General features: G+C 41.9%; 2 protein-coding genes across 7 annotated transcripts; one reads left to right on the top strand and one right to left on the bottom strand.

The window, feature by feature from the left end:
- Window positions 1–497: 497 nt before the first annotated feature.
- TBX20 (T-box transcription factor 20) lies at window positions 498–45,549 on the bottom strand. Its single transcript, XM_073329492.1, has 8 exons — window positions 45,423–45,549; window positions 41,636–41,870; window positions 38,914–39,078; window positions 32,017–32,125; window positions 25,959–26,117; window positions 20,513–20,589; window positions 6,355–6,467; window positions 498–838 (listed from the first exon to the last, which is right to left on the bottom strand). Exons 1-8 carry the CDS (start codon window positions 45,547–45,549, stop codon window positions 498–500), a joined length of 1,326 nt encoding a protein of 441 aa, XP_073185593.1.
- Window positions 45,550–55,623: 10,074 nt separating this feature from the next.
- LOC140907934 (uncharacterized) lies at window positions 55,624–92,919 on the top strand. 6 transcript variants are annotated; one of them, XM_078851305.1, is made up of 6 exons: window positions 55,624–55,696; window positions 56,832–57,014; window positions 59,054–59,137; window positions 66,084–66,327; window positions 67,080–67,464; window positions 68,429–69,014. In XM_078851305.1, exons 5-6 carry the CDS (start codon window positions 67,083–67,085, stop codon window positions 68,737–68,739), a joined length of 693 nt encoding a protein of 230 aa, XP_078707431.1. In that variant the 5' UTR covers window positions 55,624–55,696; window positions 56,832–57,014; window positions 59,054–59,137; window positions 66,084–66,327; window positions 67,080–67,082; the 3' UTR covers window positions 68,740–69,014. The 6 variants fall into 6 exon arrangements, 5 of the variants coding, with proteins under 5 accessions (XP_078707431.1, XP_078707432.1, XP_078707433.1 ...); XM_078851306.1 differs by lacking the exon at window positions 55,624–55,696 and adding an exon at window positions 55,813–56,160; XM_078851307.1 differs by lacking the exons at window positions 55,624–55,696; window positions 56,832–57,014 and adding an exon at window positions 55,813–56,160.
- The last annotated feature ends 28,977 nt before the right edge of the window (window positions 92,920–121,896 follow it).

The raw sequence follows: 121,896 nt of genomic DNA, 5'->3' as shown, positions 1-121,896 counted from the left end.
GATAATCTTCCCCCCCTCTTCTCCCAGCAAACTAATGCTGAGATAGCCTAAACATGCTCAAAGCTATAGCAATAAATCTTTCCATATTGGCTCTCATTATTTAGAAGGAAGGATAGAGTCAAGTAAGTATTGCCTCTTTTGGGATTCTTTTAGCACGTGGGGAAAAAAACTACTGTATACACAATTAATTTGTACATTGCTACGTAAACGCACCTTCTTACTCTGCTAGGCATAATGCACCTTTGGATCAACCTGCACTTGGCTAAAAGTCCTGTGAACTTTGTGATCCATTTGGCTGTAGCACATAGATCCTTTTGCAACTCCAAGCTTCACTCTCTTACTGTGACTCCTCGATGGAGGAATCTGTATCCATAATGCATTATGTTAGCTGGTCTTATGAGTTCAGCTCTTTCTCCATAGGTCTTTTGGGAAGGTCCCCTGTATTTTCATACCAAATTTGCACATTTAAAAAACTGATTTCTCTTGTCTTATGTCAGTCATACAAATGGGGTCATCACTGCAGAGGAATGACGCAGTCCTTGAATAGCTGCATAAGGCCCCTGCTGAAAGTAATGGTGGTATCTGGGCATGTGGAATGATGGGAATGTTGGGCCACTACCTTGCATCGAGCTGGCTATGGCAGAAGGTGTAAGAGGCATTCCCAGGCGGCTGTATGGAGGCAGAGATCCTTGGATTGGATGAGGGATGGGTGTAGCTATGGATGCAGTGCTGGTACCAAGGGCAGTCAAGGACTGTGGGTGTTGAAATCCAGGAAAACTGGTTGAAGAGGAAACCCAGGAGCTGAGGGATAAGTTATCGGATGTTGTAAAAGCTGATCCTGCAAAGAAAATAAATGGCTGAAGCCTAAGGTAGCTAAAATAGCAAAATGATATAAAAGGAAAGGGAATCTTTTACAGCAAAGTTGATATGGAAGACATTCCACAGATTGACTATGCACTTCATTGCCAGGGGATGTTGTGAAGGCCAAGACTATAACTGGGTTAAAAAAAGAATTAGATAAGTTCATGGAGGATAGCAGAGATGCTGGAACAATTTTTATAGTGGGAATATTGAGAACCATTGAACCAAACTGTAAACCCTGCATATGATTGAAACCGCTTCAAGCCAGAGGGTGCGGCAGCACCCCCTGCATCTCTAGCTCAGGCACGTATGGAGGATAGGTCCATCAATGGCTATTAGCTAAAATGGGTAGGGATGCAACCCTACGATCTGCGTGTCCCTCAGGCTCTGACTGCCAGATGTTCAGACTGGACAACAGGGGATGGATCACTTGATAATTGCCCTGTTCTGTTCATTCACTCTGAAGACCTGACATTGGCCACTGTTGGAAGACAAGATATTAGACTGGATGGACCAATGATCTGACTCAGTATGGCCATTTTTATGTTAAGAGGGGATGCCACTGGAAATTAAATCCTCTAGAAGAATTCCCTAATGTTTTAGGTTATTATTCCAGGGTTGCTTCTTTTTATACCTAGACCTTGGATGAAGTTTCATTTTAAGAAACGGGTTGAAGTTGTTTGGAGAGCAAAATCAGCATTGCTCATTTATTTTACATAGCACCTCAAGGAATACACCTAGAATTTTATTCTGCAGTTTGTCAGTCTACAGATGGATATAAAAATGCTATCCACTGTTAATACTGGTGCCCAAAACTGAAACATCTGGCTCACAGAGGTAAAGTCTCATTTCACTGCAACACTGTGCTAAGATTTCAGCTGGTCACCAGGGCTGGTTAAAATTTTCCAAAATTTGAGTTTGATAAAAATTTCATCAAAAATTGATTTTAAAAAGGATTTTTTCCAGTGAAAGTTTGGCAAAATTGGCTTGGGGGGGGGGGGTCAGGGAAGAAAATAAAACATTTGCAAAAAGATCCTATTTTTTAATCAGTTTTCAGTGAGCTCTAGTGGTCAGATAGTAACCGTAAGTGGTAGGATTGACAGACTTGCCTGGTTACTGAAATCTCTCAAAATATATTGGAATATTGGATGCAGTTCTATTAAACATGTGCTCTAAGAGGAATTTTCTAAGCTAAAAAGGGTTTATTATTTGTTAACTTCCAAAAATTGCTGTTTTCTGAAACCTCAGACCCTAGAGCAATTCTTTGCTAGGTCTTTCCTTTGAGGATTTTAGAATTAGAAAAAAAAGTAAGACTTTTTCTAATTTGTAATTTAAACATGTTTTAATTAGCCCACTTGATAGCAATCTTTTTGGCATGCCTGTGGATAATTTGCTTTGATAACTACACTAGAGCAACGTCTACACTACAGCAGCTGCGTTACAATGCCCTAGGTATGCCTCTAACAATCTCATGTAGATGAGGACTACAACTACAGAAGAGGTTTTTCACTTTTGAAAGTCACTCACTCTCAAAGTCTGATGCAAATGATGCACTCAGTCACTGTTATTCATACACATCTAATTGTCACCTGTCTGGGTTTTTGAGCTGTGTAAATACTGCAAAAAATATTAATGGTTATTATTTCTTCATTCATGTCTTTTGTGTTTTCAATGGGATGGGGTTTGGACAGAAAAGCAATCAATGGTGAGACTCACATTGGCCAGAATTTCACCCTAACTCGATATTTTAGGAAATAAGCTCACTGGCAAGAAGGTTTGGCAATGCACAATCTTAAGCCAATATTGCAGAATATTCATGGGGAAAGAATTTTAAATTTATAATAGGTAGCATTTGCGTCAAATCTGACTGGAAGAGATATGCTTAGCCAGTCATGAAAAAGAAATATGAAAACACCTATATGACAAAGAAAAACACTTTGAATGTCAAATACTGACCATTCATAACAAACAGCTCATGAGCAACATGTAGGCAAACAATTTTTTGCAGAAGAATTTCAAACAAATATATTTGGTGACACTCTGCACCCCATATTCACCACTGCCATATAATTATAATACATTTCGCACAAAGTATGCCTTGTGAGGCATCATTCTAAAAGTCTTGTTCTGTTAAACATTTAATACCTTGTTGGATGGTATGTGCTATCATTGTACGTGAAGTTATGAAGTTTGGCTGTGTATATGCTACTGAAACATGTTGAGAGTTAAGAATATCCACAAGCAGCCTTTCAGGTACAATAAAAGGGCCAAACAATGTTGATGGCTTATTGAGGAAATACACACAAGCATTACCCCAGGAACTGTGTACAATAGAAACCTCTCCGAGATAGCACTGCACAATGGGAACTGTTTGACCCTGGTAACAGTAAGAGCTTCCAGCAAGTTGGAAGAAGATATAAGGGGGAAGTGACATGACTGAACCTCACTCCACACACAAGAGAACACCTGAGGAAAAAAGACTGAACAGGGCGGGGGCAGGGAGTGCTGGTCCCAAGCTAGAAATCTCTTTATGGAAACTTGGTGGACTGCTTGTATCATCAGTCAGGGTGAGACATTGCTAATTCAAATCCTATTTGTTTATTTGCTAGGTAACCTGCTTTGATCTGTTTACTGTTACTTCTAATCCCTTAATATCTATTTTTCTGTAGTTAATAAACTTGTTTTACGTTTTATCTTAACCCGTGAGCTATTGGGCGAAGTGTTTGGGAATCCTAGCTCTGTAAACAAAGGCTGTTGCAGTTCTTCCCCACATCGAGGAGGGAGTGAATTAATGAATGAGTTTGCATCATACAGATCCCTGTTCAGTGCAAGACGGCATAATTCTGGGTTTATACTCCAGTAGGGGTACAAGGCTGGGGAGCTGGGAAGTTGGCTGGGGGTCTCCTGTTTCTCCATGAGTGGCTTAGGTAAAACACTCAGGTAAGTCAGTTAGGTGTGTGGCGCCCCCTGTGTTGTGTTGGGTGATAACAGGGCCTGGAGATACTGGCTGAATCACCAGTGTGAGAGAGGCCAGCCCAGCTGAATGGTTAGGGGGCACAGCAGTTCCAACAGCTGCCAGACTGCACACTGGGTGGGGTCACACCCTGTCACACATTTAAAAAAAAAATCAGTCTGATCATGGACAAATCCTCAAAGCAGAAAAAACAGCAAAATTCATTGGATAAGTTATTCATGATAAATGCTTCCCCTGCATAACTAGACAGGAAAAGTGATTCAGTAAGAGTGAATTGCTCTCGAATAAAAGTTATGTCAAATCCATAGCAGAGATGGACTTGAACCAAATCTGAACATCCCTGAACATGGGGGAAGTTTGAATCTAGACCCAAACTGCAAAGATGCTTCTCTCTACAATAGACCAAAACAAAATCTTCTATAAACCCTGAATCTGAATATCTGAGTTGTGGGGAAGTTTGTGTCCAAATCTGGATTAGAATCTGAATTTTACACTTGGCCCTATCTCTATTATCAACCCTGAGCTGTGTCATGTATGAGTTTGTGTGTACACATACAGTATATTTTTAATTGTAGAGGGTTATGTTTTGTGCAAGGATATAAATCCCTCCTATTTGTTAATAACTTTGGTAACCAGACTTCATGTTATAGTGAACATTCAATAACACTCAGGTTATCTTGAGCTTGGTATTTTGTGTTCCAGAAACAGTGCCAGGTTCTCTGGGATTCTCAGAAACACCAGCATAAGCTGCTGGCCTTTGTGATCACATTTTAGATTTGATTATTGTACTTTGAGACTCCCTAAGACTGCCTAAACAGAATGCTCAAACCAATAAGGGGTAGGGGGAGGACCCTTGCAAACCTTTGCCTGTTGCAAGAATTAAACCCCAAACAAACTTTTGGAGATCCTGAAATAGTTTGTCATTTCTCCTTTCTTCTCCCCCAATTTTTTCTTCATTTTTACATGCCTCTGTACTTCTAGGGGCTAGTGGGACCAGAACAAAGTGCCCAAATACTTTGAAAACGAATGCACTGAATGGGTTTTGAAGTAAATTATGAGTATTGCAAACTCTTCACTTTCTATACATCATGGAAAAAAATCGTGCCCCTTACAATGAGAGCACTTGATGGGGAAGCGGGTGCCTCTTCCCATCCGTACAGAAGCAGAGAAGGATTACAACCAGTGCTCCAGTGAGTCCCAAATATAATACCTGCTGGGGACATGGTCTGCTGATTCCAGGTATGGTCAGGACCCACAGACCTCTTGCCATATGCTGAAGCCAGCAGCACTTGCTCACCTGCCAAGTCTCATTCAACTCCCTTATTATGCATCCATTTTAAGACAGTTTTTAAAGAGGTTATCAAAAGATTTTGCTGAGAATTTCAGAGATATTTTTACATTTCCCCTCATACTTTTTGGGAGTCTCCCTTAGTAAGACTGTCACAGATTGCTAGTCCTATGCTTTTGGAGGGCAGCGGGGATGTATATTACTCATTTGGAGAAGCAGTAAGTTGTACACCACCATGTATTGTAATGGGGTGGGGGGGAAATAACAGTGGCACCAAGGATATACTCAACTGATGTAAACTAGCTGACTCCACTGAAGGACTTCAAACGTACCAGCTGAGGATCTGGCCCAGCAACTCCAGAAATTAAGGCATTGTTCTTAGGGACAGAAATGCATGAGCAAGTGCAAATGAACACCTTTGCTGAAGAGAAACTCATGGTTCAAAGCGAGTACAGTTTTCCCCTATGTCCAAAGAGCTTATGAACAGGAACAATGCTCCTGTCTTAGCAACACTGCATGAAGTCAGAGGATAAGACAAGGGCCCTGCCAGCCTACAGGAAGACAGAACTGTTTTACCTCAAGTGGCTATTGCAGATGAAGCAGGTCATGAAGTCGCCAGGCAGGGAACACCACATTAAGGTCAGGAAGCTATAGCCATAGCAGTATAGGTCTATTTTGACTAGCATAGTGACTGGCAATCTAACCTGTGCAGCAAGCATCCATTTGGAAGGCAATTCAGAGTAGCAATTGGTTTTGCAATTGGTAAAACAAACAAAACTAAGTCCTTTGGGGGTGAAATGACAGGAAGGTATGGGGCTTTAGTCACCCAGGTCATTACAAGTTTAAGGCCAATTCTCCAGCCTGCCATATCCCTTGGCACTGCTCAGGCAATGCAGCATAGCCATATTCCAGCTGGAGATGGCCAGCAGAGAGTTCTTCTTGTGTAAAGGAATGTTATGTGGCATCAAGCTGATGAAGGCAGCATAACTCTCTCCTGAACCAACCACCTCTCAACACACCACCAGCGTACAAAGCATGCCAAAGACGGGGTGGAGGCTAAACTCCACTGCTATAGGATCAGTTAGGGGTCTTACTTCGGTGGCATAAGTTAAAGCAACTCTGCAGAGCTGGGCAGCACTGGATGTGTCCCCCTTCTCCCTGGCACTGCAGAGAGTTGAGATGCAGTGGAGAATTTAGTCCTTAATGTGTTCTCGTCAATGTATTTTCCTACCTCTGCTTTGTGTTGCCTGGCTCTCATCTCCCAGAACATCATCTTCTCCTCCATAGGTTCTGATGGGGGAGCGTGCATAGGAATGCTTTTGAATAAGGCTCTCCACACTCTCTCTATGGAAGAAAGCAATATTGTACGTCAGTAGCATCCTAAGCATTACCACTTCTGTTTAGCATATAAATCCCGTAACCCATTCTATGCTGTAACTAAACCAGACGTATGGCTGACATCAGCTCAGACACTATAGCTGAATGAATAATTAAATTAGGGGGGAAAATGATGAACAGATTGTCTCTGTTCATGAAGTACACACCAACAGATCATATTTTTCTCAAATTCTCAAAATCATTAAAACAAGATGTTTCATGCATTTCAGTTACTCTGTGGCTTGTGCTAAAAATCCCAAATTCAATAAATATTGTTTACTCATTGTTGGCCACGTCTTACATTGTGTTGTGTCTGGTTCTGGAATGAATGAGAGCAAATTTACCACCAAGTTTCGCATGTGGGTTTTCACAGTCAATATAAAACCAGCCTCACCAAGTATTTGAAGATTGCAAGCTTTAATTCATGTTCTGTGAACATTTGTGCGAGTAAAACTAAGTCTGGGTCAGGAGTGATGGTCACAATCCAATTCCCAATGAACAAGTGTCCACTTCACAGATCCTACCATCACAGCTGGCACGCCCCCATTCTTGCAGGGACTGTCAGCAAGATCAGGACATGGCCATGGACACAGCTCACCTGCAAGGACAGTCCCTCACAGTCAGGGTGTAGGCATATTAACAATACAGTATGGGAAATCTGCTGTGCTCCCTCTCATGAGGTACCTATTCTATGGACTAGCAGAGTCTGGTAGGCCTAGATCTCTCTGCCTGGCACCTTGAACAGGCACTGAATTCACACAAACAGTTTTTAAATAGAAGAAAGTCATAACTACATGAGGAGTAAGCCAATTTATGGAGAGGACCAAATATACCAAATCCCTGGTATATTTCCATTTAAATCAGTTGCATTACACCAAGAATGAATCTAATACATTTCCAGTGTGGCTTTATATTCCTGTTCTCATCCAGGAAATCCAGTCTATAAAGGATTGGGGCCTATCTTACAGAACTTTCCTCCTACCAAACCAGGTTTTGATTTTGCTGAGCCAGCTCACTTCCTGGGGTAATTCTGGCTGAGCTCTCTCACAGAATCCAGGCAAGCACTTTCCAGCAGAGGTAGATGTTTTTCATTTAAGGCTTCTTAACAAAAAGAAATCCAAACCTCACAAACTCCTTCCTCAAAGCCAGCACAGGCCAAGTAGTCCCTTCCCCAACTCTGCCCCTCACACCAGTAACTTCAGCAACCCAAAATTTCCTGGCTCTTGCCTCAGAAATAAAGGACTTCACACAATCTCCTTTCTGTCCATTTTGATTTCTGGAGCAATTCCTCTCTGCAGTAGCACCAGTAGCAGTTCATTAGGAGCACAGCCCCTGGCCCCTCAACTTTCTGGTAGGTGTTGCAGCCTCCCCTCTCCATTTCCTGTTGCCCTCTTTTATATGGATCAGCCATTAAGGTCCAGCTCTTTTCTCAGGTGCAGAGGGCAGGGCTAATTAGCTAGCCAGCCAGCTGCAGGTCTCTGACCCCAGAGACATGGTATCCCTTATACCTTCACACAGGTAATACATTTATTGGGCACAGGTTTCTTTCGGCCTTACCATCTGATAATGTTGCTACGTGTATTTTATTATGGCAATTCAGCTGTTGCAAAAATTCCAAGGAAAAACATTTTCCAAATAGCACAATAAATCACTGTGGCACATGTTTTCCTTTCCTACAAAAAGGCTATTATAGTCATTTTGTCCTTGGTCTATCGCTGGTATCATTACTTATGCTAGTCTCCTGGAAAAAAAAATAAAAAGGGGATCTTATCTAAGTGATTTACTTGTGTCAGGATTGGAAGTGGACTGAAAGCAATGGCAGTTCCTACGTAGAGGATGATATAATTGAATTATTGCCTTTTAAGTGATTGAAAACAGTGGGCATATCAGGGCTATCTCCAAGAAGATTTTACAAAGAAAAAGACAGACGGCATTGTTTATGTTATGTATTTAATGCCTCTTAGGTCTTTTCTTTTTCAAACAGACTGGGAAATGTTGCTTACCAAGAAAGAAAGAAAGAAAGAAAGAAAGAAAGAAAGAAACATGGAGAATAGGAGACCAGCACAGAATAATGAATTGGGATTGCCTTGGCAAAGTGGGGTAGATGCCAAGCAGTAAGCACTTTCACATTTGAAGGCCAGATATACAGCAACTAACCTTAAAAGCTCTGAAAAAAATAAATCATGTTCAGGTGATATGTCTGTATTGACTTTATTAGTAGTAAATGTCCGCTTGTAATGATATACTCTGATGTACGGTATGTAATAATGTTGTGAAACGGCAGAAACAATGCAGGCTCCAGTTCTAGTTCAATGGGCCAAATTCATCTGTAACCTTATGAGGTTCAATGGAGGTACATTACAGATAAATTTGGCCCAATAAATTTACCTTTGAATTGCCCTTTGGGAATTTAAAACTAAATCAAATACCCACAATTATTGCATACTAAATTCTTTCCAGATGGGTCACTTTGCTAGACAGAAAACTGTATTATCTTATGTGGTTGTCTTTTTTAAAGGGAAAAGAGGTATGACTTTTACGTGAACCCTGAATGTGAAAAGTTTGGAAGTGGGGCACAGTACGTTTGGATTTTTTATGAATTATTATTACTATTATTTTGCAGACATTGTGCCAAAAATCATCAGATTCATTGTGAAAAGAAAAAGTATTTTAAAAAACAGGAAAAAATTAAGAATGAGGAAATTAAGATTAGGAAAAGCAGCTCGTGACACAAAAGTGTTCGTTCTGAGCTGTAACCATGGGCCAGGTCTACACAAATTTTTCTGCCGGGACTGAAATGTCGCGTAGGGCTGTGATTTTTTTACAACATTTTTATACCAGCAAAAACCATAGTGTAGATACTGATATACTAGCAAAAAAGTTATTTCATTATAGCTTATTTCATTGGGGAAATGGGATGAGTTGTACGGACAAAAGAACTCTTTTGCTGGCGTAAGCTGCATTTGCACTAGGACGATTTGCTTTTAGAGCTGTAACGGCAAACCCTTTCGAGTACAGACCAGCAGGGCCAGCTCTAGGATTTTTGCCACCCCAAGCAAAAAATTTGCCATCCCAAGCTCCGAGGGCGCAACTGCCCAAGCCAAAAAAAAAGAAAGGGTGGCCAGAATGCCACACCTGGAATTGTGCTGCCCTAAGCACGTGCTTGCTTTGCTGGTGCCTAGAGCCGGTCCTGCAGACAAGGCCCTGTTCTCAGCACCTGACGTTTAACATTCAAAATTTTACATAAAATAATCTCGTCTGACTGCATTGCTGGTTTATGGTTTTATTAAAAAACAACTCATGATTTTTAATTTTAAAGGTCTAGATTTTGATTCACACGACGTGTCTGTGTGGTGGAGTAAAAGAGTAAGCCCTCCCACCGGCGAACCCCGACACAGATTACCTGAAATTTGGATTATACAAAAGTGCACTATCTAGGATACCTGTAGCATGACAATCTGTATACGGAGATTGGGGGTGGGGGAGAGAAATACTCAAAAAACCCACCCCAAACATAGAAATGAACTTAATGGGAACAATATTCATTTATTTAAAATGTATAGTTTTATATTTGTGTGGGCAAAAGGTCTTAAGCAAATGAAAGGAATTAATAACTAGGCTGATCATCTCACAACATTGCTTAAAAGATGTATGCAGCTAATTTTATAAATCACTGAACGATAAATCAATATTTGCCATATTATGATTTGGTTCAATAAAAATACTTAATAAATGAAAACTGGAGACTGAGAATCAGATTGTTGGTGTTTTTAGAAGCATTCCTTGAAAATGTTCAGACTTGATCTATAATCAGCTGAGCATCTTGTGAAAAATGAAGTAATTTCAGTTTAATCCAAGAAAAGCTTTTGGTCTTCAGTTTGCAGATCGTTATTGCCTAATGCTTAACTCAACTGATTTTTACTTTATGCAGTTACTTAGATTTCCATGTCACCTTCTATTCAGCAGTAAAGTTAGGGTAACTGAATACTGAGGGGGTTGGAGCTGTCAGAGAAGTGGAGGTGAAGATGTTATTTTACGGCCAATTTATTTTGCATGCTCTCCCAACATTTTGTCACCCTTCAAGCTCCCCTTTTAAACTAATATGAATGAAATCCGCACATTAGTACTATAAAATATCATGATCAAATTCTGCTAAGTATACAAGTGTAAAATAACAGCATGGAATGGGCTGGAGACGAGGAAGAGGTCAGAGAAGATAGGAGCTGGAGCTGTCTGAACAGGGGAGTAACTGTGTACCAGATGGCAAGCAGGAAACTGAGTTGCTGTTGGCCAGCATGGAATAGGAGGACACATAATGGCAGTGGTGGAAGAGGCAGGATGAACAGGATAAATGGTAATGTGGGAAGGGAACTTACGAGGATCTCAAAGAACTGTAGAGTGATAGAAGCACATGGTGAGACAAGACTGGTCAGTCAACCTTCATTTATATTGAATAAAGTCCCTCTCTTCTCCACATCAGAAAGAAGCCATAGTGGTTTTGAACCATGAATCCAATAATCTGGACAGGACGTAGCATTTCAATGATGCATGGGTGATTGCAGCACTCATTGCGTGCTGCATATCAAGGGTAGTGACACCTAATGACGGATCATGGAAAATTTTTCTCTCAGGGGATCATCAGAGCTTCCACACCTTGGTTGCAACATCAAGCCACCAATTCCAGTGATGTATTGACCTATGGGATGGATGGCTCAGTCTTACCTCCTATGGTAACTCATTCCAAAGCTGAGGTCTCTTGACTGACAATGCTTTACCTCCAGTTTTCACTAGGACAATCTTAGGCCTTGTTAGCGGCACTGTCCTGGAACAGCAGAGCTGTCTCAGAGGACCATGAATTGACAGGCAGTCTCTGATGTAGCTGGGACCTGATCCACTAACAGATTCAGACCAAGGCCTTAAATGCCACTGGCAGTGACCTGAGAGTCAGTAAAAAATACAAGGTTTCAGAGTAGCAGCCGTGTTAGTCTGTATTCGCAAAAAGAAAAGGAGGACTTGTGGCACCTTAGAGACTAACCAATTTATTTGAGCATATATATAAGCTTATGCTCAAATAAATTGGTTAGTCTCTAAGGTGCCACAAGTCCTCCTTTTTAAAAAAAAATACAAAGCACTCTTAAGTGTTCTTTGCAACTGAGGAGTGGGGCAATATCTTGCATAAGCTGGAACATCTGTTTCCTTCCATCGTCAAACCCAAGTGAATTATAGAAATTCACTCTGGAGATGATAAAGGCAAGGATCACTATGGCCAGATCCTCAATCAAGATGAAAGGGGCTATGCTGCCTTGTAGGCAAAAGAAGGCATTCCTTTGAAGACTTTTCATCAAATCTCTCATTTGCTGTTTGTGGTGCTCTCACTGCAGCCTACAGGATAGCGTGTTCTGATCACCTGGGCTTTGATGCCGCAATGTATTATGCATGGGCACATACAATTCCCACGGAGTCACCATCAGATCAGTGGGGCCTATCTGCGCACAATACAGTGTATGGTTAGGACCATGGATGCCAAGTCCACTCTATTCTTGCATATATTTGAAGTTGTGTCTTTTTCTGCAGTTGGTATCAGTGCTAGAGAGCGAGTGTACATGGGATGGGGACAAGATTTCTACCTTCTTCCTTTGGATGGAGCAGGCTTTAGGCAACATTTTTAGTCTTAGCCCAAGGCAACAGACAAAGCTAATGCATAACTGGACCACCCTGGCAGTGGCAGGTGCAGGTTAGCACCCATCTTAGACACATACAAAAATCAGAGATTCCTACATACTGCTCATCCAACCATTCCACTATGGGCCTGGTCTGATGTCTATTGAAGACAAAGTGCAGAGAGAAATTCCACTATTCACCATCTTTTGCTTCAGAGAAAAACCCTCTGCACCTGTAGTTCCTTGAGGAGATGCTGTCAGGAATACCTAAAATAGCTACAGACATTATGAGCCACGCAGACCAACCTGTCCATGTTTTCTCCATTTTTCAGGAGCTCCCTCACTATCAATCTGGGGGATAAGCAAAACAATAAGGATCCATCCTAATCCACTCCCCACGTCTTTTGCTGCTTTCCTTTTTTAAGAAAATGCAATGTACAATGGATTAATAGGAGGAAAATAATAAAGCTGACAACTGTGTTTTGCTTGGCCATTCAGTGCAACACAAAGAAAAATACCAAACAGGATACAGAGTGTATGAATTATCAGTTTACAGATTGAATAACTTCTTTAGTTCTGGATTTCAAAGGTTTCCCTTTTTTGTAGCTGCCGGTTAGTACATTTGGAAGAGAGCCCAGATAACAGAAGACATCAGAAGTGAGGTGATGTGAAGACAGACAGAATAAATGGGTTCAGAAGGCAAAAAAAAAAAAAAAAAAAAAACTTGCTGGAAGTCTCACTCTAGTAGAACTTTTTTTTTTTAAAGGAAAAGACGACTAATTTGTCCATGACTCAAGTGGTGAAAAGGAGTCCTTTTAAAAAAAAAGCAGGGGAGGAACAAGTGCCCTTTTACTGAAGGGGGAACAGAGTGAAGTGAATAACAAACATTTATCTGCAAACCTGTTCAGGAATCGTCCAGCCACAATGCTTACTGCATACACACAACACACGATTAACAACATATATAGCACTTCCAACAAATTATGCTGATATGCTGATATTGCATGCTGGCTTTCTGAACATAATCCAGCTCTTAGTTACACTCATCAGGCCAAATCCTCATCTTGTTAAAATTGACATAGTTTGGCAGAGCTAGGCCAGTCGACACCAGCTGAGGTTTTGGGCCCATCAAATTAAATGGCGTTGAATGGGTTAAAGTGAAAATAGAATCTGGCCCAAAGTGTGCTAGGGAGCCAAAATTAGCCACAGAATTCAAAACTAACATGCTAGACCTGGATAAATACAACACACAAAAAGCAAAGAGTCTTTAAAAGAAGACAAATCAAAATAAAATATTTGCTGGTATTTGGAAAAACCTGGGTTTGGAAAACAGTAGGGTACAGGCAGGGTTTATCTCAGAAATGACACTTCCTGAGATGATGGCATATCACAACACACATACCAGCCACTAATTTTAACTTTGGAAGAGCTGTGATAAGCCTTATACTTTGCATTAAGGTAAAATAGCAAGATTTAGACCACTATATGGAAAAAAATAGTAGAAAATATGGAATTAAAGCACGAGGATATTAAATAGCCCTTCCCCCTTCCACCTCATATACACCCCCACCCCAAAAAAGGGAAAAGGGCGATATGCAGCAAATCAGAAAAGTAAAATGTTTACTTTATATTCCTCTCCCCTGATTTGTCAAGTCGCAAACTCACGTGAAAGTTCACTAGAGGTATTTATGTGATTTGTTTCTTAAACTAATGACATATGGGATTATGCTCATCCCTAGCTTTACTCCATTGGGTCAGATTTAACCCCGGGGGAGCAGAGAGCTTTTTTTTTTTTTTTTTTTTTTTAAGGTCAGGGAAGTGAGATGAGAGCAGTGTCCTGGAGGTGACTGATGTTCACTCTCATGCAGGATAAGAGAAATCCACATAGAGAATCTCCTTAGCAGTGGAAATGATGTGCTTGATTCTAAATTACTCTGCCCCTTCTGTAGTCATTCACACCAGTGCACAGTGAGTGGAAAAGTGAGCAAGAGGCTACCAAATCAGCATGTTAGTGTTTTGTACCCACTTTGCACTAGTGCAATTGACTACACATGGGGCAGGGCAACAGCAAATCAGGCCCATTAGGAGACTAATCTGGGTTCCAGGTGTTTAAAATATTGGGAAGTAGACAGATTCCAAGGTTTCAGCTGGGCTATTGCTGGGCTGGAAAGGAGGAAAGGTTGGCTCCTGGCCACCAGGAGGCAGGGTTGGGAAGGAAAGCTTGTAAGAAACCAGACTGGGGGCTCCCCTATGCCTAGCACCCTTGTCCAGCCCCCAACCTGTGCTTCTGATAGGACTTATCTCTTCCCAATGCTGGTTTCTGACAACTCCTCCAGAGGAAAAACAAGCAGGGGAGGTGGGTCTTTGATCCATATTGGAGAAGAATTAGCACAGAGTTATAAATTGCTTTGGAAATGGGGGTGGGACCAGCACAGGTGCCGACTGTCCAAAGTGCCAGAGGGTGCTCGACCCCCAGCTCTGCCCCAGGCTCTGTCCCCACTTCACCCCTTTCCCCAAGGCCCCACCCCTACCCGCCTCTTCCCATCCCTGCTCCACCCCCACCCTGCCTGTTCCTGCCCAGTTTCGCCCCCTCCTCCCAGCGACCATGTCCTTGCTCCTCCCCCCTTCCCCCCAGAGCCTCCTGCATGCCGCAAAACAGCTGATCACAGCAGGCAGGAGGCGTGGGGAGGGAGGGGGAGGCTCTGATCCATGAGGTCTGCGGGCAGGTGGGAGGCGCTGGGTGGGAACTGATAATGGGGCTGCAGTGGCTGCTCAGCACCCACCATTTTCCCCCCATGGGTGCTCCAGCCCCAGAGCACCGACGGAGTTGGTGCCTGTGGGGGCCAGTGGCACTATCAAGCAGCATATGCCTCTCTGCCAGTTTAGAGGGCATGCGTGCTTTCTGGCCCCTGGAGGGGGCTAAAAGGGGATAGGAAGAGGTCTCTTTTGATAGATGCTAGGTAAAAGGAAGGGGTCCTGCATTGGGTTGGAAAGCAAAAGAGGTACTGACCCCAGTCAAGTTTACCACTGATATCACCTAACTAAGCTCACGGTGTGACTGCAATGTAGATGGGGCTATGCCCATATTTGAGAGTTCAAGCACATTTCACATTCTGTTTATGCCTTTATACAATATACTTCTGTTTTTTAGGCAGAGACTGCCCAATGTAGGAAAATGTTGACCCTGATTACCAAGGAAACCAATATGAAATGCTGAGTTGGGGCTTCCCCGCACATCTCCTTTTTACTCTCTCTCTCTCTCTGATGCTAAGTATTGTTTTGGTGGTCAGGCCACACTTCTGCATTAAGAGCTATCTCCTCTTGATGCATCTCTCTGACTTCAGCGAGTGTTTATTAGAGGTATGCAAGAGAGGACACCCGCTCAGTTCCCTTTAATACAGTCACCAGTCCATTCCTGAGCTTTCCTCACATGCACTAAAACAAAAAAAAAGTCCAGAATAAAAGTATGATCCGTCGATCGCACTCTGAACATTAGTTTATGGTTCAGTAGTTCTGTTGACTCCCATACTTTAAAGGGATTGAATTTCTTGCTGGCTGGTGTACATGATATTATTCCCAAGGCTAATTCTTCACCACAAGCCCCAAGGAGGCCTTCAGACACACACACAGCAAAAAGTGAACCTACTGGCCTTGCGATTTGACAGTTCTTATAGCCTTTGGGCTCTTGTTCGGCAGAAGTATAAAGAGGCTCACGTCATACATGTTGCCAGTGACGTTTGCTTATTCTCAAGCTATTTAATAGCCTTTTTAACAATAGTTATTTTAAAAAAATCAGCATTCATCAGAGGTGAAAGTAAGCTGGTTTGGTCCGGTCCGGCGTACCGGTCAGAAAGCTGGTATACAGCCGACCGTACCGGGAGGGCCGCTAATGCAGGGGGGCAGGGCAAAAGGGTCTGGCAATTTAAAAGGCCCCGGGGCTCCCGGCAGCGGCCAGAGCCCCTGGCCCTTTAAATCACTGCCGGAGCCCTGGGGCTCCCGGCCGCCGCCTCTACCAGGGGGCTCCAGGGGCGATTTAAAGGGCCCAGGGCTCTGACGGTGATTTAAAGGGCCTGAAGTTCCCAGCCACTGCTACCGCTACCGTGCCAGCAGCTGGCGCCCTGGGCCCTTTAAATCGCCACCAGAGCCCCAGGTGGCACGAGCCAGCAGCGCTGCAGGGCTGGCTGGGGGAGTCTGGCCCCAGCCCCACCCCTTCCGCACCTTCCGGGGGCCCAGAGCCTCCCCCGCCCTCCCCCCGCCCTTGCCCAGGACCCCAGCTACCCTGTGTACCAGTAAGTCCGTTAAGTTACTTTGACCCCTGGCATTCACCAACCGTGACCACACCACAGTGCCTGATATACTATGGTTGACACCATGGTATGTCATATACCACAGTGTGATACTTGTCGTTAAATTTAACTTTTTAAAGGCACTGGCTGAAGGAACCAACCTACAACAGAGCAAGTATTGAAGACAAAAAAATAAATAAAAAGGGCCAGTGTCCGTGGGTGAGTCAGTGATTTTTCTAAGACACAGTGCCTCTGGATAAAGTCTGCCCAGAGTGAGCGTAGATAGATTGCCAGAAAAAGTAATTTGTGGAAAGAGAATAGAGTCTCTTTGTTCACTTCTAATGATTACAAAGGAATCTCACAACCTAAATGTGTAAATTTGAAATATACCCCAGCCACCGAACATTTTTACTCGATAAAAGTTATGAATGGAAAGCTACCAAGAAAAGAAGACTATGTTCAGTTATTTGAATAGAAATGAGAGCAAGTATACTAATATCAATAGTTACAGGTGCCCAAAGTCTATACCATTTTGCACACTCCATTGTCCTTATTTATATTGTTGTAACTTCAATATGTACAATGCAAACAGATTCAATCCTAAAGGCATTTTCAGTTTGGATTTCCTACATAGTGATCGTAAATCTGGAACAGGAAACTTCAAATCGTTAAAGTCACATATTTATAAAATCGTATTCAATTAGGTTAGAAAAGTGCAATTTCTGTCATCATGTCATAAAAAGATGTGTTTTTTTCTCAGATCTACTATAAAGAAAAGCTCCCTATATTGTTACAGATAGGGGCTGTTTTCAATCAGTAACAAGGAGCAATCCAATTACTAGATGGTTTAGTGCAGTAACTGACTCCAGACTAATTTAATTTCTTCAGGTCTCTAAAGATCAATTGATCTGATTTGTGTCCCTCCCCACAGGCTGTTTAGGAAAAAGCAGACTTAAATACCTGGAAATGAAATCCAAAGCTTTGTCCACTTTCACACTACTTAGGTCATCCTAAAATCTTGCAGCTGATGATGAATGAGTGCTCTTTTGGCCCTTACATCATGGGATGCTTCACAGATTGGAGATCATTAAGATCACTGTGCAACATTTCAATTTATTCATGCATGCACTGTATGCATATCTGCTTTGGGAAGCCCATGCATTGACTGGAAAATCTACTTGCAACATCTAGTCAAATTTTCAACTATAAAGAGATGTGTGAATGTGTATTTATCTTGCATATTCTTCTCCCGGACATAGAAATACAATAACAATATTGTTTATTTCAAGTGGTGGCCGTGTTGAAGCTATTTATTATTATAGCAAGACAAAACTCAAATTGCATCATTCAATCTATTGCCTAAAATATTGTAATGCATGACTTTTAATGGGTGTCAAATATGAAAAAAATTATACTGCCTTATTCTCCATCGCATGGGATCGCTAGATCTTATTTTTCCTATTTCTTTTTCTTTCTGTCTAGCTTATTTAGCTGTCATTTTAGGCCAGGGGTAGTCAATAGGTGGACCAGAGGCCAAATCCGGACCACCAGGTGCTTTTGAACAGACCCCAAAATCTTTTTATTTACTTAGTATTTTATCATTATTATTTTCCCTGGAGTCTGGACATTGACTATACCTTGACCAAGAAAGTTGGACCTTGACAAAAAATAGACTACCCCTGCTTTTGATGGTGCTATCATTGGCTCTTATAAAAACATACTATACTATGATTGCAGATGTGCAGCTTACAGAAGTAACACTTATAGACATTACATTTCCTATTGTAACATGCTGGGGTATTTTAATGTCTATGAACAGAAAAAAACCTTTTACAGTTCTGATCTATTAGAATAAGGATAGGAAATAAATAAAAAACCTCAACCAGTCTCTTATCAGCACTCTTGTGTGTCACACTTTTACTACTTTGCTACTTGATGTGTTGTGCAACAGTGTAATTTTTAAAATGCCATAGACCACTAATAAGATGGACTCTTTCCCATTTAATTGAAAAATAGATGTGAGCCTGCCATGGACTAAAGGAAAATCAGGAATCTCCTGTGGCTTCAAGGTTTTCACAATCCATTTCTTGTATTACACGTGGTATTACAATTGGATACCTTATCTTTGATGGCAGCATTCATGCCTGACCAGGATAGGCTGTCTCGGGCTCTGTTCTCACACTTCTCAATAATCAAAATGGCACCGTGGATTATGCTTGACTTCCCTGACTACATGCCATGTGCTGTTATTTTTGGATGTCCTTTGTAAAAACTCCCATCACAGCCAGCAATTTCCTCACTATAGTCCCAATCCGTTTATATGCCTGGAGGCGCCTAAGCATTCTCTGTTGGCTGCCTATTCAGAATTACTCTCTCATGCTCTTGTTGGGCCTTTTGGGTTCCCTGTTTGAGAGGATCACATTTCGTGTTGGAAAGGGATCATGTGGTAGTCCTCTGCTCTTCCTACTATCACTTGTCAAACAAATCCGGTCACTGCAATTTGTTTACCCTAGTCTGCTGTCATTATGCCACGGTATGCTTTTTTAATTAGATGCACTTCAGTTTGTTCACTGCTTACTAAGACTTTCATTTGGAAAGCAGTTTTCACTAGCCCTGCACATATTTCCTGTGTTATGCAAATACCATTTATCACAGTAACTGTTCTTTGCCCTAATTATCCATTATACCACACATAATTCAACCTCTAATTCACCCGTCTAACTGTTTAAAGTCACATAACTTACATTACATACCTATGTAATAAAGCTACTAGTCAATGATCTTGCCTGACAGCCAGTTTCTTAGACAATACATGTGCCTTTCCCCAAGTAATATTCTTGCTGGGATCAAAGCATTCCTGACATTTTGTAATGATTTCAGACAGCACTTTGCAATCCCCTTCAGGCTCACACAGGGATGAACTATAGATCAATGTTACTCAATCTTTTTGATACCAGGTTGCTGCCTTCCTAAACTGCATCAGGGAGATCTTAGGGACCGACGGCGGTCCATGGACCAGTCGTTGGAAAACACTGCTGTAGATCATCAGTGCTTCTGGGCCAGCCACACATAGGAGTGTAGACTCTAGAGGATTTCATTCTCTCAGTCTTTTCCCAGTATCACTTGCTACTAGGAAATTTTGAAAGTGCTGTAACCACCTCCTTCAGTTCTCGGTAAGATCCTCTTCCAGACTGAAGGAGTCTGGTGGCTTAATTTGATCCATTTTTGCCAAAATTTTAGTTTACATATGGCTCTGTCTAGTAAAGGCATGACCTAAAGGAGCACTGATAAGGAACTGATCTTTATTTCCTAGTCCTTCGCACCCAACATGGGTCTGTATTAATGCCCTCATCACATGACAAGGCTAAGTATCCACTGACTAGAGGCAACTCATAGACACAAACTTCATAGCAGTCTCCAGACACATTCTCCCCCAGAATGAAGCTTGCATTACAATCTCAAATTAAACAAAAGTGGTATCTCTGCCATCAAAATGAGGGTTATGGATTTGTCCGGACAGCAGCACTTGCTGACTTCCGTATCTGGAATTTCTAAAACAGGTCACATGAAAGCTACACCAAGTGCTAGGACCAAAGGGGCAGAAATGTTAATGCAGTTTTAACAGTATATTTTGGAAAGCACTCATTTTCTTTTTCCTTTTGGGGAACAGTGGACAATACAAGGGCTTTTTTTTTTACAGTACCATAGATCACATTTCCCGGAGGCCCAGCTCATCACCTTCAATAGGACTGAATGGCATGATAAGAAGGATGCTTTGCATTCTGCAGTTTAAGAAAAATGGAAGCCATAAAAGTGACCCCTTTAAGAAGCAGCATCAGAGAGAGGAATAGATCAGACTCAGCTGGAGCAGCTGTCAAGGCTCAAAACAGCTCTGTCTTCATAAGTTTTATAAGCATTTTTAAAGGAGGTGGAGGAGACTTACTATATGCAACAAGATAACGTTAAAATGCACAGCTTCTCAGGAGTTGAAAGGATGCTTTTTCCTACAAACTCTCTCTTCTCTTTATCTTATCTGCATAGAAAGTAAACAGAAAGTCCCCATTACCTCTCGATATCAGTGAGTCTGGAAGAGTCCCGGAATCCTTTAGCAAAAGGGTTGCTGTCAATTTTCAGCTTGGTTATCTGGAAACACAGAAAAGAGCAACACAACATGATTGTGGGACCAAGGTATTGCAGTGTTCAAAGTTTTTACCAATCCATCCTCATGACCTCACAGCTACGTGTATCCACATTCCCATTTCTTTTATGACTACTCTCTGGACTGGATCAAGCAAACATGGGGGCTTCTGTGAAGCCACTGAATTGGCACCACCAGCATCAAAGCTCAGGATTCAAAGGTTGAGTCTCCTCTCATACCAGGATAAATCAGGAGTCGCTCCACTGAAGTCAATGGCATTACACTGGTGTAAAACTGATGTAAGTGAGAGGACAAATCAGGCTTCCTTTCTGGCATCTGTCCCAAAGTCCAGTGTCATGATAACTGACAAGGCAGGGCTAGGTCATGGGTCCAAAAGAGTTGTGTGTATTGATGGAGGAAGTTAGGGGAATAGTAGATTTAAACAGAAGCAGGGGAAGCCTGTGAGGTGCCCCATATGTGGCTATGGTAAAGAGGGAAATATTTTGATTCTACAGGAGTCTCAAGCTATTGTCTCCAAAACAATCTCCATCAGCCCAAAACGGGTCATACATGCAGCACTGAAACAAGAGCAGTAAACACTACATTGGTATTGCAACCTACTTTGGAGGGGGAGGGGCCCACAATCTGCTGGCCCTGCTGATTTTAAAGCATTGTCTCAAGCAGCCCCGACAATTTTGACTTTAATATAACTGGTCCAAGCCGAGCCTAATAAACCACACACAGAGACACTGGCACTGTTTTGTACAGAGGCGGGGGAAAATGTCACAGTTAAAACCAGATTTGGTAAGGCTGAGTTAAAAGAGTGACCCTACTAAAACAATTACAGTCTTACGAGATTGGCTATCTTAACCAAAAACTTTCTCCCCTTCTTCAAATTCAGCTATTGGCTTAAACAGCAACAGCCTCTCATTTTCAAAAGAGATGTGCAAGAAAGCTTCCTTTGAGAACCCCAAGCCTTCCTGGCCTGATCCTCAGAGCTGCTGAATGTCTTCCACACCTCTCAGGATTGGGCCCTGTATATGTATAAAACATAAACACCCCTATGGACCTTATAGGCATTATCAGAGAAGACAGAGAAACCAGAAAATGCAACCAACAGAACATAATAGGCAGGAGCTTTGTTCCAGAAGCAACTGTGGGGAAAAAAGATAGAATTTGTGTTCGTTGCCATTTAATGTGATTAAAACTTGTCTAGGAGCTCTTTAAATATGTATTGATCTTATAGCAAAATTATGTTATGCAAGCAGATGCAGGTGCCATTTTCTGCCAATAATGCTCCATCCAAATCCATTTATATAGTCGTGTAACATATGGGTGTAAGAGTGTGGTAAGGGGGAGGAACAGGATAAGGAGAGATGCTCTTTTGGCCAAGATATCCCTGGCTCTTCAAAACTTTAAAGGAAAAACTGCAGTCATCCTGAGAAACCAATAGAGTTGCTTTGGCTTACACCGGGGATGGATTTGCCTTCCTGTGATTTATTTGAGTTATACTGTCCAGTAAATTTTGTCCCCTGCTGTCATACTGCCTGTTGAGTCATTGTAAAGAATTCTTTGTGTACCCATCTACCCAAAATTGTCATTGGTGGTTTCAATTGGTTTTGTGATAAAATTGATCAAATCTGTACTTTTGCTTTCAATAGGCAGATTCTGTGCTTAAAATTTGGAAGGATGCAACAAAAATTAGGTTTGCCAAATATATTTTGCCCTGATGGAATTAAAAGGCTACTGGAAGCAAGGGTTTGAAGCCTGATCATCTCTCACAAAGCTGTGAGTGCCATCAGCTCCAGTTGAAGCCAATGAGAGTCCAGGGAACTCAGAATCTCCTGTGTTAACAGAGATTAGCACCACTGAAGAATCATCACCAATTTCATCCTGGCCTCCCCGTAAAAGGCCTGTGGTATATTGGTCACCACGTTGCTTAAAAATGGGCCTTGAAGATTCAGAAATTAAAACAAGCAATTCCAACTCCCTGAATGTTCACATGCTTTCATAGAGCAAGGATATATTAGTGCTGGGTGACCCATCTGAAACCAGAGAAGATTACAGCCAAATCTGACTCTTCATTCTGAGAGACCACTCTTCCGGGCAGGAAGTCCGAGGAGTGGGAGGGAAGGTTTATGAAAACTAGGGAAAGCAAAGGAGGACTGATGGGTTTTTTTCAAGTTGCTATCTATATTATACAAATGCAAGGTGTGGTCTAGTGATCTGACTACAACAAGTCTGGGAACTAGGAACTACAAATATATAGGCAGCCTCGTCTAGTAGATAGTGCACTGGACTGCAGTCAGGAGACTTGGGGTGAAATCTTGGCTCCATTGATGGCCATGGCAAAACTCCCATTGACTTCAGTGTGGTCTGGATTTCACCCTCTGTCACTGACCTGCTGTGTGACCTTGAGCAAGTCACTTCAACTCTCTGTGCTGTTGTTTCCTCTCTTACTCCTTGCCTTGTCTATTTAGAGTTCAAGCTTTTGGGGGCAGGGACTGACTCTTACTATGCGGGTTTATGAGGACCAGGAGTTATAGTGTGTTAGTATGGATTATTCAAGCACAATGGGGCCCCAATCTCAGCTGGGGCTATTAGGCATTCCCATAATGCAAATAAATGTTCATCACTAGCGCTGGTTGGGAATGTTCTGATGTTTTTTCCCTTTGGAAAATGCTGATTTTCAAAACTGAAACGGTGCATAGAAAAGGGTTGATCTCGACAAATCTCCCAATTCAAAAACAGGTTTGCAATAAAGTTCAAATTTGTCAAAATGTCCCGTTTTGACATTTCTGATATGAAAAGTTTAATAATTTGGTTCAAAGCTACTTTTTGTTTTGAAATTTTAGGGGGGAGGTTATATTTTTTTTAAAAAGGTCAAAATCAGAACAACATGTTTCAATTAATCCAAACCAGGCTCATGAAAAATTTTGAGATTTAGATTTTTCAGACCGATTTGGGATAGGACTCCTCCCGAAACCACTAGTTCTGACACTGACACATTGTGTAGGTTTGGGCAAATCATGTCAACCATAGGAACAACTTCCTCAGGATCGCGGTGGATTCTCCATCACTGACAATTTTTAAATCAAGATTGGATGTTTGTCTAAAAGATCTGCTCAAGGAATTCTTCGGGGGAAGTTCTATGGCCTGTGTTCTACAGAAGGGCAGCTTGAGGATCACAGTGGTCCCTTCTGGCTTTGGAATCTATGAATCCAGGAATCTTGAGGGAAACCGACTTAAATCTATTTTTGTGCTAATCAGATTGCCATTTCTCTAATACTAATGACTTGGTATGACATCCCCCGAGTGAAACTTGTCCTATCCGATGAAGTGAGCTGTAGCTCACAAAAGCTTATGCTCAAATAAATTGGTTAGTCTCTAAGGTGCCACAAGTCCTCCTTTTCTTTTTGCGGATACAGACTAACACGGCTGTTACTCTGAAACCATTCCACATGAGACTCACAACCATTTCTGATCTCACATAGAAATAACATTTATCCTCAGAGACTGTCTCACAAACAATCAGAAGAACATCTGCTAGAAAGCATTTAAAAATGAAATTTGACCTACAATTCAACTCTGTAGCAGTGGTTTGACTGTTAAACAAATGTATGCCCTTTAAATCTTAAAATATGAGATAGTTTGTTGAAAGTGTAATGTATTTAGCTTTTATCTAATAACCTGCAGAAATGTAATCAGCCCCCCTTAAAACAGCAAGGAAAGAAATGGCAGAAATGAAAAAATGTTCCATTTTCATTAGTCATAAATAGAATGACAGCATCAATCTCTAGGGGTTCCAGAGATGTTCCATTGAGAAATTTTGTAGTATTCATTGTATGTACTTAGGGAAGTTTTGTTTAGAAATGGCCATGATCTAAATGTCAGCGATAAGCACCAATCTATTGTACAGAAGTAAATTCCAGTTTTAAATTGGATTTTTAAAATTTGGCTGATTTCTACAGAAAGTCAACTGAACGCCCTTTTCTAAACAAATTTCTTGCTGGTGTACTATCTAGATTACTGCATGACTAATTTTCTTTTGCATTCAGTTATAAATGTGAGTTTAAATGGAAACATTTTGAGCTCTGGGGCAGATATTAAGCTAGGTTTGGTGTATGTCATAACTGTAGGAACTCCAAGTCATATCCTTAGAGAAAGAATTTTTAAAATAGTAGGTCAGACTACATGAGCTAGTGATCCCTTCTGGCCTTACACTCTATGAATATGATCTAAAGAGGTGCCTAAGGTACAGTACAATATTTATTTACATTGCTTATTCTCTACAACACACAGTAGCTTCATTCCATTTACCGCAACTGGAAGCTTTGTTTTCTGTTAGGAAATGTTGTACATTTTAGACAGAGTACTCTGAGTCTGTGATCATACAGTCCGAACATCTGGGAAGGTATTTGGCACATTACTAATCTAAACGTTTTTAATGTAGGCAAGAAAGTTAGCTAGTGCGTTAGCTATTCTCTTTTAGGATGTGATCCAACGCCCAGAGAAGTCAGTAGGAGTCTTTCTATTGACTTCAATATTAAAGGCCTTATCCAATTCCCACTGAAGTGTTTTCATTCCATTGTTTACAGCCTTTCTAAATTTACTTATTACATCCAATGTTAAAAGCAGGTTCCATTGTTATGATCCTAGTCCATTTTGTGGATGTTATTCATTGGCGTACCAGTTTGATATTCAAATGTATAACTGGTATTATTTAGCCAGAGTGAGAAAGGCCTATTTCTGGGTTGTTTCCCTTACATGTTACCCTTGTAGCTTAATTAGTCAATTTTTAAAGTCCAGTCAGTCAATATATCCAAGCCAGGATATAGCTCAGCCAAAAGCTCTCTGACATAGGATCATTGGAAGTTGGAACAGCCCCAAGGTGAACTGATAGGGTTAATTTGAAAAGTACTAAACAATAATGGGCCACAGCTTTATCCACGTAGAAATAAAGATTCAAACTAAAAGGCTTGTTTCTGTAACCTTTACCTGTGAATAATTCTTATTGTTCTCTGAGTAGCTGTTGTTCTATTAATCCATTGACGTTATTAACAGGGGTGCTGGAACCGTTTGTATAGTGGAGGTGCTGAGAGCCATTGAATCAAACTGGATTTAATGGAAACCACGTCAAGCTGGGCCGCACCCCTACTTCCAGCACCTGTGGTTATTAGAAGTACACATGTATATACGAATTACTCTTGAATGGAAAGCGAGCAGGATCAGGCCCAAAGAGAGGAAAAAAGTCCTTGCGAGCTCTCTAACATCAGAGAGACGTCTATGCTGAATTAAAAGGGGGAATTTATTAACACAGAGAACTTTAGACAAGTTAATGAGAGTTCTAAAAATGATCTAGCATCACACTCACCAACTGATTCTGGTAGGCAGTGACTGCTGTGAAAACTGTTTCTGGAAAGATAAACGTCCTGAACTCTTCAGATTTCAGATTTAGCAAGGAGGCAGTGTGATCTTTCTTCTTAATGATGTGCACCCTGGGCTGGTACTTGTGCATGGAGTTCAAAATGATCTGAAGCAAAGAGTTACAAAAGGTTGTCCTGAGTTTAAGATTAAGACAACTTGAACAGAACATGACTGTAAAAAGCCAGCGCACATTAAAGTTACAGGGCTACACCATGGCAGCAGTAATGTAGATACATAGGAGCTGACTGTCAGAGATGCTGAGCACCTCCGCTTCCTTTGACTTCAATGGGTGCTCACTTCTGATAACCAGGCCATTAAGGCATAAATTTCAGAAAATGGCCTCCTTTTATGCGTGCACAAAATTCCTGAGCACACTCTCTCCAAGAATTAACACTTGTTCATCCAGGAGCTAGGTTTGACATGTGCACATTCTATCACTTATGTGCAAAGGTGTTTGAAGTTATTAACTGCCTAGGCAAGTTTGAGTGCTTGAAAAGTGTACACACAGGAGTGGGCAACTACAAAGTTGTGAACACATACAAAATGATGCCAGCTTGTGGCTCCTTTGGAAAAATAAATCAGGTGCTTATGGTGCAAACCTGGCTTTTAAAGCAGCTTGTCCTATATACTCAAATCTGACTGCTAAACTAACAGAAATCAAAAAGCAGAGGAGGACCATGAGTAACGCATCAAAGGGAATATTTGTTGCAAATTTTGCCGTTTTTCTTCATTAACATTTGCTTGTGGAAAAAAATCCATTCTTGTCTAATCCTCCAATTAACTGACTTCAGTGCCCACTGAAACCATAGGAAAGACACCCATTCACTTCCGTTGGCATCGGGCTGAGTTCTATTTGCCCAGTTTCTAATCACAATACTAGAATATAAAAATGAAATGTAGAGTTAGGTTTGCACCATTTTTCATTCTAGATATAATCACAGCTTTGAGACTAAACTGGCAGTGGGATTGGGTAGGTAGTTCCATTTTACAGGGCTGCAAGGAGCTCACAGGAAATTCAGTACATCATCTGGAATAGCCGATCTACATTCAAAGAAAAGTGTTAAACTGAAAGTCAACAGGAGAAACACAGTCTTTCTTGATAACTCAGTAAATAATGCAGGTTACCTATTGCATTACAGCTGTGCTCTTGCATCAGCTTTGTTACATCAGTCGATTCCTACTGTACCTTTTTCTCCTCCCATTGGGCCAAGTACTGCTCTGACTTGTACTCTGATTTCAGTGGGGATGCACATGTGCAATGGAGAGCAGAATTTAGTGCATTACAATCATCATGAGAATGAGACATCGTTTTAGTGCTTTGTGTAGTAAGCAAACGTTTACCATTTCAGTATTCTTCCTGACTCTGGCTTGCACTCTATTTCTGCATTGATTTCAAGCTCCTTGCTCTCACCTTCAAGACACTGCACAAAACATCACCTCATCTACTTCTCTGCCCTTCTCCCACTTCCCCTTCCATCCCCTAGGCTGCTCCAGAGTTTTTCACCTCACTGCTCTTTTGTCTTCTTTATCCACTCCCAACTGTGTGTCACTCTTAGCCCTCCAGATAGTGCATTTCAGTGCCCCTTTCTCTTCTTGCATACAAAACTTTCATAAACAACCTGGTTCATGAAGCGCATCAGCCATAAAGAAACGCTGTACTCTGCGCCCAATTCAAAAGTTATATGAATGATAGTTTAAGTCAGTAGTTCTCAAGTTTATTTGATCTCACCCCCCTTCTTTGTGTCTGTAGTTGTTTACACCTCTTCCCCTCCTCCCCCGTACTGCCACCACACAAGTGCATATACCTTAGGTGCACATGTATACTACTCTGTGTATGCCAGACAGAGATAAGTCTACTCATGTATGTATTAGATGAACAGTGAATGTGGCAAGGCTCGTAAATATTAGAGCTGGGTGAATACTGCAAATAAGTGTCCACTAATATTTATTCACATTTATAGGTTGAGATTTTCAACGTAGCTTAAGTGATTTAGGCACCCATTGTCCATTGAAGAAAGTTAGTGTCTAACTCCCATAGGCTACTTTGAAAATCCCAGATGAAATGATTACTCATAAGCCATGTTGATACCCTGTGTGTGCATTTTCTGGGAACACGCATGCAATCAAGTTTCTCTAGCACAAATGCCATGCAAGAGTTATACTCAGAGCTGGTCTAATCAGGGAATGGAAATAATACCATGTGATATATGTAACCAATCACAGCAAGGCATAAGTAGCAAGCCATAAAGTATATGAAATTTGTGAAAAATTTTACCAGCCTTTTAAAATACATTTGAGAAAAATCATTCACAAATGTTCCATAAATAGAAAGAAAAACAAAAGTGTTCAACATATTATTTCTATAATTACTCTTAGTTCTAAGATGTAAACCAGAGACACATACAAATGCAGAGTTTTACTGTGTGTTTCCTTGCAACAAACTTTATGTCATGCACACAATGAAAAGACTACTGCCCAGTGCATAGACTGAATACAAATAGTGCCATCACTGTTGTTATGTATATTAAGGATACAAGTCCAGAAGTCTCAGAATAAGAGAAGAAAAACAAATGCTAAGCTTAAAATTAAAAAAGAACATTTCTTCACTTCAGGTGGATTTTGTTTCAGAAAAAGAACCCTTCTACAAATAGAACACCTCACCACTTTACATCCTGTAACAACAACCAGAAGTGTCTTTCAGGGGATGGAAAGAACAAGTGACCATAAAAAACAGGGGTTAGCATAGTTTCAACTTTTGTATCTGAAAACCGAAAATATTAAGGCATTTTAAGGCCATTAAGACTCCCTCATGAGCCAATATGGCTCGTCAAATGCAATGAACATTTTAATAGGCCAAATAAGAGAACCAGTCAGAGAAAAGGAGCTTTTTAAATTCAAAGGTGCCATTTCAGAAGGCCTAAAAATCAAAGCTGCTTAACTCAAAAATATCATTGCCATAATTCAAAGAACCATCTGTTTCAAAGGCTTCATAGAATGAATTTGTTTCATAGGTCTATACAGTATCTGGTGATGGTATTTACATATTGACAACTACTCCAACATAAAAGGACACAAAAATTAAATGGAGAGTGTTCTAAAATAAATACATAGACCAATATGTTCTTCCCACAGCGTTTGGACCTGGTACTATAGTCCTTGTGTGGCACTGGATGTAAACAGGAGTGTTGCATGCAACCGGGATGCACTGTCAGGTCCTTTGTCTTTGGTGAGATCTTCCTTTATGGAAATGCCATCATCTTATGGTACATTGGTGCCCAGCAGATTTAGGATCAGACTCTAGTGGCTCCCTGCACACGTGAGCAAGAAAAGAGGAAAGTTCTCTGCCTTGTTTCTCTGATTCTCCACCTGTGCAGGGGGTAGTCATGATCCAAGTGGTTGTATTCCTTGATGCAAGATTTGAGGGAGTCATAGTACTAGCCGTGTTACCACATACCGCAAAAAGGGTAGGCGTGGGTGAGGGTATGGACAGGCCCTTCCATCCTGCTACATGCTTTAGTTAACCAAATGAGGGGGAGAACATAGACTGCACCTCCAAAAAGGAGGTGGAGGTGCTGTCTCCAACACCACCAGAGGCATTCTCACTGCCTGACTCTCCTCAGGTAGAGTGGCTGCAGCCACTTCCACTAAGGCTATGTCCACACTACTCTGCCGCTGTAACATGTCCCGTGTAGCTGGTCTATGCCAACGGGAGAGAGTCTCCTGGTGGCATAATTAAACCACGCTCAACAAGCAGCAGTAATGAAACTTATGTCAGTCAGTGGTGTGGGGTTTTTCTCCCACACACCTGACGGACAAAAGTGCTAGTGGAGACAAAGCCAAATTCAGGGCACATCCACGCCCCTCCCAAACATGTTGCTGTTGCTTTGAAAGTTGCAATCTGGCCCTTAATAATTGCATAAGGAGATGACATCAGCAGCACTCGTAGCCATTCTATCGGACTATTTGCTACGCCAGTGTGTGTTCTTTGTGCAGGATTGTCCCCTTGTGTGGTATTCACAGAAGTGGGTTTCACTATAAAGTGATCGTTTGCAGCATTAGCTCAGGAAAGTGATTTTTTTAAAATGAACTGCCTTGCGTTTACAAAAAATATATTTGTTACAGCATGTAGACTGTCAGATTTTATATACATATATAAAAATGTCTTAGATCGTTTAAGAAAATAAATGCTTCACTCCTACAATGAATTCTACACAAGGGCATCCCTTTACCCACCTGGAGCCTCACTGATGTCAGTGGCCTTTGCATGCACAACATTCAGCCACACAGATCTCATTGCAGGATCAAGATCTTAGGGCATGATCCTACACTCATTGAAACAAAACAAAAACAAAAAACCGGCTTTGCTTCTAGAGATCTCTTATGGAACAAGAGCAAAAAACAAAAACAAAAACATGCTAGCCAGAAAAGTGTGTGGGGAGAGGATTTAAGAAAAATATACCTACAGCTCTTTAGAAAAGAATAGTGTGTTGGCATCTGTTCTTTTCTTTTTTTGCTTTCAGGAGGTATTTCCCATGAAAATGCTTTGGCTCAACACTGCTGTCCTTAAAACTCTCATTCATACTGGAAATATTCCTACTGGACAATTCAAACAGCAACCTGCTTTATCAAACACTCTGAAAAAGCAGTAAATAACCCACTGTAGGAGGAGGGGGGTCTCCAATGTCTGATATCCCCATGCCTCAGTTTCCTTAGTTCGTATCTTACATGCCTCCTCCCTCCATAATTTATCTTTCAAAACCAGCTCTCCCTTCCTGGGGTCTCACTTATTAACACTAATTTACATAGTCTAAATCTTGTACAGGAAACCCTCCCATCCGGAGCCTACTCTTCAGGCTTGGGTTCCCTCAGGACTTCTTCCCACCAAGTTAGACAATTCACAAGGTCTTGAGCCTTCCCATGAAAAGGTTTCCCAGCAGAGAGCCACTGCTGATCCTCCCCCACCAGGTCAGGCTCCCAGCCACCTGCTCCCAGCCACCTGCTTTCTCTTTTCCAAGCCCGTTAACTTAGGAGGAAAACCTGGCACAGATCACAGTGGGGACTTAAACCCCTTAAAGGCCCGAGTTCACCCCATGACGCCCTGTGTTTAATTTATGTAAAGGTTGAGTGTTTCTATAGCCAACACAATTGACTTTGGAGCAACTTTGTCTTTTTAATTTTACATCCTTTGTTTCAGTGTTGGATTAACCCTTCCTGGTGTGTCAGGACTACATTACTGACACCAAGCCCAGTCCACTTTGGGTCAGCAAGTAAAAGACATGCCCCTGTTGAACCCCTCCCATGTAGATTGCTTAGGGCACTGACACCAAATTCAACAGAGCAGGATTTGCAAGTATACATGACAAGGCACTTGGTAGCGTCTAAGAGATCAGAGCACTATCCAGTGGGGCAAGTCAAAGCAAAAGAGAGATGGAAACCTATTAGACAAAACCATGTGTGTCTCTTTTCTCTTCTCTTTGACACTGGATTTTGCCCCTGATTTAGGTCTGGATTCTGCCCCTTTGATAGCAGTGGAAATGGGATCAGAACACTATGATGATCTGGGCTTTACCCCATCCATCCCGTTAATAAATTAATATACAAATGATAAATCATGGAAGCTAAAGATAGTTCTTTTTTTACAAGCTGTCTATGGCCTTGGACTGCAATGGGTAATGCCACACATCTCCCACAAAAGGTAAATGTGACACTGATGAAAAGTGTTGAATTGACAAGCCAGGGAGTCTGAAGTCATCTGATCATCTCCAGCAGAGGGCAAACCGATGAGTACAAACTTTCCCACAAGCCTCTGCCATTGCACTGCCACTGACATGAAGGGACCACTTGTAAAGGTGGAAGGGTAGGTCAGTCTCAAAGCCCATTTGAACTTTTGCCATTGGGATCAGAGTGCCAAGAAGTGTGCCAATTAATGTCATACTGTAACAGACTCATAGCTAATTTGTGCTGGTTTTTTTTTTTCACTCCTTACCACAGAGTAGGTTACTCACATGCCCATGTTGATCCAGTTCATTGTTCGTCAGTTTCACTTTTTCAAAGGACACCATCTGCTTTAATAATTGTTCCCCTGTAAATGGAGAATCAGGGTGCACATACAACCTAAAAAAACAAACAAACACAGAGGTCTTACAGTCAGATTTGTGTAAATGGTACTGACTTTATAAACATGTATCCACACAAAATTAAAATAAGTCTTATGCCTTCACGATATCCAATGGCCTCACCAAGATGTATTTTCTCAAATCTTAGAACCACACTGATCTACCAGCAAAGCAAGAAATATAGGATTCCCTTAAGCTGCATCCATGAAATACCATAACTACTAATGAAAAATTATAGAAGACATGACTGAGTTCTTCACCCACTGGAATATAATGAAGAATCCATCTTTTTAAAGACTTTCTCATTCACTAAGCATATTATTCTTTTATAAGCATAACTAATTCTAATTCTAAAACTAAGCAGTGGATAAAAATAATCTAAAATAGAGACATTATTTCACTGTTATGTCTTTTTTCCAAAAGAAAAAATGATCATGTCTTCCAGCAGCTGTACTAATAAGCGCTTAAAATGACAATGACTCCAGCTCAAAGAAAAAGGCATACTGCAGTGAGAGAACTAGTCAGGGAACCCAGATAAGTTGTATTTTTTCTTATTATTAACGTGAAGCTTGGTAATTATATTCACCTGCACTGGGTCACTTTAGTTGTGATAACATTAATAAGAAGATAAAGGTTGCAGTCAGATACAGTGGTTTGACATGAAAAAAAAATCATTGCCTCTATGTAGTTAACAAGCTGCTACTTGGGAAAGCTGGCAGGATGAAAGGAAGCACAGAGGATGTGTGAGAGGCTTATGTTGTGACCAGAACAATTACAAGTGCTGGGCTCTTTAGCATATATAACTTGTATGTAACTGAAAATGATTTAATACTATTATTTGTTTGTGACTTTTAATGAAAGGAAGTTGTCCCAGATCCTCAGCTGGTGTAAACTGGAGTTATTCCATTTAAGTCAATGTCGATTAACACCATCTGAGGATCTGGCCCATTCTCTTCAACTGACTTATTTGGCCCAATCTTGGAATCCTCTCATTACATCTGTGGGCCAGGTCTGAGACCCATGATAGAAATTACAAGTTATCTCTTTCAATGCACGATTGCTTCTCCAGATGATTCTTTGCCCCAAAAAGAGTGCTAGATGTACATCATTGAGTGGTAGGTCCCTCGTATCTGAAAGAGGGTGTGGGATGGGAAAAACAGTGCGCCATACTCAGTGTTGTTGACTCTCATGGTTTTATCATGAGACTTGTAATAAATGGAGTTTATCTTAAACCCCCAGCTCTTGGAGTTATGTTATTTCATGAGCACCTCAGCTTTCATTTTAAAAAAAGGTCTTTAGCCCTCATGGTTGTGGATAAGAGATAAAAAATGTTAACCCTACTGGCTCAAAAGCCAGAAGGTAAATAAAAAAGAACCCAAGATGTATTGTTTTTAAACCTCATGATTTGTAAGCCAGTCTTGTGATTTTTGGGAGCCTGACTCATGATTCTGAATGGTTGGGTTTGGCAATACTGCACACCATTTTCACAGAGAATCAATCTTACCAAGATATGACTAACTAGGATCAAAGAGCCAAACTATTTCAGATGTATGTTTGGAGAGTGAGTAGAGACCATTCTGTGTTTACCTGCTGGGCACAGTTACCTTAAACCAAACACACACAGTTAACTCTTGCCACAGCAATGGGGGCCTATACATTGGTTGAATACTAACAGTTACCTTGATGGGAAAGTCACAGAGGGAGGTCATCCCCCGTGTCCTACCCATGGTTGCTTGCACATATTAATGTGCACTGTTGGCCATGAGGATTTTTCTTCAGAGATTTTGCCTGTGGCACCATAGATCTCAACCACTCTTTTGGATTTTAACTCACTGGTTAGTCCCAAGTAATTTTCTCTTTACACATTTGCATGTGCCTTGCATCATACAGAAATATATGGTCCCACATGTTTGAACTGTACCGATCTACAGACTTCTCCCATAACCATATCTGGTAAACCAAACGCAGGATGATTCAAAATTAGATATAGTGGGCGGCTGGTGCACAGAGAACTGATGAACAAATAGATTAGAGAAATAAACACAGGCATTCCATTGGAATACACAGTACTCCCAGTGAAGTTAGTGAGCACTTTGCTATGAGAGGTTCAGTTCCATTTACAAAGATTTTAGGAGCCACATTTTGATATAAATGTATGGTTTACTGTAAGTTATTTTACATTACCTGCAACAGTAGTCAAGGTTTAAGCTGATTACTTTAGGTTCCTTCTAGTGTATTCATTACATTTACCTTTTGTTCAGTTTGTTAATATTGGGCCTGATCCTGGAAGCCCTCCAGGCCTATGACTTTTAACTGACTTAATTTGTACTTTGTACAGACAGAAAGTTGGCAGAATCGGGCTCAAATTTCAAGTTTGAAAATGTAATAAAAAAAGTTTCTTTGCTACTGTCTGTTACAAATGCATAAATAATACACATTCAATCCCCAGACCATTATGGGTCTGTTAGGCTAGCCAAGTCAATGAAGCAAAAACATTTCTCAATGCAAAAAGGGAGAGGAAAGAGGGAGGGTACAGTATAAAGGTACATGCAGGAATTTTTAAGACTGGTATTTCTTTCCAACATTCTCTGTAGCTTGTAAGACAGACAGAAAGAAAAAAATCTATCCCTGGAAGCACTTTAAAAGCTTTACAAGGATTTTCTGAAAAGTGTTTTTATTCAAGTCACATAAACTCGATTTAAATGTTGACAGCAGGAAGAAAAGGATGTAATTGTTATTTATAGTGAAGATCCATGAAGGGATAATCTTCCCAGTGGCATCATATAGTACTTATTAATTTCAAGTACCGTTGTTGTTCTAGTGTTGAAAGCTACTTTTATAGTAAAATAAAGAAAAACCTTAAGGCCCTAATCCTGAAGCAATTTACACATCTGCATAACTGTACTCCCATGAATAATCTCATTGACATCACTGAGACTATTCATATTGGTAGAGTTATGCATGTACGTATATCTTTGAAGGATCAGCATCTTAATGCCATAGGTTCTGTCTGATCCTGCAAACACTTAAGCACATGGAGTAGCCCCAATTATATGTCTCATGTTACTAAAGTTAAAGCCCAGGTGTGTTTGCAGGCTTAGGATCTTAGAAATCATTTAGGTGAAAATGTAACCACTGACCTGATACTGGGAGCAGAACTGAACTCAAATTTAAGTCAATAGGAGTTTTACCTTTAATTTCAATTTGAGCAGGATCAGGCCCTGAAACTTTATTAAAATAAATAAAACAGTATTAAAATATTGGTTTTAAAAATAATTTTATATCATGTGCACCCAGCACAAAAATATAAAAAAGAAAGGGTCATTTGTTTATCTCTGTTGTCAGCAGCCGAGATTTATGACAAACCTACCCAAGTTGTGGGAATTCCCACTACACATCTACAAAGTGTTGTGTACAGTTGATATACAGTTATCATAAAATCCTGCAAGACCCCACAGCATCTCAGAAAGTACCCAAGGGATTCAGCAGTTTTTAGCTCACAACACTGCAGTCAGATTATTCAGATTTAAGAGAGCAAAGAGAAGGGTGCAAGAAATCAAAAAAGACACAGATAGGTAAACACCACTTTAAAAAAATAGCAGTTATCAATTACTTACTTGCAGCAATACATTTAAACAGATCTTATTTGATAAAATGTTAGCACTGACATGCCAAAACCAGCAACAGATCAGTGTAACACAAATACACCAGAGCTCCCCAAATCCTGCCATCCTTTACAGATATTACCTTCCTTCTTCCACAAGGAAATATTATATTTTTCAATAAGAAATAAAACTGTGAGTAAGCAGCAAATTATTATGTTAACAGAAGGGCTAAAAGAACAACCTATAGCCTGGTTTATGATCCATATTGTTTTGGTTAAACATGGTGAAAATGAAGCAGGGACTGTCATTTGCCATGTTTGTACAGATACTGTACCTGATTGGGACCTCTAAGTACTGCCACAATACAAACTTTAAACAATACTACTAATAAAATCATATAGAGCTTGACCGTGGTCCCGTCAAAGTCAGTACGAGTTCAGCTGGCGTGAGATCAGCCTCTTCATGTCCACATAATATATTACTCTGAATTTTTTTATTGAGATGATCTATATTAGCTAGCTACAAAACCAACATATGGATTATTAGCATATCTAAAGGGATCCAAAATGCACTGGATGCAAGAAACCAAGAATCCCATCCTAAGGCCATTTGTGTACTTTCCTGAATTATTATTATTATTGATGTTATTTTGACTGTAAACTCTTTGGGGCAGGAACCATCTTTTTTGGTCTGTGTTTGTACAGCACCTAGCAAAATGGGATCCTGATCCAACTGAAGCTCTTATGTGCTACCACATACAAATTAATGAATAAAGAAGAAAAGAAAACGAAAAGGGAAAAGTAAATTATTGTTTTCCCTGAAAGCAAACACAACTGCTAACTTGCTGAATCTGATGTACCTTTGTCATCTGAGCATAGACATTTTTTCACTGATACAAAACCTGAACTGCCTACCAGAGATCAGCAGTCTGTGAGATGTCATGTGTTCTGTAGGATTGCTCGCATTTGGCCCCATATTTGCACACAAGAAAATGCTTCCATTTTTTCCTACCTATCTTAGGTGTTTCTCATGTGCCTGTCTTTATAGCGTCCAAGGCCCTGGCTCTGCATTTAGAACTCTGCAGGTGGGCCCCAGTGCACACGCAGAGCCCCATTGAATTCAAAGAGGTTCCTTGTGGACACAGGAGTCCACCCATATGGTTCTCAGTGCAGGATTGGGACTGTGACCCTAAGCACCCCTGTATTCAGACTCTACACATGGTTGCAATGATGTTTGTACAAAATATGCCTTGTAAGGTATCATTTCAAAACTAATAACACACTGGTCATTAATGTCATTGTAAAATGCATGGGTTAACCTTACAAGTGAAGTTATGTATTCCCTCTGTATAATGTTACTAGAGCATGTTTAAGACAAAGAGAGTAGCCTAAGTAAAGGTGATAAACAGGTATGTCCTAGAAGGAACATTGGTTTACCTCAATTTACATACTAACCATAAACAAAGCTATCAAGCTAAACCAGTGGGGTTGTCTTGAGCCTGAACTTGAGAGACAGAGAACTGACACGACTCCTGCCCCCCAGGCAGACACAGGAGACTGAATCCCCAGAAGGCCTTCCTGAGTTTGAGAACAAAGACAATTCTTTGGGAATGAGAAAGGTCCTGACAGAGAGACAGTCGGCCGTGCAGGACAACAAATAATTGGTGAGAGAAACCATCTTAAACAAAGACTGTACCTTGCTAGATTAAGTTTTAGACTTTTAGATGCATTTTCACTTTTATTTGCTTGTACCATATCTGCCTTTATTTCTTTTATTTGGCATCATTTAACCTATGTCAAGTTGTTAATAAACTTGTTTTATTTTAATCTAAACTAACCCAGTACTGTGTTTGAAGTGAAGTAGTTGCTTACTCCAGTTAATGTGGCAAGGTGCTGGGTACGGATTCTTTAAGGGAGCAAACAAACCTTATTATGTCTCTGAGTGGTCCAGGAGAGGGCTGGACATTTCAGGGCAGATGGTTTGGGGGAAATTCGGGACTGGGGATATGTTGGGGTCTCTTGGCTTAGAGATAACCAAGACTGGTGGAGATCAGAGTGTGGCTGTGGTGTAACAAGCAGGCTGCTGGAGTCAGAGTTGCTGAACCAGGGCTTACCACACAGATACTCAGTGCATGCTTGTATGCTGGCTGAGAACATCCAGACAGGAAGCTACAGCAGCAGCTCCTTTTAAGACACGCAGGGTTACAGGACAAGCAATGACACAACCACTCACTGGCCTGGGCTGCAGCCCAAAACGCGACAGAAGCCTAACGCTCCAATTCAGAAAAATCACCAAGGCATCTGCTTAAGTCTTAATTAAGTCGGTGGTGCTTGAGTAGATCCTTAACTCCAACCTTGTTCAGCACAGACGTAAGGACACACTTACATGTTCTGATAAATTGAGACCTACGTGCTGAAGCTTAGCTAGCTCTGTACCGAAGCTGAGGCAACCTGCCTGCCCACAAGTTCCACAACGAGTTCACAACCATGTCGCACCAATTGCTGTGAGGCAATCGTTTTAGAAGTGAACTGTCTGTTTTGGTCATTGTGAAAAAGGGGTTAACTTGTTTAACTTTATTTATTATTCCAAAGTTTCAGAAATCCTACATTTCCTGAAAAAATGACCCTTGTGTGTGTGTTTTTATATTTGATACATGCACACTAGGTGACATAAGAGATGAGTATAGTATAGTAGTAAACTCATTAATTGGAAAACATTGGTCAGTGGTTAGTAAATAATCTGGAAATTCTACTTTAAATGGTATCAAAGCTGTAATTTAATATTTCTACTGGCATTGAGCTGAAGGCACCTGGATTGCTTTAAAAAGGAGGCCCAAAGGAAAAAAGTCATAACAAGAGGAAAATAAATGTCTTTTTTAAAGTTTCCTTCTCTTTTGATTGTCAGAACCATTTTTTGTAACTGATCCTCAGGCCAAATCCTGCTTGCCTTTGGAACCTCTAGCATAAGTCAAATATTTGGCTCATGTATGGATACAGGACTTGACAGTGCACCACTGAAATTAATGGGAGCGTTGCCATCAGCTCCAGTGGACAAAGACTAAGGCTCTTAGAGCACTGTTTGCAAACAGCTTTGAACGATCATTCAAAGGTACTTTTTCAGCATTTTCTTTAAAAAAAAAAAAAAGAGAGAGAGAGAGAGATCAACTATGAAATGAACAAACCTTGCAGGAAGCGGAGGGTCAGCTTTTCCAGCTACCAACCAGGAAGATCTGTGGTAAGCGTATCTATATCTCTTATTGTCCACTGGAACTATATCCATTAGCACTATGTACCTGGCCTCAGGATCCACTCCCGAAAAGGAAACCCTAATAGTAGGAAACATCCTCCTGAAATAGAAGGAAATTAGAAAATAAACATATGAAAAGGCAGCAGAAAAAGGAGCTTTTGAAATGTTGCTCCAAATTTAAAAAAAAAAAAATTACATTCAAGTCACCAGGAAGAAAAAAATTTCAAAATATTTATATTTCAATTTGATGGGCATTTAAACCATCTGTACCCCTATAAAATACACATAGAATGGATACCCTGATATTAGAGTAATTTTTTGAAATAGGAGGAAATATAAATTTTTATATGGTATATATTTTCTGCCTAGGAGTTAAAGTATAATTATTCTAATTTCAGAGTTTCATTCGTATAGACACAGTGTGATTTTTTTCACAAATATACATATATATATTGGAGCTGAGAAAATATTGCAAAAACTATTTTCATTAGTATTTCTGCAAATGTTGAACTTATTTTCTTTTACTCTGTTAATGTTTTCCAGAAGTATTCCAGCAAATGCGCTTTCTTTACAAGAACTTTGGTGAAAAATTAATGTTAAGACTAAACACTCCAATATTTACCAAAAATGGCATTTTAAATTGCTTAAGTAATAAAAACGAGCACTTCCAATTGCAAATGTTACACCTGATGTTACAACACAAAACATGCATTGCTATTTGATACTTACAAAAATCATATAATCAGGGAATTAAACTACTACTAAGTGACTTACACAGCTACCAAACATAACACAAATTGTGAATTTTCAAAACTGTTTTTGACTGACCTAAAAACCAACAGATTTTTACTGGAGAAATTTATGAGTAACTTAAAATAAGTATGGGGGAGTTGCACATGAGTTGTGACCCTAAAAAGGAGACATTTGTCAAATTTATATTATGATTTATTTCTCCAGGACTCTCTCTGTGTGTGCACAAATACACAGCTACAAAGTTATAACACAAAGTAAAAATTTTAAAAAACTATATAACATAATGTCACAAAACTATATAAAAACTATATAAATTCACAAAGATCACCTGTCTATGTTGCTCTGGTTTACAACTAATAAAGGGCCCAATTCTGCTTCCACTGAAGTCTATGGTCATTATGGCTTATCTCTTGTTATTTCAGAAGCTTTTGCCTAGATCCTGCCCAATTGTCAACAAAGGGTTTGAACCTAGCCACTGAATCATTGGGAAGTCATGCAATTAATTTCAGTGGGATCAGGAGCAGCACAACCATAGAACAGACTCTGTGATGTGCATAGTCTACACTCTACAGGCACTTTCCCAAGCAGAGAGATGTCCCCTAAATCAGTAGGGCCCCAAATCCAAAACCCAGTGAAATCTCTAGAAGCCTTTGATGGGGCTGGAGGGGGTTACTTCTTAAATTATAAAGGAAAGGAGACAAAGCAAAGTGAAAAGCATCTTCCTTAAATCTGCAAAAGGGACATTGGAAGCTCAGGCTTTTAAGGTCTCCACAAGAATCCAAATGCATCTGAAGTTCTTTCCTGCATTTACAAATTGCCTATTACGATCTAATTCATTGTACCTCTCTCAGTGCTTTTGAGCCTGTCTATCTGGGTCAATGTTTGGGAGCAACCTCTACTCAAAGGGTCAGAACCAACAAGCGCTCAATGCTAATGGCATGGGAAGCATGCCTCTCCAAAGTGAAAGGCCAGACTCTCCTGTACAAGAGCTAAGAGGATCAGTGGGTGGGAGGAAACTGAATGATGCACCCTTCCTAACAGCTACTCCGCTTCCCAGGAGCTCTGAGTAGGATACTTGCAGCACCTCCAGCACAATCTGGTAACACCAGCAGATGTTGATTGGTCAGCGGATTGCACCAGGAGCTTTCCTCTCCAGGAAGCTCCATGGTGTCTGTGTGACAAAGAACCAGCTGGACCTCTCTCTCTCTGACCATGACAGGCATAGTGCTGGCATAGGGCCTGCAGGGGGCGCTAAGGGACTCTATAGTAAACCCAGGGCAAACAATTTTAAAATAAATGGGATTTTAAAAAAAAATACTTGTTTCTTTTGGGAGTTCGGGGTCAAACTTGTCATTCTAAAAACGAATGTAGAATAGTGTTTTAAACCATGTAGCGGTTGGGAGCGGGAAATGCATGCAATAGTTTAGCACGGGGTGCAGACGGTGCAACTTGGGAGGATGATCCTGGGGGTGAGCATTGCTCAGAGGCCCGGGGAAGCGACCCATCCCGCGGGCTGGACACCTCTCTTCCCAGCTCAGATGCACAGGGGGATAAGAATAAGCTTGTGCTTTGCAAGCAGAGCCCACGCCCCCCCCCCCCCTTAGCACCGGGCGCTGCCTGGTGGCCCCAGCGAGTCCCAGGGCCCTTCGGCGCCTGCGGGCTGCTCCCCTCCATCACCGATGAGCCAGCGCTCGCAGCTGTTCTGCCTCCCCTCCACCTTGCCGGGTGTAGGGCGAGTCCCACCCAGCCCTACAGCAGCTGGCCGCATTTTTTTTTTTTTTTTTTTGTAATTCCCTGGGGTTTTCTTTACAAGTCCCTTGTAACAGGCCGGCAGCACAGAAAACGGGGCGAGTACACCCCCCCCCATTCATTCCCCCGCTCCCCATGCTGCTCTCCAGCCTTACCTGCCAGACTTGGTGATGATCATCTCGGTGCCCAGCTCGTGGAACTTGTCCCACAGCTCCTTGGTCTCCAGGCTGCAGGAGATCTTAGCCATTTCCTCACTAGGGATGATGGGGGTGGTGGGGATGAGGGGCTCGGTGCAGAGGGCGGCCGGGCTGGCGCTGAACTCCCCGTGGGGATCCAGGCTGGACAAGTCACTCAGGGGCTGAGCGCAGGAGGATTTCTCAACAAATTGTTCTGAAAGAGGAGAGAGAGAGAGAGAGAGGGAGATGACAATGAGGAGAGACGATCCTTGCTCTGAAATATAAGGCATTTAGGTTCTGAGCCGTGTAGACAAGGACTCCATCAGGAGCCAGTAGTGCAATGGGCTCCTGTCTAAATCTAAACCACTGTACAGGGCTAAGTCTTTCCAAAGTCACTAAAGATTTTTGGGAGTGTAACTTGAGACGCCTTAAAATGGGCCTGATTCTCAGAGTCCCTCTTAAAGGGACTGCTATCCAGGTGTCACACGGACACTGAATCCCTTAAACTAGCTTGGGGGTGGGGGGGTAGGGGGGGAAGCTTGGTCCCTGGGAATATTACCTACTGGAGAGACTGGACATGAACTGCTTTCTGCTGTAGTATTTCCAATGGAGGAACAAATGCAGCCCTTTCAGGATCATGGACATTCTCGCATCTCAAATGACAGGAGGTCGCAAAAATAGGAAGCTGGGAAATTTCTCCCTCAAAGGGACTCAGGACCGGAGGAGAGAAACCCCCGGCTTTCCCTACATCTGAATCTCAAGAATGTCGATCATTTATATACAGTGACGTTTCCCCCACTTCCCCGAACCCAGAAAGCATTTCCAGAACTGAGTGTTCAGAGAAGAACATAAGAACGGCCACATAGGGTCAGACCAATGGTCCATCTAGCCCAGTATACTGTCTTGGTGCCTGGTGCTTCCGAAGAAATCAACAGAACCGGATTAAGTTAAAAGTTTCAGAAGAAAATGATCAACAGGGGAAGAGACTTGACTGTATATTTGCACTGGTTTTCTACCCTCGTGTGACCAGAGATCCTTGTGCGGAGGGCACTTCAAACACACAGGAAAGCTGATTGTCCAATATCTCCTGCTAATAGGGGATTTCAGTGGAAAGGTCACTTTGCCACTGACCACAGGATGACTAATTCTCATTAAAACAGGAGCATTCGGCTCCAGTTTTGATAAGGGCAGACTGCGCAAGTCAGTGTGATTGAATGCAGGAGAGTTTTCTAATTGTTTCCATTATCATAACCCTTAAAAAGAAACTTCTTGAGTGTGATGCAGGAGATATATTTTGTGGGTAGAAAGTGTTTTGTGGGCGGCGTGGATATAACTATAAAACAGAAGCCAACACAGTAAGAGGCGATTCTGAAGTCTTTGCAGAGACTCATTCTTGTTCTTTCCCCTCTCCCCTTTGTTATAATTACAGTTTTGCAGGTATCCTAACAAGGTTGACCAAACACTTCGCCTTAAATCTTTTAAACGACTGCACTTACAGTAAATGAAAGAGAAGAAAAATACAGCTAACACATTTTGAAAGCAGTCAGTATATTTACCAGAATACATGATTATTAAACAAAGGATGTACATGTGTTGTTTGGAAACTGGCGTCCTCAAAAGAGGTTTTAAAAATAATCTATATCTGGCGTTGGGATATTTTGCCCATCAGTAAATTATGGATAATACAGAGACAATGCTATTAATATTTTGTCTAGGATAAATGTATGTGCAAACACTTCAGACTATTATTTTCTTACTTCAAAGAAACATACAAGTTTTGTAAAGTACATTTAATAGTTTAACTTAATTTTCATCTGAAACGAAACCAATTCAAAGAGAGATTATTATTAGAATAATCTCTTCCGTGTTATGTTAGAACGTTAACGAATTCCACTGTCCTGGTTTCATTTTATACGATCTTGGATCAAAAATACAGCAATATGCTTGTCATATTATTTGAATCTCCAGACTCAAGCGAACTTTACTTGAACAAATAGGCTGTTAAAATCACAAAGCAGCGATTTCTCCCCCACATCCTCAAAATACAAATATCGAATTAGGATATTTGGTGTACTAGATTATTTTTAATGTGTTTTGGAACATGAGAAGAAATCGAATATGACTTGAAGAAGTGTTTCCAGTAGACATAGACAAAAGCAGTAAATAATCCAAAAGGGAAGTTAAATACTGCATTCTGTGTCAAGCACACATTTTATAACGTATCCGGCCTACATCCCATCATAAACCAAAAATTAGAAAACAAAAAGAATATTTAAAACAGAAGAAAGATTTTGTAGATCAGCCAGTGTATAACTTTATTAGATGTAGCAGATATCAAGCGATCTGGCAATACTTAATCCGTCCAATTTTGGTTTAATACTATTAATCTAGACCCTACCATTCTGGAGAAAGTCTTTTTTTTTTTTTTGTCTTTTATTTTTGGTAATTTTCTGCGAGTTTCTGGATATAGGCATAAAAAAATCTGGACGTTCAACTCGTAGTCTTGAATCACATTCACTAAAGGGTTTAAATAATTGTAAGCGAACGCATTTGTTGAAACTCACAATGACTTACTATTCAGAATGATTATGTATTAAACATAAATAATTTGATTTTTGCTTCTCACAGGGTGCATAGGCTAAGTAATCAAAGGGTAAGAAACAAAAACTTTCAGAACGGTTTACATAATTTCATTAGCGCTTGTTAACCTGCAAACAATAGCGTAATAATTGTTTTCGGGTTTTGTTTGTTGTACTTCTTAAAGTACAGGTAATTTACATAACAATTTAAAGTAATGTCTCTTGCATCATTCACATGAGTGGAGAGAAACGTATCTGCCTTCTTCCTCACAGACTGAAATTTTCTATAAATGGTAAAGGTTGTTAAATAAACAGTGTCACTAAAAGTGGACTAATTTGGAAAACGGTTACTGGTTAATGTTCTAAACTACCTCGACTGAAAATGACGGCAGGAATAAAAAAAAGATGGCTTTGTGATAAAGTTTTAGCTTCCGTAAGGAAAATAAATATAAGAACTTAAAACAGAAGATACAAAAGTTATTCTGTGACTTGTGCCGCAGTCTAGCGAATTTCGCAATTAAACAGCAATTTTAAAATTCTCTTGCTGGTGCTAGTTATTTATTAAAATTACTCATGTTCTCCCATTAAATGCAAGTACGCGAATGAAAATATGAACGTGTATATCATGCAATCTAGCTTTATAATTTGCTAAAATTGGATCCCAGCTTGGCTAACTTGCCCTTTTATGTATACCCTTTGCAACTATTACTGCCTCCAAACCTCAGGTTTCAGCGACATCTGGACTGGTTGCGTTGAGTTTTGGTGTTATTCTGAGGGAAAGCCTCGCCTTAAAACAGTAATCAATGCCACAAGGAACCAATTTAAAATACAGGAAAATGGACAGACAATACTCAAATGCGTTAGTATTTCTTTGACCAGACTAAAAAGAACACACAGAGAAAGCCAGAACATGGACCAAACTCAGCCTGGATTCCTCACACATCTGCCGCGTAGCATTTAAACAATTTCCTTTACTTTCTTTGCTTCGTATCTGTTGGCTTCGCGACACTGTGTTCTGACTTTCAAAGCATTAAGTGACACGCAACGCCCCTCCCTCCCAACAGATATTTGACTTCATTCCTCTCTAGCTACCTGCTTCCTGGAACGGACCAGAGATCCGTTTGGGCAGGACCGACACAGGATCCAGTCCCGCGGCTGAGACAGCACGGCCCAGGAATACAACTTACCCAGCGGTTTGATGGTGCTCTCTGCACTTTCCTTTTCTTTCGAGCTTCCACTTGACATGAGAGCAGCAATGGAGAACGCGTTGGCTCTGGAGGAGAGCTGAGGTTTGGGGGATGCTGTGTACTCCATGATCACAGAGTAAATCCTACACACACCAAGCAAGAAGGTCTTAAATTGATCCCCAGCTTCCAGCCAATAACAAATAAAAATCCTACAAAACTAAGCAGCGGAGCCACCCGAGAGAACACAGAGCCGGCTACTCGGCCCGGGAACCAAACTTAGGAGAGCTTGCGGGGCCGGGGGAGGCAAGGAGACACTGCGGGGCCCACCACTTTGTGTGTGTGGAGAATAACTAGGATTTCACAACGCCCGCGGGGTCGGATCTAAGGCCCCGGACAGGATTAGGTTAAACTGTCACCATCCTCTCCCGGGCGCTGCGCTAGATGGCTCGCTGCGTGTGAGAGAAGCGAGTTGGCTCCGGCGGCGACTCTCTGCTGGTGGAAGCCGGAGCCCGGAGTGGCTCAGAGGGCAGAAGGGTGGACACTGCGATCAGTCGCACACTTTCCTCCGCCTTAATTTGCTGGCCGCAGAGATCCTATCGGCTGCTGGCCAATCGGCTCCGGGCCACGTCAAGGGCTTTCTGATCCTCTTGATAGGACGTGGGAGGAGGGAGCGCTGAGCTCTTTAAACTCCCCTCCCTGCCTTCCTTATGTCTCTAGCCAAGAGGAAAGGCAGGAGCGGCGCAGGGCGAGCCGATAGACTGCAGCGGGTCACACACACGAGCTATTCCGAGCAACCGCAGCTTGGAAGGACAACCAGGGAGGGTGGATTTCAGGGGACCGCCGCGCGATCCAGCCCAGGCTTTGCCCATGGGCAGAGATGCATTTTCCACAGCTGGGATGGTCGCTCACCAGTCTGTGGAAGACTGTATGTTTCAGATACCCCTGACCCTGCATATACTGTAGTGGCCTCCTGGCCCGGTTTTACTTTCGCTACATTGCACTCTCCAGCCGAAAACGTAAGAAAGGCGTTCTTATACCCGGATGGGATTCATTAATTACCTGGGAACAGATTCCAGCCTGAAACTTGTCATGCCCAATTGCAATGCACTACACTCTTTTCTGTACCAGATACAAATAGACAAGGAGCTTGGTTCTTTCAAAATGATAGATACAATACACAACCATTTCCAACAGCTGACAAATGCACCTACCTGACAATTCATTCATTCATTTGGAGAGGACCTAATCCATACCAAACTTTGTTTTCATTTTGGAAATAAAGGTGATAAAAATAAAGGTGGCTTTTCCAACACAACATTTACTTTTCATAAGATTCTTATTTATAAGATTTTTTTCATGTGGTGTTGTGATACGAAGGTTAAACATATGGTTTACATGGCAGATCATAAGAAAACAAAAACGAGTGCTAGGCTAGTGTATATACATACACAGTAGTGTGTGTGTGTGTGTGTTTACTCTACTGAAAAGTTTCAGAAGAGCCTCTTTGATTTAGTGTGCATATACAATATTTTTTTAAAAATTCCTAAATACCATGAAAAATGGTTCCCTAGGTGTCTTGGTTTGTAATTTAAACAATGGAATAGTGTCTTCTATAAATAAGACAAATTAGTTTCACAAATTAGCACATTCTTTTGCTTTATTTTTTCCTAAAAACTGGAAGTCCTGGTAAGAAATTAAAAACTCGAAGAATTGATCAGATAGTGTTACATTTATTACAGAAATTTACAAAAGCAGAGAAAATCCGTGTTAAGCCTGACATCCATCCTGAGCTCTGTGGTTTCTTTTCTCCAGCCACGGATGGAGAGTGAATGACAATCTTCACGCTGGATTTCCTGAACTGCCACCACCCTTCAGCTCTTTGATTTTATATCAAAGATAGCTCTATGCAAACACACACACACACGGCGTGAGTTTGATATGCCATTTAGATATGTATTTCATGAGTGGTGCAGCTGCGAGTTATCACACATAAACCCTCGTGTACGTTACACTATATAGAATATTTTCTCATTTATTTATGTATTTTTATTACCCACGCCCCAATAAAAACCCCAGTGAACAGAATATTTGTGGGAATAAAGCGAGCAGGATTTGGTCCACTGTCATTCTAACTTCATGGAGCAGCTGCTTTGTCATTTTGTCCTCTTTGTTGATTGTTTATATGTATGGATGGGATTGGTTAGTTCAGTTTAGACATGCTATTGGTCCCGGTCTTTCTACACTAGTCCCAAAATATTATTTGATTGGAGGATATCAGAATCAGGTGTACTCACTCCCATGAGTTCTAGTAAGTTGGGACCATAGTCCCATCCTGCTGTATTTCTGACTCAGACAAACTCCGATTGAAGTCATCGCCCCAATAAGAATGACAGAATCATGCCTACATTCATTTCAACTAACCTGGATTAATTAACTCCACTAAAACAAGTTGATGTTGATCAGGTGAATCAAGCAGAGAACATCTGCTGTGTTTTATTATCATCTTGATGACCTAATCACAAACTTTTGTAAGAGACATTGTTTAAATATAGGCAAATAAAGCTGTTAAATACTATTCTTAAATATTATTCTTTTAACTATGATCTATCCACATAGGTAAATGTACACTGAAACACAGGGAAGGAGTTATAGCTAAAGAGGCAACTATGGCTAATTTCTACATAAAAAGTGAACAGAATCACAGGGGCTCTGCAATAGTGTAATTAGAGAGATGTTGCTGGTGGTATTATCCATGAATATTTCTTGGGTCCCACCACAATTATGCACCATCTCGACACTGTTGAAACAATCGCAGTATCATTTTTAATGCAATAAAACTACAAAAACTAGTGCCTTAGGGCTTTGCAATGAGCGACAGCTATTCGTGTCGTCATTTATTTCTTGGTGTCATCATTTCAATTTACATTCACCTAAAACAATCGTCTAAGATTAAATGCCCTTTTAGTTAATTAATTTGAATATAACAAATATTTCAGGCCGCCCGTTAAGTTTAGTAATCTTTACTGAGGATTTTAGTGTGGTTCATCAACAATTTGGGACCCAGTCTTGTCCAATGGGAGTTTAGCCTGAGCCAGGAGTGCAAGATCGGTTCCTTAATTAATATTTTTCTTTCAGGACGTACAAAATGAGCTAAGCAAATCTTACAACATAAATTGTAGACAACTCCTGTCCCAGCTCCCTGCTTTGCAACTCTTTGGTTTCCCTTTAGCATATCCCTCTTTGCTACATTTTGGCTTTACATGTCTTCCTTCGGTGACAGAAGGAAAGCAGTAAATTGTGTTTAAATGCCTCTTACCTGTGCTAGACCACACTATAACTAAAGTATTAAAGGGAGACTAGCCTTTTCCCACTGAAATCAGCGGCTGAATTCACCCTGACTTCAGTGGAAACAGAACCGGGCCTTTGTGGAGCAGCGAGGACGTTTTCAGGGTGGACCACTACATGAGTTGCAGTGCTTGTAAAATTTTACATATAAGCAACTATATTCTGACCTGTAAAAGACCTAGGCGGATAAAGACAACTTGAACAATAATTAGCCTCATACCCTAAATGCCTTGCTCTTTGTTGTTGTTAATTATTATTAATTATTATTAATTATTATTATTATTATTATTTCTGAACAGAAACCACTGGCAGAAGTAAGCTCGAAGCGCTTTTCAAAATCGGCATGTTTCGATCCACGGCATGTTTTGATCCATGCAGCCAGCGGGGCGGTAACATACCTGCCCCGGGAAACAACCGCGCCCAGGTAGCCGGACAGTCACTCGGGCGGCGGGGGGGTGGCCGGCCGGCCTCAGCAGTGGTGTCGCTGGATTCGCTCTGAGTCCAGCCAGTCTCGGGAACTGGGAGGAAGTGGTCGGACTTTGGGGTGGGGTCAGACACTCCCTGCTTTGGACAGGACTTGGTGGCTCTTCCAGTTTGTAATTGATGCTGGTTCGGGGTGTCCGGTCCAGTAGCGCTCTTGCACTCGATTCTGGGGACGCTCATCGGATGGGTGGACGGGGACGACTGACAGCGGGTATTATTTTGACCAATGTGTCTTTTCGAAGAATGCGGATCCCCTCCGCCCACTTAAACAGCGGATTTCAACGCGCGCTGCTGCGTCCCTCAAACCTTTCCTCGCTTTCCGCTGTAACTGTCTGTGGTTAACGTTTTGCTTCGATTTAGTGCGACTCCGGTAAAGCAGGGGTTCCCAAAGTGAAGCTCTATAGCGGTGGGTTTCGGAGTAGCAGCCGTGTTAGTCTGGATCCGCAAAAAGAAAAGGAGGACTTGTGGCACCTTAGAGACTAACCAATTTATTTGAGCATGAGCTTTCGTGGGCTACAGCTCACTTCATCGGATGAAATGAGCTGTAGCTCACGAAAGCTTATGCTCAAATAAATCTAAAGCGGTGGGATTTTTTACTTCAGTCGTCTTCCTTGCAGGGCAAAAATACCAACCAGGACTCACTGGCAATGGTGTGACCTATCTCTAGACTGGGGGAGGCTGGCGGGGCTGTTCTGTATGCGCCTTCTGACTTGCCTGGAGAAAGATCCTTCGGATCACAACCGAGCACGTTTTCGGAGGTGAGGAAGAGATGTTAAGCACATTTCCCTTCCTCAACAGTTAGCTTCTAAGCTTTTCTTTAAAAAAAAAAAAAAAAAAGTGACTTGATTCCACCGGGAACGTAGCTCGTGTGCCTAATAGTGACTGTCTTTCAAGTGGCCCCCCTCACACTATAAATTGTTGCAGGGATACTTTGGAGGCTATTAACACTATGGGCAAGCCACCAGCCAGCCTGGTAAAGATCTGGAAATAAAAATGGGACCCAACATCTAAATCTGGCTGGAAACTTGGTAGGGGAAAGCCAGGGGCACAGTTAAAGAAACAGCTGCACACATGCGAGATAAACCGAGGCTTGTTTGCTATATTTAATCAGCTGCGCTTTCGTTATATCCCACCAGAATCTTTATTTTTCTTAGTTTTGCGGCTCGCTCCGCCTCCGATAAGGAAATGAGTCTTGTCTAGACACCTCGAGCACTCTCCCCTCCTCCCCCCGAGCTTTGGGCCTTGTGTAATTAATGAGTTTCGGCTCCAGCGGCCAATTTCTCACTATGGCTTCCTTCGGCGAGCTCCCAGACAAAGGCAGGGTCCTGGAGACACACGATTCGGGGAACCCCACTGCCAAGGCGGGCAGCAAACGAAGAGAGCGGAGCTGAGTTTGATCAGGCTTCGGTCCCGTCTCAGCCCAGCCTGCAGCAGTGCACACGGGGCCCGCTGGCCGTCTGAACGGGCGGGGTAAACTCGGGGGTGTACTCTGAGGGCTGAAGATAGGCGTTTAAACTGTTGCCCTATCCTTGCCTCGATCCGATCCTATCCCTTGGGGGAATTCCCCTCTCAAAGCCAACCCCGGTTTCCTCGATTTCGGTTTCCCCTGAAAGGAAGAGAGCCAGAGCCAGGAAACTACCGTCAGGCCAATTCCTGCAGTCCTCACTCAGGCACAAGGCCCACTGAAGCCCAGCGCCGGGCTTTTGCCAGAGTAAGGACTCCAGGACTTGACCCGTAGTATTCATACATTACGGGTTTGTACCCCCATAGTGGAATTTGCAAGGAAGTTTATCCGTGACCTCAGTGCGTGCGTTTCATTGAATTGCTAGTGCGAATCAGAGAGGATCTGCCAGCCATTATGGAAGCTTCTCCCAGGGTGGATCATGAGAAGAAAGAGTCCACCTCCCCCTCCTTCAAGCTATCACTACAAGGCTGGTCATTTTGCAGACAGACACCTCGTTGGAAACCCATCCTTTTGGGCACTGCATTGCTCCTTCGTGCTTTCTCTGCTATTTCTTATATAAAATATTCCCCCCACCCTCCCCGCCAATCTGGGACTAGTGCAGAATGAAAAGCCAACGTCCCTCTCTCTAATGGACACGTTAGAAATGTGCTGGCCGAGCGCAGGAGCTTGGCCTTTTATTACCCTGCTTAATCAAATCCTTCATCTGCTGCCCTGCGCCCTGCACACAGAATGTGCATTTCCCAGCAATCTGCGGAGCGGTGACGGAGAGGGATTGGGAGTGGAAAATTCCCCCACCCCCGATCTCAGTTTGGCCCCTGAAGCTTTCCTGGCTATCCAAGCACATGCAGACGTTTGTTACTAACGATAGTTTTAGGACTGGCATTTTAGTCAGATCCGTGCACGGTGCAGCTGTCCCGGAGCTTTCTCTGACTTTGCAATATAGCTTAATTTCTCCTCTGTAGTTACAAGACCAGTTACAAGTCTTTTGCGATTCCAAAAGCGAAGTGGCAAAATGGTGCATACTCCATGGACCTGTTCGCTTCAGGGACCAGTTTTCCCTGTGCAATTTAAAATCAGAAGCCTTTGTTCCCAATCGTAAATTCTCTCATCAGGGAAGACTGTGGGTGAAAGCCGGGTCTCCTTGCAGTTAGTAACAAAACTCCCATTGATTTCAATGAAGCCAGGATTCCACCCTGTGACTTTGAATAATTTATATACTTACTTTATCTAGTTTATCGCAATAATTTTCTTCACTAGTTATAATCCCAGTGGGGAAAAATATTAATTAGCTCCTAACTTGCGAATGTTACAACATTTAAATTGGCTCTGCAATACGATAAAATCTAGGAAGAAAACTGGAATCCTACAATACAATAAGAATGTTTCTTAAAAGGGTTAGTTTTGCTTTTCTTAGATTTAGGGCCCGATTCTACAAAGGCTGATGTGAGTAGTCCCTACCACTAGTCGTCTGGGTTTGCAGGATCGGGCGCTTAGTTGATGACTTCTCCGCTGCACGCTAGGGACACTTACCATTTAAGAAATTGTTTTATTATTTTAAGACACAGTCAAAATTTTTTTCTTCTTACTTTTGAAAGTAATGTTGCCACTCATAGTTCATTGTCAGTTACGCAGAGGCAAATTTGTCCTTACTCGGCCAATGAGTTTCCAACACGACATACGTCGAAACAAGCAACATCTGTCATTTCCCTTGAAATCATACAGTTGTGCTAACATGATATTCTCCCTCAACCTACCCCCGAGATAACTTGGGATTTGAGTCTGATCCCTCCCCCGCCCTGCTTTGCTTGTGTTTTCTGGTCGCCTTTAAGCGATTAGCATGTGCCTACAGACAGAATAATCACCCATTAGTGTGATACACTATAGCCTGCCTGCCAAAACTACTGCTGCAGAATTCGGGTGCCATTGACTTGTGAAATCTTGTCTGTTAAACCTGCCGATCATAATTCCAAGTCCCAAAATCTTCCCATGAGCTGGAATTACACTTCTCTGGTTTTCAGGTCCAGTCTATATTATCAGCTGCAAAGTATCCTGTGTCTGCCGCTTTTTTGTGAGGTGTTCATAGGCAGAGATGGGAGACAAGCGTATTTTTCAAGATCAAAATAATGTATCGTTTGATGGGTTATAACCGAAACCCTGGTTTTGATGTGTCCTGACACGGACACAATGGAGAACGTTCGTGTCTGCTACATGGATTGCCACTTTAGAATAAAAATGTCACGAGAAGACATCGTAAATCGCTACAACTCTGTTCTTCCGTATCTGGAGTAATCTAATCTCGTCAGCTCGCTCTCGACTCAAGCCTCATCTTTTTCCCCTCGATGTTCTTAATTATATATACAGCTCTGTCTTCCGGATTTATCATCCTACTAGATTGTTGGGTTTCGAAACAAAACCAGGCTGAAATCTGTTTCTGAAATTGACACAGCATTTCCAGTCCACCGATCACACATCGTGTAGCAGAAAGGGCTGCGCCAGCTCTTCAGAAACCCAGCAAACCTATATCCAATTTCACAACAAAAACACCTCAATGTCACCTACACCGAGAAGGTGGCTTATTGGAGCAAAATGCTAGGCGTTTTAAACCCATTAGGTATCTCCCAGATGCAAATCTAATGGTGGAAAGAGAAAGGCTCTATTAAGACCCGAGGGTTGACAATTAGATTATAGCCCAATTGCCAGTGGATAATGTGCTAAAAGCTTTCCCGCTTAGTGTAACTCCTTACTGAAAATTATTCACACTTTGCAGGCTACTGCACTCCTACACAGGAGACGTCTTTGTCTATGGAGACCGTGGACAGCCAACCATCATAGTCTCTCTCTCTCTCTCACACACACACACAATTCATTAAACATATACCAAAAAGCAATAAAGCAAATGTATATATGATGTATGTTTGTCTATAATCATATATGTATATACATCCACATGCGCTGTGCATGTACTTATAATTATTTGTATCTATACACATACACATATATAAATATGTATATGCTCATGTGTGCTCAAACACGTATACAGTATATGTGTACACACATGGAGACAGAATGGATAATGTACGGTTTAATGCTCCTTCTTGTGTAGCTCCATTGTTTGTATATTTTATATAAGGTTTACATCTAACATTGAAGGGATGACATTTTTATAAAGCTATTTAAATACAATCCAGTTTTTGCCACTATAAAATCGGCTCTGTTTTGAAACAGTCACTGCAGATGATTCAATATATATCAAAGCCGTGTTCTTGGATTTCTCTGTTTCACTATATAATTAAACGTGCTAAGATTTCGAGTGAAAGTTTAATATAAATATTAGGATTTTTGTTTTGGTTTAAGAGTAATTATTTGAAAGGCTGCGAAGGACCTATAAAATATGATCTTACTAAGTACAGACTATAGGTACAGTTTTTTTACCTAGAGGAAGTTGTTTTCCCTTTCTACAAATTTTTAAACAGTTGAAATGTTTTTTTGAAAGCATTGACAGCTCTGCAAAATATAAACTGTACGATCGCCAGTGATATGTGTTTTATATAACGCAATCAATGAATACACGCTATACAACCAAAATAGCATTAGGATTACAATGTTTCTGTCTGTAAGGGCTGTGTTAGACAACACTAGAAATAAAGCAAAATCCAAGATTTAATCACAGATACTAACAATTAAAACTTTTGGAGATTTGCTGGTTTAAAAAAACATTACAATACTAAATAACTGATCATACCGAAATATACCTTTTTACATCAGAGTTAAAATGTAGTCACATCCACCCCGTTAGTACTTATTTCAGCTAGAGGACGGTATTGCTGACTGATAAGAGAAAGCCATTAACATAATTTAAACTTCAAATTTGAGTTTGGCTAACTTGGTTTGGTAGGAATCACATGTTCAAAAATGGCATCTGAAATTCATCGTGAAATGTCCCACAACTACAGAATATTCTTAATTAAATAATAGAGCATTTTTCCTAAGATTAATGAATTTGTCAGGAACAAATGCAAGACCTTGAATAGAGTACATTTTACTCTCGACTACTTCAAGGGGAGATTCCGCTGAACAAGGACTGCAGGATAAGGTGCCTAAATATAGTGAGAGCTTCAAAGGAATATGACCATGAATTAATATTATTATTAACTGTTTGAAGTATAGACAGTTTTAAGGCTTTTTATAATACACATTTAAATAAAAATCTCTTTCTTCATTTTAGATAACTTTGGACTGAGTAATATTGTATGACTGATAATCATGTCCTTAAGTTAGTTAAACAAGTGAGTCTTGTGTATCTTGTGTCCATTTTGTGGCAAGACTAGGTTTGACAGGTGTTTAATAATCTGTCTGTTCGTCTACCAGTTTCGGATATCTCCGATCAGTCAACTCGCTCAAAATGAAAGGTAAGTTACATGCCACGTTTTAAAATCCCCCCCAGCAATTTACCTTTCTGTCAAAAAGTCACAGCACTTAAACCGTTGCTTTTATGTGTGCTACAAAGTGTTGCGAAAGAAAGCGTGCGTGTGGTGTGTCCATTAGACTCGTCGGAGAAGTGCATTACCAGCATGCACGACCAAGCCAAGTTTTATTATATAACGTGACTTTCCTCTGCCTAACTCTTTATATTGAGGCTACAACAGAAAGAAAGCGACAAGCGAAGCAACAAAGCCATTAACGTCACCACCCAAACTGGTTTAGACTTGGGCTGTCGTTTCAATTCCCTGCTCTCCTTGTAATTTACAACATCCATGAACCCCCGGTCTCGGTAACCAGGCCTAAGAGCACGAAAGCAGAGCTAGGTAAGAGGATGGAGGATGCTAACACAAGGCCCAGTACCGCCCGGTTTTGTTTGTTTGTTTTTTTCCACTCCAGCAACATTCCCATTGACTTCCGGGGGAGCTTTGCCAGGCTGAGGACAGACGGATCGGGCCTGCTACGTTGTAACACCGATGGGATGTCACCACGAGCAGCCCCCGTGAGCGGATCCTAATTCCCCGGGTTACAACCAAGCGCCCCTGGCGTGCGGCCGCCTCGGCCCCTGCGTTTCTGACAGGCAAACCCGGCCCGGGATTAGCAAATCCGTGCCAGGCCCCCGCCCGCCCCCGCTTCTCCTGCGGCCCAGGGATGTGCCATGCACCAGCCTTGGCTTCCCTCTCTGCAGCCGAGCCGCTGCGGCGACCACCCGGCTTGCGCGGGGGAAGCCTCTTTGGCAGCTCATGCTCCCAGCCCCGCCGCCTTTGATGTGCCCAGCGGCGGGTGGCCCCCTCCCCCGGCCGCCCTGGCGGCAGGAAAGCGGCCGCGGCAGCAGGCACCTCCGGGCGGCCCTCCCCGTCCCGCCCCGCCCCTTAGCCGAGCTCGCGGGCGGAGGAAGAACCCAGCCACCGGCCCAGCGCCGTCCACCGCCAACCAGCCACCGCTCGCCTCCTGCTGCCCGAGCAGGTTAGGAGCGCTGCGGTGTCCTTCCGTCCCCTGCCCGCTGGCAGGAGAACCCCCCACGGCACGGCACGGCACGGCACGGCGGGGCCATGCGCCAGGAGCCGTGGGGCTTCTATGGCACATGGGCCTCTCCCACGAGCGAGGGATACAGGGGGCGCTAGAGATCAAGACTGCGCTGTTCCTAACACCGCAAGGCCACCAGAGCCTAGGCCAGTGCTTCTCGAAGTGTGTGTGTGGGGGGGGTCCCCAACCCAACAGGGGGGCACAAGACTAATATCGGGGGGTCTCCAGAGCCCTGGCTGTTGGCTGGGCACCCAGCCACCAGCAGCAGCCCAGAAATAAGGGTGGCAGTGTGTGTGTGTGTGTATGAGGGGGGTATTACTTTTTTCGGGGGGTGGAGGGGTCGTGGCAGCCTGAAATATTTTTAAAGGGGGTCCTAGCAAAAAAAGTTTGAGAACTCCTGGCCTAGGCTAAGGGATGGCACTTGCGGATCAAGGGCCTGACCCCTTGGACTCATTAAAGAGCCCCTGGCACTTTTTGTAATTGGCGGCATGTTAGTTAGGGGCCTGGTCAAATTCCCAGTTAGGTAACCACTAGAATTGGTTGAAAATTGTGCAACAAAGAGAAAAGGGGGGAATAAATAAAAGCGGTATTTTTAACTAATGTTTTGTCAGGTAATCTGAGTTTGGAAAACAGAACCAGCTCTAACCACATTTTACCCCCACACCAACACACCCGTTCAGTTGGGTAGAGGGCTGGTTGGCAGACAATGGTTCCTGGAGCCCTTCCTCCTGGGGGTACAGAATAAAAACATTGAAAGGACTGTTCAGGAAGGGGCTAGCATTTGGATGGAATAGGTAGGTCTGGATGTTATTTCTCTTTTCAAGTTCCTTACAAAAATAGCGGGATACAGTATTGTTCACTTCCTGTCCCAAACTCTTGAATACTGTTAAATAGCTAGAGGTGGTTGCATTTCAGTGATGGGTAAAGCGATCCCTCTGTAATATTTATATATCAGTTTACAAAGCACTCTGGGATCCTCCTGGATGAAAAATGGTATACAATTGTATACTACTGTGTTGGTGAGAGAATAATTCAACTTCAAATGTGTATGTACCCAGCTAGAAACAGACCTCAGTATTGTCGCATCTATTTTATATCTTTAGATTTATAACAATGTAGACAGAGTAATTAAAACCAAAGGGCCTAATTGTAAATGTTTTGTCCCTTTCTTAAAATTTTTTCCTCTTCCTGGTTTATTTCCTCCAGTCTAGCTTGGCGCTCTACCAAATCTCATTCATCTGAGAAAAGGATACGTATTTATGTTTGGATAAATTTTAAAGTACTTGTCTCTGGTGCAGAAGCTGTTTGCTGGAGTATTTCAATGAGACTTAAAAATCTCATCTCATTTATGAGTTTTGGAGGGCTCACTCTCTCATGTCTGGGCAGGCATATGTGTATGCCCCTTCTCACCGTGTTTTTCAGGATTGGGCTACCAATTGTTTTTTAACACAATAAGTCAGAAAAGCAGCTCCTTTTTGCAGGGTTATGTTCTTTCCTTCTCTGATCAGATTCCTGGGCATTTCTAGGAGTTTGTTTAAGCAGCTGCCAGAAGAGCTGCCCCTGGGACTATCAGGTGGTTGAAGTAAATCTCTGCTACTGGGTCATAGCGTTGCACAGTAGGGCTGGTTAGAAAATGTGTAAACAATTTTGGAATGATTTTCATATATTTTTATATTAGAAATGTTTGATTTCTTTGTGTGGAATTGTTTTAGTTGAATTTTCCCCTCAAGGTTTCTTGAAATTTGTCACTTATTTAGTTTTCATCATTTTCCATTTTCAAAGTACAATTTTGCTAGTTTGGGCACATTGTGGGATTTTAAAAAAGTATTTCAAAATTTTAAAAATGATGTTTGCAATTCTTTATATAAAAATAAGTGACAAACCACAAATTGAGAAATTTTTCAAAGTTAGTTCAGAAAACCTTTAAAAAAAATCAAGTGGTATTTGATTGTAAAATTGTTCTTAAAGTTTCATCCAGCACACTTGTGTAGGGTCTGAGCTTGTGCCCACTGAAGTCTATGTCAGAGGTCTTCCTGTTGACTTCAGTGGGCCTTGGGGCAGACCCAATAGAAGTTTGTGCTGCCCCTGCAAAAAAGATACAATGATGACTAATGAGGGTATTAGAAATAGGATGATGCTGGCGGGCTGGTGTCCCTCCCCAAGGATTCAATCATCAGCCTTTTTAAAACAAGGGCCCGCAATTGCCAGAAAGCTAAAGAAATACTCCCTGGACACGCACTAAAACAGATGTTCAAAAGGGGCCTCTGATTTTGGGTGTCTAACTTGAGATACCTCTGATTTTCAGTGATGATGGAATGATGGGTGCTCAGCACTTCTGAAAATCTGTCCCCAAATGTCTCAAACTGAACACCTAAAATTAGAGATCCCTTGAAAGTTCCAAGGTTCCTTGGCCAGTGTTTCCCTCCCCATGAGTATGATGCAGCAGGACAAGTCCCAAAGACAGTGCAGTTTATTTTGCTTTGAAGGCAGCTGTAGAAAGTATTACATAAAACAACCAGCCAGTTTCGAGGAGCTTCAATGACATCTAATCTTTTAATTTTTCCTAAGGGATTGAGAGAAAAGGTTCTGTTCTGTTTTCATACCTCTTTCCCCCACTCTCCCCTGCCTTCCACAATCTCTCCTGGTAGAGGGAAAGGAAAATGATAGTTTTCCGGGATGAACATATATTAATTAAAAACCAGAGAACCATTATACGAACTCAGAATGAAGGAGTTCCTGGCCTAGAGACAATAGAGTGAAAAAAAGCATTATGATTTACAACTTTCCCTGATCATACAGAACACTTTGTAATTAAGTATGTTATATGGTCTAGGAAAGTCACTGCTGCTGCCACCAGGAAACTACCCCAGCAGCCTTCCACTGTCTGAAGTGTTACAGTGATGAGCACAATACAGAGGTGAGTTGGAGGACCAATTGGACATGGCATGGAGGAGTCCCACAGCCCCCCAGCTCGTTCCCTCAGCATGGGCACTCAATAAGCAGCATTCCCACACCAGGGTACAAAGAGAGGCATCAGCTTTTGCTTATTTTAACAGGATGAGGGAAAGGGTTGGCGATTACTGCCATGAAGAGGATTTTTCCCCATATGTGGCGTTAAGGCTTAAGATTTTGAAAGTATTCAGATTTAGGTCTACATGAACATGTTTCAATACCCTTAACACAATGTATTGTTGACTTATCTGGCAAATTTCTAAGCACTTAAGGAGGAAAAAAGGCTTATTTTAAATAGCTTGCTCATAAATAACATTTGGGATAAGGCAGATCGGCACTGCAAAAACAGTGCTTTCATTTCAGTGGTCTGAAGACAACCGTACATGCTATGTACTTCCTGTCCACTGTCATTTCCAAACGAACAAAACGTATAATAAAAAGTCAGTTCTCATATTTATACATTGGGCAATGAAGCAAATTAAATAGATGATGTACCTGTAAAGCTTAACCATTCCAAGGGCAAAAATATTTGCTCTTCAGAAGTACTTTATGAGCCACAGGGATTAGTCCTCAGTAGAAGAGAGGAGTTGGAAGTACCCAGAGAGGGAATGAACTCCAGAGACAGAAAAGTCACCCCAACGCTTCCATTTTGGGGTAGAATTTTTAAAGCAGCAGTTCTCAGGAGTCTTCCACCTAATGGAAAGCAACCATTCCATTTCATGAAACCATTTGAGGTTTTGAAATATGTTTTTGTTCTGATGCGGAACCAAAATGCCTTTTTGAAAGATTTTGCAAAATGGGGAGTGGAGGTCTTCGCTGGGAAAAAACCAAACCAAACCCCCAAATCCTGTTCTTAACTCGGGTTAAACCATAATGAAAACAAGGCAACTAAGGCTTTATGTCAGGTTACCAGTTCAGGTTCAACCCCAGGTTCCAATTCAAGCTGCTAACTCGTTACCTTGCTGTCAGCTACTATTTTAACCTAAATTGGGAGCATGCAGGGGATTTTTTTTTTTTTTTTTTTTGCTTTGAAGACATATCCAAAGACTCTATAGCCTGCTGGTTAGGGCACTGGCCTAGTGTGTGCCCAAGTCAGGGCCTTCAACCTGGATCCTCTGCTTCCTAAGCTAGCACCCGAACCACTAGGCTACAGTCTACAGTCTAGCTCAGGAATGCTTCCTGAGGAAATTGTTCCTGGGACTGCTATGTTTCTGCAAAACGTTTTGGATTAGACCGGAAACAGTTTTGTCAAAAGTATTTCAACCAGCTGTATTCCTACTCTCAGGCGGCACCCCAGTACGTAACCGCCTTCAGTTGTTGCCCACCCCCACACAGAAGCAGTTTCTTCAGGGTGACCTGGTCTCACAATTTTATCAAGAGCATCATGCTGTTTGAGGTTTCAGAGTAGCAGCCGTGTTAGTCTGTATCCCCAAAAGGAAAGGAGGACTAGTGGCACCTTAGAAGTGCATAGGAATGCATCCGATGAAGTGCGTAGGAATGCATCCGATGAAGTGAGCTGTAGCTCACGAAAGCTTATGCTCAGATAAATTGGTTAGTCTCTAAGGTGCCACTAGTCCTCGTTTTCTTTATGCTGTTTGAGGTTTTTCGTAAGCTTCCTTGGGACTCCTTGTGTGACCACGGACAGCAGATTTTTGCCCCACATCTTTTATTTCTAAAGCCAACTGATGTATATGTGGGATATTTTTCTAATACTGAAGCTTTTTATAGACTATAAATAATACTATGGGGCTGGTGCTTTCCAAAATAACCATTTACCCTAAAATATTGTGGGAAGCATAAATAGTCCTATGGAAAGTGACATTAGCCTGTATGTTTCACCAAATACTAAATGTTCCCCATGATCAGCACTACTAGCTTAAAAGGGCCCAGAGGAAATGAGAATTGAAAATGAAAATCCATTTAGCCCTACTAGAATAAATTATGTGGATTTACTAAGCACATAGTAAAAGTGAGGCTGGCATTTTAAAAGAAAGAAAACAGTTTTAACCAGACTCTACGATGGGGAGGCATGCACCCAATTAGCGAGCATTTTACAGCAACTATTTTACAGCAAAAACAGAAACACACTGTTATTTTTGACCACAGAAACAGGGATATTTGACACGTCCCCAATAATGGAAAGAAAAGTGAGAACAAAAGCTAAACATTGAAGACAAAGGGACTGTAAGAGAGCCAATAGGATTTGATGCTAAATCTCAGCAATAGGACTGCGTGTTAGCAGGGCAAAATAGTTTCAGTGAGATGAAAAATTATAACTGTAATTACCGAATCGTCATTCCTTCTGTAGGAACCCCACATTTGCTTTGAGTCAGCAGGGACTAGTGAAGAGAACACTAGACTGGGACTCAGGAAACCTGGATTCTATTCCTGCATCTGGGTGACCTTGGGCAAGTTATTTCACCTTCCAGTGCCTCCGATTTCCCGTCTGTAAAATGGGGCTGATGATATTGACCTTCTTTGTAAAGCATTTTGAAATGTATTGATGATAAGAGCTAGGCATTTATTATTATGATAATACTTGCAAAACAGGAAGTTTGGAAAATATACCAAGCTGTAGACTTTGCCTGGTTTGTGGTAAACAAAACAGCCACACTTCTGTTCTTAAATCTGGTGTTGCCACTCATTAAGGGCTGAAGAGTCCAACACATTCATTTATACCTAATTTAAAAGATTAATCATATTTTTTAATATGTCTAATCAAAGCTCCCCTCCTTCAGCCTTTTCTTAAACTCTGTTTGTAAAGTGGCCTGAGCCCTTTACCCTCAGTTGTTTCTAAGGAGTGAGAGGAAAGGCTATATGTACACCAGAGAACAATACCTATGGTATTTCCAACAATAATCAAGGCCATCTGAAATCTGTCACTTAATATTTGCATGGCATCCTTTTCTTCAATTTGTCAATGTAGATTATGCCCACAAATAACCATGCCCAGTAGCATAATATGGCTCACTACTTAGTATCTGTCAAACAACTTGCCATCAGCTTTCTACAACTGATGTTTTCAGTAGATTTCTGCTGAAGACTGAAGAAGTTTTTCTGACCTCTTCACTACAGAGGATTCAAAGACCAGCTGAGGCAGCAGTCCAGTACTACAATATGCCGTAAGAGAATGAGAATTAACTAAGCAACAACTGAATTTGGAAATGGATTTAGAATAGCCACTGACCGCTGCAGGAGAAAGAGTATTTCTTTAGTGCCGCTACCATTAATTTAGGTCACATAGATAAAACTTTAGGGACTTATTCCCCTCTAATGTCTGACCCAAACACAGGAGGATTGAAGGGATGCAGACTGCTAAAGTCAAAAGAGCGAGACCAACAGTCTTGGTTCTTGCTCTTACTGATTTTCCTCACTAACGACATGAACAGACAGTATCAAATGTGTCCGAGAATGGCCTCTTTACTACTAGGCTAGGACCCAGGTTAGTTTACTGGTTCTTGCTCTGTTGGCCAGCAGGAGTAGGTCTGCTATGGGAGTGGCATTCTCACTGCTGGGGAGGATGGGATCATGGGAGTGGTCTGTGTATTACTCAGCAGCATGCCCCCTTCTAATTGAAGATAATGGCCTAACTACTATTTGATTTGATGGTGCAGGATGAAGCCCTAAAGAAGTGGCTATAGAAGTCTCTGCTCAGAGGCCTGTTCACTCATGAAGAAAGCTGTGGGATGGGATGCAGAATCTCAAGGATGGGTAGGCCAAATCTGAGTTAAAAAGAGGATCCATGAGAGTTTCTTAAAGATGTGAAGTAAACCCTATACCCGAGGGGTTGTATGTGTGTGTAGTGGAAGTGTCAGTGCAAATTCCTGCAGCTTGTTCTAATTGGGCATACCTTTTTGTTGATTGTAGTATGCGTTCTTAATATTAGGGTGTGCAGTCACTAGAGGCTGCTGGACCAGGCACAGTGGCTTACGGAAGGGGCTTGAAGCTGGATTAGTGGGTGAGACGAACAAGCTTGTGGCTGGGTATGCAGCATAAATAAAATGTAGCAGAGCAGCAAAGGCAGAGAAGGGGAGGATTGATCATTTCAAGAAGCATGTTTTTAAACTGAGAAGACCTTTCTTTTAGTCAAGAACTTTTGGTCTCACAAGTGCTGCTGCAGCTCTCAACATCTATAACTCACTTTGCATTGCTAACTAAAAGCTGATGTCTGCTTTTTAAAAACACCAGTGTCTCCCAAACCACATGGGCGTTAGATACAGCAGGATCGTCGTCCCTCTCAAGCACAGATCCAGAGCAGTCGTGGAGACGGTAGCACTCACACAGCTCTCGTTTTGCAACATTTTCCTTGTTGGGGGGGCCAACTGAACTGATGGTTCTGTTAGAGGTTTTCTAATGAAGGTTACATTTTTAATGGATAGTTTAACTTCTCAAATGAGCTCTCTAATGGAAACGTTGCTGGGACAGGTAGGATCCAGCACCAAAGTAAATGTCACTTTTAATAAGTGACTCAATATTTTTCTGAATTATCTTCCAACTGTCATAAAATAAAATCTCTTATAAAAATTAGAGCGAGAGCTGGAAGAAATACATGCAACCAGCCATCTATCCAATTCATTTTTTTCTGCTTGCAAGCTAGCCACAAGACATTCATGATTTCCCCAAATTTGTTCTTTATCTGCTAATTTAATGAATTATGTGGCTGAACAAATGACATTCTTGGTATTATCCCTATATTGGGTGTTTGATTATTAGTTATTCTGTCTTTTTAGTTTCTTATAACATGCCTCTCACTGTCATATCAGACAGTATGTTTGTTAATGTTTAGGGGGTCACGTTAGCCATATACTATTGTGTCTGTTCCTTGTAAAGAGGAGGCATGCCTGACCAAAGCACTAGTGATCGGGGGCGGGGGGGAGGCAGTGGGGGAAGAGAGAGATTACGACGCTAGAGAAACTTTAGGACATTTAAAAGCTTTTCCTGTCCTTTTTTGTACAAAAGAAAAGACATCATAGCGGGCTCTGCATATGGACCCCAGATTTAAAAATAGCTGCGTTCTCTTCTCACTGAAGATGAGAGACAGAAGCCAGACTTATTGGCTGTTTAGCAGACTTTACATTCACTTATCTGCCACACTGATACCAAATAACTGTGCATACATACACACATGTGGTCCTATTTGAAAGGTTGTGGCCAGTCCCTCAACTGGCCTATTTAATTGTCTGAGTGCCAGGGACTGGAGGAAGAGTGAAAGGATTGGCACATTGGATGTAGGATGATAGGACATTCAACACAGCACAATTTAATTTACTGGGGCTAGGGCATCACTTGAATTTCACTTTTTGAAACAGCCTATCACTAATGTCATATTCACATAATCAGGCCCAGTGTGCTAGGAAAGGCAGGTCAGATCTCAGGAACAATCTCTGTGTTGGGGAACCAAACTCAGTTTAGGGGTTTAGGAAACAATCATCATAAGTCTTCCCCATGAGGTGTTTGCTTAGCAATGTGCCACTCCTATGTGTAACTGCCATTGCTGGTTGGCACGCACACGTATGCATACAGTCTACTCAGAGCAAAATCACCCCCAAAAATCACCCCCCAAGAAACCAAACTCACCAGAGAAGACAGGGTCAGTCCAACAATGGCTAGTACCAGCATGGCAATATCACAACCACCAAGCGCCTCTGCTAGTGCTTTGCATTATGTGAAGCAAAGACAGCAGTCTATGTTTGTACAAACTGACTGGAAAAAGCAGGAAGTCAGGGGCTGTGGAAGGGATAAGAATAAAGGGGTTGGGTTACAGGTTCTTGTCCATCCACAGCACCAGCAGTTAGCAGGGGCATTCAGTGTTGAAGAGAAAGATCCCTCTGTCGATGACTCCTCATAGCAGACTTCCCCCTAATGAGAGAGTCGTTGAGGAGGATGTTGATAACTGGCCCTGTGCTAGGCCGGTTGAGTCCTGAGGGCCATGATAAACATGAGGGTCTCTCTATGGAGCACCTGAAGGCTGGTGAAGAAGCTGTCCAAAATAGGATGCTGACATGTTACTTTCCCATTGTCTCAAAGTTAGAGAGAAAGAAGAGGCCCATACAACTTGTGGGATAAGATCACAGGAAGCAGCAGAGGTGCCGGAGCTGCCCAGGGTATAGGCTGTCATGCTTCATATAGTCAGCTAACTCTACCAACAGCCAAGAAAAAAACCGGACACTGAAATTGTACGTGTGGGAATATTTTTCTCTTGACAGCAGTGATGAAATCCTTGCAACTTGTCTAATATGTCAGCAGATGGTTAGCAACTGACTTGACCCCGGCTGGGTGGGTACCACATCTATGCAGAAGCACAGAGATAGGGATATACGTAACGAGAACCAGGTTGAGCAGCAGCATGGCTTTCCTCATGATCAGTGCGGTGTGTCAAGAAAGCCTTGTGCGAGTCAGAGTAACAGCAATATCACCAGTGTGCCCCAAGTATTCCATAGGAGATTTAGTGTAAAACAACCCTGGACAAGAGTTTTAAGGGCTAAAAAATATGCTTGTATATAGGTTGAAGCCTTATTCTTGAATATTGCTGTGCAAAACATGCCAGTGCCTAACTTACTGTTACTTCCAGGGGGAGGGTCAGGGCTTTTGGGAACCAATGGCTGATGCTATTCTTTATCTTCCCCGCCCCAAAAGGCATAGTTAGAGATCTGCACATGGCCAAGAAGTAATGTGTGCAATATAGCAAGCAGAGAGTGAGAGGGAAGGTACAGCTGATCTTGGACAAATGGCCTATTGATCGAACAACTGATTACGAGATCGTGTCAGCCTCATCAAGAGCACCAAGATCAAACCACCAAGGCATCACTGTATGCATGTGCGGATTAGAGCAGCAACACACTGCCATTGATATATTTGATAAACTGCATGTTGGGATAGAAGAATGGCCCACTCTCTCCTTTCTCTCCCAGCCCAGGTTCCTGGCCCCAGACAGTGGGTGAGATGTGAGGAAGGCAGTGCATGATGGCTGTTTCCCACAAGGCTCACTTTGTGCAATGCCTGATCCTAACAGAAAGGGAATGCGACAGCAAGTGGTGCGCCTCATCGCTGCCTCTAAGGCCATGTCTGCACTTACCGGGGATCGAAGACCTGCTAAATTGATAGCAGAGCGCTCTCCGGTCGACTCTGGTACTCCACCGGAATGAGAAAAGTAAGGTATGTTGACGGCAGAGCGTCCTGTCAACATAGTGCAGTGTAGACACCACAGTAAGTCGACCTCAGCTACGTCGACTCCAGCTACGTTATTCACATAACTGGAAGAGAGTAACAGGAACAGAGTAACTTAGGTCGACTTACCCCGGTAGTGTAGACAAGGCCTAAGATCCGTAGCCACATCATGCAGTGTTGCACAGGGCACTGTGTTCCCAGAGCTTCAGTTAAAGCCCCAGTCACCACATGAAGCAAGAGGTGGTGCTGTGGCTCTCCACAAGTAGGACAGGCTTTATGTGCAGGAGGCACGATTTAATGTTTCAACCTACATTCCTTCAGCCAGGCGCAGGAAGGCAGCAGCCTGCACTATGCACTGCCAGACTGGCCCCTGATAAAACCTCTGGGCAATACCCTCAGGTCTTTGGATGATGCCATGAGGTTTTTTTCAGTGGGGAGGAGACTTGCTTGTATTAGCCAGGTCATGTCATTGAATTACCTGCTGGAATAAAATGTAAGCTGTATGCTTGAGCAATACAGCAAGGAAGGTGATCCACAAGTGCAACAGTGACAGGAAAAATGCTGCACCTGTGGGAGAGGTTAGCTGCCACCTCAGAGAAGTACATCAAGAAGAATAGGCTATTGTGACTACAGATATTAACCCCAGTCTTTAAAGCACTGTGGGTTTCTTGGGCCTAACTGCAGAGTAAGAGCTTCGATCCAGCAGAAAAAATGCTGACATCTATGCCAACCTTGTACAGGGCATGGGGGAGAAGGGCTACACCAGGGACACGCAGCAGTGCCGTGTGAAAATAAACGAGCTTCAGCACGTGTACCAGAAGACAAGGGAGGCGAACCATCATTCTGGTTCTGCCCCACAGACGTGCTGTTTTTATGAGGAGCTGCATGCGATTCTCGGCGGCGACCCCACCACTACCCCAAAACCCTCCGGGGATACTTCCCAGGAGCCCCTGGCAACCCTGAGCAACAATGAGGAGAAGGACATTGGTGAGGAGGAGGAGAATGTGAGGCAGGCAAGCGGAGGATCCATTCTCCCCGACAGCCAAGAACTGTTTTTAACCCTGGAGCCCACCCCTTCACAGGACCAGTTGGAGGCGGAGCGTGATGCCGGGGAAGGCACCTCTGGTGAGTCCACATTTCTAATCAAACTGTAGGGGTTACATGCTATTATTTTTTATGTTTAATCTGAACAAAAAAGTAGGTGTAGTGAGTATTGGTGGCCACTCCAGCTATGCAGAGGGTGCTCTCAGAAAAGACTCTTTATGTGCACGGGGAGGGACCGGGAATCCTTCAGGGAGGTCTCTAGGAAGCTTTCATAGAGATACTCCGCAATCCTTTGCAGGTTTCTGGGAAGGGCTTCCTTATTCCATCCACCATGGTGGACACTTTCCCGCGCCACTCCAGTATTAACTCTGCTAGCATCGTTGCAGCACACAGCATTGCAGCATAAGGACCAGGTCTGTACCCAGACGCTTGCAGCATCTGCTCCCTTGCTGCCTCTGTTACCCTCAGGAGAGCGATATCGCATAGAGTCACCTAGGGGAAACAGGGGAAGTCTTCAGTACTAGCCCTTAAACAGCAAACAATTCAACAAGTAATCTGTTCCCCATTTGGTGAAATCTGGGTCACACAACCACGCTTCCCAAACATGCTGTTGTTGTGGTTGGAAGGGATCACCATATATTGCAAGCAGCATTGAAAGAAAGGGGGGTGGTGGCTGCTTCCTGTTTGTCTCCCTTCCCCGCATCCTGGTGCCGCTTTTGTAAAAAGCAAACTATTCGGGAGGCTCTACCCTGGTGCCTGTCCTCAAACACCACCCAGGTTGCTAGGAGAAATGGGGCTTTTCTCAAGTTCCAACTTGTGATCCCCCGAATGTCTTCACAAAAACAGCAGCACAAGACCTCTTACCCATGCCTCGTGGCCTTACTCACCAGGCTGGAGCAGTAAACAGCCTCTTGCGGTTGTGATTACATTGTGGCTTGCAGTGAAGTGTATTGAGGGATGGTTTTTTTATTTAAAAAAATGAACCTTGCACCAGAAACAGTGTATGCACTGTCAATGCTACCCTTGTGCTTTGCATTCCTTGCAGCTGAAACCTTGTCCATCGGCACATTCTCAACACCAGGACAGATTAGAAGGTGGAAAAAGAAGACTCTGGAGGACATGTTCAATGAGTTAATGCACTCCTCCAAGAGTGACAAGATGGAGCTCAGAGCATGGAGGATCACACTGTCCGAGAACCTGGACCTGGACAGGACAGCATGCAGGGAAAAAGAGCGCGTCACACAGGAGGAGATGCTGCGGAGTATGAAGGAGCAATCAGACATGTTGAGGCATCTGGCTGAGGTTCAAGAAAGGCAGCTGGACGCTAAAGTCCCTCTACAGCCTATGCCATCATAGGCTGCCATCATCACCCATTTCTACATCCTCCTCCCCCAAACATCCTGCGGGCGGGGAGCGGGGAGGAGTTTGGTATCCCTCGCACTCAACACCAGGTGAGGGTATAAAAACCAGAAGGCGCCCATTCCCACACCTTTGATTGTTATGGCAGTGCATCTGTAAGCAAGCTTTCCTTGTTTCTCCCCCCCGCAGTGTTATCAGCCCTTTTGGCCCAGGTTATCTTACTTGTCTTTGCTGTCTCTGTGTGTTTGTGTGCATAATAAAATTTACCAGATTGAGGAGAAAAGGCTCCTTATTCATTCACCCTCCCACCCTGGAGGAAACTTTTCTCCCTTTGTTTCACAGATATAATAGAGCACACAGCAGCCAGCAATAACAATGGACACTTTTGCTTTCACTGAGGTCTAACCTAGCAAGCAAACAATGCCAGTGAAATTTTAAATGTGCAAAGGCACATTCAACCACCATTCTGCACTTGCTCAGCCTATGAATCACAGAATATCAGGATTGGAAGGGACCTTCAGCATAGGTCCAACCCCCTGCTCAAAGCAGGACCAATCCCCAATTTTTGTCAGATCCCTAAATGGCCCCCTCAAGGATTGAACTCACAGCCCTGGGTTTAGCAGGCCAATGCTCAAACCACTGAGCTATCCCCCCGCCGGTTGAACCGTTCCTTACTGCTGTCCAGGCTGCCGGTGTACAGCTTCATGAGCCGTGGGAGCAAGGGGTAGGCTGAGTCTCCTGGGATCACAAATGGCATTTCAATATCACCAATGGTTATTTTGCAGTCTGGAAAGAAAGTCCCTGCTTGCAGCTTTCTGAACAGATCTGTGTTCCAAAAGATGCACACGTCATGCACCTTTCCTGACCATCCCACGCTGATGTTGGTGAAATGGCCCCTGTGATCCACCGGCGCTTGCAACACTATTGAGCCATACCCTGTTCAGTTTATGTACTCTTTGGCAAGGTAGTCTGGTGCCGAGATAGGGATACACATTCTGTCTATTGCCCCACCGCAGTTAGGGAACCCCAGCATGGCAAAACCATCCACTATGTCCTGCATGTTGCCCAGCGTCACTACCCTTCTTAGCAGAAGTCTGTTAACGGCCCTGAAAACTTGGATCACAACAGATCCCAGGGTAGATTTACCCACTCCAAACTGATGCCCCACTGACCGGTAGCAGTCTGGCATTGCAAGCTTCCACACGGCTATCACCACTTTAGTATTGCTGCACTTCAGGGCTAGGGAAAGCTCCTCACACAGTTCCTGGAAAGTGGCCTTACACATTCAAAAGTTCTGCAGCCATTGCTTGTCACCCCATAGCTGCATAACGATCCGGTCCCACCAGTCAGTGCTTGTTTCCTGGGCCCAGAAATGGCACTTAACCGTGTCAAGGTGGTGTGTGACTGTCACCAGCAACTGCGAATTGCTCCACTCTATGTCTTCCAGCAGGGCTGCTTGCATGGCATCACATTGTTCTGTGCAGTGGCTCCTGTATCAGCTGTGTAAATACTGAAGGATAAGGCGTGAGGTGTTTGTAATGCTAACAACAACAGTGTACAGCTGAGCGGGGTCCATACTTATCATGCTATGGCGTCTGCGAGGGTAACCCAGGCTTACAAAAAAGGGCATGAAAAAGGCTTGCTTTGTTTGCCGTTGATTTCAGGGAAGGAGGGAAGGAGTGGGTAGGTGCATTATGGAAGGCTAACGTCATGTTCCAATAACCACCCATGCCAAAGTTTTGGTGCCATAAGCCATTGCAAGCCCATCCCAAAATTCCACTCGGCTATGTGCACTGTAGGATAGCTACCCGCAGTGCAGTGCTCCATGGGTCAATGCAAGCCCTGCTAGTGAGGATGCACTCCACCGACACAATGAGAGTAGTGTGGACACGCAAGATCGACTTGCTTAAATCAGAGGCTCAATGTCAACTTACATAAAGTCGACTTAACTTTGTAGTAGGGCTGTCAATTAATTGCAGTTAATTCACGCGATTAACAACAAAATTAATTGTGATTTTAAAAATTAAAACAGTGATTAATTGCGATTAATCACACTGTTAAACAATAGAATACCAATTGAAATGTGTTACATATTTTTGGATGCTTTTTTACATATTCAAATATATTGATTTCAATTACAACAGAGAATACAAAGTGTACACTGGTCACATTATTATTTTTGATTACAAATATTTACACTGTAAAATTATAAAAAGAAACAGTATTTTTCAATTCACCTCATACAAGTACCATAATGCAATGTCTTTATTGGAAATGTGTAACTTACAAATGTAGATTTTTTTTGTTACATAACTGCACTCAAAAACAAAACAGTGCACAACTTTAGAGCCTACAAGTCCACTCAGTCCTACTTCTCATTCAGCCAATTGCTAAGACAAACAGTTTTGTTTACATTTACAGGAGATACTGCTGCCCACTTCTTATTTACAATGTCACCAGAACGTGAGAACAGGCATTCGCATGGGACTTTTGTAGCCGTCATTGCAAGGTATCTACATGCCAGACATGCTAAACATTTACAAGTCCCTTCATGCTTCGGCCACCATTCCAGAGGACATGCTTCCATGCTGATGACGCTCTTTAAAAAAATGCATAAATTAAATTTGTGACTGAACTCCTTGGGGGAGAATTGTATGTCTCTGGCTCTGTTTTACCTGCATTCTGCCATATCATGTTATCGTAGTCTTGGATGATGACCCAGCACATGTTCTTCATTATAAGAACACTTTCACAGCAGATTTGACAAAACACAAAGAAGGTACCAATGTGAGATTTCTAAAGATAGCTACAGCTCTCGACCCAAGGTTTAAGAATCTGAAGTGCCTTCCAAAATCTGAGAGGGACAAGGTGCGGAGCATGCTTTCAGAAGTCTTAAAAGAGCAACACTCCGATGCGGAAACTACAGAACTCGAACCACCAAAAAAGAAAATCAACCTTCTGCTAGTGGCATTTGACTCAGATGATGAAAATGAACATGCATCAGCCTGCGCTGCTTTGAATCGTTATCAAGCAGAACCCGTCATCAGCATGGACGCATGTCCCCTGGAATGATGGTTGAAGCATGAAGGGACATATGAATCTTTAGTGCATTTGGCATGTAAATATCTGGCAACGCCAGCTACAACAGTACCATGAGAACACCTGTTCTGACTTTCAGGTGACGTTGTGAACAAGAAGCAGGCAGCATTATCTCCTGAAAATGTAAACAAATTTGTTTGTCTGAGCCACTGGCTGAACAAGAAATAGGACTGAGTGGACTTGTAGGCTCTAAAGTTTTACATTGTTTCATTTTTGAATGCAGTTATTTTTTGTACATAATTCTACATTTGTAAATTCAACTTTCATGATAAAGAGATTGTACTACAGTACTCATATGAGGTGAATTGAAAAATGCTATTTCTTTTGTTTTTTACAGTGCAAATATTTGTAATAAAAAATAAATATAAAGTGAGCACTTTGTATTCTGTGTTGTAATTGAAACCAATATATTTGAAAATGAGGAAAACGTTCAAAAATATTTAAATAAATGGTATTCCATTATTGTTTAACAGCACGATTAAACATGCAATTAATTTTTTTAATCACTTGACAGCCCTACTTTGTAGTGTAGATATGGCCTTAGTGTCACTCAATGCATAAGAATTGTTTCTACTTTTGTCTCTCTCCCCAGTATTTGATAGGCAAAACTGCAACAAGAAAAAGCCCAGCCGAATAGAGCCAAGTGTGCTGGGACTGCTGCTCAGGCAGAATCAGCTCTGGGGAGATCAGGGAGGCGACACCCTGAATAGTGATGAGGAGGCGGAGGTGGCAGTGGAGGCTGCCAGAGCCTGTCACAGTTCTTTAATTCGATCTCTAGGCTTTAGTTTATAGAAGAATGCGTTTTCCATCAGCACACCTACACTCAGAGTATGTGATGCTGCTGCTGGTGAGACACACACCTTGTAACTGTGAGGAGGGAGAGACTGCTCCTTGAAAGGCCGATCACAGCTGAGGAGGATATATGCCAGCCAAAAATTCCAGCATCACATTTTGAAGGCAGTCAGGTTTTAGCTCAGTTGTCTTCTCTGATGCAGTAAATTTAATATGCTACTGTGGCTAAAGCTTTAACCTCTCCTAGACAAGGATGGGGGGGGGGGGGGGGAGGGAGGGGGACCTCAGTATACAGTTGATGTATCTCACAGGATACAAACACTTAGATTTATATAAATATTCTCAGAACATGCTGAGATAGCATTTAAAGATGCAACTAAATCAATCTCAAGTTGATACGAGCGACCAAAAGTTATCTGATAGTTGTTTAGTAGCCTGTGTGGAAGAAACTAGTAGTCTCAGTCTGGTAGTGTAGCTGCATCATAGAAACCAACACAAGGGGCAACATGGCTGCAGTCTCAGAGAGATCAGTGAATTCCAGGCTCTGCTCTTTAATGAGGTTGGTGAAGGTAGACCCCAAAACCCACATGGAGCCCCTTCGAAGCCAATGGGGCTCTGTGGCAGACGCAGGAGTCTGCTTGCGTGGATCTGAGGCCTGATCTACGTGCAGTATTTGTACTGATAGAACTATTTCAGGTTGGGTGTGTGATTTTTTTTTCTCCAGTACAACTCCTAACATGGATACAGTTATATCAGTATAAAGGTGCCTTATACTGGAATAGCTTTTTCCCTTACAAGAATAAATTGTATCTGTAGAGAAGATGCCTTATTATCATCAATATAACTGCATATATACTAGTGTGTGTGGGGGGGGGACGGTGTCTCTCTTTAACTATACCACCATCGTTAAAGTAGCAGATCATTTGTTTTGGGCAAGCCCTTATTGCAGGATTGGGGCCCTAGATTGCAAGATTGGGTCAGGGACTGTCTCTTATTATGCATTTGCACAGTATCTAGCACAATGGGGCTCCAATCTCAGCTGTGGTTGCTAGGCACGACTGTGATGTCAAGTTAACAAATAAATAATAATACTAATGATAATAGGGAAGCTTTCACTGCTATGTCCCTTGTTTTCCATATTGTAGGGATAAATAAGAGGCTTTGGTCTGAAAGGCTACCAATGTAACATTAAAGAAAGAAAACCAGAAAGAATGAGGGTAGAAATATACTGCCACTGAAAGAACACAGTTCTCTGGGATTAGAAGGATTTCCTCCAGCTTTCATCTCCAATTTTTCCATCGTGCTCATTTTTCCATCTAAATAAGAAAAGTTATTAAAACGAGAAGATTAGCGAAAAGAACAGGGCCAATTTTTAATTTATTTGGAGAAGAAGGAAATGCCCTGCAATTCAGTTGCAAAACAAGTGTCTGGAAATTATCTTGCAAACAAACGTGTTTGCACAGAAATAGATGCTGTTGTTTAATCAAGCTATTCAAATGGGGCTACCTGTTCTCAACCTAATTTCAGTATTATGTTAGAGAAGTCTTTTTGTACAAGATCTGACAGGCATGTGTTCTTGAGGAAGTGGAGGGGAAGCCCTCAGTTCATATGACTAATTAGACAGACTTCATGCTGGGTTGCTCTTTTTTGATGCTGATCCCTGTACTAATTGTCAGTTTATTCCTCAGGAAAGCAAGGTTGAGTTCAAATGCTGCAGTGCCTTGTTCCCTATTAGCTTTCCTGACCTTCTACTGATGTGAATTGACAAGGAACAGACCGAGAGAGGGAGAGGTTCATTCCACTTAGAGTGCACATTTTAGAGTTTATTCATAGAAAAACAGGAACACAATTAACACACTTTCATAGGCTGCAGTTATCACTTAGATAAAGTAGCCATTTGTATTCCTGCAGCAACCGGATGAGCAATTCCAGGAGGAGTGTGTCTCAGTGGGCAACCACGTAGGTGTATTTATATAATGAACTTTGACACTGGCAGTATTTTAGATATTGTAATTCTTTTTTAGAATAGTGTAAATTCTTATTTTCTTAACTGGATTTCCGTGAATACATTTTTTTTTTTAAACAGCAGAGCAAAAACCAGAATACAACACACACAGAAGTTAGTTGCTGGGTTATTTTTCTTCTCCATTAAACTTGCAGGCAATCTAGGACCAGAGTCCATAAACTACAACTGAACTTCCAAACTAGATCCCCTCAAACCTTTACCCTCTGCCCACCAACCAATTTTATAGGGCTTTTTTGGCTTTGCACAGGCTTTCATGGTGTGTGAGTTGGATTGAGTGTAATCAAATCAGACATATAGGGCTCAATTTTACATAACACTGAGCACTCTGGTCTCAGCTCAGCAAAACACCTTAAGCGACTTCAATGGGACTACTCAGATGCTTAAAGTTAAGCACATGCCTAGGTACTTTGATAGATAAGGACCAGAATGGACAGCTCTTTCAGAGGGTTAAGGACCTTTCTATGGGCTCAATCCTGAATTACCTGTTTCTTATCTGATTCACTTTAAAAAAGCATAAATGAGACATCAAACCTAATGTAAACAATCACTTCTTCCTTGCCTAAATGCCTAAAACCTAAATTATAATTAAGGCATGATGCTGTCAAAATATTTCCTGGGGACTGTGTCCTTTTTTGCTTCTTTATGATGAATATCCAAGGTCTACATTAATTCCTTCCCTGTTTTTATCTCAAAGGGAAAAATGAAGTCTTGCCTTTCCTGTTTTGATGGCGGATTCTCTCATTATGACAAAGAGTGTTTTGAGCTTTCCCAGCTTCTAACTGAAAAAGTAGGCATATTGACGCTTTGACAAACAGACCTTCTGCCCCACTGTTTATAGTGCATTTGAGTTAAATAGGTGTTAACAAAGAACAGAAGGGTTTTTAAACAGAGTGAATAAAAATCATTTACCCTCTCAACTGGGTTTTACTTGCTCGAGAATCCTCCTACTAGCTTTCCAGTTGCCCATTGCACCTTCCAGGTAAAACAGGGTAAACAAGACCTGAATTTATTATTTTTAAAAACAAGCAGAAAAACCTCAAACACAGTGGACATTAAGATTTGCACAGTTCCAGTGCATAATTTATGCCAGGGCATGCCAGAGCTGAGCCCTGGCACCTGTAGGCTTGGCAGTTCATAGCCCTGACACCTCTAGGCTTATCGCATCAATTATGAATGTTAAAAAAAATCGCTTGAGCCCCAGCACCTAATTGCTTGAACCCCGGCACCTCTTTCATTACAAATTAAGTGCTGCATAATTCTCTATACTTAGTTCTACAGGAGGAATGCCCCTATTTTAAACATGTACCGTCTTGGTCCACCAAGCCTCAGTTTGATTCCACTACATAGTAATTTACGTGGAATATTTTTATTTCTGGATATGGCACAATTAGTACATCTGTCTGCATTACTGCATGGAAAAATGCATGGGAGGAGAAGGAGGATGTAGACAAAAGACTCAGCCTCAGAATAAGTTGAGCGTGGTGCAACGGACAACAAGAGTAAGGCTAAGAACTGAATAAACAGGGAGACTCAGTAGGATGACTGTACGTCCCATTTTGACCAGGACAGTCCCTTTTTTAAGCCCTGTCCCGGCCGTCCTGACTTTTTTTCCAAAAGGAGGCATTTGTCCTGTTTGCACTTGATCCCATTTTTGTCAAAAAAGTGGGGTGCAGTGCGGAGGGGGCGAGCGGAGATGCCACAGGGTTCCAGCGACCTTGCAACAGCCTCTTGCATGGTGATGAAGGGGGCAGGGTTCCAACAACCAGCAACAGCATGGGGGGCCTGTTGGGTGAGTGTCTGGGGGTGTCCCATTTTCTCCTTGGGAAATATAGGCACCCTGAGACACAGCAAACCTCCAAGTATTACCTGTTGGCACTCCCTCCGGGTCAGGGTTGAAGCAGGGGGGCAGCACTGGGTTGCTGCTGCTTTGTGCTGCATTTACTTGTTTGATAGAAGAGGACCTCAAACCTTGGAAAATTTAACATGGGAAGGTGGCACTCTCCACAGCAGCATCCTCTTGCAGAGCCTAGAGCTTTTCATGCAGAAATCCTGTAGGAGGTGGTGGGGGTGCAGTGAAACAGCTGCTCACCCTAAAAGTGCCTTGCTGTATAGAAAGGAGATCCTTGTGTAGATGAGTTTCTCTTCTCTGCATCTCCATGCAGGGTTGCAGAGGAGGTGTGTCCTGAATCACTGGGCCACCAAACCCCTCTCGGAGGGGATGATCCCACAAAGTGAACCTTGCTGTTTTCTTCCTCTCTGACCAACTGGCATGATTTTTTTCCACTGAAAGAGCCAATCTGACCACGTATTTTTACCCTTTCGCAATACACCAATCTAAAGGGTGTGGATTCCATTCAAAAGAGCACTCATCCTCATTAGCCCTAGCATACATTTTTGTGGCTAGCTCAGATTTTGAGTAAAAATCTTTGGAACATGTAGCAAATTTGCTTTCAGCCCAGAAGTTTGGTCCTTTGCTCATGATTATCCACTGTTTTAAAATGAATAACTTTCCCAAAGAGGGCAGTCACACTGACCTACGCCAAGGCTTTTTAAAAAAATGAAAACCAAGTGCAAAAAGAAATCTGTCAACTAGCTAAAAAGCCTATTGCCAAAACCCAAAAACAAAAATTCAGAGTTTCATTTTAATCAAATTGCCAGCAGATATGTTTCCTGTGGCCACCATAGTGAGGGAGAACAAAAGTCAGTGGGACTACTCAGAGTTGCACAAAGTTTGCAGAATAAGGTGCTTATTCAGTGGCTCAGTGTACAGGGAACCATAAGGAAACTTGGGTTCTATTCCTGGCTTTGCAACTACCCTGCCCTGTGATGTTGGGTAAGTCATTTCACCTCTTTGAGCCTCTAGTTCCTCTCCCACCCCTTATTTTACTTGTCTCTTCAAACAGTAAGGTCTTCAAGATAGTGGCTCTCACTATATGTTTGTACAATATCTAGCACAGGGGTGGGCAAACTACAGCCCGCAGTCCGGATTCGGCCCAAGAGCCGTTTTAAGCCAGCCCGCAAGCTTCCATTGGAGAGCGAGGTCTGGGGCTTGCCCCACTCCAGCGCTCCAGCCGGGACACCGGGTTGGGGGCCACACCACACAGCTCGGCAGGGGCCGCACCACGCGGCTCAGAAACCACGGCATGGCCCTGCTCCGGGGCGCAGGTCAGGGGCCACTTCATGCATAGGAGCTGGAGAAGAGACATGCCACTGCTTCTGGGAGCCACTTGACATAAATGCCACTTGGAGCCTGCACCCCTGTTTTTTTTGTCAAAACAGAAATTTCCACAGGAAGCATCTACTTGATGAAATTTTTACCAAGCCCTAAAAATGGAGGGGTTTTTGATTTTTTAGTGAAACTACCCCAAGTCAGTTTTCAGTTGTAATTTTTCAGTTGCCCAAAACGCAAAAAAAATAAAAAATTCTGATTTTCAATATAAACCCAAAAGCTTTTGAAGAAATGTTTCTGTGAAAATGAACATTTTCCTTTTCGCTGACATTTTTTCACAGGAACAAAACCCCCCCAAACATTTGCCAATGAAAACTAAATCCAGAGGGGGACACAATGACTGTGCCAAAGAGCTTGTCATCCTAATAGATTGTTTCTGTCTTCTTTTTATATATTATTTGTATTATCATAGCATCTAGGAGCCCTGGACATGGACCAAGACCCCGCTGTATTAGGTGCTGTACAAACACAGAACAAAAAGAAAGTCTGGATACAGGCAGACCAATGGATTGTACAAGGAAACAATGACAGTATTGGTCAGCATGACTGGCCGTGGTATTGGTGCAGCACAACATAAGGCCCAGTCTACACTTAAAAGTTAGGTCGACATAGCTATGGTGCAGACGCCACTAGGTCGATGGAAGAATGCTTCTGCCAACCTAGCTAGCTTCACTCGGGGAGATGGAGTTACTATGGCAATGGACAACCCTCTTCCGTTGCTCTAGTGTGCGTCTACACTATGGGGTTATGGCGGCATAGCTGTGGCACCATTCCTATGCTGCTGCAGCTCCTGAGGCATACACAAGTCCTAACTGTTGTCAAGTTTTTTTGCAGGCCACACAGCAGAGGAGAGTTTTTAGGAGGGATTTGAAGGAGGATAAGGAAGTATCTTTGTGGATGTTTAGAGGGAGCTCCTTCCAAGCCTGAGAGGCAGCATGGGAGAAAGCATGAAGGCGGTTCTTTAACAAGTGGGGGATATAGGCTGGCATGATTGGCCAATTGGACGCAGGAGTACATTTTGACACTGAATGAGTGATGAAAGGTAGGTTGGGGGTTGGCCAGGAAGGGCCTGTCCAAGGGGTTTCCAGTCTAAATAGATTGCTCTTTCCTTCTATTTCCTGCAAAACAGAAAATGGAGCATGTGGTGGATGGAGAGAACTTTCAGGGTCAGGATGGAAACACACTGTATGACTGACTCTAAGTTAAACTGTCTGTTGTATTGTCAGTCTAGAATTTACTTCACACTCATGCTTGGAGTAACTGCCCTTACACAGTTATTCCTGATGGAGGCTGAAATCAGGACTATTTAATGTACTGGCACTGTTCATACAGATATAATATCTCTTAGATTAGGGAAGGAACATGCAGTTTCAGGGCTCTCATAAAAATCTATGAGACAGTCCCCATTCCATTCCATCCCATGGCTAGTTGGAGCAGGCTGCCAAGCTTGTAACTGCAAAGAACAATGCAAGCATAAATAGACACTACCCACCATCCCCCGGCACCTTTCAGGCATGAGATTGGCATGGAAGTAGCAGAACAGCCTTGTTGTCACTGATCCTGACAGCTTTTAATTTAAATAAAATAATTTAAATAAATTTAAAATTTAAATTTAAAAAATTCCCATTTTTAATATGGTCTGGACCATATGTTCATAGAGGGCTTTGGTTTCACGGACACCAGCCCTCCCATTCATAGTGGCACAAATTACCTCTTCTCCCATTTGTGATCACATAACATCCCTATGGGGTGGCTTACATGGAAAATGTGTATTGGGAAACTGGTTAAAAAATTAGTATGCAGAAATGGAAAGGTATAAAATGTCATGCCTGATATCAACTCCCTGACACCATATAACCCTTCAAACCAGAACACCAGCCTACCCTATCTAGCCATCACATCCCTTACCCACCTCCCTCACCAAATGCCAACAAATAAACAGGAGACTTGCAGTATGCCAGAAGGCAGGAACCTATTCAAGATAAGGACATGATCTAAAACCTATTAAGTCAATGGAAAGACTCCCATTGACTTCAGTGAGTTTGGGATCAGGACCTACATGTCACTGTAACTCCCTCAAATGCTGTCTTTAATAAAAGATTTTGTTGTTTCCCTGGGGCATCTATGATGTCCTATATATCTGTTAAAGAACTTTACTTACAACCTGTTCCCACATGTCCTTATCTGTATTTCTGACCTTGCTCACATATCATACCATTTAATATATAGTTACAGAATAGGACTAAACTATTTTATAGACATGTAGGAAAAGGCATGTAAGCAGCAGAGCTCAGTGTAATCAATGTGATTGAACAACCACATGAAGATAGATGAAAGGTGGATATTTTATTCCCCATCTCTCACATGTGAAAATACAAAATGCGAGGAAAGCATTGCAGTAGAATATTTCAGAGAAACTGCTTAGTTCATGTTGTTGGGGCATCATTCGAATGCACATTCATCAAAGATTTTGCCAAGATCATTACACAAGGAATTTGTTCTGCATTATCCATGTGCGACCCAGGTCATGTGGAATACAAAAGAACAGCATGAAGTCCTTGCTGTGATTAAAGGTCATTCTCCAACATCTACTGAAGCAAGTCCCATGAAAACAGTGATCTTCATATTGCAGAGAACATCAATCCAGTGCTTGGTTTGCTGACGTAGTAGCAACCATACTACAGTAATTAACTTAATCATGCCAATAGAAGTGAGCACCTGGGTGGTAGAATCTCCAACCTGAAGTTCTCTCCTTCAACCTCATTGTTCAGAGATAAAATGGCAGAGTGCATGGCAGGTTCAATAAATGGGCTACAGGGTCACCTGAAACCAAAAGACACTATTCCTTTCATTGCATAAAATGCTGGACTTAGACTAAACATTAGATGATATTTCACATTTTGTGCAAAGCCTCAATTGTGCAAGGGAAATCGGTGCTCATTAATTCTGCTTTTGCCAGAGACAGACAGACAGACACCCACACCCCTCTTCCTATTTGGAAGTAGTTTCTACCATTTTCCCTTGTTAACTATAATTAGGCTCAATTGGGCCAGATTTTTCAGAAGTGCTCAGCATCCAATAGCTCCCATTAAGAACAGCTGAGGGGGCTTGAACATTTCTGAAAAAGTGGTCCCTTGTGTACAGATACAGGTCATCACTGTAGAGGGAAAAAAGACTAGAAACTCTTTTAGGGTTGGTTCAACAGACAACAGAGGAAATACTTGAGAATTTTGGTCAAAGGTTATAGTGATGGAAAATAAGTAAACAATTCTGTCATTGGAACTCCTTGCATGGATGTAACAGAGTAGAATTTGGCTCTGTATTTTCCAAAAAAAGAAAAGAAGATTGTGTAGTCCCAAATATACTCATGACATTTCTAGAAAACCTATAAAGTTTAGCCTAAGATTTCAGATATTCAGACGTTAACATAAATTTGTGTCTGATTACAACATGTCTTCCCATACCACCAGTATACATTGTCCAACAGGCCAAATTCAGAATTCTGAAATGTGTATAATTTTAAATTGTTCTAATTTCCTTTTGGATTCATTCATAGATCTTGGTGTGTATTTGAACATTGATTTAAATATATACTTTGAGAGACACATTCCCATTTCTTTGAGATACTGAAATGCACAAGTGGGATAAAACAGTTCAAATAACATTGGATTACAATTTTGAGATAAGATGAGGCCAGGATATACATTTTAATAGGAGATGATTCTTGTGTTCTAAGCAAAAAAGAAAGCAGATAACTAGAAATTCTATGATGTTTGGGCTGTCAACTGATTCTCAAGTTTACACCCTTGCATTTCTGTGGTTGTGCTCTATGGATTTATATTTGGGCTTCAGGAGTGGGCTTTTAATGGACCCACTGCAGCTGTGATAATGTGTGGTCCTAATTCCACACATAAAATTACAATAACTTCAGTGAACAAAAAACATGGAGCTGGTTATGAAAAATGGGAAGAGGGGAGGGAAAGAATCATGAAAACCTTTGTGAAATTTCATTTTTTCCAAAATTACCCTTTTTGACTATTTTGCTGCCAGCTCTAGCGTCCTGTAACAAATAAAACCTGAAATTAGCATAATACATCTGTCAGAACAATAAATATACCTGTTTGGGCATTTCAGTGAAAATGAGCATGTGAGCGAGGATGGGGGAGAGCAAGTGAATGGACTATAAGGTGGATAGAAAGTTGGCTAAATTGTCGGGCTCAACGGGTAGTGATCAATGGCTCCATGTCTAGTTGGTAGCCGGTATCAAGTGGAGTGCCCCAAGGGTCGGTCCTCAGGCCGGTTTTGTTCAATATCTTCATAAATGATCTGGAGGATGGTGTGGATTGCACCCTCAGCAAGTTTGCAGATGACACTAAACTGGGAGGAGAGGTAGATACGCTGGAGGGTAGGGATAGGATATAGAGGGACCTAGACAAATTAGAGGATTGGGCCAAAAGAAATCTGATGAGGTTCAACAAGGACAAGTGCAGAGTCCTGCACTTAGGACAGAAGAACCCCATGCACCGCTACAGACTAGGGACCGAATGGCTCGGCAGCAGTTCTGCAGAAAAGGACCTAGGGGTTATAGTGGACGAGAAGCTGGATATGAGTCAACAGTGTGCCCTTGTTGCCAAGAAGGCCAATGGCATTTTGGGATGTATACGTAGGGGCATTGCCAGCAGATTGAGGGACGTGATCGTTCTCCTCTATTCAACATTGGTGAGGCCTCATCTGGAGTACTGTGTCCAGTTTTGGGCCCCACACTACAAGAAGGATGTGGAAAAATTGGAAAATGTCCAGCGGAGGGCAACAAAAATTATTAGGGGTCTGGAACACATGACTTATGAGGAGAGGCTGAGGGAACTGGGATTGTTTAGTCTGCAGAAGAGAAAAATGAGGGGGGATTTGATAGCTGCTTTCAACTACCTGAAAGGGGGTTCCAAAGAGGATGGATCTAGATTGTTCTCAGTGGTAGCTGATGACAGAACAAGGAGTAATGGTCTCAAGTTGCAGTGGGGGAGGTTTAGGTTGGATATTAGGAAAAACTTTTTCACTAGGAGGGTGGTGAAACACTGGAATGCGTTGCCTAGGGAGGTGGTGGAATCTCCTTCCTTAGATATTTTTAAGGCCAGGCTTGACAAAGCCCTGGCTGGGATGATTTAGTTGGGGATTGGTCCTGCTTTGAGCAGCGGGTTGGACTAGATGACCTCCTGAGGTCCCTTCCAACCCTGATATTCTATGATTCTATGATTCTAAGTGATGGAGGGAAGGGGATGGAGTGAGCAGGGGCAGGGCCTCAGGAAGGGGCAGGGCAGTGGGCGGGGCAAGGGTGTTCAGGTTTCTGGCATTAGAAAGTTGGCAACCCTAAATCCATCTCCTGTGAAGGACAATGGTAGTTTAGTCATCCATTTAATTGGGAACAGAATCCCGCCTCATAATATGGTAACATAGACTCCGAGAGCAAATGACAAGTCCTTCCTGCAGCCACTGCCACCCCTGCTTCCAAACACAACACAGTCTTTTTCTTTATGAATGTAAAACTGTAGTTATATATTTTTAATTTTTTTAAAAAAACATAGTTTAAAAGCAACAAATAAAAGTACCCAATATCACCAGCAAAATAGGTCAAAAACAACATTGCATGGTGGAGCCAAATATAAATCAGTAGTCATATAATATAGTCAAGGTGCAGAAATCTGGCTTGCAACTCTGAGCATACGTAAACATGTAAGGCTCAGCTTTCAAACACACGCACCTGAGATGTGTATGTGGAGCAAATGATTTTCTTGGGTAAGGTATAGTATACTTCTGTAGAAATGTAAAACAACATTTAAGCTTAGGAGAATCAGGAAAACCTTTATGCCCCCTATCCATCTACATATACAATTTTTCACTTCATTGCCCCTTTCTGCCTGCTTAAAAGTCGTCCTATAAAACTGAAGTCCATAGTGTCAGAGTGCATACTGCCTGAATTACATTATTAACTAAACTATTTGAGTAAATATAGGCAAAAATACAGGGATAAACTGATTTTTAAAATATAGGGGTTTTTTTTAAAAAAGCAACAACAGTGTACCCTCTATAACCCTATAATATATCAACTCAGCCGTGTTCTCTTACCTTTTATATTGGTCACCCTCTCTTTTAATACTTATGCAAGAAATGTTTTTGTTGCCTTGTCAACAATTCTGTTTAACTTTTAAATCCAAAGTTAGTAGCTACAATGAGACTAAAACTAAGTGCAATATTTTTTAAATGGTTTCCCCAGCTGTGTGATATATATAGCATCAACTTGGGAAAACACCGCAACAATACATTTAAATGAATGATAAGTAAAACAGTAACTTTGGCAGTAGATTGTTAACTCTCTTCTCTCCTCCCTTCCCCCATGTGAATGTCTAATAGGTTAATTTCTCTGTAAGTATCACTTCCCCCATCTCCATTTCCTAAACTCCTTCATGCTTTGGTATCAGCCAGTATTATAGTCCCAGAATCCTGAGGTGCTCTTGGGCAGGCCTGTCTGCAATCCCTTAGGAAGGGTTACTTGGTCTTGTCTTGAAACTCACCACTTAACCCAGCTGTAGTGATTTCAGCTTCACTTAGTGGCTTAGTCAGTTCTGTCACTCTACTGTTTTCTGCATCCTATTCTGTTGAAGAGTTGTTCCAACAACACAGGGTTCTCAGAAGAGGAGAACCAGTAGCATATAAAGCTCCTGAGCAAACTCCTTGCCATTGGTGATGCATTCCTTTGCACAGATTAACCTTGACTTCCTCACTTTTTTAGTTCACTGTCACTTCCCAACCAGTTCTAAGTTTGGGTAGAGTTGTGGTGGCTCTCAAAAAGTGTCACTGGAAGAATTCTGGGGTAGAGAGTTTATGCAAAGGAATCTCTCTGTAGCTATACTTCCCCCCTCTCTTCCACCAATAGATGTAGAAGAGAGCTCCTCCCCTTCTGGAGCTTTTGTCCATCTGGACTTCTGGGTAAATAGCTGGTGTAGATGGATGTTCTTCCATCTGTTCACCAACAGATGGGAGCAGAGAGCTCCTTAACCTCTAAAGCTTCAAGCCACAGGGTTTATATTTGCTAACATTAGAAGATATTTTGTAATCATCAAACACAAAGGGGTTACATAACCCATACATGACACCTTCTTAGCAACCAGTTTAGCACTGGTGGGTTCCACTTAATCAAATGACATCTTTTAAAATTACATCAAATTCCAGAGTTGGTTGGAAAAGATAATTTCTCTCCTCCCCCTAAATTTTCAATGAAAATATGTGGTTTTTCATTGAAAAACTAAACCACTGATTTATTTATTTTTTCTACTTAAATGAATTATTGTTTTTGTTTGGAAATGAGAGTTCTCTTTATATATCTCAAAAAAAAAAATCCAAATTTTGAAAAAAATGAAAGTTTTCACCAAAAAATCCTTTCCTTTGAAAAACCATTTTTGTAAATAAACTTTTGATGAAATATGTTGACAGCTGTAGATTTAACATTATGTGGCAGATTGCACAGCTAAACAACATGCCAGGATTGGGGGTGATATAAAGCTGTCCTGATCATGGGTTAGCTCTGGGAGGCATTTTATCCTCTGAAATGCCCTGGAAGACAAAGGGAGCATGTCTACTGCACATCCCCTTAGGTAGGGCCAGCATTAGACTCCCATCTGCCATTGCCTCACTTACTGTCCATCCCCCTGGGGTGGATAGCTCCTGTGGAATGAAGAAGGAATTTTAGTACAGGTCAAAATCATGACCTTAATTAACATACAGTATCCCTTTAACTTCATATTTTATGTTGTGCAAACTCCTTTATTCTTTCAGGGCTGAATCTAAGGCCCATTGAAATCAGAGTCTCCCTGTTGACTTCAGTGGGCTTTGGATCAGGCCCTTGTTCCCAATTCCCTCTGCCCAATTTTATTTGATTTTTTAAAAGACAGATGCTTCGGCCATATCTGTTAAAATCTATATTCTGCTAATGAAGCTCAGGTGTCTGCAAAAGGAAGTGTTACCAAGTTCCCCAAATGCCCATTGTTTGATGACTCTAGAAGATAGACTTAGTGCTTCCTGTAGGGGGGAGATAAGAATCATGTTTTAAAATAAGGCACTTTTAAATAAAATTAAATAATTCACAGTGTCAATTGAAAATACTGTTGGCCTGTTGATCAAAAAAAGCTTGCTTTAGGTCTCATTTCTAAAGGTTTGGAGCCCAATTCTCTCCTCAGTCTGGTGAGAACCAGGAGAAACTCCAGTGAAATCAGTGGAGATACACTGGAGTAAACTAGGTGTGAGAGGGGAATCATGCCAAGTTTCTATATAATTTATGTTTTAATCCCTTCCAGATTAAATATCACACCCAATACACATTGGTAAAACCTCTTGATCATAGTCCTCGGCTGGTTGTGTGAAACATGGAGTCATTCATGCAATGTTATACCTTAGCTTGAAAAAAGAACATCAGGAAATAGGTTATAAGAAATGATTGCTGCTGGTTAAACAACATCCCACTGGTGGTCATGTGCTAAATGCCACGTTACACATATGCCATGCAATATTCTGGACTACAGAGAGGTAGGGCATTTAGAGAATGATGCTGTGTCCATGGGTGACATAGACAAGCACACCTTGGCTACTCTTTGGTTAAAGTTGCTCACAGATTAGTAGAGGAAAAGAAAACAGTAGATCCATCCACCCATCACAAATAATGTGATAAATTTAGCGTCTTTGTCAGCAATTGGCAATTTCCTCCAGCATAGCTCTTATTCCAAAGTATTTGCAGACTTTCCCCCCCCCCCCAAGATTTTATCTCTGCGAGTTGATCACAAACAGTTCTCTGAGATAAAATGATACTCAATATTTGAGCTGTATTGGTTAGTTTGGTCAGGTAAGCCACATGGCGTTGTTTCTGCTCCCTGACTGGATAAGCATGCAAGCTGTTCTGGCACAAAGGCTCATGCAATGTGCAAGTAAAAATTGGTTTCTACGAATACATATATGAATGATTTTGATTTCCTATGAAGATATGTATCAGTAAAATCTGATTAACTGAGTGTTCACAGAAAGCAAACACAGAAGGGAATTTAATATGACAGAAGAGAATTCATTCAAAAACTTCATGGGAATGTTTACAGGCTTTCTTGAACTCTCTCACCATGTGCTAGAAACAGCAAAGCTACATGTCAGAGATACTAAATGGAACTCTTCTGAGCTACTATATTGAAGACTGCACAAGTATTCCTAGCGTAGTGACCCCCTCTTATTTTGAATATTTGTATCAGTTTGAACCTGTCAGTGATATGCATCCTTGTGGTCCACATAAGTGTTTGCATTCCATTTGACAGAACATAAATGTTAACATACAGGCCCAATCCTCCAGATATTACTTAGGGAAAATTCCCACTGAAATCAAATCATTGGGCCTTTTGTCTCAATAACCATTAAAAGTTGTGGTTATTTTACCTCATAGTTCTTCCTTAGGCACCTTCTATTATGTCATTCAGAATTTTGGTTCTCTGTATTAATTAAAAAAAGATGACTGTCTATATCTGATAATATCCCCCTAAAGGTATTGAAAATGATCTAAATGAAGAGTGGGGAGTTTAAAGAGATAGACAGACAAATGATTTGGTTCTTGAAGTTTTGATCACATTAAACGGAGGAGAAAACTAACCAGGGAAAAGCTAAGTGAAGAAGGTACTGGAAGAGGAAGTGAAAAAATGTGAATGATCTCACTCCATTATTTTCAGTGGGGTCAAACCCATTTTGGGCCCTGATACTGTAGGGAATAGCAGAGCGGTGTTTTATTTTCACACACTATTCACATGTGGAATGAAAGGCAAAATGAGTTCTGGGGAGGATGAATACTCTGAGGAATGTTTGGTTCTCCAACTCAGCCTCTGCTTTTATCCCCTGCTGCAATCCTTTCATTTCAGAAAGCTCCTCATGAATAAATATGACCTCTGATAAGAGCACAAACTGTTAACAGGAGGCAGTAGGCATGTTTCCTTATTGCAGCCACATACAGAACTTGAGTAAAGCTAATGATCAGCACATTACACTTAATTAACAGTTACCATCTTCTCCCGCTTTTAGTTTTTCCATTTGGTCTTCCGCAATCCCAGGCTTTTATCGCCAGGCCAGTTTGATAAAAGTCCTGCTTAGCTGTGTCACACTGCAAAAAGGATTGTACACTCAGGAACATTCTCACCATTTCTAAAGAGTCCAATTTTTGTCTCACTTGTACTGAAGGATACTTGCCTCTGGGAGTGTTTCAACTCCACTTGAGTACTGCAGTTTTACATTAATACATTTATTCCAATGAAAATGTTAATAAATATTTAATAGGTACTGTCAAGCAATGCATTTAATCTTTTTTCCCCTCAGGGTTAGGGTTAGATGAAGCTCTGTCAGAAGACAGACATCATTTACAAACAAAATAATGAAGTTGTTCGTATCGATCACCACCATGTTGGAACAAGAATACCTGTGACTCATTTATAGGATTAGGACAGTCTTTCTATGTTTGGGACCTAAGACAATAAATTCTGTCAGCCGTGAAAATACTTACACACATGAGCAGCTTTGCAAATGTGAGTTGTCCCACTGAGCTAAATGGGACTACTCACCTGAGTAAAGACACACACTCACAAGGGGTTTGCAGGATCAAAGACTTAGAGGTTCGTTTTATAGCATCATAAATAAGCCATGGATAGTCCAGAAAAAGTACCAGTCAGTCTCTAGCATTTATCCTCGCGTAGTATAAAGCATTTCTGAACGTTAGTGATGGGTGAACCTCTAGAAGGTCTGGAGATCCAAGCTCAGATAAGCAACAAGAATCCAGAAGTTTATTCAACATTGAGCTGTACTATATGAAACCCTTGAATATGCAAAACTGTGGTGGAAATCTTGAGAGAAACAGCCCCTTTTCCAACAAAAAAAGTCTTTGTAATGAACAATGTTTGTTTTAGAAGTCACAGCCATTTTTGTGACAAGGAAGAAAAGTATTTAAAAATTCAAGATGATTTTGTAGACAATTTCTGTCATCTTCAAGAACTGCTACAGAATTGTGGTAAATTTTTACCTTTTTGCATTTTGTCTAGATCATTTGCAACTGGGCAAATCAGCTACATGATTTTTCTTTCTAGTTTCCTGATTGGCCGAGCCTGCCCCGCATAGTTAGGCTGGTTAGCAGAAGCCACTTTTACGCAAAAGGAATGTTTGCATGTTGAGTCTCAGAGACTTTGTTTTGTTTTTTAACAAACCTCAAAACCTAGCAGTGGTAGCATCACCAAGGATGCATTGTTCTCCACTGCAGTGTGTGGGGAGGAAGTCCACTAACGAATCCTTTCTTCCTGAAAGCATCCAGGATTTTAGAAAGCTGTGGCTCTGCCTGGCGCCCCGCCCCACCAAGGATGCTGAAGGTGGCAACAGGCCCACAATCCTTTCCAGGTAGCATCAAGTGGCAGATGCCAGTGGAACTGAGAGACATACTGAAGAGTTTATATTCCAAGTAGATATAGATGTGACTGAAGAAAGTAGCATTGTCATCCTGTTTTACAGTTAGGAAACTGAAGCACAGAGAGATTAATGACTTGCCCATGGTGGCAGCTCCTGAAAGTGAACTCTGATCATCTGTATCCCAGCCAGTGCCGTAACCATAAGGCCATCCTTCCTTTGTCTTTTGTGTCAGTCCATCTGTTTGTTAACTATTCATTAGCGGCTAGACTCCCATCCTCCTCTTTGCTCCTGATTACCCTCTCCTTCAGGGCTTATCTTCCCATCCCAAAGCCCCCTAGGCTTTCCCATTACCACCTGACCTCACTGCTTGCATATTCAGCCACACTAATGCCAACACTCAACCAGACTATTTCCAAAATGCTTCTGACAGTAACAAATGCCATTTGATTGCTCCCCTTTTCTCCTCCTACACGGTCATGCAGCTCATCCTATAGGAGCAACAGGTTGACTGACAGCATAAGGCCTGAGTCTATGCTACGAAAGTCACTAATCAATTCAAACCTCTTCATCCTAACTGGCCTTAGCAGAACGGCTTTTAAAATCATTTTTGAATTGCACTCCAAAACATTTAGTTCCACTGGTAAATTTAGAGTCTCCGAACCATTTCCAAGTGGTTTCTAGTGGTTCGGTAGTTTGTTCCCCTATCCCCACATTGGGCATGACTATTCCTACACTCTAGAAGTGTGCAGAATACAGCGGAGTGGGAACAACAACAATAAAATCTTGGAATTTTTCACGGAGCAGCTGCCCAGCTGACAGGTCAAACTCAAAGCCAGAGACCCTGGGAGTCCTGCCTCCATTTCAGTCCACCAGATGGTCCTGCAGAGGAGGTGGTCTGGTGAGTTGGTAGGAAACTGACCTGGTTTCCATCTGAACTTTGTTTAAATAGACATTTTTCCATGGCACATTTAGATATTGACAGATCGCCATTTTCCAGCAGAAAAATGTTCCCATGGAAATTTTTCAACCAACTAGCTCTAGTGCAGAACCCAGCAGTTTCAGTTTGTCAGGTTCATATGAATATTTGTTTGGATTCACGGGGGTTGGAACCTTTGGAAATGGAAGCTTCTGAGCTCTGGACAACTCCTGTCCCAACCCAAAAGTAAGTCCCACAGATGGGATAGAAAGAACGTTACAGAAAATCCAGAAGCCACTTAGACATTCTGCTAAGGACACAGTTACTAGTGCAAACAAGAGGAGTAATGGCATTTCACGTTGTCTAAGTCTTTAAATAATACCATATAAAAAAAGATGCGTTTTGTACACAAACATCATGCAGATGTTTCATTAAAGGTGCTTCATTATTTGTTACAGTGTCTTGGTTTTCAAACACCTAGGAAGCAATTTCTGCCTCCTTAGCAATTCTTTAAACTGTAACTGTTAAGGGGGGTGGGGGGTGGGAAAGTGCCAAAATCGCTACTTTCCTAGGGACAGTGGCTACAGGGCAAGACTGCCCTGAAATTAGCAGATAACAGCAGACCTTAGCTAAGGCTTTTATCGGCTGTTTGTGCTCACCGAGGCCAGATGATTTTCAAGGAGCTGCTTAGAGATTTAAAGCGCTGATGTGACAGGAGCCCTTTGATTCTGATGTTCCTGCCTTCGTCTTGTAGTCAGTGTTTATGTAAACTTGAGAAAAACTGCCACTACTGTTCATCTCCCTCATTTTTCAGCCTTAATGGTAATTACATTCCATGCATGACAGGAGATTTAGCATTGCACTCAAGACTGGGGTTGTAATACTATCTTTGACATGCCATTGCTATGCATTAGGTCACAGTTTCACAGAGCTTACCCTGAGCAGAGATGGAAGTAGAACCTGTGTCAAAAGTTTGGGGTGGTGGGCGTTTTAAAATATGTTCTGAACTGCTTAGAGTTTTAAAGTAAATCACTTTAGGCTGAAATTTTCAAAGAGGCCTAAGGGAGTTAGGCACCCAAATCCCATTTAAATTCAGTGTGAACTGGGGACCTAATTTCCTTAAGTTCCTTTGAAATTCTAGTCTTAATACTTTTTGTTTTAAGTATTGAGCCATTTCCCCCCCAAGGACCTATTTAGAAAGCAATACAAAACTGTGTGTGTGTGTGTGTGTACAGACAAAGCATAGAGATATAACCCCTCTATTTCTCTCCCTTGTTTCTAAGCCCCCACCTCCATGTTCACTTCTGCATAGAAGCCTCCGCTCTTTGGCTCAAAGTTCTGTATCTATGCTTGTGATCTCGGGGCCTATTTGGGTGCCATCTCTCGGTCTGTAAGGCCTTCCTTTTTAGAGGCCAAACTCCTACTCTTGACTGCCAGAGTATCATCAGCTTCTTCCTCCTCCGCTCTCAGATTCATTTCTCTCTCAGCTGCCACATCTTAACTTTTTCTGCTCCACATCCCTTTTTCTCCTGCTCAAGTCCTTTCTGCTAACCACCCTCTTTTCCTTCCAGTTCTCTCTGGAATACAGGCTTTGCTGTTCCCCCACCCCAAACCCTAACTTAATCTCTTGTCTACTACAGTTTGTTATTTTAATGCTATCCCTGCTTGTAGGATAATTAGCCTTTGTTCCAGTCTGTGTACCATTTGGTGTTCCCACTACAATCTGATGGGCTCAGTGCAGAGTGGGGGAAGTTAAGTGAATTGTCACTAACTTATTCATACCTTGTAACACAAAGTTGTCTGAATAGAAACTTGAATGATCAGCTTGGAGGTCACAACTTTAGAGGCTGCTTGTGAAAATGGGGCAATCTTACTCCTCTTTTCTCTAAAAACAGCCATACATCACAACATGCACAAAAACATAATCCCTGTCACCCAGCAGTCCTGAGCAAGCCTATGACAGACCAGTGGGTGAGTACAATGAAGGGAAGACATTTTGGTATGAAAACAAACTTAATTCTCAAGCTTCCAAGTATTGCAACACATACAAATGGAACTTCTCTCAGGCACAGTCTAAAGTAAATGTACCTTACTTCAGCCAAGTCCCCACAAAAAAGGGTCTCTGCTCCAGGCAGCAGTTCTTCCCCAGCAGTGTTGTCTGAGCCTTGGCGTCAGGAGCTTTTCAAACCCTTTTCCCTTCTGGACAAGTGGAGGAGAAATTCTGCTTCTATCATGAGTACCAAGCAGCCCATGGCTCCCTCTTCTCTATTCCTAAAACTTAACAGGCCCATTCTGGAGGACTCTCCCTCCCTGATTAGCAGCCCTGGCAGTTTCTATGGGGTGGGGAAAGTCCTCTGCAAGTTTTTAACACTTTCCTTGCCATCTAGGTGTGAAGAAAGGACAACCCCATCACAGGGGCACCTTGGTTAGCAGTTTCAACATAGGGGCTGGGAACCAAACCAACACAGAGACGGAACTAATCTATAGAGATGGTACTTCCAGATCTGAATTGTGTGCATTGATGGGGAGTTATAGGAAGCCTGAACTGCTGCTGCCCATGCTGATCTTCCTCCTGGGAGAAGTAGAAGACTTCTGGCTGTCTGGCTCTGAAGCCAGAACCTTTCACAAGCATTGAATTCAAACAGTGGTTTAAAACACATCAATTAAAAACATTTTTTTTTAAAATTTGGTTGAATGGTGTCTTTGTTTTTGCTCATCTCATGCTCCATCCAGAGAAAAGCCTATAACATGCCAAAAGCCACATCCGGTTTCTTTCAAACACAAATTCCTTGAGGGTGGAAGGGGTAGGGGGAGGAGTGCATCTGTACTTTTAATCTTGACTACCCGGAGATGAAATGACTGAGTGGTCTCTGAGTTTTAATGGAAATGTATTGTACACAAATCACATTAGTTTTCATTTTTAAAATTACAGATTAGATTTTAAAATTCCATGCTGCTTCCAAATTCATTTCTAACGGCCTTTGCGGAGTTCTAGCTCTTGGCCCTTGCAGGACCTACTTTAAAAAAAGGGAAAAAGAAAAAAGCATCGATTGATTCCTGTAATGGAAATGGAATCCCTGCTTGTCCTTATTACCATGAGCATTACTACCCTTGTCATCACTACCATCATTATGCCATGAAGCTTTATTCTCAACGCAGCACGTGGAGGTGGAGCAGCAGAAGTGGCCCACGTACACCCTCTCTCTCTGTGCTCATAGCATTCTGTGCAGAGCTTCACGGTCATCTGTCAGTGGTTTTCTTAAGTGGCACTTATCTTTTCTGCCTAATGAGTTACAGTGTTGTTGTTTGTAACATAGTAGTGCCTACAGGTCCCAACCAAAGATCAGGGCCCACTGCATTAAAAGTGGCACTGAAACATAGTGAGAGACTGTCCCTACCTCAACATGCTTCCAATTTAAATAAAACAGAGAAAGGGTGGGAGGGGAAAACAGAGATGGGAACTGGCTTACCCAAGGTTACTGGAGGGCTTATCCTGCACCCCCTCTCATGTGTGGAGTCCCATTGATTTCAGTGGAACTCCACATCGGATAAGGTCCCTACTCTTTGATAATGTAAACAGCAATTAGTTCATGACGCAGAGCACACAGGGCACTTGTCAACCAACAGCCAGGTAAGCAATGTTCTATTTATAGTGCCTGAGATCAGATTCTGGAAATAACGTTTTCTTTGAAGTGGCACATGTATGAATACATTTCATGTAGTTATATGAGCCACATTGGGCTGCTATTTACTCCACTGGAAATCTGAATCAACTCCAGCAACATTAATCGAAAGGCTCTGGATTGACACCAGTATAAACAAGAGCAGGATGTGGCCCAAAACAAATAGACACCTATAATAAGAAATGACATATTACTAACTCACTCTCTCACAGCGTTGGCTTGTCGGACAACAAATAAGCAAACATCTACGGGCTTGTCTACATGGGGAATTTTACCAGTATAATTATACTGGTATAATGATACCGCTATAGTTGTACTGATAAAACTCTCCAGGTAGATACACTTATTCTGGAATAAGAGCGTCTTTTTCTGGTTTAGCTTTTGGCACTTTGAAAGTGATATAAGCCAAACCAGAAAAAGGCACTCTATATACCCCCCTGGGGAGTTATACCAATGTAACTATAGCAGTATGATTCCAGAGGTGGATTTCCCCATCTAGACAAACCCTAACAGTGTCATCCTTTCTCTAGAGTTCCTGTCCTGAAGTTCTGCACAGCAGGATAACAGCTATGGTGGGAGTGAGCTTCCTTAACAATGAATTATACCTCAGTAAGAGTCAGGTGTGCTACAGAACAAGTGCTTTTTCCACTCTAAGCAGTGTGCTCCTGCACTAGCAGGATGGCTCAGGGGCGCAAAGCCCTTTAGGGACACATTCAAACTATATCTATCTAGGGACTTATCTGGCTCCTATTAGCAAGGTAAAGGAGCACTTCACAATCTTCAGTGTGTTTATTCCCAGCACCCCACTGAAATACTACTTTCTGAATTTTACAGCTGGGGAACTAAGGGAATGCCTACACCACAATAAAACACCAATGGCTGGCCTCTGTCAGCTGACTCGCACTCGGGCTGCGGGTCTATAAAATTGCAGTCTAGCTGTTCAGACTCAGGCTGGAGCCTGGGCTCTGGGACACCTTCCTCTACACAAGCACATTCACAGAAGTACTATTCTCCCACTTCCATTGGGAGAATTCATAATGTGGGAGCACAAAACATCCCTGACTTCTGTTGCCCAGGTGCATCCAGCTCCAGCTGTGGGAGGGGCACTTCCTGGCTGAGTGCACCGGTTCAGCAGCCCCTTGCTGTCATAAGTCCATTCAGGGGGAAATGGCTTACCTTTAGCTCCACAAAGATTGTGAAGAGCACAAACAGCCACAGTAATGCGGCACAGCACTGATGATGCTGGAATCCAAACAGGCCTGTAGACCTTCAATCTGGTAATTAAACCTTCTTTTACCAAGGCCTCTGAGATCAGGGTACAGTTTCAAAAGCCCAGGCAAAAGGGGGTACTCAGTGTCCCCCAAAATAATGGTGGGGACAGTAACTCTGTTTAGGACAATGTCATTTGGTGGGAATTGTGCCTCAGCCTGTCCACGAAGGTAGACTCCTGATCAGCGAGAAAACCTGCCATCATGAATTTTTCCAGTGCAGCCTGCATTGACATTCATAAATTGGCCTCTGTGGTCCACGAGGGCCTACATGACAATGGAGTAATACCCTCTGGGGTTTATGTGCTCATGTGCTCCTTGAGGAGGGCAAACTATGGGCACATGAGCCCCATCAATGGCCCAGCACAGTATGGAAATCGATACTAGAGGATCACAAGGGTCCCTTCTGACCTTGAAATCTATGAATCTCCTTTCTCCTTCTGTTCCTCTGCAACCCTTCATCTATCATCATCCTTGGTCACTCCTTGCCACCTTCACAAACCAATACATGATATAATGGATATATAAGCCTTCATATATAAACACAATATTAGTCAAAAATTAAACTCACTCATCAAAGTAATGAAAGAAAGATACAGCTTTATTGTTTCACTTTTTTATTTCAGTTCTGCAAATGAGGCAAATGGGTATTAATTTCATGTCATTGGTGAAGTCTTGTAGCTGTTTGAATAGATAGCTGATATATGCAGCATGGCCCAACTCTGCACCCACTGAAGTCAATTGCAAAGCTTCCACTGATTTCAATAGTACAGGATCAATCACTATGCTTGGAGGAATGTCGGTTAAACTAGCTGATCAAGGAGATACATGATCAGTCTCCTCGTCTGATATAGTCTTATTCTATAGCCCATTTAATCATAAGGCATTTTGCAAGCTGTAATTACAGCATTTAATAATTTGGTCCATATGGGACCCTTCCAGTTTCTGTTCTTTAAGTGGAAGAAAAACGTGCCCTATGGCCTTGCCAATTTTATAAAGTAGTCAGGTGACACACCACATCTCCAATCTCACTTTTTTTCCCCTTCTATCTTAGAATCAAATGAAATATTTTTTCCAGGACTATTAGAAATTCCGGCCAACAATCTTTTACCAGACTCACTATTACTCAATATTGTAATGACAAATCAAACTGATTCCAATTTTACTGCCTTTTTAAAAATGAAACTACACTATCCCAAAATTGGATATGGATAGAAATGTCATGCTTGAACAATAAGTGTATAATAGTAGTAATATGCTACTGACCACCTGACCAGGATGGTGACGATGATTGTGAAATGCTCAGGGAGATTAGGGAGGATACAAAAAAAATGATACCTAACAATAATGGAGGATTTCAACTATCCCCATATTGACTGTATGTTGAGATAATATTTCTAGACACCTCAGGACAGTATGTTGAGATAACATTTCTAGACCCCATTAATGACTACTTCTTGGAGCAGCTAGTCCTGGAACCCACAAGGCGAAAGGAAATTCCTGATTTAGTCCTAAGTGAAGCACAGGATCCAGTCTCGGAGGTGAAAATAGCTGAACCACTCAGTCATAGCCATTTTAAATGTAATTAAGTTTATCATCATTGTAGAGGGGAAAATACCAAAGAAACCCACCACAGTAGAATTTAACTTCAAAAAGAGAAACTACACAAAAATGAGGAAGCTAGTTAAACAGAAATTAAAAGAAACAATCACAAGAGTGAAATGCCTGCAAGCTGCATGGAAACTTTTAAAAAATACCTAAAGAGAGGCTCAACCTAAAGGTATACCCCAAATCAAAAACACACACAAATAGTAAAATGACCAAAAAACCATGGCTAAAACAACAGAGTAAAATAGGCTGTTAGAGACAAAAAGGCATCATTTAAAAGTTGGAAGTCAAATCCTATGGAGGAAAATAGAAAGGGCCATAAACTCTGGCAAGTCAAGTGTAAAAGTATAATTAGGCAAGCCAAAAAATAATTTGGACACACAAAAACTAATAGCAAAAAAAAAAATTAAGTATATCAGAATCAGGAAGCCTGTCAAACAATCAGTGGGATCACTGGATGACCAAGGTGCTAAAGGAGCACTCAAGGAAGACAAGGCCATTCCAGAGAAGCGAAATGAATTCTTTGCATTGGTCTTCTCTGCAGAGGATGTGAGAGAGATTCCCCGAGTCATTCTTTGTGGGTGACAAATTGCCCCAGACTGAGGTGTCAATACAGGAGATTTTGGAACAAACTGGTAAATTAAACAGTAATAAGGAATCTCCAGGATCTGAAAGAACTCAGATATGAAATTGCAGAACTACTAACTGTGGTATGTAACCTATTGCTTAAATCAGCCTCTGTACCAGATGACTGCAGGATCATTAATGTAATGTCAATTTTTATAAAAGGCTCTAGAGGCAATCCTGGAAATTGCAGACAGTGAGCCTAAATTCAGTACCAGACCAAATAGGATGAAACTATGGTACATAACAGAATTATCACACAAATAGATAAACATGATATACATGGGTGCTTTCACAAATATGTCTTTGGTAAAGGGAAATCATGACTTACCAATCCATTTGAATTCTTTGAGGGTGTCAACAAACGTGTTGCAAGGGGGATCCAGTGGATACAGCGTACTTGGACTTTCCGAAGGCTTTTGACAAGGACCTACACCAAAAGCTCTTAAGCAAAGTAGGTAATCATGGGATAAGAGGGAAGGATCAGTAACCTGTTAAAAGATAGGAAACAAAGGGAAGAATTAATGGTCAGTTTTCACAATGGAGAGAGCAGGATACTCCCCAATAGCAGGGTACTCCCCAAATAGCAGGGTACTCCCCAAAGATCTGTACTGGAACTGGTGCTGTTCAACATATTCATAAGTGAGTTGGAAAAGGGGGTGGACAGTGAGGTGGCAAAATTGCAGATGATACAAAATTACTCAAGATTGTAGTCAACTTCGGTCTTAACTAAGAGTTACAAAGGGATCTCCCTAAACAGGGTGTTGAAATGGCAGATGAAATTCAGTGTTGATAAATGCAAATTAATGTACATTGGAAAACATAATCCCATCTACACATACAAAATGATGGCGTACTAATTAGCTGTCACCACTCAAGAAAGATATCTTGGAGTCATCATGGATAGATCTCTGAAAACATCTGCTTGATGTGCAGTGACAGTCAAAAAAGCTAACTAAGTTAGGAATCAATAGGAAAGGAATAGATAATAAGACAGAAAATATCATAATGTCACTTTATAAATCCATAGTATACCCACACCGTGAATACTGCATGAAGTTCTGGTTGCCCTGTCTCAAAAAAGATACATTAGAAATGAAAAAGGTACAGAGATGGGCTACAAAAATGAGTAAGGGAATGGAACAGCTTCCATATGAGAGATTGTTCAGCATAGAAAAAAGGTGATTAAGGGGCAATAAGATAGAAGTCTATAAAATCATGAGTGGTGTTGAGAAAGTGAATTAAAAAAGTGTTATTTACCAACTTCACAGAACACAAAAACCAGGGGACACGCAATTAAGTTGTTAGGCAGAAGGTTTAAAACAAACACAAGGAAGTACTTCTTCACACAAAAGTCATGGTCAACCTGTGGAACTCATAGCCAGGAGATGTTGTGAAGTCCAAAAGTATAACTGAGTTTAAAAAGAAACTAGATAAGTTCATGGAGGATAGGTCCATCAATGGCTATTAGCCATGATGGTCAGGAATGCAACCCCATGATCTGGGTGCCCCTAAACCTCTGATTGCCAGATGCTGGATCACTGGATAAATTGCCCTGTTCTGTTCATTCCCTCTGAAACACCTGGCACCAGCCATCATCAGAAGACAGGATATTGGGCTAGACGGATCTTTGGTCTGACTCAATGTGGCCATTCTTATGTTAGATCCATGCAAAATCGAGTGGTCCCTTCGGAGGTTTGGGAACCAAAACCACTGGGCTACACCAGGGGTTCTTGTAGTCCTTCATGACACCACGGCCTGTACTTCCCACTGCATGGTTTCAAAGAGCTGCTCAGGACCGTGATAAGTCACATAGTCTGGCTTTACTTCTGGGCTGGTTTGGATTTGACGTTCCATTAGATGTGTTCACGCTGGCTGGGTGGAGAACACAGTATCATAGTGGGTCAGAATGTTCCTGGCTTGCCAGCGTAAGCAAGGAGTAAGACTTTCTGCTACTAGCATGTCTTCAGTGCCTGCTGGCTCTTGTATGTGGGGGCCCAGTCTCCAGAGAGATCCCTGGGATCTATATACAAACTTTTCTGAGCTCACCAAGGTTTTAACATATTTACATGGAAATACTTGTGTTTCTTCTTTTTGTCCGGACAGTGAATTTCATAATCATCCTTTCCAGCTCACCAGATAACCCTCAACAGGTAAGGTTACACCAAACTCAAAATGTTCTGGCCTGGTTCACTATATTCAAATACACCCAGGCCATGGGACAGGAATGAGCAACCCCATGGTCACATGTTATGTGCACTGGGTCATCCCCTCACAACTCTTCTGGATCCAGCCAGGTGTCCCAGACCAAGGTCTGGGATCACCCAGAGGCTAGTAGTGTGTCACCATTCAGCCCCCGCATGCTACTGAACCTACGAATTTCCAGCAACAGCTTTTGTCTGTTCTGCCAGAGAGACCCTACCATTCTACAAAACCACACACCATGAAGTCACACTGTATGAGGGGACACAAGCGGCTGACATGCCCTGGCTTCCCACAGCAGAAACAATGACTGGCCTATCAGGGGAGGCTGCCATGTCACCTGCTTAACCTGCTCCAGCATGGTACTCTGCATTTCCCCTGTGATGGGTTTTGATGTGGTGTAGCCTGGTGCCTTCTGGGTTCCCCCTCATTTCAATGCTTTTCTGGGAGCCTGATGGCCCTTTTCCAGTACCCCCAGTTGATTCCTCAGGAAGCTGGGGCTGAGCTTCACAAGATCTGGGCTGTTCAGCCTGGCCATTCAGCCTGTCAGTGTGCTGGGGTTCTGCTGGAGTACCCCAGTTTGAATGGTGGTTGACAAAACTGTTCAAGTACCACCAACTACGGAATCTCACCCAGAGTCAGTGGATGGGCCAGTCCTTTAGCCACTGAGCCACAACCTGGGATCGTGCCCCAGTGGGAAGGGCTCTGTTTGGAATTGGTAGCATCTCAGGTGATACCTCTAGTCGGTCGAAGAGGGCTATTTTTATGGCATTGTAGTCCTTTTCATCTTCATCTTCTAAGGCCTGCTAAGCCAACTGTCCTTCCCCCATCAGAAAGCGGACCAGTCATGCAGCCCTGGTGGTCTTCTCCCATTGAGTGGCAGGGCCTACCCATTCAAATGTAGCAAGATACACCTTGGGGTCATCAGTGGTAACACAGGAGCAGGCACAGTGGTGGGCATGAGCATTAAGAAGCCAGCAAGCTGCTACTGCTGCTAGCTTAAGAGCCAGCCTGCTGGGCCCTACAGCCAGTCAGGTGGCGTGTCTAATCAAGCATCCTTCTGCAGGCCAGCTGTGCTGGTGGGACTGCCCGGAGACTAGCTCTGCTGCAAGCTCTGATTCCTGACACCATGTTGTGGGAGGCAGGGCTGTTCTGTGATGGTACTGCAGGTGCTCCCCAGCTTAGGTTGCAAGGTTTGGCCGCTTGCTTGGATCAGGGTACCCTATGCCGTAAGTTTAGCATCAGTCTCTAAACAAGTAACAAAATAGCAACTCAGGATTCAGCTGTCTGTGCCTTTAAATAAAGTATGTGTGTGTGTGTGTTGTGGGGGGGGAACACCTTCAAATGCAAGTGTTTAGTTGCAGCACTTAGCACAAGGGCACTCCTCTTCTGCCCCAGTCTCAACCAGCTCTACCTCTGAGCCAAACCAGGCAAGCCTTCTTAATGGGCCTGCTGGTTCCTGATTGGTCAGAATTTACTACTGGCCTTTCTAGGGTTCTGAAGGACTGTCTTGTCGCTCCCCCGGTCTGAGTGGCTTTTTCTTGGGAGGGGAGTGTTGAGGTGTTGATGCCTCCAGCAGGGGACAGAGAAGGCCTGCTTGATGCTGTCACAGAAGGGAAGGGGTTGCATTTCTTCCACTGTAACAGTACTGTAACAAATCTGAGATAAAATGAAACCTTCAAAATAGAATTCAAACCCTCCTGTTCCAAAAACAAAGGCTTGTACATCTTGAGCTAAAGAAGATTAGATGGGTAGAAGTTAGATTAGATGGGTAGAAGTTCTCATTCCATCCAGAAGAGGGCAGTGGTACACATGCACTCTAGTCTAACCAATTTATTACACTATTTGTGTGCATTTAGTTTATCTGGGAAACTATTGCCCTTGGGGTTTGAAAAAATAACCTCCAGTCATTAATAGAGATGGACCCAAATCATGATGGGCCAGAATGTGATGCCCTTACTCACACTGGAAAGCAGTTAGTCACACGAGTAATCCAGCTAACTGCAATGGGGTTACTCATGTGTGGAACTGCTCCCTGGGGTGAGTAACAGGATCACAATCTGTTGGATTGTGTGCAATGTTTGGATCTGATCCACTGTTCAGTTCTAGGTCCATCTCAGGTTTTTAATACTCCAAAAAATGCATCTTAATGAGATTGTGTTTACTAATGACTGGTCACCAAGTACAATCAGCTTGTTTGTGCAATGGAGTTGGAACTGGACAGTGAAGCAGAGACATTGCCCATTTGACATATTGGGAAAAATTTTTGAAAGCACCTAAATGACTGCTTAAGTCTCATTTTCAAAAGAGACTTAGGCACTGAGGGCCCAGATCCTCAAAGACATTGAGGCACCTACCTCTGATTGAAAGTCAATGGGACTTAGGCTCCTAAGACACTTAGGCCTTTCTAAATATTTTGCCCATAAGCCAACATTTTTAAAACTAAAGGTGAGTTACTAAATCCACACTTTGTGAATGTTCAGCACCTCTGAAAATCACTCTGAATGCTTGCAGCTCCCACTGAAGTCAATGGGAATTGCAGTACTCCGCACTTTTGATAATCAGACTAGTTTTATTTTGGAATCATACATGGATTTAGGACCCTCACTTTAAGCTCCCAAGTTTCAAAATGTAGGCCAGAGGCTATTTGCCTAGTTGCTGTGTGTGCTGAAATACATTAGCGGAAAGTGGATGAAAGAGGGTCAGTTCAAAGAAAGTTATCTTACTATGTTACCCTCCTCTTCCCACCAAGTCAGAATGAGGGTTTCAAGTTATAACAAAGTCTCACCTATTTTGATCAGCACTGATTTTCCACAGCCAGAAACTGCCTTCCCCATTTACTATATGAAGTGTGAAGTGTGTTGGAAATTAAACTGCTTGTTTAAAAACTACTACCTGGCAGTCACTAGGCTGCTGGGAAGTGTCATCATTTGTGACACCAGCAAAAAGAAGAATTGACATCCCAGAGTGAAAAGAAGTTTTAAACTGATCTAACGATAAAGAGTTTTTTTCACATATTTTTTACTATAAAGATTTTACTGGGGCTGCAGAGCAATACAACTAATTACAGTGTTAAAATTTGTATCCACTAGGGTTCTTTTGTTTCTGCAAATATTTCAATGAACTAATGTGGTGTGACTGCATTTGCATCTAAGGAAATATGTGAGCCATTTACATTTACAATTCAAAATATTTTTCTTGCATGGTAATATGACTGAGGATCATAGTAGCAGATCTGATTCTTTCTTTAATCTGTCTGAGAAATTGAATCAGCTCTGACATCTTTTCTTTTTCCTAAATTGTGAAAACTTTGAGTCAATTTTTAATAAGATTTTTATTGACAAACCCATTGGAACATTAGTGAACATTTAAATACTAATTAGCTAAGCCACTGCTAATCTCCCCTCAGCAGAGCTTGCAGACACAAATGTCAATTAAACCTGAGTTTGTCCCCAAGGAAGGAAAGGTCAGAGGGTAGTGTTCAGTCAGCTGTGAGATTATGTTAACACAGATTTAGAAGTAATAATCTCAACAGAAAAAGCTAAACTTTCTTTTACTTATTTTAAATAATTACATTAAAGATAGGTGTGTAGACATGGGGGGGAAGCTCTAAAGTGAGTCAACAATTGTTGGCACTTTAGCAACAGCCAAAGTCCCATCAATTCACTGCCTAAAGAGTTGAACACCATTTCTTTCCTTATTTATGGCACAATCCTGGTCCCACTGAAGTCAAGAGAAAAACTCCCATTCATTTCACCTGTGCCAGGATTTGGCCCTTGATGACTTTCTTAAATCCTTTAAAAATATTCCAAAATTGAGACAGTTCTTTTTTCTTAAAGAAACTCTTTAATTTCTCCTCTGTCCTCCCCAACTTTTTAAAGTCCTTTTGTTGTAGTGAGTCCAGGAATGGCACAATAATTAAAATGGATTCCCTATACTGGATTGCTTTTGCTTACCTGCACGCTTGGAAGCTTTACACTCAGATTCATCAAGCACTTAAGCATGCATGTAACTTTAGGCATGTGAGCAGACCCACTGAAGTGAATGGGATTACTCATAAGCTTAGAGTTACACATGTATCAGTGCTTTTCTGAATCGATGCCATAGAATTGTAAAGCAGGCAAGGTAGTGTTTGAATCTACAGTCACTGCTCACTTAATGATCGTTTTAACCTATAAACCCCGAAATGGCCTGGGACCTACCTATCTAGGAGACAGCCTTTCTCCTCATGACATACTGCCACCACTGTAGGTCAACCAAAGATCCTCAGCTGAAGCCACACCAGTATAAAAAAAGAAGGGTTCAGATGGCAGGGCAACCTCCATGAGGGACCCGGACTTTTGGAGCACACTTCTGTCCCAGCTCTGTAACAGTCCAAGTTTGTTGGCTTTTAGAGCTTGCTGCCAGGACCACCTTTCCCTCTGGCCTATGAAGAGATGGGTGTGGGTAGCACCAAGGATGGGTATGGATTGTGCATGGGAGTTGATTAATGTCTATTATATTTACATTGTCATGGGGTTATTTGATTTGAACTGGGGAATGGACAGGCTCATTTATGTATTTAGTATTTTTGGAAAGATTGTCAAGGGCCCTGGGAAGACAGAAATCTTTCTGCTGGGTACAGTCCAGTATTATAAGGAGTCTTGTTCCTCCTTGATGTGTCAGTCTCATAAGGAGGTGGATTTGGATGCAGAGTGAGAGATTCTCGCCCCCACTCTGGCCCCTTTACTTCAGGTAAAAGGGCAGAACCAGCATAAGGGAGCTCTGAAAGCTCTGTAGCTGGTTGAAGGATGATTCCTCTGGCACAAACCCTGTGGAAGACAGCCATAAGCGTGCCTTCTAAGGACCCCCTTGGAAGCCCTGGGGTGTACCAGGGTGGAAAGGTTGTCAGAGGCAGGATCAGAGCAGGCACTGTTGACATTCCAAGCAGCGCTACCCCCCATAGAGTAGGCTGGGGAGGCTGCCATGATTTATACATACTCCCAGAATTGTGTAAATTATTCCAGGGGCCAACCTAGCCCCCAGAGCAGCCCAGGAGGGTGCAAAGGTGGTTTAAAACCTCTCCCCCTGGGCTGCGAGTTCTGCACTGTGCCTGTAAGGGGCACAGAACAGAGTCTCATCCGCTGAGCCAAGCGAAGAGTCTTGGCATCACTCTGACCATGCACTTCTATCCAAACATGCCTTTGGATTAATGTCAGTCCCTCCTCGCAGGGCCACCAGCAGTGCTTACGCATTGCTTACTCATGCCACCTGCTTTTAAGGGCTCTCATCGTTGCCTTTTAGATCAGCAGGCAACTGTGCCTTGGCAATGGGCAACTTGTTCCCTCTTGTTGCATCCAATGAAGTGAGCTGTAGCTCACGAAAGCTCATGCTCAAATAAATTGGTTAGTCTCTAAGGTGCCACAAGTACTCCTTTTCTTTTTGCGAATACAGACTAACACGGCTGTTACTCTGAAACTTGTTCCCTCTTGACATTCATGTCATTTTACCCAGACACGCTTTTAAACACCTTAAAGCTTTCTTTCAAAGAGCATGATCATTGTTGGCTCCTTGTTTATAACCTTTCCATTTTCCCCACTCTCGTTCCTTGTCCTAGTTTTATATGAAGATGCTTTTTTGGTGATATCTAGACTGTACTTTAAGAATTGCTGTTCAGAATCTTCTGCAACTTGTTAGGACCCCTTTAGAAATAAAGGGCCTGATTTTAAAAGGTGCCATCTGCCCCCTCAGTGGTGTTGAGGGGATTCATAATTTCACAGGAACAGGCCAAAAACTGTTAGTAACATTAGTGAGAGATCATTGAAAATTATTACTGAAATCAAGGTTTGAGCGTAAAGTGATTGCAGGATAGGTCCTTATTGGTTTAGGCAATTCAACAAAACATATAAGTACATAGTTAAGTTTAAGCCTATACTTATGCACTTTGCTGAATGGAGATGGACTTAAGCATGATCTTAAAATTAAGCATATGCTTTGCTGAATAAGGGCCTCAAATACCATCCCCTCTAGTTATATTTACTGTGCTTTCTGCTCAACTTTCTAAGGATAGGCTACTGCAGACCATTTCCTGAGACATACAGTCTCAGAAATGTAGCATTACTGATAACCCAAACAGCAAAAATCAATCATTTCAAACAAGCAACAACAACAAAAAGTGCATGACTAACGGGTCATGACCCCAAGAGCAGTTTTGAGAAGTATAGAATACTAAGTTTCTAGGTATTTTAGCTCACCCATTATTAGAATATACAGCTCTCCAGCATTCAACACACTGGAGCACTTTTTCCTCATGATATTTGTGACAGTCTGAAGCAGAGTATAGTTTGAGGTAGGGTTGACGCTGGAAGCAAGTGTGCACCATGTCAGAATTCTCTTTAAGAATCAACAGCATTGACGTGACCTAACCTAATGAGACCTAATATGCAACACATGGGCTCTCTCTATACTCTTGGAATAACCACCAAACTGTGCCTTTTGTAAAACTAGACAAAACTGCCTTTTTTAAAATGTAAAAAGCATAAATTTTAAATGTATGTAAGAAACACGCTGGTGTGTCATTATTGTTAGCAAGCTAAAGTCAAGGAAATTCAGTCAGGAGACTTGAGGAAATCATAACTGAGGTTATAGTATCATTTGGGGGCATATTTTCATATAAGTTAAATGTATAAATATTGTTAATCAGTGCCATATGTGTATGGTGCTTTTGCACATAAGATAAAGATAGACACCCTAGCTGATAAATTTGCAGTCTAAAGCAGTGGTGGGCAACCTGCGGCCCGTGGGCCGCATGCGGCCCCTCCGGGTAATCTGATTGCGGTCCAAGAGACATTTTGCTGACGTTAACCATCCACAGGCATGGCTCCCAGTGGCCGCAGTTCACCGTTCCCGGCCAATGGGGCCTTAGAGAACACTAAAAATGTCAGAAGTTAAAATTCACTGTTGAGCAAAAACAAAACAGGCATGTGTATCCCTGCAATACTCATGCATACATTAACAAGTCAGTTGTGGCTCCAACACTCAGTTATCAGCTCTTCTCCCACATGAATTCCATATCCCATTAGGGAACCTTTATATATCCCATTATGCTATCTATCCAGCTACAGTATCTTGTTGGGTTCCAGACCTTTTCCTTATTACTATCACTCTCCACTTCCAGTCACTGATTCTGCCTCATATTTCTCCAAAACTGATATAATTTGCAATTCTTAAATGTCAAAAAGTATGTTACATAAGGAAGGGGGAAAGCCCATGTTACTGTGTCTGATAAAGGCTCCATTTGCTCCAAAATTAAAAGGATGCAGATGTATTTTATACTGTATGAGAAAGAACACAGCTCTAAGGTTTCAGAGTAGCAGCCGTGTTAGTCTGTATTCGCAAAAAGAACAGGAGTACTTGTGGCACCTTAGAGACTAACTAATTTATTTGAGCATAAGCTTTCGTGAGCTACAGCTCATGCTCACGAAAGCTTATGCTCAAATAAATTGGTTAGTCTCTAAGGTGCCACAAGTACTCCTTTTCTTTTAGCTCTAAGGTTAACAACAGCAAAAAAAATCCCAACTTCTACTACAATGACCAGAGAAATTTTGCTTTGTAACATGTTCAGGCAACAGAACTATCAAAGGGAAAAGGTCAAAGGTATCATCCCTCCCAAATTATATTCTCATATAAAATCTGCTAAATAATGGTCCAGATCCTCAGTCGATGTAAATCAATGGAGAGATGCCAATTTACATGATCTGGTGCAAGAGCACATGTATATAAAAAACTCACTTATTTGGCTTAGCTTTCACGTAAGTGACAAAATAAAATAATTAAAAAAAACTTGTATGGGTACAGAAAAGGGGAGAAACTTGAGACAGATTAAGACACCTGTTATACTTTTAAGTTGCAAAGTGCCTAGAGACCATGGTGATGTGCTCAGTATAGAAATTTAGATAGATTAGATATCTAATCTCTCCAGCGTGCCTTTCATTCCCAAAATGGTTTACACACTTTACTATCACAGGCTTCTTTCCCAGCTGCCCCTACCATTATACACTCACCCTTATGATGCAGTCAGAAACTGCTAATGGAAGTCCCTGGCTACACAGCAGAAGTGCATATCTGCTGGCATTTTACAAATATAAACCAAAGGGACTGCTTTTGCTTTGAAAATGTGATTAAACGATCTCAGTGACTTAGAATTTGCAACACTGAGTGCAGCGATGCCTAGATACCAAATTGGGGCCAAGGAATCTAGCAGAACCCATGTGCATATTCAACCCCACTGAGGATAATCCAAATTCCAGGAGTCCAGCAAAGCCCAGAGAACACAATCTTATTTTGAATATCTGCCTGGTCTACTGTGAGTGATATCTTGTGCTGGTGAGTCAAGTAAGCAGAACTTGTTTTGTGGGAAGAACTTGGAACCTTCCTCCCACCCCCATTTGATCCCTACTACTCCCCTAATAGCTCATACAGCAGCAACTGTTTGCTAGCACTGTGCACATGCTAACGATTAACTCAGCAGTTTGAAAACAAGAGCAACTGGTGTCTTCTTGCTCAACAAAGAAAATATACATTCTCCGCAGCTCATTAAGCAGCATTACCAGCATTCATATTCTGATGACCCAATGTTCCCCCAGATTCAGTAATGCCACAGTCAAGCACTTTGTCTTCTCTACAAGGGAGGTGAAGAAAAATAGTGACATGTCAGAAGGGACCTTGTTATTATTCTGCCACCAAACTGAAGATTGGGGTGATACCCTGGCCTTGATAGAGCTCACTTCCCGCTCTGAATATGGCCGACTCATTTTCCAGAGATGATTTATCTCCGGACCTCATAAAAATACTTTGGAAGAGCAAAATGGAATGCATCAGATTCCACCAACTGTCAGTTATTTTAAAAAGAAGTATTTTAAAGGAGAATATCTCCCCCACCCAACCCCTCCTCACAAAGTCTTCACACACATGCTTTAAATGACACAAGCTGAACCCTGTGCCAACTATCATTTGTGTTACAGAAACGCCAAGAAGCCTCAAATGAGAGCAGGGCCCTGTTGTGCCAGTCATTGTGCAAATGGATATCAAGAAACAGTCCATGTCCTGTAGATCTTACAATCTAAATATACAAGAGAGGCCTGGTCTTCACTTAAAAGTTTTGCTGGCAGTACTATGTCAGTTAAGTATGGTGGGGGGATCAGACCCCTGACATAGCTATACTGGCAAAAACTCTAAAACAGATGCTGTTATACTGGTAGACAAGTCCTTTTGCCAGTGTAGCTTATTTCATTTGGGGAACTGGTATAAGCTATACCAGCAAAAGAATTCTTCTGCCGGTATAAGCTGTATCTCCCTTGGACGGTTTACTGGTATAGCTATATCTAGTCTAGCTATGTGGTCCCCCTCCCAGCTTATTTAAACTCCCCCAGGCTTTTCAAAAGCCTCTTGGTTCCTGCTAGCTGTCCCATCTTCCTTCTCCTTTGTGGTAGCATAGCAAAAGTGTTTGTAGGTCTGAACGATTGCCAGTTTTGGATCAAGAAGGTATTTTTCCCAGTGGACCAAATTAGCAGAAGTCTGCTGGGTTTTCTGGCCTTCCTCACAGCATCATGGAAGCACAGTTGGGTTGTAAGCAATAGGACTTGAACGTTTAACATTAGAAATGGTAAGACTTTAGCTCATTGCAACTTGTGGTCATTGTCCAGTGGGGATAAAGACTAAAAGGGCCAGCTCCCACCGGTAAATGAGAACCTGGGATTTCACTGATGGAACTTGTACCTACACAAGAGAGGGAGTCCTGAAGTTTTCAGGGACTAAGGTCGCCCCTTGGTAACCTTTGTCCACCCCTCCCCCTTCACACAGAGGAAAGCAGAGAGAATTCAGAACCAAACTAAGTCCTAGGGGTAGGCCTTGGCAGGTCTACCCAAATTTATTGTTTGTATGGTGGGAGCCCTATAACCCCACATGGGAACCATTATATACTTGGTATGTGAGAGCAGGGGGTGGGGAACACAGTAACACCCCCACCCCCACAGTGTTTAAATTAATAAAGTTGTGGCCTGCTGTTTAGATCCATCTCTGTGTCCGTCATTCATTCACCTGCATGTCCTGATGTTTGTTTGTTGAATGGGGAAAACAAATGAATAGATTCCCCAGTCAGTTACCCCTCCTCTCTGTGAGCACATGCACCCTAGAACAAGAGGTTTGTCACAGCCGAGGAAGTATTGGCAAACCATTACTGGGTGGGAAAGAGATTGTCTGTCCAGAGTCTCCATTACACTATCCTAGTCTAAAATCAGCTCCCTACTCTTCAGTGCCCATTTTAAAAAGGTGTTGATGTGCAAATGAGGATATACCAGTTACCACAATCAGCTGCTTTCACTCCTCTGTCAGCAAAGGACTCTCAGCTGCTTTTTATTTATTTATTTTATTTTTTATTTCCAGTATCACCCTTAAAAGCGACGGTCTCCTTCCAAACTCATCATTCGACCCAACAAATATCACAGAGACGCCAATGTGATTAAACAAAGCCAGGTGATATTATATCACCCCTTCCTGCCCTCTCCCAGAGACAGGAGATATTAATAGATGGCAATCGGACATTACCCGGCCTACTGAAGCCTTCAGCTTAACAGAACTGTCCTTCGGTTTTTGTTTTCTTATCTTTAAAGCTCTGCTTTTCCACAAGGGGTGGGGAAAATATCAACCGCTAATCAGTAAACATGCTCACATAACACTGAAAATGGAAAATGTGCAGCAGTCAAAGTCCCTGGGTTTATATAACTAAGCTGCTTGTTAGTGGGATAATGAACAGAGAACAAGGGAAAGCTGAGGAGTGGGGAGGAGGAAAGCACTGAGAATCTGCATTTTGCTTTTCTTCTTCAGATTGAGACAAGGCACCCACATGCCCCTGGGAGAGCCTACTATTAATTATTTCTTTGTACGGCAGTGGTGCCCAGGAGCCCCAGTCATGGACCAGGTCCCATTGTGCTAGGGACTGTATAGACAGAATAAAAAGATGGTCTCTGCTCCAAATAGTTTACCATCTGAGGAGTCTAATAATATAAACAGGGCCTAGAAATCAACACTGCTCCTTATCACTTGTTCTTTCTCTTTGGGTTCTCCTGATCCAACTGTAGCTATTATAGGTGTTAGTTAAGGTGTAATTGAGGTCTGCACTCCTTTTTCACCTTGATTTGTACCACGAAAACATATTATTACCTCAGAGGAATGTCACAGATATTCTGACTGAAGTCAGCAATAAAGAATCATTTACTTCAATGAACATTAGATAAGGCCCTATGGACATAGAGACTACTGAAGTCAATGGGAATATTTCCATTGATTTCAGTGGATGATGGTTAAGACCCTATGTGAGCAGTGTACATACTTTCTGTGCTAAGAGACTGATCAGGGTTCAGCAATTTCCTTCTCTCAGAAAGAACAGCTCCTTTCTGGAATCTTTTCCAGTAGTTCTGCGTGAAGCACTATAACAGAGTTGGATGGTTTATCCATAGGCTTACCTTCTATTTTCTTGTCCACATACAGATCCATGTACATAATTATACTTTAAGATATTGTCTGTTAAACAGCAACAGCAGCCATGATTCTAGTTAAAGGTGTAGGACAGTTTCCACATATAAAGCGCCATTTTCAAACATTTTGCAAAACTCAACATTGGTCCAGAGTGGTGAGTAGTCTGGACTAGCAGCCATGGGAGAGATTCCCAGCATCTAAAGCAGGATAAAATTCTTCAGCCCAAACTTTTTTCACCAAAAAAATGCAGTTTGGGTCAAGCAAAATATTTTGTGAATTTGTGTTGAATTCACCAAATTGTTTTGGTCAAAAAAAAAAAAACCAACAAAATTCCCCCCACCCCCCAAATCAAATTTTTTTGGCTTGGTATTTTTGAAATATTTCAATTTTTCAGTTCAAAATGACTTTTTGTTTTGAATTGTACTTTGATTTCTTCTTTTTTTTTTTTAAAGGAGGTTTAAAAACCACAGAAACGGTATATTTTGTTTAACTCTAAATAATTTTGATTTCCAATTTCTTTTCGATTTGTCAAAAATGTCACATCATTTTTGGTTTGAACATACCCGAAACCATTTTTTTTCCACCAATTTTTTGGTACAGCCAGTGAATCAAAAAAATCAGTTATATGCACAGTTCTACCAGCATCCCCATAACCTGGCCATAGGCTGGGAAGGAAAAAGTGGAGTGGTAACCATTAGCCTAGAATGCTGTAGTACTTAAAATGAAGGTGGGATCCCCTGCATGATGCAACAGCACATTATTTGAGATGCTATTTCTCTCCCTATATCTGGTCAAAGCATGTAAGATCGATCTGCTTTCCAGGACTGGTGGCAAAGTGTTCTCAGCCGAGAATCTTTGCCCTGGAAACTCACTGCCCATGACGATCTGCCAGAATCCAAGTTTGGCAACCTACAAGCGGTATTATAAGGCTTTTTGGCTTAATCACTTTTTGATTAAGTTTTATTTCGATTTAGTTGCCATCAGAGCAGGCAAGCCCTTAACAGGGATTGATTTTATTGAGCCATTTCTAACAATGACTCAGATGTGTTTGTTTGTTTTTAATGCACTCAGCTACCTCTGCAGTAAGTCCAGTTATAAATAGATATGTAAATAAATAACCCCTAAGCTGCCCAGCTGACCCAAATATTTCTTTCAATTATAATTTCAGCATGCAGAGAGCAGACCATTGGGATGGGAGTTGGAGCCAAATGGGAGAAAAGAAAGAGAGAAGTAGGAAAACCTGTTTATAAAATGGCAGAGTTAAGGCTCCCATCAACATGTTATCTGAGGGCTTCACAGACATTAATACAAATGTTGAACAACAATAGTAGTATTATCCTCATTTTACAGATGAGAAACTGAGGCACAGAGAGATTCAGGTTCTGTTTTTACAGAAGTGCTGAGCACCCACAACTCCAGCTGAAGTCAGTCGGACCTGCCAGAGCCCTGTACCGCTGCAAAAATCAGGCCCTAATGTGATTTGACCACGGTCACACAGGAAATCATTGGTAGAGCTGGTAAACAAACACAGGTCTCCTGACTTCTAACCCAATGATCCTTCCTGCCTTCATATTTTCACCATCGTCCCAAATTTCCCCAAATGTTTCTTACAGACATCTATTAACCCTGATCATAAGGTAGTTACATGTTGATGGTCAAGGGCAGAGGCGAAAAGACCAACAATTAATCTGGGCTAACAAATCTTTGATTTCAGTTTCCCAGCAAGATATATAGTAGTATGTGAGTATTAGGACATCAAGGTTGCTTACTCTTCAGTATCTAATTACCCACATCATTCTGTATCACCTCTATTCTTTGTCACGAACTGTTAGCCTTTTGTTTGTTACCTGCTGGAAATGGGATAATCTGGAGAAAGTTTTAATCTTTAGAATTAGATTTGGAATGTCACCTTCTGGAGGCTGGAAAATCATTTGAAACTTTAAAGGGAAAAAAAATTCCATGAAAAATTACTCCAAATCAAATAGAAAATATTTTTCTTCCTACATTAATTTGCATCTCATGGTCTGAAACAATAAATAAAGGCTCATTCTCTGTTTTGTCTCCCCTCAGCCTCTTTCTATTTATATCCCTCATGAAAGCTAATTTCTTCAAACTGCAAATCCTGGAAATATTTTTCAGCATGTCAATCTGACTATGTATTTTCACTTTATCCTTTATAAAAGCCCCATTTATCTTCTAACTAATATACAAAATGTTCCTGTGCTAGGGCACATGTGAAATGTGCAGCTATGATACAGCAATTACAAATTAAAGTAACAATTATATTCCTTCTTTACCCACCCAACTCACTAGCACTGGCAATTTCCAGCCCCCAGACCGTCTTCAATTAACCTCTTCTTTGAAAGGCAGGGAGAGTTGATGGCCCTCGCAGCTTGCTCTTAAGGTAAACGGGTCTGAGCTTTTTCACACCATCCTAGAGAGAGGAAGGGGAAAGCAAGTTCCAGAGTGGAAGGCACTAAGCATTCCATTCTCCATTTACTTTGAATGGGAGTGGTGTGTCTAAATATCCCATACAATACTTGGAAATTATCTTGGGACCTGATCCCACGAACACACACGTGAGTTCAATGTGACTACTCTCACATGTAAAGTTGCTCACTTGTGTAAGTATTTGCATGATCAGGGCCATGGTATGAGACTGCTGGCTTGAAAGATATTGTATATAATGTGGTATCAAATCAATGGCTACCTTTTTCTTCTGAACTTAAGAGTTTCTTATTATTAAAAAATCAATCCATTACTTACAGTACTAAAAATAAAATAAATTGAGCTGTAGCATGGGAGCCAGATAGTTTGTTTCCCCTTCCTCCTGCTCCAACCACTCTGCTCCCTTGAATTGTAATAAAAGGTATTTTAATCTGTTCTTTTTGAATTTGTCATACGTTTACAAAATCCCAAATAAAGTGAGAACATTCCATTTGGTGACCAATCCTCCATAGTGCTGCTTATCTGTGTATTTACAAGTGTTGACTGTAAGAGAGACAGGGCCAAGGATTTAGCAATTCTCTTGCTGGCCTCATCTAAGAGAACTTGACATTTTTTATTTATTTATTTTTTTGTGCTGGCAGATCAATTTTTAATGTAATGTAAAATTTTTCCAAGATGCATTCTTCCTTCTCATCTATTCCATTTAATATTATTTTAGTGGAGAGGTGAATAATTATTATTATTTTTTGGTAACATGGTGGCAGAAGCATTGCCCTTTGAATTAGCCTACAGTGTTTTATAATTGGCAATCTATAGGACCATATATTTACAGTAGTGTAAATCAGGAGTAACTTCATTGAAGACAGAGGAAGGACACTGATGTGTATGAAAGGAAAATTAGGTCCAGAATATTTTAAAAAACTGTAGTCCTATATGTGTGTGTATATGTATGTATGTGTCATGCAATAGCTTCTGTGGTATTTGAAAGGATAGTAAGCCCTGAAGAGCCTGTATGTTCACAGAGGATCTTATCAGTTGTTGATGAGGCCCTGTCCAGTCTTACAGACAAGCAGTTTCCTTCGGCACTGGGGCACTAGCCTGCTGTGGAGCCAGCAGAAAGGTGATAAGCCGCGGAGAAGATTTTTTAGGAGTCTTGCCTATCTTTCACACCAAGTGGCCAGAGCACATTTTCCACAGTTGCCACTTACAGATATGCAGGCTGTTTTCGGATAAGGTCAAGAAAGAAATAGGAAAAGGGAGCAAATGGTTTCCAGTTAGCTTCCTTTCAGAGTCCCATAGGAATCTAGAGACCTGGGGTTAGACCTAATTTCTTTTTTTTTATATAAGTCTCTCATGGCTTATAAGTGCAGCCAGACAAGGTAGCTATGGAGTCACTCAGAGAAAGAGACAGATTTCAGACTAGCTATCAGTAATTCACTGTCTGCAACTGCCAGGCAGGAAAAGGCTGAGAATTCTGCTGGTTGATAGGGAAAGCCTGAGCTAGGCCAAGTTGCAAAACCTTTCAATCCTGTTACAGGAAATAGGTTTGCAAAATTTACCTTTAGCCAAACGTTTAGTGACTCTTTCACAGGTCAAGTACCAAGGCAACGCAGCCACACAACAGAAATATGTCTCTGCTTTCTTGGACGGTGGATCCAAATACTGGAAGAGAAAAACCCCATCTCTCGGTGCTGTTTCTGTTACTCTAGCTCTCTAGGGGAATGTGAATGCATTAGGACTGAGTTTAGCATTTGTGTAAGATAACATTCGGAAACTCCATGGGAGGCTTAAGCTGATGTCTGAGGTGGCTATATCTTAGAATCTAATTTTTTATGAGGCATCATCTGACTGTTTGACCCCTCTCCTTTTCTAAAAATGTTTTTTTAATTACGTTTTGAATTGAAAATGTAATAGTGTCAGAGGAACAGATGTAGCACGTAGAAAAGATTTTACAGTGGTTTCATTGAGCTAGACTGGATTGATGACTTAGTCCTTGCATGAGTGTTTCAACAAATAGGTACCACCCTACCACTGTCTCATCCTACAGAACAGGAATGCTTCAAAACCTTTTTATTTATTCAGCATTTGCAGCACCTGGCTCTCCCACTCTGTTGAAAATGGAAAACATTTATTGTGGGCTTTCATAGAACTGTCAACTCATGCAAGTAGTTAGACTTTACCCCAAGTTGTGGTGGCTGTAAGACCATCTCTGGGTACTTTACAGTGGTTCTCAAACTTATTTGATCTCACCCTCCTTCTTTGTGCCTGAAGTAGTTTATGGGCCCCCCCACACAAGTCCATACACTGATTTAAAAAACAAACAAACATGCAACTTTCACTAAATATTAAAAACAGTAAGGCATTGATTCAAACAGAGCCAACAATCCATTGTAATAAGAGACAAAGCAAAACTGCAATTGTGGTCGATGCTTACAATTAAACGTGCACGCTGCGTCGTAGCAAACGGATTAACGTACAGATGGCAACGACTTTGTACGATGCTATGCAAGCTTAATAGAAATCCATCAAAATGCACAGCGCCATCTGAGGACCTGGTATGTCTGGAGGAATCAGCTTGGCTAGTTATTCATTGCTGTGGGTAAAATGTGCGCAGTCAGTTTATTTTTTCCTAAAGCTTCTCACCTACCCCCAAACATACATTACGCACTCCCCCTTCCCACAGCGGGCCCACCCCCTAATTTGACAACCTCTGCTTTAAAATATATTTGTCTGACACTCGCTAGTGGCGTGGATTATTTTAGCATGCAGCATAACATTTACATATTAACTCTAATTCTGGTTTTCCCTGTGATGCAATATCCCCACAATACAACAGGTAAGAATGTTTACTTCTACAGTGCAGAGAAGTTCATCACATTAGTGCTGTATGAGGCATTGTCAGACCCTTTAAAGATTCATTTTATTTGAAATTAGTACTTCTCCACACTACAGTTGACTAACCAGCCTTAACCTTGAATAAAAGGATGCTATAGCAAAGTGCACATAATTCTGTAGAGGCAAATTTAAATCTCTGCTCCTCTAAAAATGGGGTTTATCTTAACCAAAAAAAAAACAAAACCCAAAGAAACAAAAACAAAGAAAAAAAATCAAAAACTGCCTCCTATAAGTGTAGTTGCGTCATTTTGCTACACAACAAAAAGAGAAACCCATCCATACACCAAGATCTTAGTTCAGGGGAATCACCCATAATTACTAGTGTTTAGGGTCTTTGAAAGATTGATACAAATAACATGTACAGTACTAAGTGAAAAAAAACAAGGAGTCCTTGGTTTTTTTGCTGATACAGACTAACACGGCTACCACTGAAACCTATTACTAAGTGAGTGGCTGAAGCTTTTGAATCAGTTTGCGGGTTCTCAGTTGAAATTAAATCTGAACACGGAGGCTTAAATTTTGAAGATTTTGTGTACTTCAGTTTCTGGTGCCCAACCTTAAATACCTTATAGGGCCATGGCTATGCAGCACTTCTTGAAGAGGCTCCTTTAAGGTGTCTCAAGTTGGGCACTACAGATACAAGGAGATAGTCCATTCCCCTCCCCGCCCATGATGGAAGAAATACGGGTAAGCTTACTGGGCATGCGTCCTCCATGCCCCAACTCTTCCTTCTGCCTTCTCTGGTTTGTCATTTCTTTAGAACTAACAAGGTAGTAAGGGAGTACCACTCACTCACCCTCATTATACAATTCTGCATTACAGTTGTCTGTCTCTCTCTCTTTTTACTGTTCTACAGCACAATGTTGTCTCTTTGTCACCAGCCTCATTATAGTCACCTAGATAATACCTATGTAAATTAAAACCTTTCAAAGTACATTTCCCAGAGATTTTATGTCACAAAGATGGAGTGTGTTGAATCAATCATTAAAGGGTTCCCATGGCTTTCTCAGCATGTTTCCAGGTGTTAAAATAATCTGGATTACTTATTTTTGGTGAGAAAATCCCAAATATGGTATTTTAAATATGAACCAAATCCCTTTTAAACTCTTTGGGGCAAGGACTGTCTTTAAGTTCTGGGTCTGTACAGTGCCTAGTACAAGGAATCCTGGTCCAGGACTGCAAGTCCTAGGGGTTCCAGTATTACAAGTAATAGATAAGAATTTGCCTCAGCAAGGGTTGAGCAAAAACCGAAGAAAGGCTTCAGAATTTGGTCCCATATTTATCACAGAATTTGGTCCCAATCTTTCAGTTTCCCTTCCCTCTGCAGGCCTCTAGCCCAAACGTTGAATGCATGGAGGGCATATTTTTACTTCCTTTCATTGTAACAGTAAACACCAGAATCTTGCCTAATTCCGTATAGCATTACATCCAGGAGATTTGGTTCTTCTGTTAACACAGGCAAGCAGCAACCCTTGCAAACAGGCTGAAAGATGTTAACTGACTTCAGTCAAGGCAGTTTGTGATGTCCACGACATTTAACAGAGACTTTTTCTGTGCTCATGTTATTTCTTTGCAAAGTGATAATGCTTCTAATTAGTGCTGAGACCTCCTGAAATATTTGATAGGATTTTAGCTGTTCTGAGTGGGGGTGGGGATTGGAAGGATGTGGGGGTAGGCTTGGCCTGCCAATAGATTCCCTGGGTTACTGTTGGTGGGGGTCCCAGCCTGGATCCCAGACTGGAGTCTGAGCCACTAGGCTCCCAGCAGTAATGAGGCAGGGAGCTGGAATGAAGAGAAGCCATTAGATAAGAAAGGGCAAGAGGGGAATGTTTTGCTGACAGAAAAGAAATATACTTGGGACTAACTTCTAGTGCCAGTGATATTTTAATCTCATTGGCAGAGAAAAGCTCTTTCAGGCAGGCAGAATTAATTTACTGTGTTCAGTGTTGTCCCTCCAGTGTACTTCCAGGCGGACTGTAAATGGCAAGCCCTCTCTGCTGTGTGCAGGCTAGACAGGACCTTTGTAGAATTCCTATTATGTGACCAAACCACCTAAAAGCTATATAGAAAAGAAAAAAAAAAAAGGGAGGGCAGGGTCTGATTCTCCTCAGACACCAATTTCATGGCAGTGTAACTAGAACTGCAGTGGAGTTACTCCAGATTTACACACGTGTAAGTGAGAAGAGAATCAAGCCCATAGACTCCAGAATACCTAATCTTAGTGGTGATTGGTAATGAGGATCCAGTGAGATTCAGAGGGACCTGAATGCTAATTGCTGCATTTCCCAATTCATGACATGCACTGTTGACTTAGGCTCAATCCTGCCCTCAAATATACAATTCTAATTTCCAATGTGAGCAATGTGGGTTAGGCAGAATGTCCTCCTGGCTAAATTTAGTGCTGAGTGATAGTGCATGAGGGTATAAATCAATGCAAGGTATGGCCCTAACAGTGTAAATAGCAGAAGATATTATTCCAGTGCTTCTGCTGCAAGTAAAATTACCAATATTATACTCTTGTGCGGGAAAGAGCAAGTTTGTCATTTCTTTCCATCTCCGAGCATCCAAAATATGACAATTCCACATAACTAAGAGTTTAGAAAGAGGACAAGTAGTGTCAACCCTTGTAGTATCAGTAATGACACACTGAGCCGCAGATACATACGGTGTAACAGGCATAAACCACAGCAGCAGCATTTTTCTATACACTAGTCTGTTAAAAATCTTGTCTGTCAGAGTATCTTGGTTTGTCTACGTTGTCCTGGTACAGTATTCCAGATTGTTTTATCCTAGACTTTGACCTGTGCCCTGGCTTGTCATACATTGGACCTGTCATCACCACCAAATAGAAATTTTATCTTATGAGAGGATTTTTTTTTTCTGTCTGATATAGGACATTGGTGATTCTAGTACTTCATTTCCTAAGCTTGCTAATGAAATAGCTCAAAATGTGAAAAAGATTAACTTCCTCTGTTTAAAGTTGTACATTTCATATGGGACAGAGGGATGAAGTTTTCCATTTTATCTGTACGGCCACATTGACTTCAGCGGGGTTTCTCAAGAGTTACTGAGGGCAGAATTTAGTGTTTTACCACTGGATCACATGTCATCAACCTGACCAATTCCCCAATGTATTTAAAAGTTGCAATTTAGCTAGATGGATTGGGATTCCCATTGCTGATGGGCCAGAGAAAGAATCTGGCAATGTTCTATCTGGTTTAATTCCCAGAATGTCAGATCAGGGCAGTGGAAAGTGGGATGTGCATTATTGCTCACAGGGCAAAGGAAGTGTGACTAAAGACACCCTGCCACTGTAAGTCAACATGTTGCACACGTCCACTGAGAGGTTCCACGATGAAGGGGCTCTTAGTGTGGTTCAAAACAATTACAAAGATTTCTGCCAGGCAGGCAGAACACTCTGCAAAGCAGAGGAGAAGGCTGCTCTCTCGGTTTATTTATGGTGCTGGACACATTTCTGGAACTGAAATGGAGACTGTGCAGTGGGGAGACATCTCAGCCTTGGAGACCCTAACTGCCAGTCTTGGGGGCAGGTGAGAACAAGAGGGCTGCATCTTACAATGGATCATATTTTGGGAATGTATTAAAAACCTAAAGTCCTCCCCCACTCTTATCACTTGTTTATAGCCTTTGTTTAGATTCCAGAGGGCTTTTATTTTTCCTTTTGATTTGTGGGTTTATATTACTCAGAAATGTTTTGCACTGTATATTCCTTTCCCTGCCATTCAAGAATATAAAAAGTATTCGGATAAAAAAAATTAAGACAGAGGTCATTCTAAGGAAGAGATACTAAACAAGTACACAAATAATATGGAAACTCAAATGGAAACACACAACTTCACAAAATGAGATCAATATAAACAAAAAAAAATTAAATTCACAATCTTGCATATAAATAACAAATCTTGCATGTGCTGGATCTGGGTACGTGTATGCATGCATTTTAAAGGGGGCATTATTGGCTTAAGGAAGTAAGCTGTAGCTCTTGATGAAGATGCACTGGCTTGCTGAGAGTTTTCCATTGATAGCAGCATAAGCACTGGGCCACTTGTCACTGAAGACTGTAGTATACAAGTTGCGCAAGAAACCATCACTCAGACTGATAGGGCCTAACCAATGTATGTGTTTGCCTAAACTAACAGCTAATTGGAGGTGGGGAGCGACTCCTCAAGAAGAAGAATTCTCTTCCTGATCTTGATTAACTCCCTTCTTATTGTGGTTTACAGAAATAGGTCAGCATTCTCCATCAATCTGCCAGCAAGTCTTTTCTCTAACATATTTCAGCATACCACTTTGCCTTTCACTGTGGACAGGTGCTGCCACAATTGATATTTCTCCTACATGACATCCGACAGCTTTACCTCCTTCGTCCGGCTGAGACTTCACAACTTCAAAAAATCAGCAACTTCAAGAGCGTTGTTGTTGCAGGTTTGGAAGTCAACATTTCTCAAAATATCGTTTTTGTTTCATTCCTTGAAATGGGGAAAATAGACATAGGGAATACATGATGGTGTGGGCATCATTGACAAGTAATGCAGCCATCTCAAATATGGGTCAATAAAGAGACTTTTTCAAGTCTGCTATTTTCCATTGCTAGGGTGGGCTCTGAGAGAGTATTGTGTATCTCCTTGGGAAACTGGGAATCTTCACTTCTCAATGTCTAAAGCTCTCATTTCTCACCTTGCAGGAGGACAAGATATTGAACTTTAAAGTCATGACTACAGCTGGTCTGAAATTGAGATTCCCCCCCCCCATAGAAAAAACTTTGACTTTTCATTTAAGACAAAAACCAACAGTTTCAGCTAAAAAACTTTTTAAAAAATCAGTTTTTCAACCAAAATTTTTCCAATGAAAACTTTTTTCCCACAAAACACAGGCACTTTTCATTTAAAAAAAACAAAAACAAAAACAAAATTCATTTTGTCAAAAACCCAATTTTCTGTCAAAAACAGTTTGATGGATAATTTTCAACCAGACCTAATCTTGACATTTACATATAGAAAAGACGTTACTGGCTCAGCACTGAATCTTATCCATTGTGGACCTGATGCAAGAGCAATTTTGAAGGGAAAGCCCAAACTGAGGGGTAAAAGAAACAAACATTTTTCTGGCAGATTGATTTTTTTTTTTAAATGGCAACTGTTCAAGGCTGCTCAGCAGTCTGAATAAGTCTCAGGGGAGATGCATTAGTGGGCAGGTGATGCCACTACTTTGAAATATGACTTTCTAAACAACAGGACAGCTGCTTGCAAGCAGAATTAAGTGAATGGTAGGGCTGGTCAAATAATGAAAAAAGTTATTATTTGTGAATAAAATTATTGGTCAACTGAAGGAAAAAAAGTGTATTAAATGATTCACCAAATACTACTTCA

The sequence above is a fragment of the Lepidochelys kempii genome, chromosome 2 (assembly GCF_965140285.1).
Source record: "Lepidochelys kempii isolate rLepKem1 chromosome 2, rLepKem1.hap1, whole genome shotgun sequence".
NCBI lineage: Eukaryota > Metazoa > Chordata > Testudines > Cheloniidae > Lepidochelys > Lepidochelys kempii.
This window is presented reverse-complemented; position numbering and strand designations above follow the sequence as displayed.

What these genes read in the sequence shown, in the direction of transcription:
- LOC140907934 (XM_078851305.1), top strand. Translation starts at nt 67,083, where the DNA reads ATGGGGGAGAAGGGCTACACCAGGGACACGCAGCAGTGCCGTGTGAAA. An exon ending in TGCCGGGGAAGGCACCTCTG is followed by an intron (nt 67,465 to 68,428) that starts GTGAGTCCACAT and finishes CATTCCTTGCAG; the next exon opens with CTGAAACCTTGTCCATCGGC.
- TBX20 (XM_073329492.1), bottom strand. Translation starts at nt 45,549, where the DNA reads ATGGAGTACACAGCATCCCCCAAACCTCAGCTCTCCTCCAGAGCCAAC. An exon ending in AACTGGATCAACATGGGCAT is followed by an intron (nt 26,118 to 32,016) that starts GTGAGTAACCTA and finishes TCTTTGCTTCAG; the next exon opens with ATCATTTTGAACTCCATGCA. An exon ending in AGACTCACTGATATCGAGAG is followed by an intron (nt 6,468 to 20,512) that starts GTAATGGGGACT and finishes TTTCTTCCATAG; the next exon opens with AGAGAGTGTGGAGAGCCTTA.